We start from the raw sequence: 144,179 nt of genomic DNA, 5'->3' as shown, positions 1-144,179 counted from the left end.
TATCTGATGTAGGCTTGGTGAAGATCTTTTCCCAATTTGTTGGTTGCCGAATGTCCTTTTGATGATGTCCTTTGCCTTACAGAAACTTTGTAATTTTATGAGGTCCCATTTGTCAATTCTTGATCTTAGAGCATTTGCTATTGGTGTTCTGTTCAGGAACTTTCCCCCTGTACAGATGTCAAGGGTCTTCCCCAGTTTCTTTTCTATTAGCTTCAGAGTGTCTGGCTTTATGTGGAGAGCCTTGATCCATTTCGAGTTGAGCTTAGTACATGGAGATAAGAATGGATCAATACGCATTCTTCTGCATGCTGACCTCCAGTTGAACCAGCACTATTTTTTGAAAAGGCTATCTTTTTCTTTCCATTGGATGTTTTCAGCCCCTTTGTTGAGGATCAAGCGGCCATAGGTGTGTGGGTTCATTTCTGGATCTTTAATCCTGTTCCATTGATCCACCTGCCTGTCACTGTACCAATACCATGCAGTTTCTTACACTATTGCTTGGTAGTATTGCTTGAGGACAAGGATACTGATTCCCCCAGAATTTCTTTTGTTGTTGAGAATAGTTTTAGCTATCCTGGGTTTTTTGTTATTCCAGATGAATTTGAGAATTTCTCTTTCTAACTCTAGGAAGAATTGAGTTGGGATTTTGATGGGTATTGCATTGAATTTGTATATTGCTTTTGGCAAAATGACCATTTTAACTGTATTAATCCTGCAGATCCATGAGCATGGGAGGTTTTTCCATTTTTGAGGTCTTCAATTTCCTTCTTCAGAGTCTTGAAGTTCTTGTCATACAGATATTTCACATGTTTGGTAAGAGTCACCCCAAGGTACTTTATACTGTTTGTGGCTACTGTGAATGGTGTCATTTCCCTAATTTCTTTCTCAGTCTGCTTATCCTTTGAGCATAGAAAGGCTCCTGATTTGCTTGAGTTGATTTTATAACCAGCCACTTTGCTGAAGTTGTTTATCAGCTGTAGGAGTTCTCTAGTGGAGTTTTTTGGATCACTTAGGTGGACTATCATATCATCTGCAAATAATGATAGTGTGATTTCTTCCTTTCCAATTTGTATCCCTTTAACCTCCTTATGCTGTCTAGTATAAGCCCAGATAGTACCTCAAGTACAATATTAAAGAGATAAGGAGAAAGGGGGCAGCCCTGTCTAGTCCCTGATTTTAGTGGGATTGCTTATCTCCATTTAGTTTGATGCTGGCTACCAGTTTGCTGTATATTGCTTTTACTATTAGTTATGGGCCTTGAATTCCTGTTCTTTCCAAGAATTTAAGCATGAAAGGATGCTGAATTTTGTCAAATGCTTTTTCAGCATCTAATGAAATGACCATGTGGTTTTTTCCTTTGAGTTTGTTTACGTAGTGTATTGCATTGATGGATTTCCATATATTGAACCAACCCTGCATCCCTAGAATATCGCCTACTTGATCATGGTGGATGATCGTTTTTTATGAGTTCTTGGGTTCGGTTGGCAAGAATTTTATTGAGTATTTTTGCATTGATGTTCATAAGGGAAATTGGTCTGAAGTACTCTTTCTTTGTTGGATCTTTGTGTGGTTTTGGTATCAGTATAATTGTGGCTTCGTAGAAGGAATTGGGTAGTGTTCCTTCTGTTTCTATTTTGTGAAATATTTTGAAGAGTATTGGTGTTGGGTCTTCTTTGAAGGTCTGATAGAATTCTGCACTGAAGCTATCTGGATCTGTTTTTTTTTTTTTTTTTTTTTTTTTTTTTTTTTTGGTTGGAAGGCTTCTATGACCTCTTCTATTTCTTTAGGAGTTGTGGAACTGTTTAGATGATCTATTTGGTCCTAATTTAATTTTGATATTTGGTATCTGTCTAGGAAATTGTCCATTTCCTCTAGATTCTCCAGGTGTTTTGAGTATAGGCTTTTGTAGTAGGATCTGATGATTTTTTGAATTTCCTCAGTTTCTGTTGTTATATTTCCCTTTTCATTTATACTTTTGTTAATTTGGATACTTTCTCTGTGCCCTTTGGTCAGTCTGTCTAAGGGTTTATCTATCTTGTTGATTTTCTCAAAGAACCAGATCCTGGATTCGTTGATTCTTTGTATGGTTCTCTTCGTTTCCATTTGACAGATTTCAGCCCTGAGTTTGATGATTTCCTGTCTTCTACTCCTCCTGGGTGAATTGGCTTCTTTTTGTTCCAGGACTTTCAGGTGTGTCGTTAAACTGCTAGTGTATGCACTCTCCAGTTTCTTTTTGAAGGTGCTCAGGCCTATCAGTTTTCCTCTTAGCACTGCTTTCATTGTGTCTTTAAGATTTGGGTATGTTGTGCCTTCATTTTCAATAAATTCTAAAAAGTCTATGATTTCTTTCTTTATTTCTTCTTTGGCTAAGTTGTCATTGAGTAGATTATTGTTCAGCCTCCATATGTATATGGGCTTTCTGTTGTTTTTGTTGCTATTGAAGACCACTCTTACTCCATAGTGCTCTGATAGGAGGCATGGGATTAGTTCAATCTTTTTATATTTGTTGAAGTGACCAATTATATAGTCGAATTTGGAGAAGGTACCATGAGGTGCGGAGAAAAAAAGTATATTCTTTTGTTTTAGGGTGAAATGTTCTATAAATATCAGCCAAGTCCAATTGGTCCAAACCTTCAATTAGCTTTATTGTGTCCCTGTTTAGTTTCTGTTTTCTTGATTGGTCCATTGAGGAGAGTGGAGTGTTGAAGTCACCCACAATTATTGTGTTAGGTGGAATGAGTGCATTGAGTTTTAGTAAAGTTTCTTTTACGAATGAGGGTGCCATTGCATTTGGAGCATAGATGTTCAGAATTGAAAGTTCTTCTTGGTGGATTTTTCCTTTGACCAGCAAGACGTGTCCTTCTGTACCTCTTTTGATGACTTTGGGTTGAAAGTCAATTTTATCTGATATTAGAATGGCTACTCAGGCTTGTTTCCCAAGACCATTGGCTTGTAAAATTGTCTTCCAGCAGTTTACTCTAAGATAGTTTTTGTCTTTGACATTGAGATGTGTTTCTGGTATGCAGCAAAATGTAGGGTCCTGTTTCCTTATCTAGTCTGTTAGTCTATGTCTTTTTATTGGGGAGTTGAGTCCATTGATGTTAAGAGATATTAAGGAATAGTGATTATTACTGCCTGTCATTTTCAATGTTGTTTTTATATTTGATTGGTTGTCTTCTTTTGGGTTTGATGAAAGAAGGTAACTATCTTGCTTTTTCCAGGGTGTCCTTTCCCTCCTTGTATTGTAGTTTTCCTCCTATTATTCTTTGTAGAGCTGGGTTTGTAGAAAGATATTGTGTAAATTTGGTTTTGTCATAGAATATCTTGGTTTCTCCATCTATTGTGATTGAGATTTTTGCTGGGTATAGTAGTCTTGGCTGACATTTGTATTCTCTTGGAGTCTGCATGAGATCTACCCAGGATCTTCTAGCTTTCATGGTCTCTGATGAGAAGTCTGCTGTGATTCTGATAGGTCTTCCTTTATATGTTACTTGGCCTTTTTCTCTTACTGCCTTTAATATTATTTCTTTGTTTAGTACATTTGGGGTTTTGATTATTATGTGACGAGAGGTATTTCTGCTCAGGTCCAGTCTGTTTGGAGTTCTGTAGGCTTCTTGTATATTCATGGGCATCTCTCTCTTTAAGTTGGGAAAGTTTTCTTCCATAATTTTGTTGAAGAAATTTGCTGGCACTTTCAGTTGTAAATCTTCACTCTCATCTATAGCTATAATCCTTAGGTTTGGTCTTCTCATTGTGTCCTGGATTTCCTGGATGTTCTGTGATACAAGCTTTTTGCATTTTGCATTTTCTTTGACTATTGAGTCAATGGTTTCTATGGTATCTTCAGCATCTGAGATTCTTTCTTCCATCTCTTGTATTCTGTTGTTGATATTTGCATCTATGGCCCCTGATTTCTTCTCCAGGTTTTCTATCTCCAAAGTTGTCTCCCTTTGTGATTTCTTAGTTGCTTCTACTTCTGATTTTAGATCCTGGATGGTTTTGCTTAGCTCCTTTACTTGCTTGTTTGTGTTTTCCTGTAATTCTTTAAGAGATTTTTGTGTTTCCTCTTTCATGACTTCTGCTGTTTGACTCACTTTCTCCTCCATTTCTTTAATTTTTTTGTGTGTTTCTTCTTTATTGGCTTCTATCTCTTGAGCCTTATTCTCCTGAATTTCTTTAAGTGATTTTTGTGTTTCCATTATAGGGGTTTCGAGCTTATTTATGCTCCCCTGTATTTCTTTAAGAGATTCATTTATGTCCTTTTTGTGTTCTTCTAGCAGCATCATGAACAGTGATTTTAATTCCAAATCTTGTTTTTCTGGTGTGTTTGTGTAACCAGGACTTGCTGATATAGGAGAGTTTGGTTCAGAAGCTGCCATATTGCCTAGATTTCTTTTTTTTTCTTTTCTTTCTTTCTTTCTTTTTTTTTTCTGTTTGCCCTTTGCCATCTTGTTATCTCTGGCATTAGTTGGTCTTCTCTCTGGCTGGTATTTGTGCCTCCTGTGAGGCTGTAGGGCTATTTCTGCAACACTGGATGGCTGGGTTTCCCTTGTTGCAGATTGCTGATGTGCTGTCTTCCTTTTGGGTGCCCTTGGAGCCCTAGTGTGCCTTGCCCCAGATTGTCTGTATGAACCAGGCGGAGCCAGTTTGCTCCTTCAGTGAGTGCTGATGGTCTATGCTGCGGGACCTTTTCTGAGTGTTGGTCTCTCTGCTGGGCAGCCGATCTCCCAACCGGGTTGGTGCACACAAGGCTAGCCTAGCTGCTGAGGCCCTGAGTCTAGGCAAAAGCCTGGTAGGCTAAGGCCTGAGCAAAGTTCCCCTCTGGCTATGACTGTTAATTGGTTTTGTCAGGAGGCCAGGATGGCGGAGTGTGTGTGTGCTCCCTGAAAGTGCAGGGAGAGTCTACTAGGCTAACAACCTCCTGGCCAGGTTGGCACACAGATGGCCCACCGAGTAGGCCAGGGCCTGGGGTCAGTTCAAAGGGTCAGTTAGACCCCCGCTATGTTAGCCTTGGGCTATGACTCTTTGCTGACTTTGCCTGCTAGAACTCTCTGGCATCCTATAGTCAAAATGGCAGTGCTCTCCTGGCCGGGTTGGCACACTGATGCCCCCCCTCCAACAGCCCAGAGCCTGGGTGCAGGCCAATGCTCATCGGGCTTAGACCCCCTTGATGTTGGCCTTGGGTTATATTTGCGTACCTCAGTCTGTCTGATTTCTCTGGTGCTCGAGATCCAAGAAGGCAGAGAGACTCTCATAACTGATTGGCAGGAGGCAGAGTTCTGATGTAGCTTCTGTGGGGTGAAAGGTGTTGTAAATCTGCCAGTGCTTGCAGCCCAGCTGGCCGACGAAGGTCAGCGGTAGCGGGTGTAAGGCCTGCCTGGACCCTGTCACCTTGGTTCTACTGCTGATGGCCCTTCTACTGGACCAGCTACTGTTGCTGTTACTGCCACTGCTGCAGCTTCTAAACACAATTTCATGAGCAACTTATTAGCTGGGCTCAAGCATTCTTTGTCTTATATCTCAAATGATTGACATTGTATCTAACAAAATGTAAAGGCAACGTGGATATTTGAAGAAAGAATGTATAGTTCAAAATACTGAAAGAAGTAAGTCATGTATATTAAATCAAAGAAATCATACAAGGACTAAGCAGATGGCTGAGGTTGTAAGTCATTGGCAGGGCAAATGTTAGAAACTAGTTTTGGATCCCAAAACACTACCTAAAAAGACAATATGGCCATGTGTGCACGTACCTCAGTGCTGGCAGGAACAGTGCAGACACAAAATCGCTGGTCTTTGCTGGCCTGTAAAGTAACTATAAACATTAAGTTTCAAGTTTTTGAAGAGATCCTGTCTCTCTTGAGTAATCCAGAGTATCAGAGGAAGGAATTTACTATCCTACTATAGATTCTGCCTTCATGTCTGTGGGACCACAGCTGTGTATCCATCTGCAAACACAATTAGTCAAAAAATGTAAAAAAGAAATCATTTGTAAATGCACACATCAAAGGTATGTGTTTAGAAGTTGGAATTTAGAAATATTTTGCTTAATGATATCTATAAGATTTTTAAGGGCTTTATGTGCTTTCAATGTGTTCCACATCCCTTTTTATTAAAAAAAAGATGTAAAGCAATAAATCATACTGGGTAATGTCATCTGTTTATATATGTATATAATGGCATCATAATTTTTAAGCTATGTATGTGTGTGTGTGTGTGTGTGTGTGTGTGTGTGTGTGTGTGTACAAGGTCTCACTGCATTATCTGGTCTCATTTACAAATTGAGCCTAGGCTGGATTCATGTGCATCCTCTTTTCCCCCATATTGTAGTTTATTGGGATTACTTCAAGTACTTGGTTTACTTTCAAACCTTAAACAAAATTTGAAGCAGAAAGATAAATACATTATGAAGATAGTTCTAGGCATATACAAAACATCTGTCCCATTGCAATTCCATGTCCTTGTAGCTTGAATCATTGCTGCTACGTAAAGAAAGATGAATGTTTCTACAGGAAGAATATAAAAAATTGTTTCCTGAATTTGATTCAAAGTAAGAATCTTCATGTAAATGACTATTATGTCAGCATACTGAACTCCATAAAACACATAATATAATATATCTGTTGTAACAAAGAGGCAATGAAGAGCCCTTCAGCACACCCTGGCTAAGCCCCTCCTTAAATTTTTCTTGAAAAAATTCACTTAATGTCCTACTTTTTCTGAGGCAAAAATGGAATTCTCCTGTACAGTTTGACATATGAACAAGCTAGGTTCTTTTCAGCTTTGCTCCATCTAGGACATTTTCCTGTAGAAATGTTCTAGGTTGTCATTTTTCAGAATGCTTCTGTGCTATTCTCCCTTTACAAACATGGAGGAGGATGCTTCTGTGATCAAGTCTTTCATAATGTTTGGTTAGACTGGCTTTGTTGTTATATTCAGAGAGAAGAGAGAACACATTCCCCAGATTTAATGACTGCAATTTAACCTGACAATATCTTATGGGAACAGTATTACATTAAAAAACTTAGAATAATCTTCATGTCATTGGGAACAGAAATAAAAAGAGCAACATTACTTGAGAAAACTGAGATGAGTTAACATGTTCCTTTATAAAATTAACACTGTGCACAGACATATTGAAACTCACCTCAGTACAATAAGCTGAGTTCACTCTCCCTTTTGTAATCATTCTCATTTCTAGCATGGTAAAACCACTCACTACACTTATACGTGTGCAGCATCCTCTCTCTCTCTCTCTCTCTCTCTCTCTCTCTCTCTCTCTCTCTCTCTCTCACACACACACACACACACACACACAGCATAGACATATATAACACAGACATACACAGGGACACATAAAACAGACAAACAACAGGGACACACAACGCCGACACATGTATACAAGTCACAGAGAGACATACATATAGACACATGCACACACAGAGACAGAGAAGCAAATATATACACAAACCTGCATATGTACCAAATTTCTGACTTTTATATTTTTACATGATTTAGAACAATTGAACTCCAATAAGAGTCAGCACACCACACAAATGTGTCTCAGTAACAAAACACTGTTTCCCTAGAAAATAAACTTCAGAAATACCTTAGAGAGCCAGAAAGCATCTAATTCCTCAAAAATAAGGGATTATTCTAAAATATCCATAGAAAATATGGTAATGAATTATTTGATCACCTCCTAGAACAAATGATGCTCCCAAATAAATATAAAAAGTGGTAGAAATATAACAAATTGATATAAAATATATTAAGATATACTATGTGAGCCACTCAGGAATTCTGTCAAATGGAACATGTATTTTGTCTAATTTAGATAAAATTCAATGTTGTAGCTATTAACAGAAAAGCTTAAAAGAACAAAATAAAAAATGTGAATTATTCTTTTCAGCATGAATCAATCTGGCCCAAAGTAAAGTTTTATATAATTCCTTGATTTATCAAATTACCTTTTCTTTCCTAAATGGTGAGGTTAGACACTAAGAAGTTTGAAAGTAGTTTGACAAAAATTATTATCTTGTGGAATAAAATGTATCTGCTTAGGTCTGAAGAAATGGCTCTGTCTTTAAAGGCTTTGCTTACGACAAAGAAGACAAAAATATACACCTACCCAGAGAAATTACAATTTGGTGAATTAATGTTGTCAAAATTTATCCATTCTTTCAAAGCATTCTGTGTAGATAGAGTATACATTTTCAAAAATGTTTTATTAGTGAGGAGAACATAATTTCTTTTGTTGACATGGTCAACAGGGGGTCATTTTGTAACTTCTTGATTAGATGATTCGTAGTTTGTTTCTTTGTTTTTTAAGCTATAGTACTAGAATGTCTTCTGAAGTACTTGACAATCTTCCTGGGGGCAGATGCAGTAATTGTCAGATCCTGAGAGGAAATTAGGACTCAGCAAGGGAGGAGAAAGGGAAGCAGTGGGATCAGGGGAATCTTGCCTCCTGACTCACAAACAGTCAAAGTGCTTCTTTATTTAGACAGAATTCAGTAAGCAGGAATAATTTCAAATTGTTCCAAGACATAAATCATATCACTTTTGTCCCTGGAAATGTATCTTAAGGTTCTCATAGTCATAAATTTAGTCATCATTGATAAAGAGTGACAAACATTTTACAGTTTACTGGCATTTCCCCTATTAACCACATAACCCAATATTGAAGAGTACCGTATTTTCAAGGTCACTAGAGAGAAAGAATATCTCCAAGCCAGGCTGGGCATATTGTGAAGCCCCAAGCAGTGAATTATTAACTTTAATGGTCAGAGTGCTAATTGTCATTAGGCTGAAGAAAAATCCTCAGGACAAAGCTGTTGCAGTTATGATTCATTTTTTGTCTAAAAATAATGTTGGCATTTTATGTCCTTGTAGAATTTATTTATATGTCTAATCTTACTATTCCTTTGCTCCTTGGTCATATGAAAACACAATGATCTTATATGACCTAACTTTTCTAAATCTGGCAGTCTTAGTATTGTATTATTATATTATTTATCCCAAACATTCTTTCTCCATGAATATAAACCCCTATGTAGGACAGAGATAACTTCATGCAATAAAATTTTGTTGCTGCATGCTCCTATGGAGGCATAGCATATTCAATTCCCACTCTTAAATGACACATAGTTTCCTAAGTGTGTAGGAACAAGAGACTTTCAACCTGTTCTGATATTAACTTATCTTACCTACTGAATATTCTTTATTTTGTTCTGATTATCCTGTTCCTGAGTAAGTACAGAGGCATCTTTGAAAGGGTATCTTGGAGTGAGAGCCTCATAAATAGATTTCTGGCATCTTTGTTTGAATCACAACTTCCATGGCTATAGGAAGACCTTCAAGCAGGGTCAGATAAAGATATTTCCTTAAATATGGAGGGGCAGTATGTTCAGGACTTTCTTGGGGAAACTTAGATGCAATACTCCTGGAAGAAGAATTAAAAGATCCCTAAGAACATTTTCATCAATGCAACATCCCAAGAAGTAGAAATATTAAAATCACCCAAAACAGGCAACATATGGAGATCAAGACCCAAGTGCAAGACTACAAAACAGTAATTGCATTACTAGGCTCTTCCTTGCTGGATCTTTGACAGGCAGGAGTACTGGTTTTATGGATTCTACTTTTCCCATAAGATATGGCTGTGCCAAGAATCAGATAATTTTAGAACTCTTCTTGAAACAGTTAATGACTTCCTATCTCTTTCCCTTCAAAGTCCAAATTCTTTAAAATTCCCTGTAGTGTTTTATGAACCAAATTATTATGACCTTCCTACTTTCTTATCCGCCCCACTTTAGTATTATTTGTACAGTGATGCATTGTTGTGATTCAACACTTGACAAGAAGGAACTCAAGGATGGAGGACTTTATTGACTAATGGTTTAAAGATAAAGTGTGCCATGGTAGAGAAGGCACAGTAATAGGAGTGGCTGAAAGCTGTACTGACAGAAACATGCTCACATGGGTAAGCATGAAGCAGAGTTAGTCTTCAGTTATCCTTCTCCTTTTTCTCTTTTTAAAGACTTGTGAATGGTATGGCGCTATGCATGGCCTACATTTATGCAGGTTTTCCTGTGCTCACTTCTCCATTCTAGAAAGAAGCCCACAGTAAAATGTTGCACTAATATCATCAGTGTTTTTAAAATCTAGTCAAATTGTCAGTCAAAGCTATCATGCTTGATTTTTAAAACTTGATAAACCATGCCGTGCATTTTTCAGGAGAGCCTTTGTTCATGTCATTGTCCTATTCTGAAAAGAATTTCTTCTATTGTATTTTTAATGGTGTCATTAAGAGTCAAGCCAGGAGGGTGTTTTAGATATGACATGCACAATTTAGTGAAATTTATGCAAGATAAACTTAAATAATAATAGGTGTCAAAGTGTGTTTTTAAGTCTCATTTTGGAAGTTATTGGAAAATGACTACTCTTAAAATCCCTGTGTCTAAGTACAATTTCCCTATCTCAAAAATAAATTTTATTTTAATATTATTATTTATTTTATGACATGCTACTCAATATAATGTTACCTTTACTTAATATCAGCTTTTAAGTTATTGGAAAGATTTATTGAGTTTGTCAAGATGCAGCCTATGGTTTCAGAAATGTAAAGTCTTACCTCTCCATATTTCCATCTTCAGAGTCTGTGTTATACCTTACCTTCCATGAAATATAATTACTTTAGATATTGGTGTATCATATTAGCATTTATTTTCTCTTGTTTTTACTGTATCCTCTCATGATAATCTCCTCCATTATTCTTCAGATTTATCCTTCAAAAATACATTAGCTGATCAGGTTAAAATGAGACCTCATTAACCAAAGGCAAGTGGTATTGTGGAAAAATGACAAACCCCACACCAACCACTAAAAACAATATACCAGAATTGATATCTAAAGTCCTCAACACACTTAAGAGAAACTTAATATAATTATTTATTATTTCCTTAATTGTATGTGTGCTACTAATAAATTTAGGTGTTTTAGCACTATTAAAATAAAATGATGTGTTTCTCTAAAATAATTTTTATTAGCAAAAGGCAAGAAATGTGTGGGAATTTTAGACTTCAGGAAAAAATCTTATTTCATAAAAGAAAGCCCTTGAAGATGCTCTGGAATTCTGCCAGTCTTAAGAAGATATATACATGTGTTCAACACAGAAAAGATTTCCAGACACAAAACAGAATGAGAAATTCTCCACTGCTGGTCTAGCAAATAGCATTAAAAATAAAAGTATGGATGGAGGTATATTTAGCTGGGCAGTGTTAGCAATCATTTTTTTGAAAATTGAGTTATAAATATGCCATTTATTCAAATATTTATATATTCACACAAAAGAAATTGTATGCTAAAAGAATGCAAGATACAGATAGTAAGAACTGTCACAGCATTTTTTTTTACAGTTCTCTAGAAATATTTTTCCACAGTTAGTATAGTAACAATAATATGTCCATGATTGCTACTCTGTTAGCATGGATTTCTGTTTAGCTACAAAGGCTATTGTGTTTAGAGTCTGTGAGTGAGATATTTGCAATCACTACCCAGAATTCTGGTATTGTTTGCTGTCTGCACACAGTTCATTCATCCCTGTCAATGAATGGATCATATTCTATAAATATTAATATGTGATAGTAGGTAATCTTTGTGATTTGTGAGTATATATATGAAGGTTTTGTGTAATAGAGAGTAATAGATATCTTCCATATATATATATATATATATATATGTATATGTATATATATATTTACTTATTTATTTTTAGTATTGATGATATGATATTGATTGTGTCTCTAATAAAATCATGAAAGTCCCTGACAACATATGAAAGGTTTTTATAATACTTTCAGTAGATGTTTCATATTCAGATAAAGTACATAACAAATCAAGTGATATACCAGAACAGTCCAGGACAAATAGACAAGCTTTGATAGGAAAATGGAAAAGAAGATTTTGTAATAGTCACATTTTTGAATTTGTGTAAAAAATATGATAAATAATTCCCACATTGTTCAGACCCTGGAGCAATAATTTCTATTAATTCTAATTTAAAATTCTTTATAAATAAGAACCTTTTCATTGGGGCAGACAGTACAGTTAAGACAAAGGAATGAGATTTTGTTGTGGAAATATTTTTAACATAAGAAGAAAGCAAGTATATTTGAGAAAGAATAAATAATAATTGAGTGTAAAAAATGAAATACATTCATTGTATATCATAATGAATCCTTTGTAACTGATTTTAATAAGTACTTAGCTTTCCTAGATTTTTCATGTAAACTTTCAAGTTATAGCTTAAAATAAATACTTGCATAATCTTAGTTTAGAATATAGATCTCTCCAGGGTGCTGAAGTACATTTGATTTTTCTACTTAATATTTACAGTATTATTTTTCTTTCTTATTTTAATGTATATGTTTTCTTTTATTTTGTATTGGATATTTCATTTATTTACATTTCAAATGTTCTCCTCTTTTTCATTTTTTCTTCCACAAACCCCTTATCCTCTCCCAAATCCCCTCTCTTCCTGCTTTTATGAGGATGCTCGCACACCCACCTACCCACTCCCAACACACGGTCTGGGCATTCCTCTACTCAAGGGCATTGAGCCTTCACAAGACCAAGGGCCTCTCCTCCCATTGTGCAAGATAATCCCATCCTCTTCTATATACGCAGCTAGAGTCATAGGTCCCTCAATTTGTACTCTTTGGTTGGTAATTTACTCCCTGAGAGCTCCGGGGGTGGGGGGGGCAGATCGTGGTTGGTTGATACTTTTGTTCTCTCCATGGGGTTGAAAACCCTTTCAGCTCCTTCAATCCTTTCCCTAACTCCTCCATGGGTTCCCAATGCTCAGTCCTATAATTGGCTGAGAGTATCAGCATCTGTATTTCTCAGGCTCTGGCAGAGCCCCTCAGGACACAGCTATATCAGGCCCCTGTCAGCAAGCACTTGGCATCCATAATAGTATCTGGTTTTGATATCTGTATATGGGATGGATCCCCAGGTGGGACAGTCTCTGAATGGCCTTTCCTTCAGTCTCTGCTCCACACTTTGTTCCTGTATTTTACATAGACAGGAGCAGCTCTGGGTTAAAAATTTGGAGATAAGTGGGTGGCTCCATCCCCCAAGCGGGGGCCTTGCCTAACCTCTGGATATGGTCTCGACAGGTTCTCCCTACTCTTTCTTGGGTATTTCAGCTGATGTCATCACCATTGGGTCCTTGGAGTCTCTTGCTTTCCTGGCATCTGGGACTTTCTGGTAGCTGTCACCAGTTATACATCCTCTATTACTACACACCTATGTTCAGTCTCCTGACCCTCTGTATAATATCCCTGTCTCCTCCCATACCTGATCCTGCTCCCGCTTTTTATTCCCTCCCTCTTCTTTCTTCCTCCCAAGTCCTCCTTTGAATATTTTGTTGCCCTTTCTAAGTAGGACTAAAGCATCCATGCTTTGCCCTTCCTTCTTCTTGAGCTTCATATGATCTGTGAGTTGTATCATGGGTATTCTGAGCTTTTTGCCTAAAATCCACTTTCAGTGATTACATACCATGTGTGTTCTTTTATAACTGGGTTACCTCACTCTAGATGATATTTTTTAGTTCCATCCATTTGCCTGTGATTTTCATGAAGTCATTGTTTTTAATAGCTGAGTAGTACTCCTTTGTGCAAATGTGCCACATTTTCTATATCCATTCCTATGTTGAAGGACATCTGGGTTCTTTACAGCTTCTGGTTGTTATAAATAAGGCTGCTATGAGAATAGTGGAGTGTGTCCTTGTTATATGTTAGAGTATCTTTTGGGTATATGCGCAGGAGTGGTATCCTCAGGTAGTACTATGTCAAATTTTCTGAGGAACTGCCAGGGTGATTTCCAGCGTGGCTGTGCCATCTTGCAATCCCACCAACACTAGAGCAGTGTTCCCATTTCTCCATGTTCTTGCCAGCATCTGCTGTCACCTGAGCTTTTAATCTTAGCCATTCTGACTAGTGTGAGGTGGAATCATAGGGTTGTTTTGATTTGAAATTCTCTGATGACTAAACATGTCGAACATTTCTTTAGGTGCTTCCCAGCCATTCAATATTCCTCAGTTGGGAATTTTTTTTTAGCTCTGTAACTTATTTTTATTAGGATTATGTGTTTCTCTGCAGTCGAACTTCTTGAGTTATTTGTATATATTGGATATTCACACTTTTGTGTTACAACTCTCTCATTCAAATGTGAGTGTGTGTGTGTGTGTGTGTGTGTGTGTGTATTTGTAGAAGGAGACACAGAGACAAAGAGACAGAAAGTCAGAAAGAATGATTGTCATTGTATGAGTAAGAACATGTAAGTATTGCTCTCTGAAGAGATGGCAGACATTAGAAGCTTCTGGAACTAGTTTTGATGGCAGTTGTGAGAAGGCTGTCATATGTACCAAAAAACAGTCTCAGGTCCTCTATAAAAGGTAACTGCTGGACATATCTTAAGCCCTAAAAGAATGCTTTTCTATGAAATAATGTCATCATAAATTCTACAGCCTAAGGAGAATAGTCACACAAATCAATAAAACTTCTCTGATTTTTCTTTTTTTCTTTTTCATTTTTATTAGATATATTCTTTATTTACATTTCAAATATTGTCCCTTTTCCTGGTTTCTCCCCCTGAAAATCCCTTAACCAATCCCTCATCCCCCTGTTCACCCACCCACTTCCACTTCTCTCTCCTGGTATTCCCCTTCACTGGGACATTGAGCCTTCTCAGGACCAAGGGACTCCCCTCCCTTAGAAGTCCAACAAGACCACACTATGCTACTTATGCATCTGGAGCCATGTGTCTCTCCATGTGTACTCCTTTGGTTGATGATTCAGTCCCTGGGAGCTCTGTGGATACTGGGTGGCTCATGTTATTTTTCCTTCTATGGCACTGCAAATCCCTTCAGCTCCTTGGTTCCTTTCTCCAGTGCCTCCCTTGGGGACACTGTGCTCAGTTCAATGGCAGGCTGAGAGTATCCACCTCTGTATTTGTCATGCACAGGCAGAGCTTCCTAGGTGACAGCTACACCAGGTTATGGTCAGCAAGCACTTGTGGGCATCCATAGTAGTGTCTGGGTTTTGTAACAGCATATGGGATGGATCCCTAAGTGCAGCCTCTGCATGGTCTTTCCCTAAGTCTCTGCTTCACACTTTGTCTCTGTATCTCCTCCTGTGGGTATTTTGTTCCCTTTTCTAAGAAGGACCAGAGAGTCCATACTTTTTTTCTTCCTTCTTCTTGAGCTTCATTTGATCTGTGAATTGTATCTTAGGTATTCCAAATTTCTTGGCTAATATCCACTTACCAGTGAGTACATACCATGTGTGTTCTTTTGTGATTGTGTTACCTCAATCAGGATGATATTTTCTAGTTCCATCCATTTGCCTAGGTTTTTCATGAATTCATTGTTTTTAATAGCTGAGTAGTAGTCCACTGAGTAAATGTAACACATTATCCTTATTCATTCCATTACCTGTTGAGTGACATCTGGGATCCTTCCAGCTTTTGGCTATTATACATAAGACTGCAAAGAACATAGTGGAGCATTTGTCCGTAGTACATGCTGGAGAATTCTCTGGGTATATGCCCAGGAGTGGTATAGTAAGGTTCTCTAGTAGTATTAGGCCCAATTTTCTGAGAAACTGCCAAACAGATTTACAGAGTGGTTGTAACAGGTTGCAATCCCACTAGCCCTGGAGAAGTGTTCCTCTTTTTTCACATCTTAGCAAGCATTTGCTGTCTCTTGAGTTTCTGATTTTAGCGATTCTGACTGGTTTGAGGTGAAATCTCAGGGTGGTTTTGATTTGCATTTCCCTGATGACTAAGGATGTTGAACATTTCTTTAGGTGCTTCTCAGCCATTCGATATTTCTCAGTTGAAATTTCTTTGTTTAGCTCTGTACCCCATTTTAAATAGGGGTATTTGGTTCTCTGGAGTCTAACTTCTTGAATTCTTTGTATTTATTGGATATTAACTTGATGTTAAATGAAGGCTTAGTAAAGATCCTTTCCCAATTTGTTGGTTGACATTTTGTCCTCTTGACGGTGTCCTTTGCCTTATAGAAACTTTGTAATTTCCCATTTGTCAATTCTTATCTTAAAGCATAAGCTATTGGTATTATGTTTAGGAAATTTCCCCTTGTGCCCATGTGCTTAAGGCTTTTCCCCACTTTCTATCCTATTAGTTTGAGTGTGTCTTGTTTTTTGGGGAGGTACTTGACCCACTTGGACTTGAGCTTTGTACAAGGAGATAAGAATGGATCAATTTGGAATCTTCTGCATGCTACCAGCCAGTTGAACTAGCATCATTTGTTGACAAGGCTATCTTTTTCAACTGGATAGTTTTAGCTCCTTTGTCAAAGATCAAATGACCATAAGTGTACGGATTCATTTCTGTATCTTCAATTTTATTCCAATGATCTACCTTCTGCCACTATACTAATACCATGCAATTTTTATCCAGCTACTTTGCTGAAGTTGTTTGTCAGCTGTAGGAGTTCACTGGTGGAGTTTTTTGTTTTTTTTTTGTTTGTTTGTTTTTTTGTTGTTGTTGCTTAAGTATATTATTGTATAATCTGCAAATAGTGATAATATGACTTCTTCCTTTCCAATTTGTATACTTTGACTTCCTTTTATTGGCTAATTGTTCTAGCTAGAATTTCAAGTATTATATTGAATAAGTATGGAGAGAGAGGGCATCCTTGTCTAGTCCCTGATATTAGTGGGATTAACTGAGACAGAAACCATAACATAATATTGATTACTGGCTTGCTAAGTCTGGTAAGGACTTAGGCAGTCCTAGTCCATGTGTGCCTGTGAATGGCACTTCTATCTAGCTAATCCTTCCTATTTCATTATTAATTAAAATATTTCACACACATATTTATAGTCCAATCTGATGGACAGGATCCACTGATACTGTCTCAAATATTTCTGGGATGTTTTATTTAACAGTTGAAACTACCTGGGATATTATATCCTGCTTTGTTAAAAATGGTAAATGACCTATTGTATCTGCAATTTTTAGGCCTGCTGAAAGTACCCCACAAATTTCTGGCTATAGTAATCCATTTGTGAGCTCTGGACTTAGTGAGAGGCCTTTTCTTAAAATTGTGAACATTGAGAAAGATATAGAAAAATACTTTACATTGACTTCTGGTGTGCATATGCACTCTCACATTCATGTTCACACACACACACAGACACACATAAACTAACACACAAACACATCAATACACATACATATGCACACACATACTAAGTGAAATAAAAAGCTCTTTAAAGGTGAAATTATCATTTGCATGAGATGCTATTTTGAATTCATTGCCTAGAGTCAGAAACGTAGCCTCAGTAAAAAGTTTGCTGAAGCTAGAGCTTTGTGATCTCTTTGAGTTATTGCTGGTCACAAACTTCTTCATTGTCATCCCAGAAGATCATGGTAATATTTAGCAAACACTTTCTCTGCCATGAAACTCAATTTGATGAATTTTATCTGCTGGCATTTTTTATGAGGATGCATTTCCTACATGCATTAATGCTTCATGGTGCAGGAGTGTGAAGCTTTCTTAGAACTGTTTATTTTCAGAGATGATTCCCAGGATAGTCCAATTGTTTGATTTTGAGTTCTTACCTAGGTTATTCACTGAGATGTAGTAATAGTTAACTGTTTAATTTCTCTTACGCATGTGTCTTTGGCCATTAAAGCACACTGCTGATGTTGCTGTTCCAGATGATGCTGGAGACTCCTGGAGCTTCACCATTTCATTGTGACTGGTAGTGCCTGGACAAGTCTTTAAGTTGTACCATGTCTCACTGTAATGCTTTGCCTTCCTTTCTGGTCTAAAGACTATGAAGAAGCAGCCCTGGAGTGAGCTGTTCATGGGAGACAAGTCAAACTCTTACTGTTAGAACATATGCATTGGGAAATACTGTTGTAGTTATTTCAGGAAACCACACGGGAACAGGTTAGTTAAGTAAATAATGAACTTTGAAACATGGCATGGTCCATGCATCTTTCAAAATACCAGAAACATCTTTACTTCACTTAATACCACATTTTAATTTCAATGCTATCTTAATTTGCATCTTGGAGAGATGAAATCAAAGGTCATGGTTGAGAGCCACATCATTTAAAAGTCATTAGGAAAGACACATATTCCAGGAGAGCAAAAAAGCATCTGAGGTTTTCATTAGCTTTTCCAATGATAAATTATAAAATGAATCGGCTTTCCACTAGAAAGTCAGCACAGCTCAATAAGGCAATCAATGAACTAAGACTGGAGCGTATGGCAAGGATATTCTACTTCCCACAAGATATTTTAAGAGTCATCAAAACAGTCCAAACCAGATGCACTTTGAATATTTTTAATACAGCAATAAGACTCATATGAGGAGTAGGTTTTTCAATTCCTTCTGAGGTGTTTACGTTATATTGTTATGACATTGAATATCTGTTTCTATAACTTTCCAATGAGTCTATCTGATTGGCAGTTGTAGTAATACAGATGTGTATCAGAGGCTAAAGAGGAAGATCCTTAGTACAAGTCATCGTGAACAACTCAGAAAGATAATGTCATGAAAACCATGTCTAGCCATCTGGCTGAAGAGCCCCACCATGACAATCCAGTAGAACAACTAAAATCAAATTAATGGGATAAGTTCCAGGAAATCTAATAAAACATAGCATACAATTGGCTCTTCACGGCACTATTATGGAAAAGGGTTAAGAGATTAGTAAAAGTATGGATTATCACATAAGTGTAGATTCTCTCTGACCACATTTTCTCACCAGTGCTCAACATCAGACCATGTGAAAGACAAAACTTGTGAGAGGTGAACTCACTGTCATGTCCATCTGCAGTTGGTGTGAGTCAAGTCGCTGCGTGGCATGTTCTCTATAACTTGCTTCCTTTAATCTTGTAGACTTATGCTATTTCAAACACACGTGACATTTATTTAGTCAATAAAGACAAGAAAGATTCTGAAATCATCAGTCTAAGGTTTAAATGGCACTTACATAGTAGCACACATTTGCTCTTTTTCCTCTTGGGCTTATGTCTTCATTTTAGAAAGGGTGAAAGGGTAGGGTAAGAGCTGATAGTGCTAAAAACTGGCTTCAGAATTTAACCTAATAAATTCCTTAAGAATAATAATAAAATCTTGATGAAAGAAAGCTTAGATCTTGCCTAATGGGCTGTTAATGGGGACTAGATTATATGCTCAAATTTATACTGTAAAACTGTTTATTTCTATTCATTTTAAGCATTTATTTGTGTATGTGTAAGTGTGTGAGAAAGTGTGTGTGCATATGCCTGTGCTTGTATGTATGCATGTGTGTGCATGTGTGTGCATGTGTGTGTGTGTATGTCTGTGTGTGTGTGTGTGTGTGTGTGTGTGTGTGTCTTAAGTGTGTGTATACATCCTCATATGGAGCTCAGAGATGCATTGCAGATTTGGTTTTAGTTCTTCACCATTTGATTCTAAGATCAAACTCCAGTTATCAAATAGTTTGTTTTCATGGTTTATATTTTGTATCTTTTGTATTGATTTTACATTTTGAGAAAGTAACTTTGTAGTTCTGGCTGACCTCACATTAGCAATGTAGTTGAAGATGGCTTTGAATTTCTGTTTATACTGTATCTACTAGCCTAATGTTGGGATTTCACACACATACCAAATGACCAGTTTTATTGTCATGATTAAGGCTTTGTGTATACACGAGGAACACTGTACAAACTGAGATTCATCCACAATGGCTAGGGAAACATTTAGGAGACATACATTTTTCTTTTCTTCTGTTTACTGAAACATTAAGGATGTATTCATTAAGACTCAGTGTATAGTGTGCATGGCACACACTGTAGGGATTTTATCATTACTGTGTCACCATGGTGAATTGTAGAGATGGGTGTGTCTTGGAGCAGTGAGTTTATCTAGTATTGTCACATGTTCAGTAAGTAACTCACCTGGAGTAAAAAATGGGATCCTGAATTCATAGCCACATTTCCACTTGTTCCTTGGTGCTGACTCAACAAGAGGTCTGAGTCAGAGGATCTCTATTCCCAGATGTTTTCTTTTTCTTACCTTTTTACTTCACATAAACATCAAAAATGTTACTTTAAATGTTTGTCTAAAGGGTGTTGAATATTTTCATGAATATTAGAATTTAAGTCACATATATATGCATATATATCCTTATATATGGTTTATATTTGCTTTGAAAAGTCATATATATACACACATGTATCTGTATATATAAAATTTGGTCATTGTCATATATGTGTGTATATAAATACATTATAGATTAAAAATGACAAGTCTAGGGTATTTTCCCACAGTTATGTAAATAGTACAAGCAACAAGAATTCAGTTTTGACTATTTCAAAGATTCTTCCTGAAATGTGACCATGAGGACAGCACTTGCTGAATAACCACAAAGCCATGTGCTCAACCTAGTATGTGGCAGAAAAAATGAAATGAAGCAAAGATACTTTACTTTTATGCTACAAAGAAAAACTAGCAATTTTATTAAATATAACATAAATTTTTGTGTGCATACCTAATTTAGTATGGAAGGAATATATGTATGTTTATCTGTTATACATATGTATATGTATGTATATAAATATATATGTATAACCAAAGTGGAAATTTCTGGTTTTTTTAAGCCATCAGTTTTGTCACCTGATGCTTTCCTTGAAGCTGTCTTGTATGAGAACATGTGATTCTTTGCTGAAAACAGACACTTGAGAGGAAACATGATGTTTAAGCAGAACAAAAATGGAACCCCCCACACAATGAGAAGATGCTCTTGCATTGCTATGCCACACAATGCTTCTCTAGTCTTCACTGGTCTTCACTGGTTTTCACTGGTCATTACTTCTTAGAGGGAAATGCCACAGAACTTCGCATGGCATTTCAGCTGATTCTCCTGGCTTCCATGGACTCATGCAGAGTTGACAGAGCTATGCTGTTTCTTCTGGATTTTCCCCATTACTGATTCATATTTGGTCTTTGCTACTGAACTGAATTGTTGGTATGGTAACAGGAAAGAGTGGAATCACTCCAAGGGACTACTTCTAAATAGGTCCATTCTAAATAGGACTCAGACCTCTTGTTGAGTCAGCACCTATTTAGAAGGTCTCTTTTCCTATTAACCTTCCATTCTTTTTTCTCTAATGCTGTTTATTGGGCTAGAAGGGAGGTTGAGCATATAAGAACCCTAAATAAAGTAGGTTTTGAAAAAATTTAAGCCTCTACACACACACACACACACACACACACACACATACAAACACACACACTTTAAAATATGTGTACATAGCCTAAGTTATATTAGAAGATGCTGTCTCACAAAACAAAATCAGAAGCAAAGAAATAAAACATATAATTTGTAGTTTGTGACATTGAAACCTCCAACATGTTCTCCAACCCTGCTCCTTGCAGCCTCAATTTTTCTTTGATTTCTTAAGATTGACTACATAAAATACATCATGCAAATACTATTGTCCACTGATTTTCTTTTTGCAACAGATTTGATTACCATAAATATTTGCTTCAACATCTACCCATGATGCAGATGTATCATATTTTACTTTTATGTACAAATTAATAACATTCACACATGGCATATACACATATAAAATTCTATAGGCCTGCTTAAAAGTATTTGTGTGTGTGTGTGTGTGTGTAGGTGTGTTTCTCTCTCTCTCTCTCTCTCTCTGTGTGTGTGTGTGTGTGTGTGTTTGTGTGTGTGTGTGTATGTAATGGAATTATGTTACATGGGATAATAGTGCTCCCCTCCCCACCCACCAACCTGCAAATTGCCTAAAAAAAAGAAGACTCTTCCTAAACCACACTAGCAGTAGTTATTGCCTTTGGTTACCTTTTGGAACTTGAAGGTAATCTCTCCTTGCTAAAGGTATTACACACTTTGGAAAGAGGGTTTTGAATAATCAAAATCAACTTGACATGAGAGTCTCCTCCCTGAAAGGCACCTCTCATTGCATTTGAAGCTTCCAGGCAAGCTCCCAACAGAGAGAAGTAATTGTTCTACTCAAATGTAAGACTGAGGAACCATACCTGTTTTTTGAGCTACTTTCTATCCTTTAGTTATAGGTCCCAGTTTTTCTCTATTAACTTGTTTTCAGACTCTGGAAATTCTGTGTGGCTTTCATCACTCATCTTATATCCTTTAAGTGTGTGATTAGTATAAGAATTCAAACCACACAATTTTAGCATCACTTGTCACTTGTGAAAACACATTGAAAGCATTTTGAGATGAGTCTAAATTTCCTAATGTTCCTTATCCTTGAGTACTAAAGTCAGAGAAGGTAACCTTCTTTCAAGAAAGCCTTCCAGCAAAACCCTACAGCCTTTCAGTAATGGCTTGTAATTCCCCAGCTTCCTACTTATTTTTCAAATGAACTATATATTATATCTTTATCCTCCAGCACATATTAGCTAATGGTACCTTGAAAGCATTAATCTAAAAAACAAGTGTATTAAATCAGTATATTAAAATTTGTTATTAATATTTTATGCTAACTGCCTTTCAAATTCTAAATTTTGTATTACAACTAAGCTTTTGAAAAGATGTGATATCCAGGAAGGTGGGGAGGAGCTCAAAGCAATAGAGGGAGGGCAAACTAGAGTCAAGATATATTGTATAAGAAAAATCTATAAATGAACAAATAAATAACTATAAATAATTAAAACTAACTGAAGGGGAAAAATGAAGGAAGAGCCAGACCCATACAATAATGAATCAAAGTAGGGTTTATTTTGAATGTATCTCATCTCTGGTTATGACATATACTCTAGATCTTATTATTAAAATTGTGTAGCACTTTTAGCTTAGTGGTGGACTTTAGGACTCAACTGTTAACTTTTCCTTTTTTTTTTGTTTTTTTTTTATTGATATACTTTTTATTTACATTGCAAATGATTTCCCCTTTTCTGGGTCCCTACTCCCCGCAAGTCCCATAAGCCCTCTTCCGTCCCACTGTTCTTCCATCCACCCCTTCCCACTTCCCTGTTCTGGAATTCCCCTATACTCTTACACTGAGTCTTTCCAGAACCAGGGGCCACTCCTCCATTCTTTTTGGACATCATTTAATTTGTGGATTATGTCTTGGGTATTCAAAGTTTCTAGGCTAATATCCACTTATCAGTGTGTGCATACCATGATTGATCTTTTGAGACTGGGTTACCTCACTTAGTATGATGTTCTCCAGCTCCATCCATTTGTCTAAGAATTTCATGAATTCATTGTTTCTAATGGCTGAATAGTACTCCATTGTGCAAATATACCACATTTTTTGTATCCATTCCTCCGTTGAAGGACACCTAGGTTCTTTCCAGCTTCTGGCTACTACAAATAGGGCTGCTATGAACATAGTGGAGCATGTGTCCTTATTGCATGCTGAAGAATCCTCTGGATATATGCCCAGGAGTGGTATAACAGGGTCCTCAGGAAGTGACATGCCCAGTTTTCTGAGGAACCGCCAGACTGATTTCCAAAGTGGTTGCACCATCTTGCCATCCCACCAGCAGTGGAGGAGTGTTCCTCTTTCTCCACATCCTCGCCAACACCTGTTGTCTCCTGAGTTTTTGACCTTAGCCATTCTGACTGGTGTGAGGTGAAATCTCAGGGTTGTTTTGATTTCTTCAGGGCTTATGGGAATATTTAGATGGTTTATTTAATCCTGTTTTAACATTGGCACCTGGTATGTATCTAGAAAGTTATCCATTTTATCCAGGTTTTCAAACTTTGTTGAGTGTAAACTCTTGTAGTAGGATCTGATGAGTTTTGAATTTCCACAGTTTCTGTTGTTATGTTTCCCTTTTCATTTCTGATTTTATTTTTGACAAAGTTCAGCATCCCTTCATGATAAAAGTCTTGGAGAGATCGGGAATCCAAGGCACATACCTAAACATAGTGAAAACAATACTGCAAAGCTGTAGCTAACATCATACTAAATAGAGAGAAACTTGAGGCAAGCCCACTAAAATCAGGGACCAGACAAGTCTGCCCACTCTCTCCCTATCTATTCAATATAGTACTTGAAGTCCTAGCCAGAGCAATCAGGCAGCAAAAAGAGGTAAAAGGAATACAAATTGGAAAGGGAGAAGTCAAACTATCATTATTTGCAGATGATATGATAGTATACTTAAGCGACCCCAAGACTTCCATCAAAGAACTCCTAAAGCTGATAAACAACTCAGCAAAGTGGCTGGATATAAAATTAACTCAAGCAAATCAGTAGCCTTTCCTCTACCCAAAGAATAAACAAGATGAGAAAGAAATTATGGAAATGACACCCTTCACAATAGTCCCAAATAATATTTCATACCTAGGTGTGACCCTGACAAAGCAAGTGATGGGTCTATATGACAAGAACTTTAAGTCTCTGAAGGAAGAAATCGAAGAAAGTCTCAGAAGATGGAAAGATCTCCCATGTTCATGGATTGGCATGATCAATATAATAAAATGGTCATCTTGCCAAAAGCCATCTACAGATTCAATGCAATCCCCATCAAAATTCCAAATCAATTCTTCATTGATCTAGAAAGAGCAATTCTCAAATTCATCTTGAATAACAAATAACCCAGGATAGCAAAAACTATTCTCCACAACAAAAGATATTCTGGGGGAATAACCATCCCTTACCTCAATCTCTACTACAGAGCGATAGTGATAAAAACTGTTTGGTATTCATATTCAGACAGGCAGGAAGATCAATGGAATAGAATTGAAGACCCAAAAGAACCCACACACGTACAGTCACTTGATATTTGACAAAGGAGCTAAAAAAATTCCACTGGAAAAAAAGACAGCATTTTTAACAAATGATGCTGGATCAACTGGAGGTCTCCATGCAGAAAAATGCAAATCAACCCATGCTTATCTCCTTGTACAAAGCTAAAGTCCAAATGGATGAAAGATCTACACATAAAACTAGACACACTGAAGCTTATAGAGGAGAAAGTAGGGACAAACCTTGAACACATGGGCACAGGGAAAAGTTTCTGAACAGAACACCAATGGCTTATGCTATAAGACCAAGAATCGACAAATAGGACATCATAAAACTGCAAAGCTTCTGTAAGGCAAAGGACATAGTCAATAGGACAAAATGGCAGCTAACAAATTGGCAAAAGATCTTTACTAATCCTATATCAGATAGAGGGCTAATATCAAATGTATATAAAGAACTCAAGAAGTTAGTTTCCAGAGAATCAAATAACCCTATTAAAAAATGGGGTCCAGATATTTTGGGGGCGGCAGCGGCAGCAGCAGCGGCAGCAGTGGCTGCTCCAGCTGAAGGGCCATCAGCAGTGGAACCAAGGCGTCACAGGGACCAGTTAGGCCCTGCGCCCACGACCACTGACCTTCGCTGACCAGCCAGGCAGCAAGCAGCTGCAGTTGTGCGGCGCCTTTCCTGCACGGAGGCCACTTCAGAACTCGGCCTCCCACCAGTCAGGAGAGGTGCATCCATCTTGGTTCCGTACTCCACGGATCGGACTGAGGTACACAAACATAATCAGAGGCCAACACCGCGGTGGTCTGAGCCCGACGGGCGTTAGCCTGCACCCAGGCCCTGGGCGGGTTGGGGGGCCATCGGGGTGCCAACCCAGGCAGGAGGTTTTTTTGCCCAGGCCTACGAGCGCACCGCCGCCATTTTGCCTGCAGGACGACAGAGTGCTCAGGCGGGCAGACCTGTAACAGGCATAGCCTAAGGCTAACAAAGCAGGGGTCCAGGCCCCAAAAGGCACAGGACTGACCCCAAGAACTGGGCGGCTTGGTGGGCCATCTGTGAGTCAACCCGCCCAGGTGATTGTTAGCAAAGCAGACTCCCCGGTGCTTTCAGGGAGCGCGGGCGCGCACGCCCGCCATCCTAGTCACCTGGCAGACCCAATTAACAGTCATAGCCCTAGGGGAACTTTGCTCGGACCTTGGCCTCCCAGGCTTTTGCCTGGACTGGGCGGCCAGGCTAACCTTGTGTGCGACAGCCCGGTTGGCGGATCGGCTGCCCAGCGGAGTGAGCAGAACACAGGGGAGGTCACAGTAGCATACACCATCAGCACTCCCAGGGAGTGCACACGGGCTCCATCTGCTCCACAGACACAATCTGGGACAAGGCTTCAGGCAGAAGCCCTTAGCTCTACTCTCTCCGCTTCCGGATCCAGATCAGTCTGGGCGGCAGCATTACATCTCCAAGTCCTGCAAGTGGCTAGCTGGGCTTCCGGGCAGCCAGCTGGGAGAAGTCAGTGTGCTCCAGTGAATCCAGCAGGCCCCAGCAGGAGCCTTATGGTGCCTGCTTTGGGATCGGAACAGCCTGGGCAGCAGCACACTGTCTACAAGCAGTGCAGGAGGTAAGCTGTGCACCAGAGGCCAACTGGGAAGGGGCAGCTTGCACTGGTGAGTCCAGCACTGAGAAGATAAACTAACACCAGTGAGAACTAGATGGCAAAAGGCAAACGCAGGAACGTCACTAACAGAAATCAAGGCAATATGGCAACATCTGAACCCAATTCTCCTCTACCAACATGTCCTGGATACCCCAGCACACCAGTAAAACAAGATTTGGATTTAAAATCACTGGTCATGATGCTGGTACAGGAACACATGAAGGTCATACATAAAGAAATTCAGGAGAAAATGGATCAAAAGTTAGAAGCCCTTGCAAGGGAAACACAAAAATCATTGAAAGAAATCCAGGAGAATACAAAAGCCAACAAGGAGGAAATGCAAAAAACACTTAAAGAAATACAGGAGAACTTTGCTCAACAGGCTGAGGTCATGAAAGACAAAACACAAAAATCTCTTAAAGAAATACAGGAGAACTTTGGTCAACAGGCTGAGCTCATGAAAGAGGAAACACAAAAATCTCTTAAAGAATTACAGGAAAACACAAACATGCAAGTGAAGGAGCTAAGCAAAACCATCCAGGATCTAAAATCAGAAGTAGAAACAACTAAGAAAACTCAAAGGGAGACAACTTTGGAGATAGAAAGCCTTGGGAAGAAATCAGGGGACAGAGATGCAAATATCAACAACAGAATACAAGAGATAGAAGAAAGAATCTCAGATGCTGAAGATTCCATAGAAACCATGGACTCAACAGTTAAAGAAAATGCAAAATGCAAAAAGCTTGTAACCCAAAATATCCAGGAAATCCAGGACACAATGAGAAGACCAAACCTAAGGATTATAGGCATAGATGAGAGTGAAGATTTACAACTTAAAGGGCCAGCAAACATCTTCAATAAAATTATGGAAGAAAACTTCCCTAACCTAAAGAGAGAGATGCCCATGAATATACAAGAAGCCTACAGAACTCCAAACAGACTGGACCAGAACAGAAATACTTCCCGTCACATAATAATCAAAACACCAAATGTTCTAAACAAAGAAAGAATACTAAAGGCAGTAAGAGAAAAAGGCCAAGTAACATATAAAGGAAGACCTATCAGAATCACAGCAGACTTTTCACCTGAGACTATGAAGGCTAGAAGGTCCTGGGCAGATCTCATGCAGACTCTAAGAGAACACAAATGCCAACCAAAACTACTATATCCAGCAAAACTCTCAATCACCATAGATGGAGAAACTAAGATATTTCATGACAAAACCAAGTTTACCCAATATCTATCCACAAACCCGGCCCTAAAAAGGATAATAGGAGGACAACACCAATACAAGGAGGGAAACTTCACCCTGGAAAAAGCAAGATAGTAACCTTTCATCAAACCCAAAAGAAGTTAAGCATTCAAATTTAAAAAATAACGTCAAAAATGATAGGAAGTAACAATCACTATTCCTTAATATCTCTTAACATCAATGGACTTAATGCCCCAATAAAAAGACACAGACTAACTGAATGGATACGTAAACAGGACCCTACATTTTGCTGCTTACAGGAAACACACCTCAGGGTCAAAGACAAACACTACCTTAGAGTAAAAGGCTGGAAGACAATTTTACAAGCAAATGGTCTCAGGAAACAAGCTGGAGTAGCCATTTTAATATCAGATAAAATTGACTTTCAACCCAAAGTCATCAAAAGAGACCCTGAGGGACACTTCTTGCTGGTCAAAGGAAAAATACAAAAAGAAGAACTGTCAATCCTGAACATCTATGCACCAAATGCAAGGGCACCCTCTTTCGTAAAAGAAACTTTATTAAAACTAAAAGCACACATTGCACCTAACACAATAATTGTGGGTGACTTCAACACTGCACTTTCCTCAATGGACCGATCAGGAAAACAGAAACTAAACAGGGACACAATGAAACTAATTGAAGCTTTGGACCAATTAGATTTAACAGATATATATAGAACATTCTATCCTAAAACAAAAGAATATACCTTTTTCTCAGCACCTCATGGTACCTTCTCCAAAATCGACCATATAATTGGTCACAAGACAGACCTCAACAAATATAAGAAGATCGAACTAATCCCATGCCTCCTATCTGATCACTATGGAGTAAAAGTGGTCTTCAATAGCAACAGAAACAACAGAAAGCCCACATACACGTGGAAACTGAACAATACTCTACTCAATGATACCTTGGTCAAGGAAGAAATAAAGAAAGAAATTAAAGACTTTTTAGAACACAATGAAAATGAAAACACAACATACCCAAATCTATGGGACACAATGAAAGCAGTGCTAAGAGGAAAACTCATAGCCCTGAGTGCCTCCAAAAAGAAAATGGAGAGAGCATACATTACCAGCTTAATGACACACCTGAAAGCCTTAGAACAAAAAGAAGCTATTTCGCCCAGGAGGAGTAGAAGGCAGGAAATCATCAAACTCAGGGCCGAAAACAATCAAGTAGAAACAAAGAGAACCATACAAAAAATCAACAATACCAGGAGCTGGTTCTTTGAGAAAATCAACAAGATAGATAAACCCTTAGCCAGAATGACCAAAGGGCACAGAGAAAGTATCCAAATTAACAAACTTAGAAATGAAAAGGGAGATATAACAACGGAAACTGAGGAAATCCAAAAAATCATCAGATCCTACTACAAGAGCCTATACTCAACACAACTGGAGAATCTGGAGGAAATGGACAATTTCCTTGACAGATACCAAATACCAAAATTAAATCAGGACCAACTAGACCATCTAAACAGTCCCATAATGCCTAAAGAAATAGAAGGAGTCATAGAAAGTCTTCCAACCAAAAAAAGCACAGGACCAGATGGATTCAGTGCAGAATTCTACCAGACCTTCAAAGAAGAGTTAACACCAATACTCTTCAAACTATTCCACAAAATAGAAACAGAAGGAACACTACCCAATTCCTTCTACGAAGCCACAATTACGCTGATACCAAAGCCACACAAAGATCCAACAAAGAAAGAGAACTTCAGACCAATTTCCCTTATGAACATCGATGCAAAAATACTCAATAAAATTCTTGCCAACCGAATCCAAGAACACATCAAAACGATCATCCACCATGATCAAGTAGGCTTTATCCCGGGAATGCAGGGTTGGTTCAATATACGGAAATCCATCAATACAATCCACTACATAAACAAACTCAAAGAACAAAACCACATGGTCATTTCATTGGATGCTGAAAAAGCATTTGACAAAATTCAGCATCCCTTCATGCTTAAAGTCTTGGAGAGAACAGGAATTCAAGGCCCATACCTAAACATAGTAAAAGCAATATACAGCAAACCGGTAGCCAGCATCAAACTAAATGGAGAGAAACTTGAAGCAATCCCACTGAAATCAGGGACCAGACAAGGCTGCCCCCTTTCTCCTTATCTTTTCAATATTGTACTTGAGGTACTAGCTCGGGCAATTCGACAACATAAGGAGGTCAAAGGGATACAAATTGGAAAGGAAGAAGTCAAACTATCATTATTTGCAGACGACATGATCATCTACCTAAGTGACCCAAAGAACTCCACTAGAGAGCTCCTACAGCTGATAAACAACTTCAGCAAAGTGGCAGGTTATAAAATCAACTCAAGCAAATCAGTGGCCTTCCTATACTCAAAGGATAAGCATGCTGAGAAAGAAATGAGGGAAATGACCCCCTTCACAATAGCCACAAACAGTATAAAGTATCTTGGGGTGACTCTTACCAAACATGTGAAAGATCTGTATGACAAGAACTTCAAGACTCTGAAGAAGGAAATGGAAGAAGACCTCAAAAAATGGGAAAACCTCCCATGCTCCTGGATCGGTAGAATCAATATAGTTAAAATGGCCATTTTGCCTAAAGCACTATACAGATTCAATGCAATACCCATCAAAATCCCAACTCAATTCTTCACAGAGTTAGAAAGAGCAATTATCAAATTCATCTGGAACAACAAAAAACCCAGGATAGCTAAAACTATTCTCAGCAACAAAAGAAAATCTGGGGGAATCAGTATCCCAGACCTCAAGCAATACTACAGAGCAATAGTGTTAAAAACTGCATGGTATTGGTACAGTGACAGGCAGGAGGATCAATGGAACAGGATTGAAGATCCAGAAATGAACCCACACACCTATGGCCACTTGATCCTCGACAAAGAGGCTGAAAACATCCAATGGAAAAAAGCCTTTTCAACAAATGGTGCTGGTTCAACTGGAGATCAGCATGCAGAAGAATGCGAATTGATCCATCCTTGTCTCCTTGTACTAAGCTCAAATCCAAATGGATCAAGGACCTCCACATAAAGCCAGACACTCTGAAGCTAATAGAAAAGAAATTGGGGAAGACCCTTGAGGACATCGGTACAGGGAGAAAGTTTCTGAACAGAACACCAATAGCGTATGCTCTAAGAGCAAGAATTGACAAATGGGACCTCATAAAATTACAAAGTTTATGTAAGGCAAAGGACACCATCAAGAGGACAAATCGGCAACCAACAAATTGGGAAAAGATCTTCACCAATCCTACATCAGATAGAGGGCTAATATCCAATATATATAAAGAACTCAAGAAGTTAGACTCCAGAAAACCAAACAACCCTATTAAAAAATGGGGTACAGAGTTAAACAAAGAATTCTCACCTGAAGAACTTCGGATGGCGGAGAAACATCTTAAAAAATGCTCAACTTCATTAGTCATTAGGGAAATGCAAATCAAAACAACCCTAAGATTTCATCTTACACCAGTCAGAATGGCTAAGATTAAAAATTCAGGAGACTGCAGGTGTTGGAGAGGGTGTGGAGAAAGAGGAACACTCCTCCACTGCTGGTGGGGTTGCAAATTGGTACAACCACTCTGGAAATCAGTCTGGCGGTTCCTCCGAAAACTGGGTACCTTACTTCCAGAAGATCCTGCTATACCACTCCTGGGCATATACCCAGAAGACTCTCCACCATGTAATAAGGATACATGTTCTACTATGTTCATAGCAGCCCTATTTGTAATTGCCAGATGCTGGAAAGAACCCAGGTATCCCTCAACAGAAGAGTGGATGCAAAAAATGTGGTATATCTACACAATGGAGTACTATTCAGCCATTAGAAACAATGAATTTATGAAATTCTTAGGCAAATGGATGGAGCTAGAGAATATCATACTAAGTGAGATAACCCAGACTCAAAAGGTGAATCATGGTATACACTCACTAATAAGTGGATATTAACCTAGAAAACTGGAATACCCAAAACATAATCCACACATCAAATGAGGTACAAGAAGAAAGGAGGAGTGGCCCCTGGTTCTGGAAAGACTCAGTGAAACAGTATTCAGCAAAACCAGAACGGGGAAGTGGGAAGGGGTGGGTGGGAGGACATGGGAAGAGAAGGGGGTTTGCGGGACTTTCGGGGAGTGGGGGGGCTAGAAAAGGGGAAATCATTTGAAATGTAAATAAATTATATCGAATAAAAAAAATATTTCTGGCAAAAAAAAAATGGGGTCCAGAGCTAAACAGGGAATTGTCAACTGAGGAAACTCAAATGGCTCTAAAGCACCTAAAGAAATGTTCAGCATCCCTAGTTATCAAGAAAATGCAAATCAAAACAAAACTGAGATTTCACCTTACACAAGGCAGAATGGCTAAGATGAAAAACTCAGGGGACAGCAGATGCTGTAGAGGATGTGGAGGAAGAGGAACACTTCTCCATTGTTGGTGGGATTGCAAGCTGGTAAAACCACTCTGGAAATCGGTTTGGTGATTCCTCAGAAAATTAGGCATAGTACTAACTGCAGACCCAGCTATACCACTCCTGGGCATGTACCCAGAAGGTGTTCTTACATGTAATAAGGACACATGCTCCACTATGTTCATAGCTGCCTTATTTACAGTACCTGTAAATAACCCATATGTCCCTCAACAGAGGAATCGATACAGAAACGGTGATATTTATACACAATGAAGAAACCACTTCTCTATTGTGAAAGCAACATGTTCAATTGTTAAAAAATGAGTAGTCACTTTGCCCCAGGATGATTTGCTATAACTGAAAGATAGTTTATGTGAGCAGAGGCGTACAACTTCAATTTTCTTTCCATATACATAAGCTTGGAGAACTAATCTCCTCTTCTGAGCTTCTCATTGTAAAGCATACCGCTCCTTGAAAACTAAAATTTTAATGAATGACTTAGTAAAGGTCCAGAACACAGATGCACAACAAAAACCATGACCTCTGTCCTTTCTTTAGATTCACCAAGGAAGGTGTGTACAAAGCAAATTTATAGTTAGAATGATCCAGAAATACATACTTAGCAATGAACATCATGCACAGTTTACCCACTATCTTACAGTTTAATTCCGTTAAAAATTTCCTCTCACAGAAAAACAAGATTAATTTTAATTGAGATTTAACTATCCAGAATTTAGCATATGCTGGTGTCACCAGATTATGTATGCAACTATCAAAAGTGGTAAGTTTTAAGAAAATGTGATCCAGAACTCTTTGCCCCTTAAAACGTTCCTGGGTTTACTTTATACTTAGAATCAGAAAGGTGCAAAATGTTTTTGAAAATTGCAATATGTTTTGTGAGACATTTGCAAGTGTTCTGCAAAAATGAGGAGGCAGAAGCAGAACAAAAGTCACCGTAATCACGAGCCTGAAACTTTATTATGCGAAGTGGCTGTGCACACTTAATAGATGCAAATAACAGTTATTACAGTGGCTTATCAAGATACCAACTACTTTCTTTAAAGTAAATTCTTCTTTGCAATCTGCATAGTCCTGTTTTCCAGTTATCACAATTTTTCTTATTCACAGACACAATGAGTCCTTGTAAGTTTAACTGCCTAAGGAAAATTTAATCTGTTTCTTATAACAAGAGGTTGCTCATATTTAAAAAAAATATGGTTTTATCAAGTCTAATAATGGTTTATGTACAGTAAAATTTGTATGTATTTGTGTGTTTTTCTGATGGAATTGCATATGTGTATGTGATGTGTGCATATATCCATATGTGTATGTGCTTCCATGCTTGTCAGTGTAAGTGTGGAGGTCACATGTCCACATCAGGAGTTTCCTTAATTCGTCTCCACCTCACCATTTGATAAAAGGTTTCAATCCAACCTGAAGTTCACAGAATTGAACATACTAACTAGCCAATGAACTTTAGGGTTCTTCTTGTCTCTCTTCCCATCCTCAAAACTGGGATTACAAACATGTACTTTTTAATAATGAAGATTTATTATAAGATTAATTGTATAGATAGTTCACCTATCATTTATATTTTGGTTTATAATCCTTTGTCATCATCCATAGTGAGATAGATCACATAGATTTAAAGGGGATTAAAGTACAGCAGTAAACAGGACTGTAAGCCCGTCAGTGGTGGCTCATGCCTTTAATCCCAGCACTTAAGAGGTAGAGGCAGGTGGATTTCTGAGTTCTAGGCCAGTCTCATCTACAGAGTGAGCTCCAGGATAGTCAGGGCTATACAGAGAAACCCTGTCTCAAAAAACAAAAAACAGGGACTTTCGGGGAGTGGGGGGCTAGAAAAGGGGAAATCATTTGAAATGTAAATAAAAAATAAAAAAATAAAAAAAACAAAAAACAAAAAACCTAAACAACAACAACAGCAACAACAACAACAACAACAACAAACAAGACTGTAGGACAGATTTGCCTTACTGTTTATTCACAAACATGCAAATACTGAACATAAGACATACGTAGGCCAGCCCCCAAACACACTATATCTCTTAGTTAATTTTATTATTTAAATTTTAATATCAGGTCCTTTCCTCTTGTATTCCATGCTATCAAGTCATCACTGATAACTGTCAACAATGGGTTCTTTGTCTTTCAGTTTTAGACTGTCCTTCATTAATGACCCCAATATCCATGCTCACCCATAGCATAACCCTGCTGAAATTCCAGAAATGGCCATATTATACTCAAATATTTAAACTCAATGTTCATTATTATGAAATTAAATTAATTAATCTAAAAATATGTTAAATTAATCTTATTTGAGGGGTTAGAATATGTAAAATTTCTGTGGACAAAGAGGAAAATTCTCCAACTAACCAAAATAATCAACTTCTGATGTAAAAACTGCAGAATCATTTGAATAAAATTTGAATGTCCTCAAGTAGAAATGAAAATACGATTGAGCAAGTAAGGAAAAAGCTTCCTTTCAATGTGGTCCTGTATCCTGGTATCCTGACAGCTTTGATCAGTGATAAAATGTATGGTTCTTTTTTATTTCAGAACAGACAACCTTGAAAGAAAGTTCCTTTCTTGCCACTGGTTCAGCAGCAGATGAAGAATACACAGTCCTTTACACTAAGGGTTCCCTCTCAGTAAATGTAGCAAAGGTAAATATATTTTGACTAAATATGACCTATGCTTTGAATATGTGTGAACATAGCATTAAATGGGGTCAATAAAATTTAAATTAACAACTAGTAATTTAATAAACAGCAAATTAGAAGCCCAAGTTAGTTAACTCATGGTACTTGTTTCTGGGTTTACGTGTCACAATAGACAGTAAGAACCATTTTCTTGAAATTATTTGTATAACACCACACACACACACACACACACACACACACACACACACTTGAGCTCTTAAGAATTCTGCCAGATGAAGGGCAGACTCAGTTGTCATTGTGTTCCCGATGTCAGTTGTTTATTTCAATTGCACGATGATGTGTTCATGCCACTTTAAAATGACAGAAAACACAACTCAGTTCCTAAGGTTATTCCAAATGGCCAAGCATTGCTAGCAAATGCAAAGTTAATTTTCCTTGTATATGCATTCAGATATGTGAGGGACACATAACTGTCCAAAATAATGTTCTGGGATACAATGGAGCATATGGAAAAACTACTTGGGATGCAATTCAAGGGCAAATATAGGTTACTATGCTGTTTCGTCTAGCAGAATAAAATACTGCTATGCACATTCTGCTTCTCAAACAATTCAAATCCTGGTCTTGTAAGTAGGAACCAGGTCTACATGAATGAAGACCTTTTTATACGCTCTTACATCTTCCTATTTGACAATTTCTTGTCATACCTAGTGACTATATTTTTGGTTAATGTTAGTATTAAAAATCAATTTTCCATGTGTACAGGAAAATGAATCTAATAAATTATTTCAACTCATCTAGGAAAAAAGATATATTTATTTAAACAGTTCATCATAATTGACTCTAAATTTGAAATAAGAAAAAAAACAAGGCTTGGGTTTTGCTCCCTTGAAGATAAGCTCTAAGAGGTTCTTAAGCTCTAAATAAAAATATTATCTTTTTTGTTTTTAGGTTTAGAAATAACTAGAATTGTGCTTCTGATTTTCTTTTTTTATAATGATTTTTCTACTTCCTATAATATGAACGACAGTTTGTACTATTTTTTCTTTTTTTATTATTTTCTATATTCTTTGTTAATATTCCAAATGATTTTCCCTTTCCCAGTTCCCCCCTCCCCATAAGTCCCATAAGCCCTCTTCCTTCCCCTCCGTCCTTTCCCCAATCAACCCCCTCCCACTTCTCAGTCCTGGCAATCCCCTACAATGCTACATCAAGCCTTTCCAGGACCAGGGCCCTCTCCTTCCTTCTTTTTGGGAATGATTTAATATGTGAGTTGTGTCTTGGGTATTCAGAGCTTCTGGGCAAATATCCACTTATCAGTGACTGTATCCAATGTGTTTTTCTTTAACTATATTGAAATATAGTAACACTGGCTTTGAAGCAATGTGCTTATTTGATGATATCTATATAAAAGGACTATATGTAGGGAACATGATATTTTTAACAATTTTATTTTCACTTGTAAATATTGTCAACATTTAAAGTCTAGTTAACACAATACCAATGAAAAAAATTAATCATACTCATATCAAGCATTTTAAAGTATCTTAACATATAGTCATGCTTCGATACAATAGAAAGAGTTTCTAAACACCCTGACACCTTTAACAATGAGCAAACCATCAATACAAATATGGAAGTAGCCATAAAAATATAGTGAAGCATGTTATGCCTTAACGGATAGTCCATACTTCATTTACCCCTTAAATGATGTTTATCTCATTAACATTTACTAATATTTCATATTTTCAACATAAATGCATGGAACATCTAAAAATTAATATACACATAGTTAAAATTTTATTTGAATCTCCATTTGTTAAAAAAGTCAATATTTTATTGTCCTTCAAATTCTGTGTGTTTATGAGGAAGATGAAAGAGTTAGCTAGAGAATTATAAGTCTCACATTATAATCCAATCAAAGTTTTACACTGGGGCTGCTACAACAGGTGCAGCAATTTTTGAATTAAAAGCATGTGTGTCAAACACCACGTGGCGCCATCTTGCCAGACCTGCAGTGGATATTTCTAGTGCTTGTTTCCAAGCTGAAGACTCTTCTCACAGATGTAGTAGCCTTGGCAACTGTGTCAGCTTTCCCTATAGTGAGAATCTCTAGAGTCTTTTCATCACTGTATGGTTTCCATGATGTCCCTACTCAAGTTCACTACAGTTGTCTCTCACAGAGTCCATTTTTAAAATGAGTTTTGAAAAATTTCACATGCCCAAATGAGAGAACACAGTGATTATAATACAGTTGTAAAAGTCATTTAAGATAAATAATTTTAATGTGTCCCAAATATATCTACTCTATAAAATATCAATAACATGTACTTAAGTCTGTATTCTCAAGACAACCTAGAGTTTAGTTTGCCAGATGGTTCTTTAAGCCCTGTTAAATCACATACTTTAACTCAATGCTTTTTTGAACTTGTGAATCTCTTTTGTAGCACAAAAAGAAAAAAGCAAAACATTTCCCACTTGATTTCATTGTTAGTACATTTGAGAATTTTAGTTTAACCTCCTTATACCTCATAAATCCTACAAGGCAGAAAACGTTGATTTTTTTTAACTTGCATTACAAACAAAACAAAAACATGACTTTAGTGTTTCCTATCAAATTTGAAAATCCTCAAAATAAATGTATCTTGACTTCCATTTAACAGTGAGCACAAAATTGACTGGATTACAGATAAAAGTTGACTATTTTGAAAACTGTAATTGCCAAGTTGCTTGATTTAATTGATTTACACATCAAACATAAGACATGATGGTGTTTAAAAATATATGTGTATATAAACTGTCAGTTCACAAAAGAAATTATTTAAAAAGTAATTAATACACACATTACTTTCTTCTTGGGAATAACATATCTTTGATATAAATCAAAGAAAATCATGGCTTTGTTTTAAAGAAACTATATCGTAAACCAGGAAAATACAAAGCAAGAAATAAAATCAAGCTAATAACAAACCTAGGCAAATAATAATTTAAAATTAGGCAGTAGTCTTTCATTATAAGCAATAGATATACTTAAATAAAATATGTGTTAAAATTATTTTATATTCAAAATATTTCTCACATAAGTATTAAGTCCAATATTAGCAGTATACAAGAAAACAAAAAAATTAAAGTAAAAATCTAAGTTTATGATTTAAATGTGCTATATTGAATAATCCATTTCATTTTTATTTAGATAGATTCAATCTGAATAATTCTGTCTTAATTCATTTATGAAAGCCCAAATCACATAACCAGACCATTCATATTTTAACTGGTAGACTTTCATTTTAAATTTAAACTTTGTGTTATGAAATACACTGCTTATGTTGGACTAAGCCAGACTTTTATGATTTTTTAACTATTGGCAGAACTTATAAGTATAGGTATCCAACCCAGTAAACCAGATTGAACAAGGCAAAAGCTGTTGGGAAAAAGATTCTGGAGTAGGAATCAATTTTGGCAATGCGTATGTGTATTCTTCCTTCTCTCCAGGACCCAGTTCTGCAGTCTTCGAAGCAACAGAAAAAGCTAGCACAGTCTTTGCCTTCCAAACACTGGTAACCATAATCATCTTCCCCTTGAGGCAAAGAAATGCTGTTCATGGGAATCAGAGTAGATCCAGCATGGAGACCTGGGGATACCTACGTAAATAAGGAAGATTATGAGATAGAAAAACAGAAAAAAGGAAAATAATTTTGCCCCTACCAGAGACTCATTATGAAACTGATAGTCAATTTAAAAAACACACACTTTGACCTCAAAATATTGGTTATATTCAATTACAATGAAATTTCATATTTCATTCTACTTTCTTATATATAACTTTTCTTCTATTCAGAAAGTTATATAGGAAAAACTAACTTTGGAAATATATAGACTTTAGAAATGCTATATGATATAGCCTTTAGATATATAGAAGTATTTAGAGATAACAATAGCCTTTAGAACATCTATTTACAAAAATATTGTCAACCAAGAATCTAAGTATAAGAGGGAAATAAACATGGTGTTGAACATTCAAACAAGTATAATGCTGCTATTGGATGTTATATAATTTACTTATGTTACTTATAATGAGAAAAATTAGCAAGAAAAGATATTCTAAGAGGAAAAACAATTTGAAGAACCAGAAAGGATAAAGACATATATGGTAAGTGTATGAGTGAGTAAGTGCACAGAGACATGTCAGAACAATTTATAAACTCAGCTTTAGGAGCAGTAGATACACAAAATTCGGCCTGTTTGAAGAATGTGGCAAGCTTCTTTGTGGAAAGCATATTGGTGCCCACGTAAATTTTATAAAGTATTATATAACAATCAATACTTTCTTTGATGATAATAATAACTCAAATATTATTTGAGATCTGTATCAAATTAACATTTTATATCAGGCTCTCACTATTATTTTTATTTTTATTATATTTGTGTGTGTCCATGTGAACCAGCATCATAATTAATACAGGATATATGTACAAATGAGACTTGAGATTGAACTTAAGTTGTTAGTCTTGGTAAAATGTCTATTTACCTGCTGAGAAATTCAAGTAATTCAGGATATGAATATTTGTAAATCATAAAAATAATATTTGGATATATCATAGCTCAGGGGAGAGTCAAAATATGGGGTAACATAAAGCAAATTGTCTAGAGTCAGAAAAACTTGGGCTGTATGTCTTCCACAACGCAGGGCTTGGGTGAACTTGAAGAAATATGGCTGCTTCTCTCTGAGCTGCTTGCAGTGGAGAAATGATTGTGGCAATGCTATAAGCAAGCTTAATTAAATAGAGTATGTATAGCACACACCTGGTGGCAAGTAGACAACATGTAGTATTGCTGTTGCTTCTATGTTGCTATTGCTTTCTGAAAATATGTCAAACAGACTATAAAATACATGGCAACACACACATACACATTCTGCTGACACGAAGAATGGTTACTAGAAAAAAAATCAATCCAGTAAAATGGCAAGAAGACAGCAGCTTTAGTCATCCATCGTCCTCCTTAACTTCTGCATGGCGTGATATTACTGAGTTGCAGCTTGTAAATCACACCATAAGCACTGTTTTGTGGTCAGCTAAGCAGTAAATTAGAAGTCAAGAATATGCAAATTATATTTCTGGGCTTAATTCTTTCTCACATAGACGTTTATCAATTTTCGTTGCATTAAATTTTGAAAAAATATGCATCTCACCAGCATGATATATTTTAGGAGAAATAATTAAAAATCAAATGATATGTGTGTTCTTTAGAATTTGAACTTTTATTCAAAGCTATTGTGTTTCTAAATGGTTAGAGAATACAGACAAATAAAGTGTTAAAAATTGAGCAGATGCAGATTGGGAAGAAATGGCTCTGTGAAGGATGGCACCTTTCAATCTTCATCAGAGATGCATCTTTTCTCATTTGCCCTGCAGGTCTGAAAGTAAAGCTCAGATTGCTTGACTGCAAGTAAAATGCCTGGTGGGTGTGTGGTTTCCAGTTACAACAGTGCTTGGGAGACAAGTGACAGAGGGTAAGCTGGCTACCTCCCCTAGTCTACCTGATGAGCCTTGGGTTCAACAGGAGATGTCAACTCAATAAAGTGGAGGTTCTTAGCTTCCAATCTTCTGTCTCAGAGTAAATGTGATGTTAGGAGCCTAGAAATGATCCATGGAAGAAGATTCAATCAAAGGAAGGGACAAGAGAAGAAAAAGAATTGGTGGCAGAGAAGAGGAGTGCCAGGAGGATTCTGGGTAGTGGGAGTGATGGAGATGGTGGACAAGGAGGTAAGGCCTTAACAATATGAACTGTGTGTAAGAAAGCTACATCAAAATCTATGATCTTGGCTTACAAGGAATGTTTATAAGACGGTGATAGTAGAAAACCTGTGGTATAAATTAAAGGGTTGAGACAAAATTGGGGACTAAATTTGTAAGCCAGAATGAATGCTGGGATGGGGCCTAAGAGAAAAGACGCAGAGAAAGGAGAGGTCAGGGAGTGGGTTAAAGGAAATGTAAGTTGGATAAAGACTCTTAAAAAAGACCCACTACTTTGTAAGCTAATTAAAAATATAACAGAAAGTAAAAGATCATAAAAAGAATATCTGGACTGTATGATACCTAAGAATCAAAATCAGTACATTAATGGGACATTTCAATCTTCATTAGAGATGCATCTTTTTGCAGACACTCAGAAAACTTTAAAGGGCAGAAAATAAGAATGATTATGTATATATTCATTATATAATATAAATATATGTGTGAGACATGACATCCTACATGATGTAAAGTTCAGAGATAATGTGGAAATGAAGGATGAAAGATTTTAAAGAGCCAAAGGTAGTGGATGTCCATACTGCAACAATTTTATCAGATATAACAGGGCGGTTGAAACAAGAACCATAGTACATATGAATTAATGCATAAGACCTGTGTTAGATAAAGCCTGCCAATTCATCCAATCCCAGGATAAATTGGGGAGGATATCATGAGGTCTCATTCCTAACTGAGAAGGTATTGGTAATCAATGACTGATAAGGGAAGGAGAGTCCATCATCCTTGGGCATGTAATCCAGCAGATGGTCTTATACTCATGTACATGATAGTAGCACTAAGTGTACTCAGGGAATATGAAAAAAACACATAAATATAACTGGTCAGAAGGCATAGGATCAATTGGAGATGAGTGAATGGGCATCTACATGATCAAAACATAAGCATATATTAACTTCTCAAGAAAAAGATACATATCATTTTTTAATAATACCTTTATGCAAAGGCTGAATCTTCTGTTTACAAGGTTTTTAGTTTTGATTTACTTTGCTTGTTTGTTTTTATTACTTTTATTATTTTACAGGCCAGTCATTATCTCTCTCCCATCCCACCCTACAACAGTTCTTCATTCTATTCCTCCTCCTCTCTGTCTCCAAGAGGATGTCCCCACTCTCACCCGCACCCCAGCCCCTGCCAGGCCTCCCCCACTCCATAAAAAACAAACAACCCAATCAAAAAACAGGGTATTGAGCCACCAACCAGGCAACATACACTAACTCGGAAGAAGGTAAATATCTTAATGAGGATGTTTAGAGGAGAAAAGAGACATTTCCATAATAAGGAATAAAAAAGAGGCTGGGAAAATATCTCACTGTTTAAGTCCATATATAGCCCGCTTCTTTTGCTGAGAACCTGGTTGGGAATACTAGCTCTCACTATGTATGGTTCAGAGACACCTGTAACTTTACCTATGGGTGGTACGTGCCATCTATTGGATTCTAAGAGCCCCTGTACACATATGCATATATACATGCACAGTCATACATGTAATTAAAGATGATAAATGAAGCTTTTAGAAAAAGAATTAAATTCATAAGGATAAAAGAAAAATGATAAATAAAAAGTTGGACCATAAATTTGACTCTTGCTTACATTATAAAACATATTAAAATTTAGAGGTGAATAGAAACAAAGTAGCATCAGAATTGGTCATAAATATGAGTTTAAAATTTAAGACATAAAGTTAAACAATATTCAAAGTGCTAATACATGGGTAAATACATCTATTCCTATATACTTATTTATATGAATATATTCATATATATATATACACATATATATATGAAAAAAGAGTGTATAAAAGTTATCTTTCATATAAAATAAGTACTTTTAGATTTTCTGACATTGTTGCTTTGAAATTTGATATGAAATATTAGAAGTAAATGGATTATTCACTAGAATAAAGCCAACATTTTGATAAGTTGTAATTTTGAAATCTGTGATCAGGAGTGTTAGGCAGAGACATCCATTCTTCACATATACATTGATGTTCTGTTTATTCATTTGCTTTAAGTACAACTATTAATGCAAATTTAGATGTTTTGTAAGTCATATTCAATGATTAATTTATTTATTTAGCCTGAGAACAATAGTAATATGAATGTATGCTATTAGGTACACAAAAAATAGAAAGCTAACTATAAGTGGGACCTAGATGCATGTGAATTCACGTGATCTAACTAATGTTGCAATTGACATTAAGTGATCTTATCCCGCCATCCACTGACATTTTGTAGTTATTTAAGCTGTCTTTTTTTGTAGTTGTTATATTTTTCATATCACCAATATCACAAAATACCTCCTGTGAGCTTTGCTAAACACCATTTCCTAAGAAAAAAATATCTTTTATGATTTGTTAGATTAAAGATTGACACAAGTGTTTGTTATTTCATTACATCCTCAGAAGGCTATCTGAATGTTTATTCATGCAGACATGTGCTGATTGGAAAGGAGTCTGTGATCTGAAGAGTTGGGAGGCCCTTCCCCACATTATCTTCCCTTGAGATGCCAGTTCTTACTGGCAGTTCTTTTCAGTAGTACATTGTTTCATGAGCTGTTACCATAGTCATGAGATTTAGGTCTCACCTCTTTTGAAATTTAGGAATACACACTACATACTTATCTTCAATTGTCATTATTGTATATAGATGCCACTATGCCATTCTGTGACACACCAGGGCTGAAAGGACAAAAACTATAATCTTAACATGACACTAGAAATGCACAAGTGTTCCACAAACTACTTGTCTATCTTCAACATGGGTAATTTTGTCCAGAAAACTCCTGTGTTGTAAGCAGTAGTGTACAATGGAGCTACAATTTACCTTCCATCAACTCTACCCCGTATAGCAGCCACATGTGAAACATGGAGTTCAACAATGCTGTGGAGATTTTTCCTTTTGAATTTTGTTCAGCTCTTATCAGTTGGAATCCACCTAATTAGTATCTAACAGTGACTGCATTAGATGTCATATCTCGGGGCATAAACTAGTCTTCCCTCATTCCAATCTTCAAGCCTCAACTTGGTACATGTTTTTTTTTTCCTCTATTTTATTTTTTCTCCCAAATTTATTCTTCCAAAAACTGTGATTTATTCTACAGGCAAGTACTTCAACAGTGCTACAGTGTCTCTCAAAACTTTATCTGCCAAACCTAGAATAGGAGACGTATTTTTTAAAGACCTTACAAGCGAATTCTTTCCACTTGAAATGAAAGGAAATTTTTCTGAGTGCTGTGTGACCCACATTCACATAACCTTCTTTTTAGCACGATGTGCCTATTAAATCTATACTTCACAGACCACTTCGCATGGTGTCTCAAGCAGCCCACAGATGCAAGGCATAGCTCATGTAGCCCCAGATTGGGGAACTTCCCTGTTTCAGGGATAAGAGTGCTCATAGCCTTTTAAAGACAACCTTTACCTTATTGGTATTTATGCCTTTGAAAATGTTTTAGAAATTGCTGTTCTTACTGCTTATTTTCTAATAGCCTGTTTGAGTACTTTGAATTTACAAATTATTTATAATTGCTGTTTTATGTATATGTGTGCATAGTATACACATTAGTTAACATGTGTATACAAATGAATGTGCATGTATAATGTGTGTCCTTCGTTGACTACATAAGGTGATAAATATGGAGACTATTACAGTAGCTAAAGAAGTAATGTACTAATGAAAATAGGAACTGATATCATAGAGGAAAGACAACAATGTAGAGACCCAGAGTCCTCCGAAGCATAGTCTACTTTCTGTGGAAAGATGACATATGTGTGGAGGGGGTTAAAGGTCAATCTTGGTTGCTAATACTTATGAGAAACTGCAAGTTTTTATTTGTGACAGTGTCTTCCATTAGGATTTGAGGAATGTAAAGGTGCAAAACTTCTTGGCAAGAGAGCATCACTCTGCCTGGTATTTGTAAGGCTAGACCTCTAGATATCATACTTGTCTGGCAAGGTTGTCTATACATATCTCTAAATACCCTAGTGAGCAGAGCACACAATTGATTTATTTTGTCTCCAAATTGCCTTTACATTGATACAAATATCTATCATTTTATACTTTAGCAAAATTAAAAGCCTAAAATTGTACAGTATTGTAGTCAGTCTGGCTTATAAGGTTTGTGATAACCTATGAATATTCAAGCGTCACATAAAATGTTCATCATCCCTGATGGCAGGTTTATAGATACTTCCTGTCTACAGTCTTCATCTCATTCATAAGAGTCCTGATTCACTAGTTAAATGACTTCTAAGGGTTTTTTTGACACATTACATGCAAATCATGTGATATTAAGCATTATTAAGGAACAAAACCCACATATTGAATGGGACTTAGATATCTTCTGCTATCACAGATATGCAGAGTCAAAACAAAAAGAAAAGAAAACCAGAAATGAGAAAGTAAAAAAAAAAGATTAAAGGGGAAAAAGAAAGAAATGGGAAATAGAAAGGAAGAGGAAAAGAAAAATAAAATCAAATATTTAATGTGAAAAGTAGGAGATATCTTAACTAAACTACATATTATTATTCTTTACTTATTATATTGCTATATATGTATTAGTAGCATATAGTATTTATGTATATATTAATATTATTTATGTACTTAAATACATTGTATAGATATTACCTCTTCATATATACATTATATTCACATATTGTATATAGATATGGCACATTCTAGATTTCCTATCATAAAGAGTTGAGATGGAAAATACTGAGGTATAGACCATTCAGTCATTTTGGCATCTTAATGAAAGTGTAGTCCTTTACAGAAAGAGAAAGAAGTAGAAAGAAGGGAGAGCACTAATTGAAAATAAGCAAATCAGTGCTAGTGTAGATGCTACAGTACTGGGTCTACGCTGCACTGTCTGGTTGGAAGAATTGGAAAATGTAGATTCCACAATGGATTTAATGGAATATGTGAGGTAAAATGGAGAAAAGCCTCTCTTCTGCACATCAGTGGATTCTGTCTAACATATTAACAAGTCTACATGGCTGAATACAAGTCAGGCAGGAATACAAATTTGATGGTGGGTCCTTGTTTTTCAAATTTTCATTTAGCACTGTAAGAGCTAATAAAATATTAAGCTCAGTCAGCATGAAAGATAGACAATATTGTATTGAATGTCTATAAAATATTTTACATGCTCCAGTCAATTATAAAATATCAATGGTGAGCTATTTGACATTAGTCCTTCTAGAGTGTCATCTCCTTGTTATTTCTTTTTCATTTTTAATATTTCATTCCCTGAAGTTGTTGCTAAATTTATGAGACTAAACACAAGATTGCTATTCTTAAATAACTACAGTAAAATGATGTCTAGACTGTAGTAGTTCTTAATACATTGTGATAGGCTGATTAAAATAACATCATAATTTTAAGCTTTCCATTCTTAGGCTTCAGCTCTGCCCAGTCAACCTGATCAGCCCAGGAGCTTTGTTCAATACTTTATGTCCTGGTGATACACTGAGGAGCTGTTCTGCCACAGAAGGTGTGCATTGGTTAGTGATATGTCTCCCTCCTGCATTACATATCTGTAGAAAGAAATTGTAAAACTCACATATTACCTGTGGGTTAAATTATTTTTATTCAAAGAACTTCTAATAAAAGTTTCAAAAAGCAAATAAAATAAACACAGTAAATACAGCAGAGGAAACTTATACCACAGTGTTATGTTCAGAGCTCTTCACACATCCTCTCGTGCGTGGAAAAGCATACTCATACATAACCCATATTCACAATGGTAATGATATTTATTTTAAATCTAGCAGTGGTTATTTAAGTTGAAATCATTGTTCTTTGATATTTTATCCATTTGGTCAGGCTATCATATTATTAACATCTTTAAAGATGAACTGAGATTATGATGATCACAGACTTCTGGATTAAACCAAGTCCTTTTATATTTATAGCTAGCAATATTTTCTTTCTTTAAATATCACAAGACCTAAAAGCAAATTCTACTAGGTTCTACCTTTTGAAAAAAAACAATAGATGATTTAAAATATAATTAATATTATGTCCAAATTTATAAATCAAATAATATAAAAAATAAGAAAATAGATCCAAAACATTAAGTCCCCAAATATAAAATAAGTACTTTGATCCAATGAATCTCATGGTGCACACATTACCACAGAGCTACAAACTGCTTGTCAAGAATAGATGTTTTACAATGTCTTTATTTGAGTTTCGACATAATCTGCTCTGAGAGTTTTTACTGGAATCAGTAATATACTGTCACTTTGTCAATTTTGGTGAAGTAAAAGCCTACTTTTCATAAGTACTTTGAACAGAGGAAATGTTAAGATGAAGAGCAGAAAGTTGGAGCTGCGGCTTTTCCAAAGTCCTGTGTATTTAGTCTACGATCCAACATCAGCAAAGATGTCCTTGTGAAAAATCACAGAACCTGTGCTTGTTTGGTATTTCAAGTGTAAATGAAATCATGTAAAATGCTCAAATTACTTCCTGGAACCCACAATGAAAGTTAGAATTTGGATTCAGGTTGTTATAATTGCTTTTATAAAATGAAATTACTGTCAATCATCAAGTTGTTACATGTATTAGAATCATTAAAATCAATTTTAGCATCAAATGATACAGTCTATAATTTAGTCACTGTGATTGGGAACGTGGAGTGAACCTCTACAAATCTACAGAAACAAGAAAGAATGTAACAGCTATGACTTTCTGCTACTGCTGGGTTTTAACCTTAACAGTGACCTTACTTTCTAAAAGTAAGTTAATTCCGTTTACCGTTCATTGTTGAAAATATGAACGTATTGTGAAATAGAAATCAAAGAGAAATCTTTTATGTTATTAATGTTTGATCTGTTGCCCTGGCACAAGGCCTTATTTTATAGCCCAGCACACATGAGAGTACCCCTCCTCTACTGCCCAACTGCTGAAATAACAGGTGTAATAAAACACAGCTATATTCAAAATGTGTCTTAAATAACTTTCAATACCTATATAAAATAATGTAGTATAAAAGAATCATGCAGTAATTGAATAGAAATGGCCAGAACTTGTGTCTTTTTTATGTTAGTGGAAGTACTCTGAATTTTTCTTTGTTTAGAAGAAAGTTAGTTATATGTGATATATATATATTCTCTGAAACTTTTACCAAGTAGAAATGATAAATTAATTTTGTAAAAGGAATTTGTATGTACCTAACAAGATGATCACATGACTTCTGTCTTTCCGTCTAGTATGAATAAATAACAGTTATGGATTTCATATGTTGAATCATGTATGCATCTCTAGAATTAAGCTGTACTGGCCTTGATGATTGGTCTTTAATATAATCTTAGATTTAGTTTGCCAGTATTATACATTACTTATGGGAGTATAATATAGCTCAGCTACCCTGAAAAACAATATGTAGGTTTCTCAAAAACTAAAAATATATCTACATAGTATAAACTACTCCTGCACATATACTCAAAGTATTTTTTTGCTTATTAAAAAGGTACTTGTACATTCATGTTGATTGCTGCTTTGTTTACAATAAATGGGAAATGGAATCAACCCAGATGTCTATCAACTGACAAATGAAAATGTACATAAATACAATGGAATACTACTCAGTTCTAAAGTATAACAAGGAATGAAATTTGCAGAAATTTAATGGAACTGGAAAAGCTGTACATAGTGAAGTGAATTAGGCCCCAAATGGACAAATGTTATATATTCTTTGTCAATTATTTGCTTCTGTATGCTTAATATGTAGCACATGTGGAGATTAGGAAACATGAAGAGAACTTTTGATGAGGGAGATTCATGTGTGGAAAGGGGGGGTTGTAGTTTATATATGAAATGAACACAGAGAAGAGGAATTCCTGGGACAGAATCAGGAAAGCAGGTGGTGAAGTAATCAGGACAGGAGACAGGAGGGCCCATGAGAAATCATGAGACCATATTGAGAAACAATGATCTTACAGTTTAAGTAACAATACAGTAAGAGAAGATAATATAACACATAGGATATGAGGTAACAGAGGGAGAATAAAGGTTTAAGTGGAAATAGGGGATTGAGGTGTGTTGAAAAGGAATGAACAGCATACCCTTGTAGACTTGAAGCTTGCTTCTCAGTTGTGAATTGATAGGAAGGATTAGCAGGTGTGACCATGTAGGAGGAGGTCTGTCATTGAAAGTTGGCTTGTGTTTTCAAAAGCCATGTAAGGTGCTCTCTCGCTCTCTCTCTCTCTCTCTCTCTCTCTCTCTCTCTCTCTCTCTCTCTGTCTCTCTCTCTCCCTACACCCTCCTGTGGTTCATGTTGTAAAGCTCTTAGCTACTGTTTCATTGCCATACCTGTCTGGTTTGTGCAGTGATGGTCATAGACTAACCTTCCAAAACCCTAAAACACCCCTCAATTAATGCCTTCTTTCATAAAAATTGTTTTGATGAGGTTATCTTTTCACAGCAATGGAGCGACCAGGAACTAAAACAAGGACTGGAGATTTTGGGGAAGAGGATGTATTTACTAAAATTAAGGATGTAGAATGAAGCATCATAAAACCACATTCATTTGTAAGCTAATTTAAGATTTAATCTTTTAAAAGGGAATTTGAACAGAAATGCTCCACATTAGTGAATAGTACTACTACAAACAGAGATGGATTATTAAATGAAAGCTTTAGTTAAAGGAACAGGTTACCTCCCTGAGGTCAGAAACACCTAAATACAAACTTAAACAATAAATTCTTTTGCCTTTCTCATGTTTGTTCGTATAATTAGATTCTATTGCTGGAGAAACCACATACTTGGTTGAGATCCCAGAGAAATCAATCCTGAGCTGACAAGAAACTCTACCTGCTACCTGCTTTCATAGCACGACAAGGTGTGATACAGGCTGCTGGGGAAGAAAGGACATCAATGGTGTTATCTAACTCTAGTCCATGAATGCCACAATACTTACCTGCTAGACAGGATCTGTACACTGGCACAATAATAAAATTCTATTTCTGGGTTAGCCAGCTGCTTTCCTGACTAGATTTGAAGCCTGATTCACGGGATGGGTACTGAAAACCTGATCAAAGCTCATGGCTATGGCTGTCTTGGGCTATAGAGTATAACTTATTGATGTCATTCTTCTAAATGGTCACATTCTCAAACTGCCTTATAAGCCCTTATATTTATATTAAATGTACTCATGTTTGTGCTGGTCTCAACTTTTGTCACAGAAGCTTTTTGTCTCAGGGTGAGACTCTTTAAAGTGTTAGAAATTACTGTGAGTGCCCAATAACGGACAGAACATCTACATCAATACTATCAATCCTACCAAGCTTCAGGGAACATTTTAGGAAACAGAAAAAAAGGATTGTAAGAAGAAGTGGATGGTGAAATGCTGTCCTCTGGAAATGGCTTTTCCACACAAAGATTAACAGCATCTGTGACTGCATATATCGAATCAATATAGCTAAAAATTATAGCTAGAAACAGGTTGTGGTTTCCACAGCCACTAGTCAGATGGGGAACTATTGAGTGTATTTGCTTGAAGAAAAAGCATCATTTTTCTTTAGAAGTATGACCATTGGAAGGTTGCCCAGGACCCACAAAATGATCTAATGCACACATGCATATAATCAGGACTGATAAGACTAAGCACTTAAAAGCAAATAGTTAAAAAAATAAGATGAAGTTGGGATAAAAATATTTTCTTCAAGGAGGTAAGATTGCTGCCTTGGGAGGCAAAATTGAGTAAGGGTAGTGACGGATATTAAAATCAAGACTGGATGCTATATAAATATATCTTTAAAAGTTATTTTGTAAAGAATATCTAGTAAAGAAAAGTAAAAACAAGATTTTCTGATTGGGAAATTATTGGTAATCTAGTTCTGCCTTAATTCTATTCATCTTTTATCATAGGTTCTCAAACATCCCTTTTATATAACAAGGCCATCCCATGGATGTTCTGAAAAGCATCTCTAACTAAAATGAGGTACTGTTAAGTTATCAACATTGGTGAAAGAGAAGTACTCTTTGCTCAGATGTAACTAACAGTTGTCTAACTTAATGCAAGCTCAAAAGGAGGGAATTTATGATAGTTTTATAAACGTAGCCTCCTACCAGTCACTGAAGTGCTCATAAGCTTGACAGTAAATCATACTACTGCCAGTTTCCTAATTCAATACAATTGTTAACCATTTTCAAAATACCTGTAATATCCACAGATAAGTGTAGTTGTCACTGTTCATCAAAGAAGCTTCATTTTTCAAGACAAGCATATAATTACACAACTAGTGAACATGCAGATAATTATTGACTATGGGATGGCCAATCTCAAGAGATACATCTTCAGTACAATTCCTAACCTTGATGCTAAGTAACAGTCATGGAAAAGGGAGTATAACACTGTAACAGACAGTGGATTCCTGTTGAGAGACCTTATTTCATAGACAGGGCAAGTAAACACACCTATGAATTCTCAGCAGCCTACTTTTCTGAACAAGACCATTATGACAATACCAGTTGCAGGCTGGAGAAATTCTACAAGGTCTCACTTAGATGAATTGCTACAGGGGATTAGTTGTTGCTGAGAAATAGAGTATCAGTTGCCTCCAGGAACAGACTCCCACATAATTTGTGATCCTGGGCAAATTTGCATTTTAATAACAGTAAGTGGACACAGTGCTATATGCACATCTGCACACATATCACATACAAATATGTTGGTACATGTAACAAGAATAGTTGAAGGAGAAATTGTAAACTAGTAAGGGAGGAAAATAGTAGTTGAAAAAATGAAGAGGGATTTTTATACAATGCTCCCTCCTGTGTGAAATTATCATCATATCAATATAAAAAAACCAAAAATAAAACATACCGAAGTCTTGTTTTTCAGCTTCCTGTCTCTGGTGGTTTTTCCCTTATTGTTACTAGTAAAATAATGCAATGTTCCATACTCCATGAGTGCTGCGAACACAAAAATGAAACACACAGAGACAAAGAGATCCATTGCTGTCACGTAAGAAACCTTAGGTAATGATTTTCTAGCAATTGTACTGAGGGTTGTCATAGTCAAAACTGTAGTGATACCTGTGAAGAAAGGGGGGAATAGATGATTAAAAGTAATTTAACAGAGCATTTACATTCTTTTGTCTAATTTGACAATATTGTCAGCTAAAATAAACAAAAGAAACAAAAGGATATGATTGCCAGAAAGAATTACTAGTAACCATGGCTACATTACATTCACTGTGTTCTTTGTGTAGGAAATTGTAATGATTTAAATTACTATGGATTGCAGGTTGGCTCCTAATATTCAGTCTTCCCTTCCTCCATAGTTAAAAAAATAACCATTTTTAGTTGATGGTTGGTTTTCTGAAAAATATTCTCATTGTCTAACTTCTCTGCTGCAGAGTGTGACCACGGAATAAGATCTAAGCCAGAAATTAATGTCTAGAAGAAGAAGCTGGTGAAAATGCCCTACTTCTTTTTCTGTATTCTTAGGTTTACTGTGATACAAAATTCAGAAGCCAGTATAGCCACCTTAAAGTATGAGAAGAATCCAGAAATCTACCCACATAATAGTGGAAAACTCATTGACCCTGCTTACTTCTCACCACACTAGACATACCAAAATGAACCACAACTTCTGGTTGTACAATAAAAAACAAGCACTTTTCAACTTACTTGAAGTTATTGAAGTCTTTTCTTTTCTTTTGTTTTGTTTTACCCAGTGAAAATCATCTAAATGAATGTACTAGCACAATATTTTTAATATGGTAATTTGGACTTATTATTTAAAACTCCAAATGGGCGGATCCATCCAGAATTATGTGAATTTTATATTTCAAAGGCACAATGAATTTTTACTTCCAAGAATTCAGTGTGAGTAATCATAAAAATATCAGAGCCAAGACCATTGGTCCATCTTTGGACTCATTTCCCTATCTCCTTTTTACATATCAGTCTTCTCTCTTCTATTAGTTTTGGGACACACATACATGAGAAGAACCTCTATATTCTTTGTGACTAAAACATTCTTGGTTGTCTATAAACATAGTTTTCTAAGCACTTTTGTATATGGCTATTTTGCTTGTATGTTTGTTGGTGCATTTTACACCATATATATATATATATGTATATGATATATATGTATATATATATGTATATGATATATATGTATATGATGTATGTGTATGTGTATATATATACACACACACACACACACACACACACACACACACACACACACACACACAATGGAAGAAGAAGCCACAAGACAGGATCAGATTTCCTGAAACTGTAGTTACAGATGGTTGTGAGTCATTATAAAGGTGCTGGAAACCAGTCCTGGGTCTTCTGCCAGAGCAACATGTGCTCTTAACCACCAAGTCACCTCTACAGCTCCTGCCTACCTTATTCTCCTCATTATTTTACCAATCAAAGATCTATAGGTGGGCTGTTTAACTGTCTTAAACGTACTAAATATAATGCTAAATAAATTGAGTTGTAAATACAAATAGAATGGCAAGATCTTTAATTTAAAAAGAATCAGCAGAAAGGGCTACAGAAACATCTTTAGTACGGGGCAAGCAGCCGGCACCTCTCTCATGTGCCTACTGAAGCATTTCATAATATTTCTCTGAAATGCACAACATTTTATTTCATGGATAATTAGTGTTAGAAATAAAAATGGTATGCATGTGGTAGATTTTCATAACTAAACCAAAGTTAGGTCCACCTTCTGACTTTTCTCTTTTTTGCTATATGATCTCAAGAACAATGTCTTAATCACTTTTCTTATGCCAGTAGATCAGTGCTATCAACGTACCCAGTAACTAAGTTATAATTTTATTATCATACAATTCATTCCTTAAGTAATTTAACTAGGAACATAAAATATTTTAAGTAATAAATAAAATTTGGATTTATAGATTTTCCACTCACTTTGTCTGTACCTTTGATAAGACTCCCCTAATTTTTTTCTGAAACTTGAATCTTCATGTTCTACTACTGACATATTTATGTGATTTGCATTTTACCATGTTTACTAGATGAACTTATATAACAGCTCTCATAGAAATTACAGGAAAATCTATTTACAACATAAAATAAAACCAACTTAACTTTATAATTTGGATACCATTTTAATTGTATTGAAATTTAATCTTCATGCTGTAAACGAGTAAATTAAATAATAAGTTTTTCTGGTATATTGCTACAAGGACAATAGATTCTCTCTCCTTTATAATCACATATAAGGTACATCCTTTATTTTCCTAGAGAGCATGTTCACTACAACACTCTTACAGGGAGAGAATAATCTATTTTATAAAGGTATGAATAGAAAATATTCTTTTTCATTATTGTACAGGAAACTCTGAGTAACAAATTAATCACTGGCACAGAAGCCAGGAAGCATCATGTTCCTTCCAGATATCTTTCTCGTGGAACAGATGAGAACTGATTTTTGATTTCAGGATTCACCAGTAAATGAATGTTACCCTTTTAGGAATTCTGCTAAAAACAAACCCATTTTTATTATAAAGCAATTAGCATATTGATATAATGAGATTTAGCTATTTTTCCTTCTCTGCTTTTCATGTGTTAATTCTCATATATTTTAAAGTTCTCTTTGCAGGAAAAAAAAAGTATGAGTTTTCTAAATTCAAACTTCTCACTGCATGGTTTTCTGTTTTGTTTTTTTCTTTTTTATGTTTTTAAAGTCCTTTCAATTTGGTATAATACCTCATTGTAGTCTAGGAGCTATTTCAAACCTAGGAATCATTAAAGTTTTATTTATTAATCTTAAGTTCTTATGACATAGTAGTATAGACTTACCCAGGGATGTTCTAGCAGGTACTGCATCTTTATTGATCCAAAAAGACACCCAGGAAAGAACAACTGTTAGAATACACGGAATGTACGTCTGAATCGTGAAATAGCCCATCCGTCTGCTCAGGTCAAAAAAAATAGTCATGATAATATAATCACCTATAAAAAATAGATATGTTTTAAAATGAGAAAAGCATATAAAATGTAGATTCTATTTTATAAGCCTTAGTGACAATGACCAGTACTGCTAGTATTATTCATTTGACTTCTATTTCCTCCTTACCAGAGATTGTGTGAGAGATTTCAGTAGAATTTCGTAACCCTACAAAGGCAAACTGATATAATCTCCAGTACTTGGGATCAGCTACTTCCACAGAGGGCTTTTTCCACTTGTACTCAATTTCATTTTTAGGGTATCCATCTGGAGAGAAAATTGTAACAAAATATATGTAGTGTAGCAAAACTCAAACAAGTTACCATTGCAATAGCAACATCATTCAAACAATGACTATTGGAAATTCTTCTCTCATTTAGTGTTACAAGATTTGTCAAATATAGACAGTGCTAACTGACGTGTGTGTGTGTGTGTGTGTGTGTGTGTGTGTGTGTGTATGTGTGCGCGCGCGTGTGTGTGCGCGCGTGTGTGTGTACAGCAGTTATGATAATTACAAGTATGATTTGATTTCTTTTAGCACCATTAATTTCAGAATGAGGGAGCCCTGTTGATGTTGTCCTATGGTTGTTCTTCATGCATTGCAGTTTTTCTCATAGATCATTGGTCTGGAATTGGAAAAGCATCTCAGAAACTCATGTGCATAGCCTGGTAATTTCTATTTTCTACTAGACATTTTTCCTGAAATACTATCAAACCCACACATGACGTCAGCATATTTTTAAAAATCCTCAAATCTAAGTTGATTGCAAGTCTACCTTTCTGGTAATAAATTCTTATACAAATTCTTGTGGCTAAAGTGTTTTCCTATTTTTAATTATTTATAATATTTGAAAATATTTCATGAAAAAATTTTTAATTCTTTCTACACAAGAATTGGTATTCATATCACAGAGTTCATATACACTAATCACTATAAATATTTTCAAATAAATGCATTATTTTGTGGCACTTTCTGTCATTAAAGCAATAAAATGAGTCATTTTTGAAGGCCTATTTAAGAGTTTTTACTCTCATTTTTTCATTTGCCTCTCTCATCACATTGTGTGTTGCTTACTCTGATTCATTATAGGTACAGAAAGTATACCCTATATTCATACAGTATCACGTGACAAACCAGAATTATGACCCTGACTGATATACTGAGGCTATAAAATAATCTTCTATATGTTGTAATGTACCAGAAGTGAAAATTTGAATTTCCCTCCTGGACTTGTGTGATCAACCTGAAAAATGCTGATAACTAATAAGTTTTTGTGTCATTGACACCAAATTGTCCATATAATATGTAGTGGTCCCAAGTAATAGCAATCAAAGTCAAGTGAAGATCATTCCCAGAGTTAAGAAGTGAAACTTTAAGAAAGAACAATGACTGCAATTAATATTAAGCTATAAATTGTGTCATGATTAATCATATCTTGTATGGAACGTGAATTTTATCACCCTGAAATAAAGTTTGGAAAGCAAAGAACTGAGATCTGAGCTGATTCGCGTAGAATTATGTTGTAGCTTGGCAAACTTACTAATGTATTTCAAGAAATTATTGCTGAATTCAAAAGGGTTTAAGAGGTAAATGAGAAACAAAATTGGGTAAAACTTGGGAATAGCTACCTCAAGGTCCAGTAGCAAGTGCCTGAGACTCTTAACAAAACTCGTGATTTGTAAAAGGGGAAAGAACACTAATATCCTACCAATATAAGCTATGGTACTCTCAAAATGATCACATATTACTAACACTTGATTATTACCAAAACAAGTATTTTTGGAAAGTATGTATGCAGATAAATATATTAATAATTATTGAATGTAATTAATAGTTCAATAAAACATTGTAAATAACACATTGTAAGAAAAGAGGAGATTAGTTTTTATTTTCAAGTTATTGAAAGCTAACCATTCAACTACATTTCACCTACTTTTCCTAAATTAAATGAACAATGTGTACCTTGGCTTTTCGAGCTTATTACAACCTTCTCTAACATTTACTATTCACACAGCAAATTCTTTTCACTCAGCCCATTTTAAACATAGTTTAAAAGACAATTTAATAAAGTTAAGTTTTGCATCAGGAATATTAAAATAATTAAAACATTTTTTTATTTCTGGTTTTGTAAAAACATTTGAATGCAAAACAAGATTCACAGCCCCTTTGCTTACCCAAGATAAGAATAAGCAATGGTTTTTTTATTTGTTTTGTTTTGTTTTTTGGTTTGTTTGCTTTGTTCTTCTTTTTCTTTTTTTTATATGTCGGTTTGTTTGGTTTGTTTTATCTTATTAGGTTATTCTTCAGTATCTGTTTGTTTTCTACAGGAAAACAGAAAGGGTGTAAACTCAAAAGGGGAAAGGTAAAAGGAAAGGCATTTTGGAGGGATTGGGGGAGAAGAAATTGTGAGCAGAATAGGTTGTATGTATAAAAATTCTATTTTTGTTAAAAAATCTATTTTCAATAAAGTCATAGTGGAAAAAGTTAAAGGCACTGAAATAAAGTTGAAATGTGTGAAAATTATATATACATATATATTCACAACACATTTTTTCTATTTTTTTATTTAAAATCAATCAACAAATGCGTTATTCTTATTTTTAGTTTTACTAAAAAGTTGAAAAATATTCATCATATTTCTAATACTACTTTAATTCATTTTGTATATTAATAAAGTATATTGAAGCTAAACTTTGTAGAATTATCAATTTTTTTTCACTTACAGCTTGAAAATTCCAGTGGACAGGAATGCTCATCCATAGGAAAATTATGAAGTTGAAGATAGCATTCTGCGTTAATCGTTAATCTATTTAAACAGAAAAAGGTATTACATAAAAGGAAATACTTTAAGAATCCCCACTTATGTTTTAAAACAGCATTTGGACCTCCTGTTATAGACTATGGCATAATAGAATACTAAGATTAACTTAAAGTTTAATAATAAATATTAAATCATTCAATACTGAGTATGATATTCTAACATTTTTTTCCTAAGCCAACTAAGTAGCTATTCTACTGCTCTGTATGTTTCAAGCTCCACATTTACATTAAAATACCTTTTGGAACTTCATGAATACATATATGTAAATATATTTGTAAGAATATGAAAGAATATATCATATAATTCACACAAAATTATGTATGAATTTTTTCTCTAAATTTTACATGGTAATCTTCAAAGGCATCATCAAGGAACATGTCAAGTAAAAATCCTTTGAAGCCTCAAATTACTGCAGAAAACTGAGGAACTTTGGGAGCAAGAGAGGTGGTCTTTCTTTGGAAGAGCATATCTATTTTCTGTCAGGGGTCTTCTTAAGGGACAGTGTACCCATTGGCTCTCCAGGGTCAATGGGTCAGCCGTGAAAAGATACATAAAAGTAACACACTATATGGACTGAGAAAGTCATATTTAGGAATATATATTTGCATGCACATGCACATAACATGTATATACATATTTATACATGTATGGATGTAATAACAGTCATAAAAGGACCAATGAAGGAGTGTAAAGAGCAATCTATGAGAGAATTTGGAGGGAGGACAAGGAAAAGAAAAATGTAACTAAATTATAATCTCAAAAGTAAAATTAAAACAGTAAAAATAAAGAAATTATTTTTTAATGAGCATATATGTTGATGGGAATAAATTGAGTAGATTTGAACTCAGACATCAATTATTTCTTGGTCATATTTTACCACAGTGCTAAAAATCAGAATAATATTAAATTCCAAAGAGAGAAAATATGATAGTGATTTTCACTATGCATTCAGCAATGTAAGCCAAGGCTGGAAAGATGACTCAACAGCTAAGCACACTTGCTGATCTTGCAAAGCTCCTATTTGTGTTCCCAGTACCCACATAGTGGCTCATGACCCTCTATAAATCTAGTGCTAGGAGATTTAAGTGCTTCTTTGGGCTTATATCAGGTATGAATGTGGGAAATATGCAAGCAAGGCTGGACAGTGGTGATGCTCACCATGCACCATTAATCCCAGCACTGAGGAGACAAAATCAGGTGGATCTCTGAGTTCAAAGCCAGCCCTGATCCACTTCCTGAGTTTTAGGGCAGCTAAGGCTACACAAAGAAACCCTTCATCAATAAAATGCAAACAGAAGTAATATGCATATAAAATAAAAAGAACTTAAAACAAGATCAAAAAACTAAATGAATGAATACTAAACTACTACCTGAAACCTTTTCTGCTTCCAAACAGAAATTCCAAGAGCTTTCTTTAGACCTTTCACTTAAGAGTAACTCTGCTTATGAAAATGTGTCACCAAATAGTTCCCCATTGTAGATTTTAGCAAATAAGAGGGGTCCCTGTATCCTGCTCAGCTGGTGAGAAGAAGTTAGCTGACAAAGTAACTGTAGACTACAATCGATATTACCGTAGAGTGTAGAGGACCCTTCCATCACTCCAAATCCGCAGCAGGCGATTAGGCGTTGTTATCCAATGTGCATCAGACTTTCTTGAGTTCCTGAAGAAAGTATCAGGAATCCAAATTTTTCCCACCATATTGCTGTTAAGCATAAGCACTTTCATGGTGCTATTGAACTTTAAACGGCTGTCAAACCAGGTTTGGGCAAAAATTATGTCTATTGTGTACTCCTATAAGATTAAACAATAATAATAAATTAATAATGCTATCCTTTAGGTGATTTCACCAAAATTTGAATTTCATAGTACATATTTTCCTACAAATGAGTAGGATTTAGATTCTGTCTCTTTCAACAAATAATTCTGGTATTTTAAACTTCCTTTAAAATGTTTTCACATGTCTCAGATAAAGTGAAATTCAGTAGTTCCAGATATCTTCTGTGGTGTTAATCTTTTGTAATTTTTTCAGTCCCATAATCTTCAGTTTTAGCAGTTAATAATTATTGTCAACATGTTAAATTTGGTTCTATTTACATCATGCATCCCATAAGCATGTCCAAAATTGAGGCAAATATCGACCAATTTATCAAGTCACTCAAAATATCCTTAGTATGAAAATTTGATTCCATGATTGAAGTTAATAGTGTTAAATGTCTTATTCACTACTAAGCAATTAGAGCATCTGAAACATTGCATTAATGGTTTTATATGCTATCCTATTATCAGAACTTTTTAACATCTTGTGAAATATATATCACAATAGTTATTTCTTAAGAGCTCAAATGATGAGAGATAAAGATCTTTTTCCCATGTCAGAGATAATTTCCAATGGTCATTTATAAGGCTGAATATTAAATTCCTATTAGAGTTCTAGTGAGATCTAGGTGGCAATGCTCTGCTGACAGGAAATAACTGCCAAGAGAGAAAAGCGTGGCTATAAATCACAAATATGAGATTAGCTATCACCCACTTTAGTAACCTGAAAAAAAAATGCCTGCTATCCAGTGTTAAGTTATTTTTTCATAAAAATTAAGGAAAGAACAATAGTAAATGATAGAGGAAAGAAATCCTGTGTGGACATTGGCTTCTATCTGTGTAAAATGTTCACATTAAATGATAAATAAAATCAGTTTAAAAGTAGGAAGTATCATGTTGGCTAGTAGAAAGGAAGATTCAGTCCTCGTTCTTGATGTGATATTTGCAATTAGTCAATTTGCCTGAAAGGAAATATTTACCATAAGAAATGGAAGCATGACTGTGAGACTAGTTAATGAATATTTAATATCTACTTTTAAGCCAGGGAGACTAATGAGTAAACAGTCTGGGACCCAGCTTATCAATAGGGAAGTTGGATAAAATCCTAGATTGCAGGAAGAATATTTATCATTTGATTACTGGCATATAGAGATAAGTTAAGGGGGGAAACTTCATTTTATCACAAAGATATGATAAAGATTCTTAATCATCTTACTGAATATTATCAGTGTTAGGCTACATAATCACAGCATTTTTTAATCAATGCAAATCTCTTCTAAATATACCATCACTGGACTGGCTGCTCCTTGAATTATGTGAAAATTATTATCATTAAAATAAAAGGTTATTGTATTTAACCCCTTTCTCATGTCCTGCTTAGGGCAAATGTCACTAACAAATATTTGACATCAATGAGATTTATCTATAGTTCCTCTTCATTTACTCAAATGATTAACTCTTTGAAGCCCAACAGTAATTTTGCCAGTGATGGAAAGTTGAGTTGTAACAGCAAATATAAACAAAGCGAAAGCTTTGTACACCCTGGAAAAAAAATGTGGCTGATGCTATTTAGTAGTCAAGTCATACATTCATGTATTCACCTGTATTTACTTACTTACTGGAACAAAATTAAATCAGATCATGTGAAGGGTCCCCAGCAAAACTTAGACTGCAGCAATTTTATTAATAGCAATCAAGCTTTCTATTGCTTTATAAGAAATGGAAGAAAACAGCAATTGCCAGGATCAATAGAGTTGTAATTACTAGGATATGTGAAGTTTGTAAGTTACACTGGATACATAAGATTAATACATGTGACCAATTGTCCTTTTGAGTTTCCATGCCTCCTTGACTACTAAGGAAACACACGGAAAAACAAAGCATTGCACTCCTAGGAAGTGCATAGGTATCTCAGGAACTGGAAGGTACATTGTGCTCCAGGAGCCATGGACTCTACCCTGAGAAACCTATGATGATTACCTCTCACAGCAACTAGCCCAGCCAACTCTATTTTATTTGGATGGGCAAATACAGCACAGAATTTGTACAAAACCAAGTAAATAAATATGGCTAGTATAAAGAACATCATGATTCCTAGGCATAAATTCAGGATTCTGAAGACATCATCCAAAGTGGCTCTTGAGAACCATTTTCCCAGTAATAGAAAAATGTTCAAACAACATAAATGCCATCCAGCACCTTCAAGGAGTGTATTAACCCAGGGCTTTCTACCTGCATGGCCATATGCTCAGCAGGGCACTTTGTTTCATTATATGTAATTCTAAATGTGTTCATTGCTGTTGGACTGGTTATAGTTTCAAAGAGGTCAAATTTCCATAAATAGAAAATATTAAAGAAAAGTGAAATGTTTCTACTCAAAATTAATCTGTGGTCAAAAGAAAGAGATGCAGAGCATATCTGTTGATAACTTGCCCTTCACAAAGCCTTACAGGTGCAGTACTCCCAAGCCCTTTTAAACTGCTAATCCTTAATAAATGTCTTACTGAGATAAGAAGGTTATTGAAGTCTGTGCCATTTTATATGTAATCAAAAAATCCACTTTTGTTTATCCATTCATATTAAAGTAATTTCCAGAAAATGATCAAACTATGTTCTTGTACTTTATGTTCCTATTTAAAGGTTATAATCATCTGCATAAAAATAAGAAAAAATTCTGAAATGGAGTTTCTATTGACTCAGAACAAGTACAATAGCTTCCAGCAGAAACATTTAAGATAAGGAACAGGACATTTAATACTTGAGATCTGCCAAGCCTTGTAAACTTAACTGTCTCCTTGAAATTTAACCAACAAAATGAATAAATGACAAAAATGTGCTACTCTGATTCTTAAGGAAGCAAGACAAAATCATAAGTAGATATTACTACAGAAACCAAAGTTTTATATTGCAGCTACCTTTTGGATAACTCAGTTTGCAGGTGGGGAAGGGGAGAGGGGCGTGTTTGATTTTTTGTTTTCAGAATGGAAAAATATTCATATAAATGCATGATCTCCCTAGTTATTAATATAGTTATAACTGTATTGTACTGCTTGATTGATCCTAATCTTGTCTGGATTAGGAATATTCATATTAATATTTCCTTAAACTACCTAGTCACCTATAAACTAAAATAAAGACACAGACAGGGAGAGAGATGAAGAGTGAGCTCACATTATAGGAGTAGGAGTGGTAACACTTCACAGTACCAATTGCATTTCATTCAATTACAGTAAAAACAGAAGACTTGAAAATATCACAGTAAGTAAAAAAATTGATTTTTTTAAAAAAAATTTCAATGAGAACATGGAGGTCATAGAACTATAAAATGAGAGAGATTCAAGAAATTTTCATGAGTCCTAAATTCAGTTGTGAACTCTTTGGCTCTGGTGCTGTTTCTCTGAATGTAGTTTGCAAATATCACAGTATCAAAAATATTAATTTGTTAACCCATTAAGCAACCAACTTTTGATGTTTTTTTTATTTTGCTTATTCTATTTGTTTGATATAAATATGGGCTTAATAAAGACTTGAAAATCAATAAAGGTTGGAATAAGTATAACTAAATGGTAAAAACTGTCAGAACTTATTTTAGCTGGAGATAATTTACAAAGACAGTGATATACATACATATGGTCAGGGGTTTGGAAGTTGCAAGGCACCTTGATTAATAAATTGGTAATATGACTCTAAATTTCAACATATATTAAAAAGGGGAAGGAGTACATGCCTCACATAATAAAGGAATGGACTCTCTCTCTCTCTTTCTCTCTCTCTCTCTCTCTCTCTCTCTCTCTCTCTCTCTCTCTCTCTCTCTCTCTCTCTGTGTGTGTGTGTGTGTGTGTGTGTGTGTGTGTGTGTGTGTGAAAGATACTATTTCTAAAAAATATACAGGATATTTTACACATACACAATATTTTGCATGTATAAGCTTTTGTCCTTTTAATACTAAATTCTGTTTTTCTGAGATATAAATATAGCTCTAAATCCATATGCTACTACAATTGGAGCTACAATTAGCTAAAAATGCTCATAATTCTTTTGTTGTTTATTTGTATGATGCTTAATCATGTAAGTTTCATAATAACCTGTGTGTAATTTTAAAGAGTAAAATATTCAACTTATTATGGCCACAGCCAAACTCTTGCCGTAGTATAGAAAATAAGAACTTCCCCAGCCTTAGGGAGACTCGAGCACAAGAGAGAAGCTAGTACTAGCTCCCATGTCTAACCATTTAGCACCAAGATATGCACACAGCTGACTCCAGGGATTTCTGCTGAGCAGTTTCTGCAGAGAAAGAGCAGATGCTTCAAATGGACAGATGAAAGAGAGAGTAGACAGTCCTTTCATGTAGAGTTGGCTCACATGACCTGGGAAATATGACTACTCAAAACTCTGCAGAGCAGATAGATGGGCAGCTATAGAGCAGGAAGTAATGATCCTCCAGGGTAAAGCTAAGCATTCTGGAAGCCCAGTTGCCTTTTGAGGAATTGATTTTGTTCTCTGAAGCTTTTATGTGACTTAGGGAGGCTTACCTCTATTACAGAAGCTAGTTTGCTTTATTACAAAAAGTTCTAATATGTTAGTGACATTAAACCAATTTTTTAAAAAAGATCTAGAATTATATTTTGGATAAATACATGGTAATCTTACCCAAGGTAAAATAACATAGAAATTATTCTTCAGGGTGCCATCTCACCAGGAATAGCTAGCTTTCATTGGCTTTGGAAAGAAAGCTTTCTAACAAAAAAAAATATCCACTTTTCTCATTCTAGACAAAGGAAATGGGTCTTTTTGGTGGGAGGAAGAATTTTATGTCTTGTTTTCTAAGAGTGTTTATACTTGTTTTCATGTTGTCTCACCTCTATTTTAATTCTGCTTTGCTTCATATTTGTCAGTTGAATGGAAAAAATACACTAAACTTTACATTTATAGGTTCATGATTGTATTTTCACTGCATCCAGTTTTATCTAAATGACCATCAATTCTAGAAAGAAATGACTAACCCTAAAGTCATGTAGTATTCAAAGAAATTCTCAGAAAGTAAGATCTGGGAAGCCATTAGGAATCAGATTTGAGTGTGTGAAGTATCATTTGTAAGATACAAGTGTATTCATATACACATTTAAATATTGCACAGATGACTAAATATAATTTTCCTCAATGCATTCTCATTTCTTTCTAGAGTCTATAATTTTTTGCAAAATAATTACTCTACATATTCAAGCTCAGTCTTTTCATGCTCTTCTGATTTTTCTTGCCCTAATTGTGATGCAAGGAAGTAACTTCACAAAAGCCTACAATATATGAGAAAAATTGATCACAACCTCACTCACTGTAAGTTCACTGTGACAACAACTAGCTCATTCCTTTTTCATTCCCTTCCTTTCTCTTTTCCTCTCTCATTTCTGTCTCCCCATTTCCTCCTTCCTTTTCTCCTTGCTCAAGTTTTCATCAGCTAAGCAACAATAAATACAACAAATCCTAATAAAATAAAAATTTTGGACCATGGTGACTGCTCATCAGTTGTAAGTCCTTCCTGTGTTTAGCCTGAATTTGAGCTGCAGAAGCGAAGTAATAGGTAAAAATAGTAACTAGTTCCACAGAGTTGACCTCTGACTTCTATTTGCATGCCATGGTGCACATTTGGTACCCACATACGCAAACATCATTAATTCAAACACTTCAGGAATATATAAAGTAAAGTTTACAAAACAAAAAAATGTTTTGATAAGGCAAGATAAAATTTATTTTGAATTTTTGGTACCTAAACATTAATACAATGTAGATGTAATAAGTAAGTCCACATAAAAAGCATATCAGATCATAGAGGCCAAGAGAGAAAAATAATTATATATATGATAATTTTCTCTGCTAGTGCTATATTAAAAATGTTTCCTATTGTTCTAAATATGATTTGTGGTTAAATTCACTTTTTTTACTAATTAGTGACAAACTGTAATATCTGGTGCATAAGTAGGGAAATTAAACTATGGTAGCAAGATTTTAATGATCATAAAAAAACAAGGGAATAAACTTAAAAGTCAAAACTGCAGGTGGGTTTCTTCAAACATAACAACTGTTCACCAATTCCCAAATACCCAAATTATTTTCTCTACTCCACAGCACACACAGACTGCTTAATCTGTTAAGAAAAAAAAAGCTTTATTCCTGTGCCATTTTTTCCTGTTCATAATTCCTCAAGTTAATACACTTGGCATAAAAACTAAAAACATTTCCTGTTAATATAGTAAAAGAAAAGAGAATATTTTCTTTGATGTGTAAAAGCGACATCTTACAGGTTTGTTGCCCCTTCTTAAATGGAGAAGTAACTGAGAAAAAGAGAAGAGAAAAATAGCATCGGGGAAGCAACATAGAGATTGTGTCTGCTATCTGATTCATAAGTCAGTACAGACACATTATTTATCCCCAGCACATAGACTCTAACATAGACTCTCCCTCTCCTTCTCCCTCTCCCTATCCTTCTCCCTCCCTCCCTCCTCTCTCTCTCTCTCTCTCTCTCTCTCTCTCTCTCTCTCTCTCGCTCTCTCTCTCTCTCTCTCTCTTCCCCCCTCTCCTTTGACAGTTTTCTATTCTGTTAAGTCCACAATAATTAAACAGATCAAAGTATCTTCCTCTTGCTTGAAGAGAACGCCCCCTTTATTCTTTTTAACAGAGTTTCTGACTTTGAAGCTCTACATGTACATTTGTTCTAAAAAAAAATCTCCTGAGTTTCTTTTCATCTTAAAATGAATTTGAAAAAAAATACTTGATTGTGAAATAATTCTACATTGACTAATACAACTTCACATTGTTTACCAGCTTGACCCAATTCTGTTTGTAACATTAGCTCTGTAGCCTACTCCGAAAGTCTGTTATTTGGAATATAATCCCACCAATTCTCCAGATTGTTTCTGAATTACGCACTTCATGTCTGGATCTTTGGTTCTCAGCCCTGTCTCCTTTAACAAAGCCAGTCAGAAATTCTAGCAAGAAGGATGTATGGGCTTTCAGCAACTGTGTTCTGTGACTATGAGAGAGGCCACTTTGGTGACTGGGATAAAAGGGATTGTGTTCGAAAGCTGTGGTCTGGGTTCTACCCCATGACAGGTTTTAATATTTTCTTCTCTCCTGTCTTTCACTTCCAATGGTCCTCGCTATGGAACTCATATCCAGTGCGTGCTTGCAGTTTTCAACGAGATGGTGGTGGTGCCCCTGCTAATGTCCTGCTCTAGCCTCTGTACATAAACAGAGCTGCTTTCACTTTCTGGTTTCTTCTCTTTTGTCTTCACTGGAGGAATTTTTCTTTTCTGGTTATTGTAATAATTTACATTCCATATGTTGTTCCCCTTCCTGACCTCTTTAACCCTTGGTTGTTTTATCCATTAATCTGAAGGTAATTACAAGTTGTATGAGATCAACAAAATAAAACCACTTTTCAAAGATAGTACATTTACAAGGAGGAAAGGACTTTATTTCCATTATACCAACCCTTTTGATATTCTTTTGCTTTAGATCTGGATGTAGTTGCTTTCCTGCCTATATTTATGCACTTTAATAAGAACTTAAACAAAATTTTAGTACTTCTTCATATAACTTAGTTCCTTTCAGCCTTCATTAGTGTGTTCCCGAATATTTTCAATAAAATTCTCAAAACAAAAATTATAGAAAGGATCAATTAATTGGATGAAACATTTAGGTGGTTAATATACAAAGATATTTCAAATTTGTGATTCAATCCTGAAACACAGAATAGAAATCTGTAAATAATTCTGAAATGAAGTTTTAGGTTTTATAATATGCTACTTAACATAGGCAACTTTCAAGAGAAAGGTAACAATTTATAACAAAGCAAAACTGGTCTCATATAACGGTTCTAGCACTTCACTCTCACTGCAGTTGTATGGGCAATTAGTGAGATAAATTTGAAGATATAATATTGTCTGGTAAGTTGTACTTATGCTCCCATGCTTGACTAGACTCACAGCAAAGCAAGTCTGTTCATTTCATGAAATGTGAGTTCTATTTGTCTTGAATTCCTTAAAACTGTTTTCTACATGGGCTCTCACTAGCTCCTTTTGTAACTATGGGCTTTTGATTGTTTCTTTTTTCTGCTTTGTTTGTTTTGTTTTTGTACAACAAATTACTTGTTCTGTGACATTGAAACTATTTTTCTTTCCCACATATTTTAGTGTCATTAGATTCAATAGCAATTTCATTTAATTACCTTTTAAGAAGAAAGAGGGTTGGAAAATTCTTGAAGATCTGACTATAGTCCTGTCTTACCCCTGGGTATTCGCCCATAAATAAGACCATCTTTTAGGCTAGTCCAATGGGGTATCATCTCAAAATTTAACAACAGCCTATTTGTACGTACTTCCTTTAAGATTACTAGTACATCAGTTATGGTATGGTCAAAATTCTGTCATTATACCCATCAGTGTAGACAGTTGTGGAAGTTAGTGTTAGGCACAAGAACAACATAATCAGAAAGAGAATTTTTCATTCTATATTATTATATGTATGTATGTGTACTGGCTGGTTTTGCATGTCAACGTGACACAGGTTAGAGTTACCACAGAGAAAGGAACTTCAGTTGGAGAAGTGCCTCCATGAGATCCAGCTGTGGGGCATTTTCTCAGTTTAAGGTGGAAGGGCCCATTGTGGGTGGTGCCATCCCTGGGCTGGTAGTCCTGGGTTCTATAAGAGAGCAAGCTGAGCAAGCCAATAAGTAACATCCCTCCATGGTCTCTGCATCATCTCCTGTGTTCTGAACTCTTTGAGTTCCAGTCATGACATCCTTTGGTGATGAACAGCAATTTGGAAATATAAGCTGAATAAACCCTTTCCATCCCAACTTGCTTCTTGGTCATGATATTTGTGCAGGAATAGAAACCCTGACTAAGACAGTATGTATGTATGCATGTATGTATGTATGTATGTATTGCCTGAATACATGTCCATGTACTCCATATGTGCAAGTTCCCTAGAAGAGGGTGTCAGATACCCATGGGTGTCAGTTATGATGAGTTTCCATATAGGTTTTGTGATCAAACATGGGTCTTCTGGAGAGTAAGCATTGTGCTTAACTGCTGAGCCAGGAGGAAGAGAGAGAGGACATATGGTACAGTATGATTTCGATGACTAGAGACAGAAAAAGTTAACATATCATGTAGTTTTCCTGGTATAGAGTAAAACATGATCTAGGCACATAACTCACGTGTACAGCACTTGGATAGAATGTTTGGAGCTCTGAGTTCAAGTCCAATAAGTACTGCATATAAAAAGCAATTAAGGGCTATCATTAGACACAATTTACCTTCTGTAATATTGAATAGATTGTTCAAGGAAAAAATAAGAAAAAAAGATTCTTGGATTGAGATGTAAATTCCTCAAATTCTACTTGTTCAGTACCTCAGAATGTGACTGCATTTGCAAACAGGAAATGTAAGGAAAATACTACTTGCAAATAAAACTTTTAACCTCAATCCTTATATTATAGGATTTATAATTAGAAAAGAACATTAAGATACTGAAAAGGAGGTTAGAGAGATAGCTCACTGGTAAGGAACATGTACTGCTCTTCTACAGGGCCAGAGTTCAGTTCCCCAAACCAACACTGAGCTACTGTCAACCATTGATAACTCCAGTTCTAGGAGCATCTGAAGTCTTTGGTTTCCAGGGTACTTGCACTTATTGAGCACACATCAACAAAGACACACAGACTGTTAGACCAACAGACAGTCACACACACACACACACACACACACACACACACACACACACACTCACATGCACACAGATACAGACACTTTTTAAATTTAAAATTGTTTTTATAAGCATAACACACCTGAATACTGTATTCACATTAAAGCATATACATAAGTTTATAGAGAAAGACAAATATTTAAACACATACTGAAAGAGACATCAGGAATAAGCAAGCATACAGCGAGCCTATGAAGAACTTGTATTGCTCTCTTCCACAACTGTGCACTGAATTCCTCCCACAACAATCTCTAGCCAACAACCCTGGAAAAGTCACCACTGATGGCAGTGTTAGAAGAGTTGCAAAATACAGTATATTACCTACCCCATTATGTACACACAGGAATATGAGAGCTAGAGTGGGGTCTACTAGCTTCGTAGAAGGTTCAATTCTTTATACTTTACTTTTAAAAAAGCTCTTAAAATAAAAGCCTTTTAATAAATAAAAACTATTAAAAAGCTTTTTCTAAAAACCTTTAATTATACCATTGCTGCCATAAACTATGTCTGTTTTGTTAGTTTGTTTTCTTCCAAGCCTTCTTAATTCTAGTTCCACTTTGGGCTTTCTCATTTTCCTTTTCCTAGATTTTATCAGAGATTGACTCTTGATGAATTGGGTGATAATTATTTATGCACTAGAAATTGAACCCATTGGAACTCGATGTTACTGTTACTAGTTCTTCCATTAGGAGTGCTTGAGTGTCTTAGCTCCACTTGCAAGAACAAGAGTTCTCCTGGTTTGTTTTCTATAGCTGTGATCAAGACCACATTCCAAAAAAAAAATCTTGAGGAAGAATATGTTTATTTTGCTTATAGATCACAGTTCATCATTGTGGAAAGCCTTGGCAGGAATTCAGGCAGGCCAAAACCTTTGTTAAAGGAACTGAAGCACTGACCTTGGAATACTGCTGCTTACTGGCTTCCTCTCCAGACGAGGCTCAGTATTTTTTCTCATACATCCTAGAACCACCTGCTCAGATGCAGTACTATCGACATCAATCATTAATTAATAAAATTTCCCAAACTCTTGCATTTGGATCAACCTGATAGAGGTATTTTCACTCGAGTGGAGTTATCTCTACCCGGGTGAACTTATTCTGTGTAGAGAATTATTTCTCAATCAGCCATCTTAATTCACACATTTCCTCATTCTGTTGTGAGACATACACTCATAAACACTGCATTGTATCAGCTCTTACCATGTTTATGGGATCAACAGGTCCAATGCTGTTTACATAAACATCAGTTTCTATTACTGTGGGTCTCACTGCGAAATAACACAGAATGAATGGTTAATGATAGCAAGGACTGAGAGAAACCTTAAATTTAGTTTTACATCATATTATTTATTTATTCATTTATTTCAATAATAATATATCCATTACTAAATGTAGCAAGAAAAACCTGTTACAAAATCTGAAAATAATTTCAATTTGAAATCAGTTATATGAATATAAATCACTGAGTTAATATTTCATGAGTACAATCTAAAATATTACAGATATCTAAAAGTTGTTCACCAAACAAAATTGTCCACTGAAATTACAACTTTATATTTAGTAAAATGTTTAACAGATTTTTTCTGAGTTAGTTCTAGGCCCCTGTGCTCTAGACTATTTTTTATATATAAATAATATATGTTTCTATTTGTATAAACACAATATACACATATATATATATATATATATATATATATTTAAATTTGATGAATCTTTTGTTAGTGAGTATATAGAAATCTTGTTTTCATGGAGTAGGGGAAAGGCATTGATTCCTAACTTTTGCTGTTTTCAAAGTGGTTATTTAATCTAGAACGGCTAATTTAAAGATACAATGTGAAGTCACTAAATACAGAGTTAAGATGATATAGAATAAGTGTCTACTAATTACAGCCACTGTTAGCATGAGTGCCAAAGTAACATCCAGACCTGACTCACATGAGGATCTGAACAAACATTCATTCATTCCTTACTCTCTGTTTTGGTAGGAGTTTTCCTCGATGTTGTTGATACTAATTTTCAAAGACCACTATAGAGATGTTCCTATAGTCCTCATCTATTTCATTTTGTATGTTGCCATTAAGGGTTTCTCAGTCTTCAAAGAATATATCTGATTTTGCATATTCTATCAAAATACACATTAGTTGTCTGCATTTTAAATTGTTATAAAGTGATACCAGCTATAATTAAAACTTATTCACTAAAGTCCCTCATCTGATGTCAACTGAAGTCATGTGTGCCTATCTCCCTCTAATGAGATTTCACAAAATATTTGACAGTTGTTTTTCTGCCATGAAGAATATTTTTGCATAGTTTCTTTAACTCTACCCCATATCTCCATAATAGATTATTCAAAGAAGCATTTTATTTTGGTTCTTTGGATTCTAGGTGAGAAAGGACAAAACATAGTCATAAAGTAGACATGAGAGGATAAAAGTTTCAAAACACAGATGTAGATACTTAGAGCCAACCATTGAACTGAGGTCGGGACCCCTATGAAAGAGTTAAGAGAGTACTGAAGGAGCTGAAGGGGAGGGCAACCCCATAAAAAGACCAACTGTCAACTATCCTAGACCCCTGGAAGCTCCCAGAGACTAAACCACCAACAAAAGAGCATACACAGGAAAGTCTGTGGCTCCGGGCACATATATAGCAGAGGACTTCCTGTATGTATAACAGTGGGAGAGGATATACCTAATTCTGTAGAGACTTGATGCTCTGAGAAAGGAGGAGGAATGGGGGGAGACCATCTTTGAGGAAAAGGGGAAAGGGAATGGGATGAAGAATTCTGAGATTGTGAGGAACAAGATAGGGAGCAACATTTGGGATATAAATAAATAAAATAATTAAGACTTTAAGCATGAAAGGATGCTGAATTTTGTTAAATGCTTTTTCACATCCAATGAAATGACCATGTGGTTTTTTTCTTTGAGTTTGTTTATGTAGTGGATTGCATTGATAAATTTCCATATATTGAACCAACCCTGCATCCCTGGGATAAACCTACTTGATCATGGTGGATGATCCCTTTGATATGTTCTTGGATTCGGCTAGCAAGAATTTTATTGAGTATTTTTTCCATCGATGGTCATAAAGGAAATTTGTCTGAATTTCTCTTTCTTTGTTGGATCTTTGTGTGGTTTTGGTATCAGTGTAATTGTGGCTTCGTAGAAGGAGTTGGGTAGTGCTCCTTCTGTTTCTATTTTGTGGAACAGTTTGAAGAGTATTGGTGTTAGGTCTTCTTTGAAGGTCTCATAGAATTTTGCACTGAAACCATCTGGTCCTGTGCTTTTTTCGGTTGGAAGACTTTCTATGACCGCTTCTATTTCTTTAGGGGTTATGGGACTGTTTAGATGATCTATTTGGTCCTGACTTAATTTTGGTATTTGGTATCTGTCTAGGAAATTGTCCATTTCCTCCAGATTCTCCAGTTGTGTTGAGTATAGGCTTTTGTAGTAGGATCTGATGATTTTTTGGATTTCCTCAGTTTCTGTTGTAATATCTCCCTTTTCATTTCTAATTTTGTTGATTTGAATACTTTCTCTGTGCCCTTTGGTCAGTCTGGCTAAGTGTTTATATATCTTGTTGATTTTCTCAAAGAACCAGCTCCTGGACTCGTTGATTCTTTGTATGGTTCTCTTTGTTTCCACTTGATTGATTTCAGCCCTGAGTTTGATGATTTCCTGTCTTCTTCTCCTCCTGGGTGAAATAGCTTCTTTTTGTTCCAGAGCTTTCACATGTGCCATTAAGCTGCTAGTGTATGCTCTCTCCATTTTCTTTTTGGAGGAATTCAGGGCTATTAGTTTTCCTCTTAGCACTGCTTTCATTGTGTTGCAAAGATTTGGGTATGTTGTATCTTCATTTTCATTAAATTCTAAAATGTCTCTGATTTCTTTCTTTATTTCTTTCTTGACCAAGGTATCATTGAGTAGAGTATTGTTCAGCCTCCATGTGTATGTGGGTTTTCTGTTGTTTTTGTTGCTATTGAAGACCACTATTATTCCATAGTGATCTGATAGGATGCACAGGATTATTTTGAACCTCTTATATGTTTTGAGGTCTGTCTTGTGACCAATTATATGGTCCATTTTGGAGAAGGTACCATGAGGTGCTGAGAAAAAGGTATATTCTTTTGCTTTAGGGTGAAATGTTTTATAAATATCAGTCAAATCCAATTGGGCCAATGTTTCAATTAGTTTTACTGTGTCCCTGCTTAGTTTCTGTTTTCCTGATCGGTCCATTGAGGAGAATGGAGTGTTGAAGTCACCCACAATTATTGTGTTAGGTGCATTGAGTGAATTGAGGTTTAGTAAAGTTTCTTTTATGAATAAGGGTGCCCTTGCATTTGGAGCATAGATGTTCAGAATTGAAAGTTCTTCTTGGTGGATTTTTCCTTTGACCAGCAAGAAGTGTCCTTTCATGTCTCTTTTGATGACTTTAGGTTGAAAGTCAATTTTATCTGATATTAGAATGGGAATTGCTCTAGCTAGAACTTAAAGTACTATATTGGCTAGTTTCCTGAGACCATTGGCTTGTAAAATTGTCTTCTAGCCTTTTTCTCTAAGGTAGTGTTTGTCTTTGACACTGAGGTGTGTTGTTTCCTGTATGCAACAAAATGTAGGGTCCTGTTTCTTTATCCCATCTGGTATTCTATGTCTTTTTATTGGGGAATTGAGTCAATTGATGTTAAGAGATATTAAGGAATAGTGATTATTACTTCCTGTCATTTTTGATGTTTATTTTATATTTGAGTTGTTATCTTCTTTTGGGTTTGATGAAAGAAGGTTACTATCTTGCTTTTTCCAGGGTGTAGTTTCCCTCCTTGTACTGGAGTTTTCCTCCTATTATTCCGTGTAGAGCTGAGTTTGTGGAAAGATATTGTATAAATTTGGTTTTGTCATGGAATATCTTGCTTTCTCCATCTCTGGTGATTGAGAGTTTTGCTGGGTATAGTAGTCTTGGCTGGTATTCTTTCGTGCTTAAAGTCTTGGAAAGAACAGGAATTCAAGGCCCATACCTCAACATAGTAAAAGCAATATACAACAAACCGGTAGCCAGCATCAAAATAAATTGAGAGAAACTTGAAGCAATCCCACTAAAATCAAGGAGTAGGCAGGGCTGCCCCCTTTCTCCTTTTCTTTTCAATATTGTACTTGAGGTACTAGCTCAGGCAATTAGACAACACAAAGAGGTCAAAGGGATACACATTTGAAACAGAGAAGTCAAGCTATCATTATTTGCAGATGATATGATAGTCTACCTAATGACCCAAAAATCCACTAGAGAACTCCTACAGAAGACCTATCAGAATCACTCCAGACTTCTCACCCCAGACTAACAAAGCTAGAAGATACTGGGCAGATCTCATGCAGACTCTAAGAGAACACAAATGCCAGCCAAAACTACTAAACCCAGCAAAACTCTCAATTACCGTACATGGAGAAACCAAGATATTCCATGACAAAACCAAGTTCACCCAATATCTTACAACAAACCCAGCCCTACAAAGGATAATAGGAGGAAAACACCAATACAAGGAGGGAAATGTCACCCTGGAAAATGCAAGATAGGAACCTTCTTTCATCAAACCCAAAAGAAGAAGAATCAAATGTAATAATCAAATAATCAAATAATAATATAATAATCAAATGATCAGGACAAAGGAAACTAAACAGGGACATAGTGAAACTAATTGAAGCTTTGGACCAATTACATTTAATAGATATATATATAGAACATTTCACCCTAAAGCAAAAGAATATACCTTTTTCTTAGCACCTCATGCTACCTTCTCCAAAATCAACCATATAATTGGTCACAAGACAGACTTCAACCAATATAAGAAGATCAAAATAATCCCATGCCTCCTATCAGATGATTATGGAGTAAAAGTGAACTTCAATAGCAACAAAATCAACAGAAAGCCCACATACACATGAAGGCTGAACAATACTCTACTCAATGATACCTTGGTCAAGGAAGAAATAAAGAAATAAATCAAACACTTTTTAGAATTTAATGAAAATGAAGACACAAAAAACCCAAATCTGTGGGACACAATGAAAGCAGTGCTAAGAGGAAAACTCATAGCCCTGAGTGCCTCCAAAAAGAAAATGGAGAGAGCATACATTAGCAGCTTAATGACACACCCTGAAAGCCCTTGAACAAAAAGAAGCTATTTCACCCAGGAGGAGTAGAATACAAGAAATCATCAAACTCAGGGATGAAATCAATCAAGTAGAAACTAAGAGAACCATATAAAGAATTAACAAAACCAGGAGCTGGTTCTTTGAGAAAATCAACAAGATAGTTAAACCCTTAGCCAGACTAACCAAAGGGAACAGAGACAGTATCCAGATTAACAAAATTAGAAATGAAAAGGGAGAAAATTAACAGAAACTGAGGAAATTCAAAAAATCTTCAGATCTTACTACCAAAGACTATGTTCAACACAGCTGGAGAATCTGGAGGAAATGGACAATTTCCTAGACAAATACTGTCTTAGTCAGGGTTTCTATCCATGCACAAACATCATGACCAAGAAGCAATTTGGGGAGGAAAAAGTTTATTGAGCTTATACTTCCATGTTGTAGTTCATCACTAAAGGAAGTAAGGACTGGAACTCAAGCAGGTCAGGAAGCAGGAGCTGATACAGAAGCCATGGAGGGATGTTTCTTACTGGCTTGCTTCCACTGGCTTGCTCTCTTATAGAACACAAGAGCACAAGCCCAAAGGTGGAACCACCCACAAGGGGCCCTCACCACTTGATCACTAATTGAGAAAATGACCCACAGCTGGATCTCATCGAGGCACTTCCCCAACTGAAGCTGCTTTCTCTGTGCTAACTCCAGCCTGTGTCAAGTTGACACACAAAACTAGCCAGTACAATTGACACCTTGTAAACTTGACACACAAACACATCACTATTAAGCCTCAACCCTTACTTTCTTATTCATCCCCAAGATCTAAATTACTTTAAAAGTCCCACAGTCTTTACATATTAAAAGTTCAATCACCTTAAAATATCCAATATCTTTAAAATTCAAAGTCTTTTAAAAATTCAAAGTCTCTCAACTGTGGGCTCCACTAAAATACTTTCTTCCTTCAAGAGGGAAACGTATCAGGGCACAGTCACAACCAAAAGCAAAACTCAAACTCCACTGGTTCAATGTCTGGGATCCAACTCACAATCTTCCGGTTTCCTCCAAGGGTCACTTCTCCAGCTCTGCCCTTTGTAGTACACAGCTTGTCTTATAGACTCCAACTGCCTGTACTCCACTGCTGCTGCTGTTCTTGGTGGTCATCGCATGGTACTGGCATCTCCAAAACGCTGCTATTTTCCACTGTAACTAGGCTTCACTAATAGGCTCTCATAGGCTCTCTTCATGGTGACAAGCCTCTGAATGACCCCTTCAAGTCCTGGGCTGTCAATTGCAACTGAGGCTGCACCTTCACCAATGGCCTTCCGTGGCCTCTCACTGTGCCAAGAGCCTCAGCTGCTCTTCATAACCCATTCATGCCTTCAAAACCAGTACCATCTGGGTGACTCTTACACAGTACCAAGTCCAGCCACAGCACAAAATACAACTGTGACTATCTCTGGAATACACTCTCTGTGCTCTCAGAAAACACTTCCCAGAAGATTTCACCTCAGTGATGCTGGTCTCTTCTTAATCACCACTAATTTCTTAGCTCCAGCTAACCAGCAGCAATAATTCCAGTAACACAAAGTGTGGCTTTTGTGATTCTGGTATCTTGTTAATCACAGCTGATTCTTCAGCCCCAGCTAACCAAAACCACAGAATCTTCACAATCAACACATGGCCACTGTAAGAGTCTTTAATCTTCCCTCTGAAATTTCACAAGCCAGGCATCCATCTTCTGCACTGTTCTCAACATTATCTTCTAAGATCCTACAGAACATTTCACAGAGCTCTTAACACCAATGGATCATCTAGCCCAAAGTTCCAAAGTCCTTCCACAGTCCTCCCCAAAACATGGTCAGGTTGTCACAGGAATAGCCCACTACACTGGTACCAATTTGTCTTAATCAGGGTTTCTATTCCTGCACAAACATCATGACCAAGAAGCAAGCCAGTAAGGAACATCTCTCTATGGCCTCTGCATCAGCTCCTGTTCCAACCCTGCTTGAGTTCCAGTCTTGACTTCCTTTTGTGATGAACAGCAATGCAGAAGTGTAAGCTGAATAAACCCTTTCCTCCCCAACTTGCTTCTTGGTCATGATGTTTGTGCATGAATAGAAATCCTGACTAAGACAGATACCAAACACCAAAATTAAATCAGGATCAAGTAGATCATCTAAACAGGACCATAACCCCTAAAGAAATAAAAGGGGTCATAGAAAGTCTCTCAACCAAAAAAAGCATGGAACCAGATGGCTTCAGTGCAGAATTCTATCAGACCTTCAAAGAAGACCTAACACCAATACTCTTCAAACTGTTCCACAAAATAGAAACAGAAGGAACACTACCCAAATCGTTCTACAAAGCCACAATTACACTGATACCAAAAACCACACAAAGATACAACAAAGAAAGAGAATTCAGGCCAATTTCCCTTATGAATATCGATGCAAAAATACTCAATAAAATTCTTGCCAAGCAAATCCAAGAACACATCAAAGCAATCATCCACCATGATCAGGTTGCTTTATCTCAGGGATGCAGGGATGGTTCAATATAAGGAAATCCATCAATGCAATCCACTACATAAACAAACTAAAAGAAAAAACACATATGATCATTTCATCAGATGCTGAAAAAGCATTTGACAAAATTCAGGATCCTTTCATGCTAAAAGTCATGGAAAGAACAGGAATTCAAGGCCCATACCTAAACATAGTTAGAGCAATATACAGCAAACCTGTAGCCAATATCAAACTAAGTAGAGAGAAACTTGAAGCAATTCCACTAAAATCAGGGCCTAGACAAGAGGACCCTCTCTCTCCATATCTTTTCAATATAGTACTATAGGAAACTAGCCAGGGATACAAATTGGAAAGGAAGAAGTCAAATTATCACTATTTGCAGATGACGGGATAGTATACTTAAGTGACTCAAAAAACTCCACCAGAGAACTCCTACAGCTGATAAACAACTTCAGCAAAGTGGCAGATTATAAAATCAACTCAAGCCAATCAGTTGCCTTCCTATACTCAAAGGATAAGCATGCTAAGAAAGAAGTTAGGGAAATGACACCCTTCACAATAGCCACAAACAATATAAAGTATCTTGATGTGACTCTAACCAAACAAGTGAAAGATCTATACGACAAGTACTTCAGGTCTCTGGAGAAGGAAATCAAAGAAGACCTCAGAAAATGGAAAAATCTTCCGTGCTCATGGATTGGAATGATTAATATAGTTAAAATGGCCATCTTGCCAAAAGCGATTTACAGATTCAATGCAATCCCCATTAAAATCCCAACCCAGTTCTTCACAGAGTTAAAAAAGCAATTCTCATATTTTTCTGGAATAACAACAACAACAACAACAAAAAAAACCAAAATAGCTAAAACTATTCTTAGTTTAAACTATTAATAGTAAAAGAACTTCTGGGGGAATTAGTATCCCAGACCTCAAGCAATACTACAGAGCAATAGTGTTAAAAACTACATGGTATTGGCACAGGGACAGGCAAGTGGACCAATGGAATAGAATTGAAGACCCAGAAATGAACCCACACACGTATGGTCACTTGATCTTTGACAAAGGAGCGGAAAACATCCAGTGGAAAAAAGATAGCCTTTTCAACCAATGGTGCTGGTTCAACTGGAGGTCAGCATGAAGAAGAATGCGAATTGATCCATTCTTATCTCCTTGTACTAAGCTCAACTCCAAGTGGATCAAGGACCTCCACATAAAACCTGACACACTGAAACTAATCGAAAAGAAACTGGGGAAAACCTTTGAGGACATGGGTACAAGGGAAAAGTTCCTGAACATAACACCAATCGCTTATGCTCTAAGATCAAGAATTGACAAATGGGATCTCATAAAACTACAAAGTTTCTGTAAGGCAAAGGACATTGACAAAAGGACAAAATGGCAACCAACAAATTTGGAAAAGATCTTTACCAACCCTACATCTGATAGAGGGCTAATATCCAATATATACAAAGAACTTAAGAAGTTAGACCCCAGGGAACCAAATAACCATATTAAAAATGGGGTACAGATCTAAACAAAGAATTTTCACCTGAAGAAACTTGGATGGCTGAGAAGCACCTTAAGAAATGCTCAACATCATTAATTATTAGGGAAATGCAAATTAAAACAACCCTGAGATTTCACTTCACACCAGTCAGAATGGTTAAGGTTAAAAACTCAGGAGACAGCAGGTGTTGGCAAGAATGTGTAGAAAAAGGAACACTCCTTCACTGCTGGTGGGATTGTAAGATGGTACAACCACTATGGAAATCAGTCTGGCGGTGCCTAAGAAAACTGGACATGACATTTCCGGAGGACCCTGTTATACCTTTCCTGGGCATATACCCAGAGAATTCCCCAACATGCAATAAGGACACATGCTCCACTATGTTCATAGCAGCCTTATTTATAATAGCCAGAAGCTAGAAAGAACCCAGATATCCCTCAATGGAGGAATGGATAGAGAAAATGTGGTATATATACACAATGGAGTACTATTCACCAATTAAAAACAATAAATTCATGAATTTTTTGGCAAATGGTTGGAACTGGAAAATATCATCCTAAGTGAGGTAACACAATCATAAAAGAATACACATGGAATGCAATCATTGATAAGTGGATATTAATTAGCCCTGAAACTCTGAATACTGAAGATACAATTAGAATATCAAATGATTCCCATGAAGAAGGAAGAAGAGGGCCCTAATCCAGGAAAGGCTTGATCCAGCATTGTAGGGGAGTACCAGGACAGAGAAAAGAGAGGCAGAAAGATAGGAGAATGGATGGAGAGAAGAGGACTTATGGGACATATGGGGAGGGGGGGAACTGGGAAAGGGGAAAGCTTTTGGATTGTAAACAAAGAATATAGAAAATAAAAAATATAAAAAAATAAAAAAAATAAAATCAACTCAAGCAAATCAGTAGCCTTCCTATACTCAAAGGATAAGCAGGCTGAGAAAGAAATTAGGGAAATGACACTCTTCACAATAGCCACAAACAGTATAAAGTACCTTGGGATGACTTGTACCAAACAGGTAAAGTATATGTAAGACAAGAACTTCAAGACTCTGAAGAAGGAAATGGAAGAAGACCTCAAAAAATGGGAAAATCTCCCATGCTCATGGATTGGCAGAATTAATATAGTTAAAATGGCCATTTTGCCAAAAGCAATATACAGATTCAATGCAATACCCATCAAAATCCCAACTCAGTTCTTCATAGAGTTAGAAAGAGCAATTCTCAAATTCATCTGGAATAACAAAAACCTAGGATAGCTAAAACTATTCTCAACAACAAAAGAAATTCTGGGGCAATCAGTATCCCTGACCTCAAGCAATACTACAGAACAATAGTGTTAAAAACTGCATGGTACTGGTACAGTGAAAGGCAGGCAGATAAATGGAACAGGATTGAAGATCCAGAAATGAACTCACACACTTATGGCCACTTGATCCTTGAAAAAGGAGCTGAAAACATCCAATGGAAAAAAGATAGCCTTATCTACAAATGGTACTGGTTCAATGGTAGGTCAACATGCAGAAGAGTGTAAATTGATCCATCCTTATCTCCTTGTACTTAGCTCAACTCCAAATGGATCAAGGACCTCCACATAAAGCCAGACACTCTGAAGCTAATAGAAAAGAAACTGGGGAAGACCCTTGAGGACATGGGTACAGGGGGAAAGTTCCTGAATAGAACACCAATAGCATATGCTATTGATCAAGGATTGACAAATGAGACCTCATAAAATTACAAAGTTTCTGTAAGGCAAAGGACACCATCAAAAGGACAAATTGGAACCTAACAAATTGGGAAAAGATCTTCACCAACCTCACATCATATAGAGGGCTAATATCCAATATATACAAAGAACTCAAGAAGTTATACCCCAGAAAACCAAATAACCCTATTAATAATGGGGTACAGATCTAAACAAAAAATTTCCACCTGAAGAACTTCAGATGGCTGAGAAGCATCTTGAAAAATGCTCAAATTCATTAGTCATTAGGGAAATGCAAATCAAAACAACCCTGAGATTTCACCTCACACCAGTCAGAATGGCTAAGATCAAAAATTCAGGAGAAAGCAGGTGTTGGCAAGGCTGTGGAGAATGATGAACACTCCTCCACTACTGGTGGGGTTCCAAATTGTTACAACCACTCTGGAAAACAGTCTGGTGGTTCCTCAGAAAACTGGGCACGTCACTTCTGGAGGATCCTGCTATACCACTCCTGGGCATATACCCAGATGATTTCCCAGCATGTAATAAGGATACGTGCCCCACTATGTTCATAGCAGCCCTATTTATAATAGCCAGAAGCTGGAAAGAATCCAGGTATCCCTCAACGGAAGAATGGATGCAAAAAATGTGGTATATATACACAATGGAGTACTATTCAGCCATTAGAAACAATGAATTCATGAAATTCTTAGACAAACAGATGGAGCTTGAGAACATCATACTAAGTGAGGTAACCCAGTCTCAAAAGATTAATCATGGTAGAAACTCACTAATAAGTGGATATTAACCTAGAAAATTGGAATACCCAAAATATAATCCACACATCAAATGAGGTACAAGAAGAACAGAGGAGTGGCCCCTGGTTCTGGAAAGACTCAGTGCAGCAGTATAGGGCAAAACCAGAACAGGGAAGTGGAAAGGGGTGGATGGGAGAACAGGGGGAGGGAAGGGGTCTTATGTGACTTTCGGGGAGTGGGGGGCCAGAAAAGGGGAAATCATTTAAAATGTAAATAAAAAATATATTGAATAAAAAATTATTAAAAAGAAAAAAGAAAATAAAATAATTAATTAAAAAAACCAGTTTCAAGAAGACAATCTACCATGTTTTCCAGAGAACTTGATAGGAAATGAATGAGGAGAAAAGTCACCTTGTAGTTGAAAATTTTTCTGCAATCACAGCATGGCCAGAGCCATCATGCTTCTGCCACTGGATGTCTTGTCTTGTAGGTTTTCCTTTTCCTAACCTGATATACATTATACCCATGTTCAAGGGTTGTGTTAGTCTTCACTGGGTTCTCTTTCTCTTTTGCACAGTGCCAAATCTGTCAGTTTCAATGGCTTTCTGGCTATTGTCAACTGGTCTATCTAGCAAAGCCCTCAAACTACAAAATTTCTGTAGAAATTCATAGGCTTTTTTTGCAAAAAAGTGCTCACAAAGACATGCCAATGATTAGGGTCTGCAGGTGGGGAATCACTCATTCGCTACATAGATTTGTTTATGTGTTCTCTCTGACTAGAACTATTGACTGTTATATCTATTTACTTAACCAAAAGTACAAATAAATCATTTTGAAGTAGTAGCTTAAAAAAAAGTTGAATTTCCTGACTAATATAAGAAAAGGTAATTTTAATTGCTAGCTTCATGTGGCTGTCTTATATAAAAATAGGTCAAATGATCTAGAGGTTTGGAATCTATATGAGACTGACGATGTCTAAGATGAGTGCCTTTAATTGTTATTTATTTCTGCTAACTATTTATTGGTGGCAATAAATAGATAATTAAGCTAATTACAGCTAGGATTTAAAGGATAATTTTTATGAAGCCAATTAACAACAATAAAAGAGGTTCCTCAGTTGAATTTATAAGTATAATTATTGCCTTTACCAAGCAATTACAAATGATGTAAACACACAATTCTTTCATAATCAGATCTTTCATTTATACTCATAAATCTACAAATATTAGGTTTCTGAAATTACTGAACAACACTAACTGCCTACAGTAAAAACAAATGACTACAGGGTATTTATTTTGCAAGACATGTTTGTCATATTAAAATGTATGAACTTCTACATATTAATCAGTTATCCTGACTCTATAATATCAATATTTGTGAACTAATTATAAGATGAAACTGTATATGTTAGTCAAATATTAACTTTGGTGTTAGGGCACAGGCTACATGACTTTCAGTTTCTGGGAGAATTGCTGGCCAACATCAAAAAGCAAGGCTACTGAAGTTCTCACCATGGAAGGATAATCAACAATTCAACACAGAATATTTGCTGTTGATATAGATATTCCCTGTCTTATTTTAATATTTTGATAGGTAACATACTGGTTTATAATATAAGAAAACTAAGTTAGTATAAGAAATGTGCATTTTTTTTCAGAACTGTGTTTTCATAAGACCAAAAAAAAAAGGGAAAGACACTTAGATGAAAACATTATTAAAATGAGAAAACAGTCTCCGTGTTTGTTTAGAATATGGACAATTTTCACATTTTCCTATTTGTTTTCAGTGGCGAAAATTATTCCAAAAACAGTCATGAAATGCATATTTTCTAGCTAGGGGTCCTTTTAAAAATATCATTTGGTAACATTAGCTGGATGGTAATTAGTTAAGGTCTTTTACATTGTAGCTCTACACATGATGAGAAAATATGGATGTGAAATTTGCAGAAGATATTTCAGATGAGTTTGAAAACAAAGGTTAGTGATTATAAGGTACAAAATAGAGAAAAGGATATGAGAAAAAATCTCTAACTTCTCTATGACAGTGACTCATTGCTCTTAGGATTGACTTATACTGTAAGTATTGTTTATAGGTAAAATTACTCAAAATCAGAAGTTTTAAAAAGATGAGAAATTGAGGACATGGGCACAGGGGGAAAGTTCCTGAACAGAACTTATGCTTATGCTCTAAGATCAAGAATTGACAAATGGGACCTCATAAAATTACAAAGTTTCTGTAAGGTAAAGGACACTGTCAAGCGGACAAAACGGCAATCAACAAATTGGGAAAGGATCTTCACCAACCTTACATCCAACAGAGGGCTAATATCCAATATATACAAAGAACTCAAGAAGTTAGACGCCAGAGAGCCAAATAACCCTATTAAAAATGGTGTACAGAACTAAACAAAGAATTTTTACATGAACAACTTCGAATGGCTGAGAAGCACCTTTAAAAATGTTCAACATCATTAGTCATTAGGGAAATTCAAATCAAAACAACCCTGAGATTTCATCTTACACCAGTTAGAATGGCTAAGATTAAAACCTCAGGAGACAGTAGGTATTGGTGAGGATGTGGAGAAAGAGGAACCCTTCTCCACTGCTGGTGAGAATGCAAGTTGGTACAATAACTGTGGAAATCAGTCTGGCTGTTCCTCAGAAAATTGGGCATAACACTTCCAGAGGACCCTGCAATACCACTCCTTGGCATATACCCAGAGGATTCCAGGCATGCAATAAGGACACATGCTCCACTGTGTTCATAGCAGCCTTATTTATAATAGCCAGAACCTGGAAAGAACCCAGATGTCCCTCAATGGATGAATGGATACAGAAAATGTGGTATATTTACACAATGGAATACTATTCAGCAGTTAAAAACAATGAATTCATGAAATTCTTAGGCAAATGGATGGATCTGGAAAATATCACCCTAAGTGAGGTAACCCAGTCATAAAAAAACACACATGGAAGACAGTCACGGATAAGTGGATATTAGCTCAGAAACTCTGAATACCCAAGACACAATTCACATATCAAATGACTCCCAAGAAGAAGTAAGAAGAGGTACCTGATCCTGAAAAGGCTTGTTCCAGCATTGTAGGAGAGTACCAGGACAGAGAAGTAGAAGGGGGGTTGAATAGGAGAATGAGCGGAGGAAAGAGAGCTTAGGGAATTTATTGGGAGGTGGGAACCAGGAAAGGGAAAATCATTTGGAATGTAAACATAGAATATATATAAAATAAAAATTTATAATAAAAAATAAAAAGATGAGAAAATATCTTCTTGGCATCATGCTATATTAAGTGGGACAGCAGCGACATTTCTATAATATTTTGGAAAAAATATATTCTAGATTGATTTGAGAGAAAAGCAATCAAGAGAGGTGCCATTTGGCCTCACAGAGTGATTTCTTAAGAGTCAGCACAGATAATGTTTAATTCATCAATACACACATATATCAAAGATCTTTCCTTTAACAGTCTAACACTAAACAAGAGACCCATGCACTGGCAGGAACCTGAGAAGGGACTGCATTAGTTCTGTAAAGTTCCTTTCTGAGCTGTGGTTTTTAAATATTCTTGTCTGAATTGTTATACATTTCATTTATTTGGGGGATTATAATATCATTACATTTCTCCTTTCCATTTCTTCCTTCTAAAACTTTCATCTCCCTGACACTTTTCAAATTCATGACCTTTTTCTCACTAATTATTATGACATACATTCATGTATGTGTATATATGTATATCCTTAAATACAATCTGCTCTGTCAGTATAATATTGCTTGGACATACGTTTTCAGGGATGATCATCTGGCACTGGACAACCACTCTGAGTGCTCTTCCTTTGAGAGGCCACCGCTATTGCTCCAAGCCTTCCTCTGTTGCCTATAGTTCTGTACATAGGATTACAGCCTCATGGACCTTGGAAGGTCCATGTTGGGCTCATATTTGGACCAAATATATGTCTATAACCATACACCAAGATTGTAAGAGACATCCCAGAGTATTATATATACAAAAAGAAGAGAGGTTCAGGTTAACTAGATGATCCACATAAGAGAAAGAAAAAATAAACTATATTTCAAAAGGGGACTTGGGATGTCTATTTTCCACAGAGGGTTCTGACCGTGCATTCCTGGAAACTTTTTCCTAGTCCCTTTCAGCAGAATATCCATCTTTTTAAATAACATTGATTTATACATTTATGTTATTTCATAATAATTCTTCTTTAATCTACGTGTTTCTTTTTTATCCACTATAGTTTATTAAGGTAGTTTAAGTCAAACCTGAAATAGATGGAGGAAGATTTTACAGATTTTTCTTATTGTCACAAAATAGTCTTTAAAGCTATTAAACCATATAATTGATTGAGACATTTTATGTACCAGCACAGTTTTTAAAGCTATGTTTGTGAATTATATTTCATATAGAAATAACTTCAGGAAACCAAATATATTATTATTTGCAAATGGTAAAAACCCAATTCCATACAAAGAGCCACATTGTTGAAGGATTTTTCACAATTACTGTTTTTACATTTTCATAATCCTCTCTAAATTTAAATTTATTTACCACACCATGGTCAGAGTTTTATGAAGTTTTCTTCAAATTTCTTTATGGAATTAAATATCTGAAAATTAGTTCTCCAAGTAACTATTTTACCCACATTGTATACTTAGGAGAGCTATTATTCAACTTATTTTGAGATGTCTAACTCTGGTTTACTTAACAGAATTTGGCCTACTTACTGAAATGAGTCAGGGACCTTAATGTTAAAGATATTTTTTCAGTATTTATTCATTTATTACCAATTTGGTAAATTTACAAATAGAGAGAAAAGAGATATTGTTATTTCACTGAATCCTTAGCCTGTAAACACAATAATTACCAAATAATTAGAAACGGGACCTGTATGATCAATATCAATATATCAATGTTGTCATTATAGTTCTGATGGTTGTATAGGGTAAAAATAAATACAAATCTATGATGATAACCTCCTATACTTGTATATGAAAATCCTGAAACACTTTGGATGTAAGTATACAAAATAATACAAAGATGAGGAAAAATCTAGGGAAACAAGTGTTTTGTAATGAAAGAAATGTGAAGACAGTGATGGACTTAAGTGAACTCATAGGAATTACTGGAGAATCCCTGTATTATTAAAGATATTGAATTGTGAGTGCACATCTTTCAACAAAGAAAACTTCAGGTCCATCAAACAGCTTTTAATATCCCACTAAGTTAGAGAAAAATGTGAGTAGGTGCTGTGAGATAGCCAGGATTTATCTGCAACCAGGGAAATAACACAGAGTGGAGTTGGGCATCCTGCAGGAAAAGTCCTCAGGCATCTGGTATCTCAAAGTCAGATATAAAATATACCCATTTTAAATCGAACTGAAAATAAAAAGCTGCTAAGTTTTTATGTTAATGTGGAAATTTTTCAGTTACTCCAGGGATATCTGTGCAGCCAAGGAGGGAGGTTCTTAGTACAATCTTAGGCCCAGACAAGTGAAATCACTAGAAGTGAACTCAGTAGAAGCAGTCAGTGATAAAAATATTTCTGAAACACTTCTCCACTATTAAAATTAGGAAATATTCACCTAATTTCCTGTATGTCCAATAAGAAATTGAAGAAGAATAAACTGGGTGGACAAAGTAGTGCTTAAATATGTATAACTCTGCCCAAGGTTCTAACATTTTCAACAAAATGGGAAATGCAGAAAAGAAAGAAAACATCTATGCTTAAATTTCAAAATGGTTATCTGAGGATAGAGAGAATCAGCAAAAGAAAGATAAAGGGGAAAGAAGTAAGGGGGAGAGAGAATTGAGAACAGATTCCCTTAGAAATACCTCAAACATTGTCTCACTCTGTGTACAACTTTTCTTTTGTTCACAGAATAAAATAAGGTTTGTGCAAGAAGGAAGTCTGTAACACGCTTCAGAATGATGTGAAAATCCCATTTAAAAAAAAAACTCATGTGTCATCAATCTGAAAGTACTTAAGAACATGGTTTTAGACTAGAACAAATAGCAAAAAGAAAGAAATCTATGACTAAGTGTGTTATAAAAGAACATTCTTCAAAACAAGGTGTTTCTGGGCAGAGCACAATATCACAATTGAAAATAGAAACATGTTTTAAAAATTGAATGGGGAAAGAGAAAAATAGCAAAAGTAGAATTATATGTTTCTACAAAGGAACAGAATCCAATAATCCAAATGTCATTGAATCCTCATCCAACACAAAAGAAACAGCACCATCACAGCCACTAAATCCATTCATGCTATATGAGAACATCAATGGATTGAAGCTGTGGTAAAATATCTACAAATCACAAAATAATTAGACAAAAGAATTATTTCAAAAATGATTTAAAATCATAATAATGAAACTTGGGAAAAATACTTATGAGCAGTAAGCCATAGAGACCTCAAAGGAAAATTCTCAGAGTGCCCACCTGTATTCTAGTAAGAATTCTAGAAAGAACACTAATCACTTTGAATCAAAAATTTAGATGGTAAGCCTGACGCACAGTCCCTATCTTTATAAAAGAGAGGCAGAAACCTGTTGCTTGCATTCAAGGATGGAATCCCAGGATGACCAATAGTGAATACTTGAAATATTTAGTAACAGAGTATTATCATTATAAAGAGAGGCAAATACATGATAAATACAAGGTGAACAAGTGTGATGTACTTATTCATAATTAAATCTGCAAAGAAATCATTGCATTGGAATAGAAATAGCAAAGGAATCATGAAATAAACAAATGAATGAATCTTCAGGGCATTAAAAAGAGAAAAAAAGATTCTTTAGGACAATCAACTGTTTGGGGGAAAGCTAACAAAACAGAATGATTCTTGGGTATGTATTAGTAAAACTATTCTTTTGAAAAAGAAACAATTAAACGAACCCATCACAGAAAGAACAACTTAAAATCAAGTAAGCTTCAAGGACTAGAGCATTGAACTGTCATCACTGTCATCACACTTTTCAAAATGAAAAAGCTGAGCATACCAGAGACAAAGTATGCTATTAAGGAAAAACTCAGCCTGGGGTGGTAGCTCACACCTTTAATTCCAGCACTTGGGAGGCAGAGGCAGGTGGATTTCTGAGTTCGAGGCCAGCCTGGTCTACAGAGTGAGTTCCAGGACATTCAGGGCTACACAGAGAAACCCTGTCTTGGAAAAAAAAAAGTAAAAACTCAGTACAGAAAGAGTCACTCAGTCTTTTGCATCTGTATGAACATTTAAGGTCAAGACAACAGAAAAGCTTCCTACTCAGAAATGATGCAATGAATATCTACCTACAGAAAGAATGACTCAAAATATCAAAAATGACAAGAAAGGCTATTGATTAAATGGATAAAAATGTAAGTTTAATAATGCAGAAATAGGATAAGATATTGGACCCAAATGAAACTAATTGAAAATACTGTTTTCTGTAAGATCGCAGACTTATCTTCCTTTTGAGACAGGCAGACTACTAGTGAATATTATTAAATGGAACAGCAGATTAACTGGTGCAGCATGGGGTTAATTATCTACATATACTCTGAAACATATTCTGAAAACTCATAAAATGATATTTAAAACAAAATTTATAAAATAGAAGAATACATAATGATTTGTAAATCAAATTCCTTGATTTGATGGTTGAGAAAATGTTGCTTGTATCATTAATAACTATCTCAGACTAGATGGAGCCCGTTGTTTCATTAATAAATACCTCAGACTAGATGGAGCCCATTGTTTCATTAATAAATACCTCAGACTAGATGGAGCACATGTAAAGAGACCACAAGGGAAATATTTTAATTACTCCTGGAAATCACAAACTAAATGTGAATGAAGGGATAGTCTGTCCACATCCTTCTACTGGGAAATGCCGTCTTATCAAGATGTCAGTTTTTTTCAAGAAAATTTGCAAATGTAGTACAATTCCCGTAAAAATACCAAATTTTAGGACAAATATATTGGTAGTAAAGTTGATATTTTCAAACATATATGCACCGCACGTTAGCTCAGGTAACTAAAAATTAGAGACACTATAGAATTAGGAGATGTTGGTTAGTTCTCAAAGTTTAAGTGTCATTCCAAAAAAACTAATAAAAGTACAAAAGAACCCATTCTTCTTAGAGGATGAGTGGATATAAGTTCTAGGTCAAGATGAGCTAGAATAATTGCTATATTATACACTATAATATTCTATTGTGCATATATTATATACTATAATATATTATATACTATATTATTTTTATTATATAAAATATGCTAAAAATGAAAAAGAAAATGCTTTAAATATCATATATAATGAGAAAATAACTCAATCAGTAAAATAATGTATGATACAGGGTCAACAGACTAACAATTTGGAAAACATAGTTAGATTCAGATTTTATACAAAATCCAGGAATTAATTCAAAATATGTAAGTAAACTAACTATGAAGCATAAAGTTAATATAGATACATTATGTTCTAAAATTATATGTACTTATGAAAGCTAAGTATGAGGATATATTTTAGAGACAGTAGAATCATGCCTTAGCATTGGAAAAGGAAGGCGTAAGAAATAAAGAACAGAGGGCTAGAGTGAATGCTGTGATGTTTGTATTTCATTCAAAATTACAGAACAGAATCATGCCTCATAATACATGCATGAAAAAAATCTATGAGTATTGGTGCCTAGGAATGTGTATAGAAAACATGTAATTTTCTACCATAGTCCACTGAGAGGATTAAAAAAAAATGAGTGAAATGCAATAGCAATGAATATGCCTTAGGCTTAGATCTTGAATTCTAAATGTCATTCCAAAAACCAAATAAAAATACAAGAGAACTCAATGTTCCAGTGTTCGTGGAGGGTGAGTGAATTGTAGTTCTAGGTCAAGATGAGCTGGAATGGCTGATCAGAGGAAAAGCAATCATGAGCTTATAAAACAGTAGGCACACTTACACAAACAAAGGAAACAAATTATAAGAGGTTCCTGTGTCTTAAGGTCTCACATTGTACAATACAATGAATGATGACAATGATGGATTATGGAGTGTGAAGCAAAGTAATTGCTCATGGTTTTTGTTGATGATGGTAATTATAGGTAAGCAATTGCAAGAGGAAGAATCACTGTACCTTATGATAGAATTAGAGTCAATATGCAGAGAATGAATAATGGTAATATTGAGTCTGTTTGGAAAATAGGACAGTAACAAATGTCACAGGTATGACTCACTGATGATTCATGAATAATGGACAGGACTGTGCTGGTAACTTTAGCACAGTTTCAATGTATCACTTTAAAGTAAATTAATCAGTAAAGAGGAACATAGCATCTTTTAAGTAGAGACAACTGGAGGATTTAATATGCAAGCATATTAACAATGATACTATCCCAAGCAGTAAGTTGAACTAGGATTGAGCAGGACAAGATCACCCTGATGCAATGAACTGAAAGGGATGAAATCACTGTTGTGGGATTTCTAGGTAAAAAAAAGACTAACATGACATATTAAAACTATTAAGCAATTCAAACTTAAGGGCACTTAATTGGTCAGTGTTCTTTGTCTCTTTCTTTAAATTAAAATATAATTATTGCCACTTTTCTGTAGGATGTGGTAGACCTGTGACACACCTGTTATGGAGAGGGCCCTACTTCCTGTTGTTATCTAGAGAACTGAGAGGAGCAGGGAATTTGGGAATTGGTAGGAGCAGGTCATTAGAGAACTGCCAGCAGTAGAACAGGCAGAAGCAAGGCATTTGATAACCAGCATCAACAGGGCATCTGAGATCCGTTAGCTTAGCAGGAGATCATTTGAGAACTAGGAGCCTGCAGGGCATTTGACTCTTGCCAAGTCTGCCAGAGGGGAGACCCCATTATCTGATACTTCCTGGAAAATAATCTGTCTGCAGGGCATTGGACAGAAAGAGAATCATAGGAGTACAGAAACACAGGCCTGCAGGACAGAGAAGATAGAGACAGCAAGAGCAGCTAACACCAGAGATAATGAGATGGCCAAAAGCAAATGCAAGATCATTACCAACAGAAACCAAGGCAATATGGCACCATCAGAACCCAGTTTTACCACAACAGCAAATCCTTCATACTCCAGCACACTGGAAAAGCAAGAACAAGTTTTAAAATAACATCTCATATTGCTATTGGAGGACATCAAGAAGGACATAAATAACTCCCTGAAAGAAATACAAGAGAGCATGGGTCAACAGGTAGAAGCACAAAAATCCCTTAAAGAAATACAAGAGAATATGGATCAACAGGTAGTAGCCCTTAAAGAGGAACCACAAAAACCTCTTAAAGAAATACAGGAGAACATGGGTCAACAGGTAGAAACCCTTAAATATGTAATACAAAAATCTCATAGAAAATTATGGGAGAACATGGGTCAACATGCAGTAGCCCTAAAAGAGGAATCAGAAAAATCCCTAAAAGAAACACAGGAGAATATGGGCCAACAGGTAGAAGCCATTGAAGAGGAAACACAAAAATTACTTAAAGAATTTAGGAACAAACAAGTGAAGGAACTGAACAAAGCTATCCAGGACCTAAAACTGGAAATAGAATGAATAAAGAAATCACAAAGTGAGACATCTCTGAAGATAGAAAACCTTGGAAAGAATTCAGGAGTCGTTGATGACTCATCAATAACAGAATACAAGAGATAGAAGAAAGAATCTCAGATGCTAAAGATGTCATAGAAAACATTGACTCAACAGTCAAAAAAATTCAAAATGCAAAAAGCTTATAACCCAGAACATCCAGAAAATCCAAGACACAATGTGAAGACCAAACCTAAGGATTATAGGTAAAGAAGAAAACAAAGATTTACATCTTAAAGGTCCAATAAATATCTTCAACAAAATTATAGAAGAAAACATCCCTAACCTAAAGAAAGAGATGTCCATGAACATACAAGAAGCCTACAGAACTCCAAACAGATTGGACCAGAGAAGAAATTCCTCCTACAACATAATAATCAAAACACCAAATGCATTAAACAAAGATAGAATATTAAAAGCAGTGAGAGAAAAAAGTCAAGAAAAATATAAAGGCAGACCTATCAGAATTACACCAGACTTCTCACCAGAGACTATGAAGGCCAGAAGAGCCTGGGCAGATGTCATTCAGACCCTAAGAAAACATAAATGTCAGCCCAGACTACTATACCCAGCAAAACTTACAATTGCCATAGATGGTGAAAAGAAGACATTCCATGACAAAAGCAAATGTACACAATATCTTTCCACAAATCCAGCTCCGCAAAAAATAATAGGTGGAAAATACCAACACAAGGCAGCAAACAACACTGTAGAAAAATCAACAAGGTAATCTTTCAACAAACACAATAGAAGACAGCTACACAACCAGAATTTCACCTTTAACGAAGAAGATAACAGTAAGCAACAATCACTTTTCCTTAGTATCTCTTAATATCAATGGTCTCAATTCCCCTACAAAAAGACATAGACTAACAGACTGGATACTTATAAAGGACCCAACATTTTGCTGCACTCAAGAAACCCACCTCAGTGACAAAGATAGTCACTATTTAAGAGTCAAAGTTTGGAAAGCAATTTTCCAAACAAATGGTCCCAAGAAACAAGCTGGAGTGGCCATTCTTATATCGCAAGAAATTGACTTTCAACCAAAAGTTGACAAAAAAATATGAGGAACACTTCACACTGGTCAAAGGAAAAGTCTACAAAGACGAACTCTCAATTTTGAACATATATGCTCTGAACACAAGGGCATCCACATTTATAAAAGAAACTTTAATAAAGCTCAAAGCACACATTGTACCCCACACAATAATAGTAGGAGACTTCAACAGCCCACTGTCAAAAATGGACAGATCATGGAATCAGAAACTAAACAGAGATAGAGTGAAACTAACTGACATTATGGACCAAATGGATCTATCATATATTTATACAACATTCTACTCTAAAGCAAAAGTATATACATTATTCTCAGCACTCCATGGTATCTTATTCAAAATTGACCATATAATTGGTCAGAAAACAGGCCTCGACAGATTAAGAAAATTGCCATTTTGTCAAAACCAATATACAGATTGAACACAATACTCATCAAAATCCCAACTCAATTCTTCATAGAGTTAGAAACAGCAATTCTCAAATTCATCTGGAATAACAAAAAACCCAGGATAGCTAAAACTATTCTCAACAACAAAAGAAATTCTGGGGGAATCAGTATCCCTGACCTCAAGCAATATTACTGAGCAATAGTGTTAAAAACTGCATGGTATTGGTACAGTGACAGGCAGGCGGATCAATGGAACAGGATTGAAGATCCAGTAATGAACCCACACACCTATGGCCCCTTGATCCTCGACAAAGGGGCTGAAAACATCCAATGGAAAAAAGATAGCCTTTTCAACAAATGGTGCTGGTTCAACTGGAGGTCAGCATGCAGAAGAATGCGAATTGATCCATCCTTGTCTCCTTGTACTAAGCTCAACTCCAAATGGATCAAGGACCTCCATATAAAGCCAGACACTCTGAAGCTAATAGAAAAGAAACTGGGGAAGACCCTTGAGGACATAGGCACAGAGGAAAAGTTCCTGAACAGAACACCAATAGCTTGTGCTCTAAGATCAAGAATTGACAAATGGGACCTCATAAAATTACAAAGTTTCTGTAAAGCAAAGGGCACCATCAAAAGGACAAATTGGCATCCAAAAAATTTGGAAAAGATCTTCACCAACCATACATCAGATAGAGGGCTAATATCCAATATATACAAAGAACTCAAGAAGTTAGACCCCAGAAAACCAAATAACCCTATTAAAAAATGGGGGACAGAGTTAAACAAAGAATTCTCACCTGAAGAACTTCGGATGGCAGAGAAGCATCTTAAAAAATGCTCAACTTCACTAGTCATTAGGGAAATGCAAATCAAAACAACCCTGAGATTTCACCTTACACCAGTCAGAATGGCTAAGATTAAAAACTCAGGAGACACCAAATGTTGGTGAGGATGTGGAGAAAGAGGAACACTCCTCCACTGCTGGTGGGGTTGCAAATTAGTACAATGACTCTGGAAATCAGTCTGGCAGTCCCTCAGAAAACTGGGCATGTCACTTCCGAAAAATCCTGCTATACCACTCCTGGGCATATACCCAGAGGATTCCCCAGCATGTAATAAGGACATATGTTCCACTATGTTCACAGCAGCCCTATTTATAATAGCCAGAAGCTGGAAAGAACACAGGTATCCCTCAACAGAAGAATGGATGCAAAAAAATGTGGTATATCTACACAATGGAGTACTATTCAGCCATTAGAAACAATAAATTCATGAAATTCTTAGGCAAATGGATGGAGCTGGAGAACATCAGACTAAGTGAGGTAACCCAGTCTCAAAAGATCAATCATGGTATGCACTCACTAATAAGTGGATATTAGCTTGGAAAACTGGAATATGCAAAACATAATCCACACTTCAAATGAGGTACAAGAAGAATGGAGGAGTGGCCCCTGGTTCTGGAAAGACTCAGTGTAGCAGTATAAGACAAAACCATAACAGGGAAGTAGGAAGGGATGGGTGGGAGAACAAAAGGAGGGAAGGGGGCTTATGTGACTTTCGGGGAGTGGGGAACCAGAAAAGGGGAAATCATTTGAAATGTAAATAAAAATATATCGAATAAAATTTAAAAAAAAGAAATATTGAAATTATTCCATGTATCTTATCAGATCACCACGGCCTAAGGCTGGTCTTAAGCTCAAACAAAAGCAATGGAAAACACACTTACACATGGACTTCAAACAATGTTCTTCTCAAAGATAGCTTGGTCCAGGAAGAAACAAAGAAATAAATAAAAGACTTGTTAGAATTTAATGAAAATGAAGACACATCATACCAAAATTTATGTGACACAATGAAAGCAGTGCTAAGAGGAAAACTCATAGTTCTGAGTGTCTCCAAAAGGAGAATGGAGAGAGCTTACACTAACAGCTTGACAGTGCACTTGAAAGCTCTAGAACAAAAGGAAGCAAATACCCCCAAGAGGAGTAGACAGCAGGAAATTATCAAACTTAGGGCTGAAATCGACCAAACAGAAACAAAAAGAACTATACAAAGAATCAACAAAACAAGGAGCTGGTTCTTTGAAAAAAATCAACCCTTAGCCAGACTAACTAGAGGGCACAGAGACTGTATCCAAATTAATAAAATCAGAGATAAAAAGGGAGACATAACAACAGAAACTGTAAAAATTCAAAACATCATCAGACCCTACTACAAAATTTTATACTCAACAAAGTTTGAAAGCCTGGATAAAATGGACAACTTTCTAGATACATACCAGGTGCCAATGTTAAAACAGGACCAGATAAACCATCTAAATAGTTCCATAAGTCCTGAGAAAATAGATGTAGTCATTAATAGTCTCCCAACAAAAAAAAAAAAAAAAAAAAAAAAAAAAAAAAAAAAGTCCAGGACCAGATGGGTTTAGAGGGGAATTCTATCAGAAAGCTCAAAATAATCAAGTTACAATTCAAGCAACACAGGAAGCTCAAGAAGGAGGACTTAAATGAAGGTGCTTTGGTTCTTCTGAGAAAGAGAATAAAATACTCACAGGAGCAATAAGGGAGACAATGTGTGGAGCAGAGACTGAAGTAATGGCCACCCAGAGACTGCCCTACCTGGGAATTCATCCTATAAACAGTCACCCTGACACTAAGATAAGAAGTGTGTACCAAAAGGAGCATGGCTGTGGTTGTCTTCAGAGGGGCCCTGCACAAGCCTTACAAATACACAGGCAGAAGTTAGCAACCAACTATTAAACTGGGCATGGCGTCCCATGCAGGAGCTGGAGGGCAATCCTGAGGAGCTGAAGGGTTTACAGCCCCATGAAAAGAACAATGATTTCGGCCACCCAGAGGCCCCAAGACTTCCAGGGACTTAACCACCAACCAAAGGGTAAACATGGTTCCAGCCAAAAATGTGGCAGAGGAAGGCCTTGTTGGGCTACAGTGGGAGAAGCGGTCCTTGGTTAGGTAAAGGCTCAACAGAGGCCCCAACAAAGGGAAGTGGAGGGGGAGGAGGTGGGAGTGTGTCAGGTGGAGGGGCATATATGTGGAGGTAGGGGGGTGGGAGGAGGGTTTGGGGGTTTTTGGGGAGGGGGAAATCGGGAAAGGTTTTACCACTGGCAGTGTAAATGAAGACGATATTCAATAAAAAATATATAATTATCTAATGTTCCACTGTCTCTTTCTTCCCCTGAATCCTTCCAGTGTATTCCAGTTGCTCCCCCTTGAAATCCTCAATGGTATATCCCCATTAAATTCTTTCCCTCTTGGCTAAGAGCACTCTCCTGCCTAGGCAGTGGTGAAACCACAATGGATGGAGTGTACCCAGAAACCCAAGGCCTTCAAGACACAGCAGAGTTGGTTCAAATATGCGCTCAGAAACAGACTGGGGTGGCATGCACAGGGACAAAATGGTCTGAACCAAATAGGGTCCTAGATCTGAAGGAAATGGGGTCCTAGAACTGAAGGAAAAAGATTGCACAGTGCCTCATCCATAACTCACACACTATCTCTGACTGATATCAACTGCAAACAAATAAACAAACAAATAATGTGTATATGTATGTATGTATGTATGTATGTGTGTTGGGCTAATTTTGTCTTCTTTTTTTTTTTGTTCTTTTTCTCTTCTTCTTAAATTTCTTTACATGTTTTTGAATATGTAGTTTGCCTTAGAGTTTGGGATTTTTCCAGAATTCCTGTGTGTATAAATATGTATATCTTTATGTATATATACATTTCTTGTGCATTTTTAAAATTTGGTTGCTTTGTCATATTCTGATTTGTTCATTTTGATTCATCTTATGCATTTTATTTTATTATTATTCCTCATATTCTTGTTTTCTAAAGAGAGATAGAAAGGGTCTAAAACTGAATGGTAGGAGAGTGAGGAGGACTGATATAGATATATATGTGCCTGATCATATTAGTATATTTTGCTTAGACTGCTTAGTGTTTAATGTTTACTTGCATATGCATACATATGTATATATTTGATTGTGTGTTTGTTTGTGTGTATGTGTGTGTGATTTTAGAGTTGACTGCTTCATTCTGAATAACGAGAGAATGATTCTTTTTCTCTATTAATTTACTAAGGTCATATAAACACAAATACTGAAGTATGTCAAAAAGACATAAGGTTAGAAGATCTGATGTTTAAATAGTAGCCTTGTGTCAATATTCTTCTCTTAATTTCTCTTAAATAGAGTCTAATGTTAATATTTCAAATTATTGAAGCATACATACAAATTTTTAATGTCTCAATTTTAATATGAAATTATATAAACAACCTAAGAAAAGAGATAATGTATAAGTACTAAAATAGAATAAAGTAATAAATCCAATATTTTACAGCACTGAAATGGTCCTGCAATTATTCACCACAGAAAATTGTAAAGAAATAAGTGGACCTGATATAAAATTAAAATTGAAAACGTATTCAAGTTTATTTCATAAATAAAACAGTAATGTTAATAACAAACAGATTGTTAACAAAATGAATAATAAAAATACTAAGACCCCAGGAACATTAAAAATAGAAAATTATACAATTATTTAAGATGAGTAATTTAAAAATATAGCATATTCATTGTAATGATTATCATCAAAACTTGTATACAAGTTTTAACTTTGCATGTAACCTACTAGAACTTTTATATATTGCAGATATTTCCCATAAATAAAACTATATTCCAACATAAATAACCTAGGATTTTCTTTTAAATACTTAAGGAAGTATGTACATTCATGTTAGATATCCAGAAAACAAAAGAGGTAAAGTGTAGCTCATAAATATATGTCACTAAAAACATTTCAAAAAACATGGAGACAATACAGTGAACTAGTCAATCACTATCCTACACAAACACAAATATAATCTCATTAAATGAGGTATAAGATATAGGTTAGTATGTGTGCTTTATACTGGGGTAAATGTGTGACTAGATGAAAGAATAGTGAAGCTGTACCCTAAATTTTATATATATGTATATATATATATACATGCATACATACATATACATATATATACATACATACATACACACACATATATTTAAATCAAATTCATTTAAGCTTGGCTGAAGGTTTTAAATGATTAAAACTTACTTGTAGAAAATGCTTATAAAATATGCTCTATATCAGAAAGTATTTCAAGTTTTAGGGGAATAAAGCCTCTTGCAATATTAGAAGAAAATGTAGCAAGGAAATGTCTTAAAATTTTCTCATAGCTACTATCATTCCTACATATAACTGAAATGTGAATTAGGCCTCTGGGATCAGATACAAACTGAAAATATTGTACACTGTGCTCAAGTTCTGTCATGCTGCTTTTGAATGAAATTAAAGTAAACTGGTCATCATTGTGAAAACAATCAAATCTTTATATTATTAAAACAAATGCAGTTATTGTGCAATGAATAACATTTATTCAATTTTGAGAACATATACAATTTTTCATTTTGTCCTATTTATTAAAAGTATATTCTAGGAAAATATAATTGCTGTTCTTAAAATCTTCAAGCATATAAGTTATATTTAAGAATATTTGTTATTAGCCGGGCAGTTGTGGTGCATGCCTTTAATCCCAGCACTTGGGATGCAGAGGCAGGCAGATTTCTGAGTTTGAAGCCAGTCGCGTCTACAGAGTCAGTTCGAGGACAGCCAGGGTTACACAGAGAAACCCAGTCTCAACAAAATAAAAGAATAATTCTTATTATAGGTTTAAGGAAAATAATTTACACCATTAAATCTAATAAAGTCGGGAATTTTTTCTATATGTATGGATTTCGTTATTAACTCTAATTTTAAGAGAATTTCAATTAAAGTTTTTGTAAATTTTTATGTGTTTATTTGGTTTTGTTTTGAAGTAAACTTGAGCACCTTCCGAGTCTATTGTTCTATTAAATGTAAACATACTCACCAGCATCGTAGAGATACAATGTTGAACATAGTTGAATCCTTCAGTAACTTTGCCATTATTTCTTATAGCCCTATGTTCGAAAATGTGCTCCTTTGACAGAAATTTAGAACTCTCAATCATTTTCAACAACATCACTTTTATGATTCTCCTTAGTCTTCCAAAAAATTTTTATCAAAACTCCCTGCTGACACCTTCTATAATACCAGTTGACACACAAACACATGAAAAGTTTTTGTTTTCTATTTCCTCTCAGACCATAAGCTCAAAGACTCTGACCACAGCATCTAACAATCCTCCACATAACAATTGGGAACATCCTTTGGATATAAGAAAATGACCAAATTAGTACCAGTGAAGTAATCAAGATCCAAGATGGATACCTTAGACTTACCGCCTATATCTGGACGAAGTTTGTTATCATAACCTTGAAGCAAAGAGTTGAGAATTTGTGTGATATCTCCTTCATGAATCTTTGGTGCCAAGACCCATGTTTTGTTCATAGTTAAATCTTCGTCATCTTCATCATCTGTTTTATCAACGCTAAATGATTCAAAGAGAATGTTGTACAGAAAAAGTTTTATCAAAATGCATATTTATAAATATGTAAGTTACTTCAAAATTGCAACTTATATGGTAGTATAAAAACAAGGAAAACATATATTACTTTAAATCATAATAAATTAAAAGGTAATACTAAAATAAGAAATAGATTAAAAATAATACACATTAGCATGTTAAACCAAATATTGAATATGTCTCTAAACTTCTTATAACATAGAGATTATTCAATAAAAATATTAATATTGCTCCCTAGACTTGTTCAGGATATAATGCCCAAAGCTGTATGTGATGATTTGGTAGTGTCTACAGTAAATGATTAAAATTAAAAGTAAATAATCATAAGTAAATTTATGAGTCTAGTAAAATATATAAAACATGAGTATATTAGAAGAATCAAGAAGGAATATAAAGAAACATTTTGCTAAACAAGGAGTAAAAGTTTGTATTCCCAATTCTTTCATCAAAAACCACGAGACAGCCAAGCAGTGATGGCGCATGTCTTTAATCCAGCACTCAGGAGGCAGAGGCAGGCTTATTTCTGATTTAGAGGCCAGCCGGGTCTACAGAGTGAGTTCCAAGGCAGCCAGCACTCTACAGAGAAACCTTTCTTGAAAAAACAAAACAACAACAAAACAAAAAACAAAAACAAAAACACAAACAAAAACACAAACAAGCAAACAAAAACACCAGACCAAAAACTCCAAGACAGAATTAGAATTAGAAAAAGAATTAGCTTTCTATCCTTTCTCCTAACTCATGCCAATTATCTACCTCCTGCCCTTACTCTCTTCCTCACATTTAATGTTTGCTCTTCTCTTTTCTGTACTGTTATCCTGTACTCTCATGTGCATTTGGTTACTTCTATTCATATGAACACAGATACATTTATTAAAAAGCATAAACATTCAGTTTATTACCGAATAATGGGAGAAACATTCAAGTAAAACAGATGTAGATGCAGGTATAATATTTATTTATAGATAAAAATAGAAAATAGAAGTAATTGATTCCATTATTACACAAAGCATAACCACTCCATTCTTGTTGAATAGAATCATTATAGACTTGGCAACAGACTCTATTTTATTAAGTCTTTAGTTATTCCGTGAAAAGGGTCCAACACCTCAACCTAACATTGAAAAACTCAAGGAAATGTGCTATTCTAAATCACTCACATCAGTTTTATCTTAGTATATTTATATTAATATGCATTATTAATACATATCTATTACTGTGGACATGAATTGTTAAGGACACACTCTTCCTTTTGTAAATTTAATGTCTGGGTGTTTATAGATTATATTTTCAGTGTACTCTGATGACCCATAGGTAAAACTTTGCTCTCCAGCTTGGAGACCACTAAAAGGTGACAGGATCTTTGAAGATGGATTCTAACAGTGCAGTGACATAATTGGGATATGTGTTTGAATAGCATCATGGACCACCATTCTGTCTGTCTCTCTATCACCTTGCTTTCAGATTTCAAAGAGGGTACCCGAGATATCCAATATATTGCTTTTACCTCTCTGGTGTATCACTTTACTAACCAATATAATGGAATCAACAATTATGTGGCAAAACCTCCAAAATCATAGACCATAATGAGACTGTTAGACACAGGCATTGATTTTATCTGTTATCTTTTTTTACAGTACAAAATGTTGAGTAATGAAACATTGAATAAAACAATAAAAGGAGCCTTCATTTTAAAGAATTTGGTTTCCTAAATCATCTCTGCAGTGATTCTGATATTTTGAGCCAGTTCCTCGTTGGGTTTAGTTTCTTTGCAGATAACTATTTGTATGAAAGGGTACTTCATCTTTTCAGTCCAAGAATGAAGGCAGCATGGAAAGGCCATAAGAGGACTCTAGTGGTCAATAGCTTAAGTTTGTAAGCCACAAGCATTTCAGACCCATTTGCTAAAAATAGACTTTAACCTGGTGTCTTCCTGCTTATAAAGTCACTGTGGTCTCTTTTTGGTCTTCTTTCCTATCTTAGGAAACAAGTAGACACATATTTATGACTCTTGCCTCTGACTGCTTTCTCCAAACTTCGATCAGTTTCTCTCATCAAGGCCACATATTATATACACAGGAAGATTTTAGTCTGATCTTTGCCCTTTCATTTTATCCTACTTAAATTAGGATTAAAAAATTAATAAAATTTACTTTTTTAAAAGATTTTTAAAGATTTAGGAAATCTCATTTGTAGAGTCACAGGATAATTGACAGAGCACAGCTCCATGCTTCTGCCATATTATCTGTATTCTAGTACATTATCAATGGATGAACAGCACCTGACGGATTAGTTGATTTGACTGTGATCTGTTGGTGGATCTGAGATTCTGACAGTGGTACTGCTCAGCAAAGATAATGAAATACTGCTTTCAATGAAGGAATATTTACAAATGAAAATGAAGGCTTTTCCCTACATTTTTGAATAAAGCAATAGCTATTGCAAATAATAAAAATAAACTTCCATGAATATTCAGTTATTGGAATTTTATACAAGTATTTCATTGCTTCAATTGTCGTTTATGTATTTTGCAATTTATGTTTATATAACCTTATGTTATTTTCTTAAACACATCAAACTGTTTAAGCTAAAATAAATAAGTATATACTTAGGCAAACTAAGACATTAACAACACTGAAATTCTAAGAACTAAGGCTAATGAGACATCTTGGAATTTAATTATTAGTTAGTAAACATATAGAGGATGAGACGTTGTTAATAAGCTATGTTTTAAACTTCCTTTTATCTCTTAATCCATGTCATAGAGAAGGAAGTGTTTGGTAGGTATGGAAGAGCTACTGAATATATAAATATATAACCTTCTCTTGAAACATAATTATAGTCAAATCTCTCAGTAAATTAACGGTTTTTTTTTTTACCCTACTTTGTATGGTACACTTTGATAAACAAAAGCACACATTTATAGTGAGTTATATTCCTCCTTCAATATGAAGCACAGAAAAGTAAACTTGTTAATATTATAGAGCTTTTTCCTCATTTTATCTCATAAAAGAAATTTCATTATTTCACTACAGCTTCCTTAAAGCTATCAGAATGAGTTTCAGAATATTTGGTAAGTATTTTAATATCATATTGGTCTTACTTGGATAATTAAAAATGCAATTTTGAAACATGATTTTGTTATATTCTACTCATTATGTAGATCTTTTAAATAGGTTGGAGATTACTGTAAAAATCGACATATTTTGGGCAACAATATGAAGTAGTTACTACTAAATTTCCTTTACTAACATTAGAACTTTTCTGGACTCATTCTCAAATAAGTCTATAAGCAATTTAAATTCATGTAAATGTAACCTCACTGAGTCTTTGAGTCTTGATTATGCAATTTTCCTAATTGTCTAATATGATAATTAATGATTTCATTGTTATTATCAGCAATTGTGCCAACTAAATACCAATGATCTTAAGGAACTTTGCCTTTGTGGTGGTTTCTTTTTAATTATGCCATCTAATATGAAATAGTTCTGGGGAAACCATATACATCCCTACCTCATAGATAAGAAAGGGCTTGATTTACAGGAAGTATTATGGGTTAAATAATACAAAGCAGATTTAATTTTGTTTCTAAAAATTTATATAAGCTAAAAATTGTGTCTTCTGAAGTTTCACTGAATAACATGATTTACCTTTACTAAAGATGGTGGGATTTGCTACTATGGCAGAGCACACATTACATGGCATGCATGAAGCTTATTGAAAAATCTAAGTCTAGAATGGTTCCTTCTCTATCTTTGGGTTCCAAGAAGGTATCTAATAGAAAAGAAACTGGGGAAGACCCTTGAGGACATGGGCACAGGGGGAAAGTTCCTGAATAGAACACCAATAGCTTATGCTCTAAGATCAAGAATTGACAAATGGGACCTCATTAAACAACAAATTTCTGTAAGGCAAAGGACACCGTCAAAAGGACAAAACATCAACCAATAGATTGGGAAAGGAGCTTCATCATCCCTAAATCTGACAGAGGGCTAATATCTAATATATACAGAACACTCAAGAAGGTAGAACCTAGAGAACCAAATAACCCCATTAAAAAGTGGAGTACTGAACTAAACAAAGATTTTTCACATGAAGAGCTTCGGAGGGCTGAGAAACACCTTAAGAAATGTTCAACATCATTAATCATTAGGGAAATGCAAATCAAAACAACCCTGAGATTTCACCTCACACCAGTCAGAATGGCTAAGGTCAAAAACTCAGGAGACAGCAGATGTTGGCGAGGATGTGGAGAAAGAGGAACACTCCTCCACTGCTGGTGGGATTGTAAGATGGTGCAACCACTTTGGAAATCAGTCTGGCGGTTCCTCAGAAAACTGGGCACATCACTTCCGGAGGACCCTGCTATACCACTGCTGGGCATATACCCAGAGGATTCCCCAGCATGTAATAAGGACACATGTTCCACTATGTTCATAGCAGCCCTATTTGTAGTAGGCAGAAGCTGGAAACAACCCAGGTGTCCCTCAACAGAGGAATGGATACAAAAAATGAGGTATATTTACACAATGGAGTACTTACTATTCAGCCATTAGAAACAATGAATCCATGAAATTCATAGACAAATGGATAGAGCTGGAGAACATCATACTAAGTGAGGTAACCCAGTCTCAAAAGATCAGTCATGGTATGCACTCACTTATAAGTGGATAATAACCTAGAAACTTGGAATACCCAAGAAATAATCCACATATTAAATGATGTCCAAAAAGAACAGAGGAGTGGCCCCTGGTTCTGGAAAGACTCCATGCAACAGTATAGGGGAATAGCAGAACAGGGAAGTGGGAAGGAGTTGATGGAGGAATAGGGGGAGGGAAGAGGTCTTATGGGACTTGCGGGGACTGGGGACACAGAAAATGGGAAATCATTTGAAATGTAAATAAAGAATACATCGAATAAAATAAAATAACCTCAAGTTATCACACTTTTGAACGTGTGAATATTAAGGAATCACACCTTCTCTGTGAAAAAGTCTTTCTAAGGAGATTGGCCTCCAACACACAGTTATCATTCATTTATGGAGAAATTACCATGTATTTAAAAAGAGAAAAATTCTGGAAAATGCAACTACAAATAGCATAACATTCCTGACTTAGAGAAGATTTCCTAAAAGAGAGTCAAACAAATAATATTGAAAACCATCGCACATAATAGGGTTTATTGAGTTAAGAAATAATGGACATTTTATAATATGACTGTGCTTCAGTAAATAAATATTCTCCTGATAGACTGTTCATATGTAATCAATTAATGCTTACAAATAATCTGGAAAGGGGGACTAGGAACTTAGCTAAGCAGTTGAGAACACCAGCACATGCCTAGTATGCATGAGGTCTTGAATTTAAGCTCTAGAATTAATTACCAAAACTATAAATATATGGCATTATGACACAAGGGTATATGAATATAACATTAAGCAAGGTGTACATCATTTATGTATAAAGTGAGTCCGAGTATTTGGTGAGAAAACAGATAACACATATATTAAATATTTTATACAAGTGAAACCACAGACGTTATTCTTTATTTAATAGTATTATATAATTTTACAATATATAATTTATAATATTAATGAACAGAGAGGACCTGATATAGAAGTATTCACAGCCTAAGAATGAACTTCTGCTTCATCTATACCAAAAAGTGTTCTGAATTGAATTTCTAATCATATAAAATAAATAATTAAATAGAGCCTTTTCTGGGGAGAGATAGAACATTATTCTGTCGACATAATTATCATGATAGCCCTAAAATTTGCTGATAGATTCCCTGGCCTTGGAACATTGCTCTCCCACATATCCAGCTTCAGGCACCTGGAGCAGCTCTGAGACTATACAAACCCTAGTAACCAGCAGCTACTCTCAGGCAATAGATAACAGAACATGCAGGGGCAATACTGAACCTCTTCATGTCTGATGGCTTCCCTTTCCCATTGTTCTAGAAGAGCAATGTATTCTCAAGAATTCAAACTAAACTTCATCTTCTCTTTCTAGTTTCACAGGTATCAAACAACAGTTTTGCACAAAGCTTCTCCCTTCTATTTTCCCTTCTCACATTATCTTCTCCTATAATTTTCTCTCAAATATCTCTAACATGCCCTAGCTCATCTTGGCTTTTGTACCCCACACTGAAGCTTCTGCTGCCACAGTTATCTATAACTAGTTACTAAAGAATGTTTTGATGTCACGTGTATCATATCTTCCTAAACTCTAAGTTCTCTGATAACACGTTATTGCATATGGAAAGTACTTTGAAGACTACATAACTTTTTTTTATATAGAAAATGTTTTTACCTAATATTTAAGAGATAATATCAGGAAAGAGAAGTTGGGTTCTGTTATACAATCAAAAGAGGAACCATGTTCAAATAATTATAGCATCCATGTGCCTAAAGCAAATCAATCAACCAATTTTCATTCATAAGATGAAAATTTCTTAACTTTTCTCCAGACAAACCTGCTCCAAATCTGTTGCCGTGGAATTATTTTTAAATCCCCCTCTCTCTCACTTACAAAATGACCTACTTAAGATGATGAATTATAGAGTAACTCTATAGATAGTTCACATAAAAAGGGCAGTGTGTTCTGATTCTGACACACAAGGGTGCCTCTCCCATTAATCTAAGAAAAAACAGAGTGTAATCCAGACTATCTTAATGAATTGCCTAAGCAATTTCTCTAAACTCTAAAGGAGTGTTATCTGCCTGTTTCCCATGGTTTGAAAAAGAAAGGTTAAAATTTCAAATGATATTCTCTGACAGGGTCATAAATTTTACATATTTGTTCCCTACATATTTCCTAGACAAGGACAGGATGATATTGCTTATTGTACTTTGGATATAGGGAAGAAAATCTCTGTGTAGTAAATATGATACCTATTTTGCTATTACTCATACTTCAAAACTTTGGGACCAACTAATTGACTACTACATCATCACAAGAAAAATTCCTATTACACATACTACTGCTTCTGCTGCTGCTACTGCCGCCTTTATTAAAATCACCAAATATGGCAACTGTTATTATCACTGTATTAATGATATATAATACAATATATCAAAAACATTATCATTGTATTATTTAGGGGGATTATACTGTCTCTGCTTTCCAGAAATAAGAATGAGCAATAGACATTAGATGCAGCAGGATAAGTGTACTTGGACAAGGAACCTGAGTTGGCACCATTTAACATTTCAAGAAAAAAATAAATACTCAGATATTGTGACTACAAGTTTTGATCTTATTTTTACATCATTCTGTATATTTCATTAGCTGAAATTTTCAATATTGTCATGTTAATATTAGTAAATAATATTTGCTAGATCATTTGGTATAGTAATTAGTGTTGGTTTATTGAGCTAAAAGAGGTATAATGATTAAATGCCCTTTCAAGGAAAAGTGGGTATCAAAATATATATTTTACTATTTTCATAAAACATTCAGTAATTAAGGCCCAGTTAAGAGTTCTTAACTTAATGCAAATTATGTTACTTTAATTTAAATATAAATAGCTTGAATATGAGAACAAATAATTATTCCTAAGGTTCTGAATGCACAGAGAGTCAGGGGTGCAAATATTAGTTATACAATATGAGGGGCTCCATTCAAATAAGACAGACAGAGCTGTATCAGTTTATAAACCCAGCAAACATATGATGATTTAGGAGGATGAGATTATGGTAGAAAGAAATCTTGTTGGAATTAAAATACTAGGTAATAATGCAGTTGTCATCTATGCATGAATTCAACAAGCATTTAAGTTATAAAGCAGTCCAGTTTACTCTCTCATTAATGCCAGAATTTTATAAAATTTAATAATATTACAGCTATTTTATTTTGTTCTGTATAATTTATCACTAAATTACACATATATATTATATATTTGTGATATAATCACATAATTCATTTTGTAAATGTGAGTATGAAACACTATGTAATCCCTATGAGTGCTAGGAAAATAGGTTACTCATAATGATGAATGAGTAAAATAGAAGAACGCTGAATATATATAACATCTATTGATTTGGACAAATTTACTAGACAACTGAGCTGTTAATTAAAGTCTATCTTCAATTTTAATGTTACTTTTAAAAATGATGGTATCTCATTTACTATAACTATTGAGTGATTACTATATGTTTAGAATCTTTCTGTGTGATGAGCATAGAAGGAGAAATACAATTAAAACTGGATTTGATTAAAACTCATGGAATATATAAGGTTTAGAATATGCATTAGTATTGGTCTGTTAATGAAACTGCAGTGCTTAAAGAAGTCATTAAAAGTTTTTGCTGCAGATCATTCTTATAGTTTATAGTTTATTTATTTGTAAATCATTGGAAGCTGAACAAATATTTCATTTCGAAAGGGTACATTGTTTTGGTACTCTGTGTTTCCCAGAAACCAACCAGAAGTAGCAAAAGAGGAGATGGTTTCACAAGTGCTACTGTTGATGAGTAAAGAGACATCTCAGACATGAACTACATAGTAAGTATAGGAAAAATACACATCTAGGGATCTAGAAAATGCCCTTTTCTATAGTCAGGCGTAACCTCTTCATGAAGACTCAAACGAATTGCTTGGCAGCAGATACAGATCTTTTCTGTAACTGACTTGCATAAAACAAAATAAAATAAAATGTAATTCAATTCAGTGAGGCTGAAAGAACAGCAAACAATAACAGCCACAGAACACAGAGCCATTTTTCCTGAAGCAGGAGAGGTGTTGGGCCTTCACTGCCTGCTTATGTAAGTGTGGAGAGTAGTTGGTAAAAGCATAGGAATTGCTATATTCAAATGAAACTAATGTTTTAAGGACAACTCTTTTCCTGTAGGAATTTTAAGAGAATTTTAATCTTGATTACACTTTCACTTCATCTAATCCACCCAGCTCTTCCCCACCTCCCTTACCATCAAATGTCCACACCCTTTCTGTCTCATATTAGAAAATAAAAAGAAGTTTGGTGGATAGTAATTTATAATAAGTATAACATAATAATATGTTACATAAAATAAAGTCTAAGACATTGGAACTAAACTTTTGTTCAAAGAGGGAAAATAGCCCAGAAGAAGGTATAAAATTCACTTATTTGTACATTCAAAAATCTGATCAAAACACTAAACTGAAAGCCGTAATGTATGTAAAGAGGACTTGGTGCCACCCTGTGAAGACCCTGTGTATTCTGACATAGTCTCGGTGAGTTCATTACAGGTGCTTTGATCATGGTGGTTCAGGGGACCTTGTTTTCTTGATGTCTTCCTCCTCACTGGCTCTTCCACTCTTGCCACTTTGCCTTCTGCAAGTTTCTCTGAGTCCTGAGGGGAAGGATCTGAATAAGGCATCCATTGAAGGAGTGAGTATTACAAGATCTCCTACTCTCTGAATAAAGTCTGCCCGTGGCTCTCTGTGTTTGCTCTCATCTGCAGGAGGAAGCTTCTCTGGTGGCTGAGCAAAGCCATAAAAAGGGTTTTATATAATAATAGAATGTCATTGGGAGTCATTTTATTACTATATTTTTTCCTTTTAGAAGAATAATATTTGGTTTTATCTAAGGTATACAGGCTATCTAGTCTTTGATCTTGGTTCAAATATGTTAATATCACCATAATTCATGTAAAAATAATATGGATTTGATCAATAACACAACATTCCTCCAAGATACGTACACCTTCACTCTTAGGAAAGTTCACATAAGTGAAGTTGTATATAATTATTAAAATTTAACAGATCCTGCAGAAGATCAACTTCAAAGAAGGAATGGGCCAGAATGATTATTTTCCTCCTCGACTTTCAATAGCATTTTGATGCCATGTGTCAACTGGCTAGTGTTTTCTTTCATTACGTACACTGTATTTGGATATTTGGATGATAATTTTGCCTCTACCTTAAGACCTCCCAAATCCTCCTATCTCTCAAACCTACCCAACTTCACTTTTCCTCCTGTTCTCCCTCATATACATAACAACAAAAAACAAAAAATCAAAACAAACAAATGAAAACATAAACACACACATGCATGCACAAATGCAAACAGACAACATGACTTGTGTTGGTCAGATATTTCTGAGCATGAAGCCTGTCCTAAATTGTGTTGATATATTCAATGTACCACATTGAAGAAAACTGATTTTTCCTCCCATGAATCTATAAAATAAATTGCAGTAGCTTCTTACTTGAGGTGAGAATTTATACCTGCTTCCCCTTCACTATGCTATGATTTTATCTAGTTTGACTGAATTTGTACAAGTTTTGTGAATTTGTACATGTTAAAAATTGTTCTTGTGCCATTTTCAATTGGTAACATTTAAGCAATAAGAATGGATGTCATTCAAACATTTTGTTTGAAAGACAATGATAAGTGTGGAATAAAAAAAAATTACATGGTCTTCTAGGCCTGGGGAATTTTTCAGATTAAAAAGGGAAATATATATATATATATATATATATATATATATATATATATATATATATATATATATTTGATATGCATTTTTAAACTAATTTTAACAGTTTCCATTCTCCTTTGTTCACATGAAAAAACCTGGGGATACTCAATATTTTATATTCAATAGCACTTGGTGACAGAATTTCTTTCTTATTGATATTCTTATTCAAAGAAAGAAATTATAGAGTCAGAGTACATCTAATTTTTAAGACCCTACCCATTCAGTGTGACATGACTTTTGTCATGGTAATCCTAATTATGTCAATAAATCTCTGGAGAATAGTTTTAGAGCCAGGCTTTGTAATTGCAGTTCAATCTTATTCAGTCTATACCTCTTTACTGTTGTGTAGATACACATTCATCAAGTAGTAGCTAAATATGGACAATCTTTTCCCTGTGGATCTTAAGATTTTTTAAAGAGAAAGAAATTAATTTCTTCAAGACAACTATAACTGAACATCTCTCCTGATTCCTGAACACGCATTCTCAAAGGAAACTTTTGTCTGTTGGAATTGGTCTCGTCTGTTTTCTCATGCAACCCCATCACCTAGAGTATAACATTGAAGAAAATAGGATCTCAATTATTATTTTCTGAGACCTCCCCCTACCCACTGCTCTCAAGAATAGAAGGGAGGAATTGTGACTTCCCCCTGCCCACTGCTCTCAAGAATAGCAGCCAGCAACCTGACCACCCACCTCCTGAAGAACAAGAAGAACTGGTTTCCAGCCTTCAGGGGAGGGGCTTGGTCTGCCTTTGTTTCTGGGGAGAGGGATCATCATTAAAGATGGAGACTTGAACCAAAAGCCAGGTGTTTTGGGTCTCTCCATGTGATTTCTCTTGCAGCCTGTTCCTTACCATCTCTCCTTCCAGAGAAACCACAATTAAGATGTGTGAGCTGGCCTGTACAATTTTCTCCATGGCTGAAATAAATAGGCATGTGCCCAACATAAGGTATCCATTATGGCCATTTCTATAATTAAATACAAGTTACTATTCTGAAAGATGTGAAGAACTTTCCAATATTCATACTACTAGTTCCAGACAGAATTCACTAGAAACACTCTTAGATCTTGCGATTTTAGCCCTTGGATCCTTATACCTAATAATCAACATAACAACCACTGAAATACTGTAAAGATGCAAGACATGGCACACACACACACACACACACACACACACTTCATTTTTGAGCTCCGGATCCTAGTGTGCAGGTTTTCTATGATATTCAGAATGGCTATCACCAATTCCTTCATCTGGTCTTCCATCTTAAACTTTTCTTCCTCAAAGATTTATCATGGATAATGGATAATACTTTATTTGTTGATATGGTTTGTGACATAGCTAATAATTTTATGTGAAATTTTAATCTGGCCTTAAATATAGGTATTTTTTTTTCTTATTTTAAAGTCCCATTATTGTTCTAAAATCTGTACATAATAAATAAGTACTTAATACTTAATTTATTTTAATTATAGAAGACTTAGGGAAAGCATATTATGCATGTCTATAATTATATATATATCATATATATCTTATTTCTCTATGTATATACATTATTTTCCATTACTTAATATTAAAATAAAAGTCATGTGTATTATTGGCACATGCACACATAAACAAAAATTCATGTTTATAGAACCAAGAGAATATTTAAAAAATACCTTTATAAACCAGAGTTCATCTTTAGTGTAAAATAATGAACCAATATAAAAGGAGTATAACTAAATGCATTTACCTATAGTTATACCATTTTCTTGTGGTATGTTTTATTTTCTATCTTATAAATTCTTATTATTTGAAAATTTTATACATGTATTGTGATCATAACCATACCAACTTTCCATAGTGCTCACCCCACCTCCTTCCCCAAATTCATGTCCTTTTTTGTTTGTTTTTTGTTTTTTTCCTTTTCCTTTTTTTTTTATTTCATTCGATATATTTTTTTATTTACATTTCAAATGATTTCCCCTTTCCTGGTCCCCCACTCCCCAAAAGTCACATGTGACTCCTCTTTTTGTATTTTGTTTTTTTTTAATAACCTGCTAATTTCTATTAAGGTTACCCTTGCACACAATAGTGTCACAGCAGGAGCCACCTACCAGCAGCCAGGTCCCCAAAGAGAGACTGAGTGACTCTCCCTCTCTTCACTATTATCAACCACCCCATAGCTCCTTCCATAGGAGTGAGGTCTTCTCAGGTCATTGTTGTTTCAAAAAGATTTTGAACAGTTCCTAAGTTGCAGCATAGTTAATTGAGTAATGTTGTAGCTATAAGATTGAAAACCTTTTTACTAATGAGAAAGAGACAGAACTATAGCAGAGCAGATTTTTGGAAAAAAGGACCATGACTGGAAGCATATATTTAAAAGTAAAATTATACAAATATTTTTTCTTAATATTTTAGATGAGGTAATCCAATCACAAAAGAATACACATGGAATGCAATCTCTGATAAGTGGATATTAATTAGCCCAGAAGCTCTGAATACCCAAGGTACAAATTGCATAACAAATGACGCCCATGAAGAAGTATGGAGAGGGTCCTGATCCTGGAAAGGATTGATCTAGCATGGGAAGGGAATATAAGGACAGAGAAAAAGGAGGGAGGTGATTGGAGAAGGGATGGAGAGGAGAAGGTTTATGGGAGATATGGGGAGGGGGGATCAGGGAAAGGGGAAATCATTTGGAATGTAAACAAAGAATATAGAAATTAAAAATATTAAAAAAATATTTTAGATATCTATTTTGAAATATTTATTTTTACTGATCCATATTACAGTAAAAAAAAAAACAGTAGCAAATGTTACTAATAAAACATGAAAGTTGCCAACATTTTGATTTTTGTCTGTTTTATTTATTTATTTTCTGGATGAACTTTGTTTTTAAAATCAGAGATTATTTTTGAACTCTGTGTATGTGGGTGTGTTTTATACACACATGTATAGGTGCCTCTGGAAAACAGAACAAGATGATAGACTCGGGAGATGGAGTTAGAGAAAATTTCCGGTCAACCAATGCAAATTCCTGGACTCAAACATTGGTCTTTTGAAATAACTTTGCTCCACTTGCTGGATCTTCTCTTTAGCCCCTAAAACTGACTTTAGAAAACTAGGAACCAGGGATTGCTTGAAGCATCTTCAGATACAAGGTCCTTATCCAAAGACTCTAAATGTCCTTTGTAACCATTTCCATAGGAGAGCTGTTTTTGAGGAAGAGAAAGCAAGCACAATCCTCAGGACAGTATATTTTAAGTGGCTACTGTGTATAAATTATATTGAAAGGAACATCAAAGTCTCCATTTTGACTTATATCCATAGTGCCTGACAAGACATAAATTGGATTTATATATGACACATTCCTTCAAGACCTTTACAGTTTCTAAATCTTTGATGCCTTTATGCATCAGATACATGCTTTAAATCTGCAAGAGTTTTTCAAAGTAAAGGCATCATGTTGGTTCTTATTCAATTACAGAGTATTTTAAAGTGTCTTTGAAGGGATGGAATTCAGATTTAGTACATCCAAATAGGGAGGACCGTGCCAGTTTCTTGTCCTGGGATCTAAAGTAAGAATATAATATTCATTAATATAAGATCTTTGTGGAACACATCCTTCAGAAGGCAAAGGATACAAATGATTGTAACATAAATAAGTGATCTTTTTTCTCATATATGCTAATTGTGACAATCTGGGCTGTTAAAATGGAATCGCTACTAAGTAAATCCTGAAAATAAGCATTTGTTCATAAATCATTTGCACAAATTACAAAATACCTTATAGATTGCAGTTCTCTCAGTGAGATCAACTTCAATGTATTCAACATGCCTTCTTTAGGGAAAATTTACTGGACACACTGAATTACATATATTAGATGAATGTTCTGAAAATTACAAACATCTAAGTTATCAGAGGAGCAAATGTGTCCCTCCATTTTAGAAATTCTAAAATATTGCACAACCTCCAGTGATCATCTCAGACGTACACACAATGATTATTAAATGGCCAGAAACCTTAATTCTAATACTTCTAAATCTATTTCAGAAACTTGATCACACCAACAGTAAAATGTTAATATTAAACCTAACATGCATTAAGCATTGATTTTCTGACCCATCCACATAGCTACAAGTTAGAATCTAGAAACTCTAAGTGTGTTTCCATGTCCCTGTGGCTTGGCAGTCTCTTAACATTGCTACTCAGCTGTCCAAACATAAAGAGACATGTCAATTTACAGACTACATGGTTTCTGGGAGAAAATGATGTCTACAATTCAGGACTTCACTTTTACAAGAAATTACAGAGCCTTTACAGAAATACTGTTTCTACTATAAAGCTTATCAGAGAAATGAAGTTTCCATAAACTACCAAACTTTCTAAGAGCACCTCACGCACACACACAGGACTGACCTATTTCTCACATTCTCATTCTGTAACTCTGGACCGATTTCAGTCTAACTCAGCCTAGAACATTGGTCTTTGCTTGGATCTGCATTGAAAGCAGAGTATTAACCATTAGTAGTGCACCTCACTTAGCACATGGGGCACAACTTACAGGGTTTTATTGCATTTATTTGTTTCCATTAACAAACTATCACACAATAAGCAACAGAACTCAAGCTCATTTGTAATAAGGTCTGATATATCGGTCCTGTGTCATATCTATGTTCTTCTAATACCTTATAAACACAAGGGGCCATTGGTTTTTTTGTTTTGTTTTGTTTTGTTTTTGCTTACCACTTTAGCACCAGGTTCTAGAACACTGGTTAACACATGATGAGCACTGAGTAAATAGTTGTTAGATGAATAATGGGCAAGAAATATTCACTGAATGGATAAATAGCTAAGGCTATTTGTTAAAGCATTAGAATTCAATTGGTCAAACTATTTTTGTATGGAGAAAATTAGATACTGCTTAAAAATAGATAAAAACCATAAATCTCATCAGCCTCCCACTGAGTACAAGAGCACTCTAACAAGCTTCTGCTTGAATGGGTCTGGTGATAAAGCATCTATTATCTCTTTGTAGAAACTGTGGCTTCCTGTGACTTTCATTACTTGCTTGTACTGTGTGGTACACCTATACATAATAAATCTGTGATTTTTTTTATAGAACCTTAAATAATTGGTAGCTGTTCCTTAAAACAAATTGTATCTAAACTGTAAGTTCTTGCTTTTAATTATTTTCTAACCTGTCATTTTAAATGATCAAATCCTCTAGGTTGCCTAATATTTTCCCTAAAATAATGAATCTAGCATAGTTCAATGACCTACAAGATAGGCATACACTATATTTTCTACTCACTGTGTTTGCATCAATGAACCCAAGATTACATTTTCCATGGTTTTCCATTTATTTCTTTTCTTTTGTCTCTTTTACTCCTCTTCTCATTACATAATATTTCCCTTGTTTCTTTCTTTTCTCTCCAGTCACCCTCCATTCATCAAGGACCATACTCATTGATTTGACTTACATTGTGCATTTGTTATATGAAATGTTTGATTTTAAGACCTCAGGTTCTGGTGAGAGAACATGTGAATTTCCTTGATTTAGCTCTTAAGAGCAAGATAACCCTTAATATATTGTAAAAGTCTCTATGCCTTTGTATTTCCATTTGTAAAATGAAGGAAAGAGCTAAAACTAACTAGACTTTAGTTTCCTTTCATGCCATATATATATATACATGTGTGTGTGTGTGTGTGTGTGTGTATGCTAGTTATAACTACAAAGATAACAAATTCTTATATGAATATGATTATACATATATGTATATTCAATTGAATTCATTTAGTGTTGTTCTTAATGTTCAGTGGCTAACCAATGGGATTAGATAAACTAGAAAGCAGCTCATTCCAGGAAAAATGTGATTTTTGTATTCTATGGCTTTAAAATTACATATATCCATGAAGTTGCTCATTATAGGGTCAAAATCTATACCCTAGAATCCAAAGACTATCTAACAAACCCAGTGGGATGAGAAATTGCCAGTTGAGCTATTGGTCAGATGAGTTCAATAGACCATCAAAACAATGTACTCCACTACCATTGTCTTTGGCTGCCTCCCAGAATTTAAAGGCAAGACTCTATTACTGAAGACACCACAAACTTCAGATAAAGGACTTGAAGCAAACAAGCTGGAAGTGACATGGCAACCTCCTCTTTGAGTGTTAGCTCCGACATTATCAGAAAATGCTGTTACCTGCCAAAGGAGACAATCAATTGGTAGTTCTACCCACCACAAAAGCCAATGAATCATAAAAATTACCAATCTAATGAAATACCAACACTGGTACAATAAAAAATGTTTAATTGAGGGATAACAAACAGCCTTGTAATTAAACTTAAGGCTTCCACAATAGAAGGAAACTAACAGCTGATTCTACAAACTAGCCAACTACACATGACTAGAGATGTCACACACTCTAAAGGAGAACCTCATACTACCTATTCCCTAAACCAATACTATTGTTAACTGTATTCTCAATACTTATTCCTATATTCACAGATAAGTACCTCTAACCTCGCATCAAAGAAGCTTCTTTTTCCAACAAATAAAGACGATTTCAGAGATACACAATTAGTCAAAATGCAGAATCCTTACAGTATCCATCCTCAACAAATACATGTACATTGCAATGCCTATATTGAAAGCTAAGAGAAAACTGAAGAAGATGAGGTAGAAAGTTCAATGGATCCTGGCACTATCATGTAGACCAGTGGTTTTCAACCTTCCTATCACTGTGACCCTTTAATACAATCCCTCACATTGTGGTGACCCCTAAACACACAATCAATTATCCTGTTGCCACTTTATAACTGGAATTTTCCTACTGTTATAAATCATAATGTAAATATTTGATATGTAGGATATCTGATATGCAAACTCAAAGAAGTGTTGATCCATATGTTGAGAACCGCTGTGATAGACAGTGTTTCTTAGATAGGACATGGAAACTATACACACAAAATCTCTACAATATCATTGATTAAACAAAATGTAAGTGACAAAATGTCATTTGACATCCCAACATGGGTCTTACCCTTAGGTGAAGAACTATAACCAAACTTTCTTTGGACTTTTGACATTGTTTCCTTATTTGGGCCATATATTTTTCTTTAATACAGCACATATAGCGAAGAGATAAGCATTATGTAAAGCTTGTGTTTGCCTCTTTTGCCAGATGAAGCCTACTATGTGTCACCTCATTTGTGACCAATTGGTACTCAATAAATATGTTTTAATAAGTAAATGATGATCTTATTAAAATCTAAATGACACTTAATAATATAGAGAATTAACTCAACAGTTAATTCTCCTGTATCTAAAAACACTTTTAAAAGTTAAATAATATTAGAGTTGCGATGTGTCTACACAATAGCTGCTACTATGTCCTTCTCAAACTATTATAGCCCGGGATTTCTCTCAAATATTTTTAATATATTAGAATTGATTTTTGAAAATTAGTTTTCTGTTCATCAAAAGTTGCCTGAAATCACTGAGAAAGAAATGAGAGGTAAAACTGAAGTTGAAATTTGATGATGAAGATCAGCATTCCCTCTTAAAACCACCTATTCAGGAATATTCACCAGAAATCTTTCATTTAAGTTGTTCTTATACATTCCCTCCCTTCTAGGAAGTTACTTGTTACATGTGACTTTCAATTTCACGGTTTTTTTTATCCTACCTTGACTCCTTCTTCTTGGGACTGTACCTTCTTTCTTATACTCCTAAACAAATATAATTTCATGTATATAAATACAAAATTCCTTTGAATTCTCATTGCAGTATGAAGCAGTTCCTTCACAGTTTAGCTCAATGGAGAGCACCTGGACTATAATTTTGTGTTTAGATAATCTAAAAGATTCTCTGTTCAGAAATTTCATCACTTATAATCTCTTCATTTCAAAAACAATTGGTCTCTGGAGTCCTTTCAATATGTTCAATCATGGAACATTTACATGGTTACCATTGGCATTGTACTAGAAAAATAAGCCTAAAAGCTAGAAACATATAAAGAATGCTTTTATTGGCTACCCCACTCATAAATTTATTCCTGAAATGACCTTAAATAATACATTTTAAAAGTGGGTGTATTTGAATATTTTAATATGGAAAACTGAAAGCTGCAGTGGATTTTTTAACCCATTGGAAATGTTTAAATATATTTATTCAGGTTCTAAAAGCATAACTTCTCAAAGGTTACAATGGCTTAACCTTTTAGAACAGTTAAAATTTTAAGAGCCTTTTTCTTACAAGTTTACTCCATGTAAACTTGATTATCTTCCTTTTATGTTTTTAACATTACAAAAGTGAAACAAGTTGGGGAAGCTTAAAGCAAGTTTTCAAGATGCCACAGACTCTCTTGGAGAAGGAAGCCCAGGACGTATGCCCAGAGGTTGTAGATACCACAAGAGGATCTGCTTTCACAACTCAGCAATACGGAAAGTCAATATACTGTCGTCCTTTGCTCTTTATGGAAACTAATGTGGAAACAAGACCTCCCCATTGATTTGATATAAAAAGTAATACAACATAATTTAGTAAAACTCTAAATAGATGACATTGAAAGTGTATTTTAGAAACTATCATGACACTGAAATTCTTAGAGACAGAATCTTTGATGTGTTGAGAAATGTTAAATGAATGTGGAAAAGAAGAGTAATATTTATGATCATACGTAGTTTATAAGTACTGATGAAAATTTTCTACAAGTGTGCATTGGAAGAATATAAAATTTATCACAAGTTTACATGCTTTATAAAATAAAGCTATAAAATAAATGCTCATAATTGAGACACACAGACCATAGAATGGTAGCAATATTTAGATTTGTTTCAATATGTATTTATTCACCTGACAAAAGTAATCCAGTTTATCTACATAATAATGATAAATGAATTATTTATAGATTTGAACCCTGTAACTTATTTTCGCTCCTTCACACATACAATAAAAAAAGGAAATGGCAGTCATATTAGAATTTTCCTCTTAAATGCTATTCATACCCATGAAAAGATCTTTAAATCACTACATATTTCATTTCAAATCTCAGATGTATTGAATGTGAATATTTGAAGCAGTCAGACATGGTCTATTGCTATCCTACATTTTGTAGATGAAGCTACTGTAGCCACTGAGTTTAAAGAGCTGTGGCAGGCAAAAGCATGCATCCACTGAGCTCCCTTCCCACAGCACCCCTGAGCTCTTTACTCTGAGCAGCATGATGAGAGTTTGCAAACCAGCTACAATGAATGTAATGTGAATCTACTCCAAAAGAAACATCTATTTGGATAGACAATGTGCTCTTTGTGAGACAGTATCCCTACATGACTGAAATAGAAATGTGAAGTTGTAAAGATAAAAAGAGCATGCAGGTTCTTACTCCAGAAAAACACTGAGCCAATCTGAGTTTTCCTTTGCAACAGTATAAAAGTATCAGTTCTCCCTAAATATCTTCTATTAAACATGATATATTCAAGGACAAAAGCCATTACAACATAGTGTATAGAATGAATCATTCATTACATTGTCTGTACATGGAGAAAATTTAAAAGACTAAAGCAAAAGGACAAACAGAACTGTAATACTCAAATGAAACCTAAACAAGCTAAATATCAAATTTTGAATCCAGAAAGGCCAATGTTGCTAATGCTCTTATCCAGTGTTCACATTCTGACGATATACAGATGGTCTACCTATTGGTAATGACAACAAAAATCCATATACAAAAAATATCTTCATAGTAATTGTGTTTTACTGAGAGTCTAAGCAGCAATAAAGCATGGAATACAATAACTTGAATGCAAATTTATTTAAAGCAAATGAAACAATGCATGCAGAGTATATAGAAACTTTTAAAGTGTCTATGTCTCAACCAAACCTGACAACATTTTCTACAGTATGTCTCTTCCACAGCCCAAGTGTGAGATTTTCTTTTACTTATAGGATGACTTCAAAGTTTTTAAAAGGCTTTACAGTCCAGTCTTGCTCCTATCAGACTGGAGATTTATGTATGGTAGTACCACACACAAATACAGCCAAGATATCCCTAGTGTCCTGCAAGAGTTTCAAAGTTGTTTCTAATAAAATAGAGTTATTTCTGATATTTTCTGAATATATATATATTCTTACAGCTGATAAATGTATAGTCAAACCTAGCTTGTAAAAGAACATCTCAGTCAAGAATGTTGCCCAAAAATGAATGAGGAAAAAAATCCGTAATATTTGCTTATACATAAACAGCATATACATAATGCTAACACAAAGTTTCTGAAATAACTTTGTCTTTAAAATGCCGAATCATCCAGAAAGTTCATCAACAGCATTCAATCCCAAATATATTGGCAAAGTCATTACTACTCCTAATGTCCTTTGTGGAAATGGAGCCTACATTAGTTTATAATCCTGTAGAACTCAGAAACAAATGAATTAACATCCATTCTTTAGAAATAGGCCAAGTTCATGCTGTCTCTAAGTAAACAGGATCAGAAAATACAGTGATGACAAACATTGCACATGTCCTGGGAAAATGCAAATTACTTGGAATGATTTTTTTTTTTAAGAAAAAGAAAATTAAAGAGACAGTTTCAAGTCCTTGAATTTACTCACCAGTTTCCCAGATGCAGGGTTAGTAACAAGAATATCAACCTCACTCCTCTAGTTTGGCTCCACAGGAGGGAAGGGGAAAAGAGGAAGGCTTTCCCAGAACCCATCAGGTCGCTTTTATAGTCCTTCCTCCACTAGCTCAGTCCCCAAGCACAGAGTTTTGCCTCCCTCCTCAGCAGCAGCACAGTGAAGTACAAGGAGTGGAAGGCAGTACACCTCGGAGGCAGGTAGGATGCGACTAGCAGCAGAACTGAGCTAAGGAGCCAATCACACCGAGTGGATGCGGCATAAATTATCTCAAAAAGAGTTGGACCAATCAGCGTTCCAGAAAGGCGGGGTTTCCCATACTAGAAATCAAGCCCAGTGGGGAAAAGGGCTCGGTTTTTTTGTAAAAGAAAAATAAACCTCTTCTCCGTCTCAGTCCCTGAGCAACATTGGTGTGGCCTTGAGAGTCGGGCTCCCAAGAGAAATGATGTTTCTCCCGCTGCCCTGAGGTTCTATATCGGGGCCACTACCTCTTCGCTTTCCCTGGCTAGGAACCGCTCACTTGCTTATTGATTTGTTTATTTTATTTATTTATTTATTTATTTAGTCTTCAATCAAGCTCCCCAGGAAATGTCCTTCTGTGCTTCTGTGGACAGAGCCTAATTGACTTTCTCTGCGCAGGCGAGAATACTGTTACTTATTTACTAATTATTGTTACTTAATTTTGATTCCGGACAGTGTCTTGTTTCTCTTTGCAGACATAGGACCTGACACAATGCCCTGCACAAATGAGCTGGGGAGTGTAAAACTCAGTGAATGAATGAGCAGGCTGGACTCATTCCCATTAAGCACGTTTCCGTCCCCACCCCCTCCTACTGCCTGCATTCTAGTGTGCCGGTTTCCAATGTACATCTCTCATCAGTCACTGGAAAATGACAGTAATGAAGAATACCCGGCAAGTACTCTCTTATTTTACAAATACAAACCCCACAAAACTGATGGTACTAGCTCCTCCAGTCCAAGGCGTTGTAACATTTGAAATGGATGATCCCATTGTGTTACCCCTGCCCAAGCGCATTTCCTTTGCACTTGTGGTGCCCCTGTGTTTGGTTCCTAACTTCAGAAGCTCTGCTTTGAGTTCTCAACAGAGAGCCGGAGGGTTGCCATGGCAACCAGAAAGCCTCTGGCAGCTGGAACAACTGTACTGCAAAGACCCATGGCTGTGGAGAAACAGGCTCAGTGCCCAGCCATCTTCTGCCTTTACGCCTTGCTAAATCCGTGCTTCCCAGGGATGTCGCCCAAGGATGGGGTCCTAGGCTGCATCATTAATCACTCCACACCACCTGGAATTGCCCACATTCAGAAATGAAGTGAAATGTAGCATGTACTCACGTGAGAAGCAGTTTGAAGCAGAAGTAACAGTGCTTGTGCTTGCGGGGCAGTAAGGGAACTGTTGCTACAATAGCCACTGAAATCCATTAAAAGAACCGGATGAACAAGGCAGATTGACTTTCTCTCTTTGTCTCTCACCCCTCCTTTTTTCCTTTCGTGCATGTTGCTTAGAATAGCATATATAGCTGTATTTTTTTTCTTCTTTTTGACTCCTCGTCATCTGAAAATGTGCACTGACCTTCCGTGGTCCTTTTCTCTTACTCCACACTATTTAGTAATTCTCTCTTCTGTAAAGTATGTTAATTAAAGCAGCTCATATCTAATCATTCAAAAAGCAATTAAAGTACATTAGAATAGATTCTGAAATGAGTGCATTTAGGTGGTTGACCATAACGTCAATATAAATCTAAGTAGTTGTTTTTGTTTTTCTTTCTGTCAATTAACAATGTTTTTAAAGGATTATTTAACTGTTTCACAGGATGAGAACACAAGTTCAAGGATTTGATTAACCAGTACAGCAGGAAGTAAGTCACTTCTAGTATATAATGAATAGCAAATACTTTCTGGTTACTCCTTGTATTTGGCTAATATTAAGCGAATTTTCTCCACATTTTTATCGAAATATGACACCGTCTAATGTTCTACAACAGTAAACTTATGGTGTCCTATCAATAACTTTCAAATAGACCTTGCATTTCTTCTCATATCTGACTGGAAGGCTTTGACAACAGTTATAAGAAATGAAAGGAAAAGAAAGGTGAAGGATGCTTCCTTGGATAGTAGCAAGGTGCCTACTTACATTCACAAACTGGAAAGGGTTACTATGATGGGAGTTTTCTGTGTTTTCAAAAATACAGTTTTCCCAATATGTGCTGAGATATTCCTCTAAAAAATCTTACTATCTATAGCTACAATGGCTAATTCCAGTTCACTACAAAATACACAAAATAGATGTAAGCCTTTTGCAACCTGAAGAGGAAAAAGACATGAAAAGTTTGTGTGTTGGCTACAACTTTGCAACTTGACTCTTTTTCTCTTTTTGGACAAGGTAAAATAGACATACAAATATGGTAACTATGGAGTTTGGGTTCTGAAAAAATCCAAAATGATCCACTGCATCCATTAAACAAACTTCTGGATCTCAGGAGCACACACTTAGGAAGAACAGGTCATATGCCCTAGTGACTCAAGTCTCAGAGGTACGAAGGGGCTATGAGTGCAGGACTGAAGAGAGACCTCTGTGGGGCTTCTTTTCACTTGGGGACAATTTTCTCACATGAGATTCAGTAATGTTGGGAGTCATTTCTCGTTGTTGCATTTGTGGAGTGATATGCGGTTGGATTGGGTTATTTAATGTTAGTAGATAGAAGCTAATGATTTTTGGCTTTATACTCTGAAATATGCAACCCCCCCCCATTATTAATTCAAGTGTGAACTCTCAGTAGGTTCAAGGAAAAGAAGGCCTTTGTTATGACCACAGAGGATAGGTATTTAGATTTAACCATAATTATAAATACTTTTTCATTGACTTGCCTTAAAGTCATCCTTTCTTTTGCATTGTTTTGAATGGCTGAGCCACAGTCATTGCCTGCAAGTTTTGTGTAGCAATTATATATTTAAACAAATATCATATATTGTATTTTGAGCCTATGTCCTCTCTGAGAAATCATCCCATTTTCCTATCCAACAACTTCATAGTTTTTTTAAAAAAAAATTTTTAAAATGTAAGACAAAAAAACAAAACAAACTGCACAAAAATGCTTTAAAAAGAGTCATCTACATTAAGGTTTGTTAATGAACAAAATAAGAAAGAAAAGAAAAGAGAAGAAAAGAAAGGAGATATGGAGTCAGTTGTGTTGGCCAAAGGCTCTACAGCGTGGGACATGACAGCAGTAGGGTTGATATAAGCGACATCGAGCCATTGTTTAATACTGCTTTCTTTCTCCCAGCAGCTATGAGTTACAAGTTGTTTCTTGTTTAGGGATAAGAGTTTGTGTTTACTTCCCCTTTCTTTCCTGGAAATCTGTCTATTTTGAGCCTGGGCAGGCTTTATATGTACCCTCATAGTCTCTTCTCATCCTCATGTGCATCAGTTCTTCTGTGTCTGGAGCACACTGTTTCCTTGGAATCACAAGCCACTTCTGGCTTTTGTAACCTTTTGTCTTCTCTTCTATATAGAACCCTGACTTTTGAAGGGAAGGATCTGATAAAGATATCCCATTTAAGCCTAAGTACTCCAAAGACTCTGACTCTCTGCATGTTGTCAATTATATATCCATGTGTTAATTACCATCTGCTACAAAAAAAGAAGCTTCAAACCTAAAGAGGGCTAAATGATCCTCTGACCTTATTTTGCTAGAGGAACAATCCCATAAAGTAACTTCTAATGAAATATTGGTATACATACATATGTTCTCTCTCTCTCTCTCTCTCTCTCTCTCTCTCCATATATATATATATATATATATATATATATATATATATTTAATAGGTATGGAGTAAGTATAATTACACACATATATGTAATTATATACATACCCATTAAGTTTTATACTTAAGCATAATGACTATCAACTCATAGTCATACTATTTTTCATTTTAAAAGGTTTGAGGGTTGTTTCTGGTTTTGGAATCACTTCAGAATAAAACCTTTGCTACACCTACAGGTAAAACAACATAGGTTGAACACTGGATCTAATGAATTAAGCGTTATAAATAACAACCATTTAATGCTTTCATACATCAGAATTTGAGAGTCATAGTCATTCCATCATCTTGCAATATGACAAATGATGATCTGTGTAAAGTAACTTCTCTTCACCAGATGTAATTATCCTCTCAGAGGCTTACTGCTGAATAAGCCCACCCTTTTTCTTTCTTTCAGAACTCTGGATAGCTAGTTCAACTCAACTGTTCCGGCTAATGTCTCCTCTCCAAGCTGACTTATTCAAATAGGCTTCACTCAGTTCTCAATGAATTGTCTGCCTGGCCTCAAACAAACTCTGACAATCTTTTCCAGACTTCTGACTACTTCTCATTTTCCGGCTGGATCTGTCTTCACCTGAAATCTATAAAACAGTTCCAGTAAACCACCTCCGCCTCTCTCTCTCTCTCTCTCTCTCTCTCTCTCTCTCTCTCTCTCTCTCTCTCTCTCTCTCCCACCCCCCTCCCCACTTTCCCTCTCCCTCTCTTTCTCCTTCCCTCCCTCCCTCCTTCCCTCCTCTGATCTCTTCTCTTTTACAATTTATTTTTTAATAAATAACATTCCAATTTCAGCCCCACCCCACATCCTCTTCTCCAGTCCCATCCTTGCAAATCCTTTCCCTTGTTTCCTCTACCCTTCCCCTCAGAGAAGGAGAAGCCCTTGGTGGATACCACCACAGCCTGGAACACCTAATCCCAGCAAGACTTAACAGCTCCTCTCCCACTGAGGGCCCAACCAAGCAGTCCAGGTGGAAGAAGGGGTTCTAATGGCAGGAAATAGGAGTCAGAGGCAGCCTCTGTTCCAGTTGTTAAGGGACCCACATGAAGACCAAGCTGTATATCTGCTACAAATATGAGTGGGGCTAAGTCGGGCTCCTGCATGCCCTTTAGCTCTTGGTTCAAGCTCTGTGAGCAAAGATAAGCCCAGGTTAGTTGATTCTGTAGGTATTCTTGTTATATCCTTGAACACGTAGGTTTGTTCAGTTCTATCCCGAACTCTTCTACACAACGCTTCAAGCTCCGCTTGCTATTTGGCTGTGTGACTGTTCATTTGCTTCCATTGACTTCTGAATGAAAATTTTCAGGAGACAGTTATACTAGGTTCCTGTCTGTATCGTTAATAGTGTCAGAGTTTTGCTTTCTTCCATGGGATTGATCTCAACTTTGGCCAGTCACTGGTTGGCCATTACCTCAGTCTTTATCTTTATCCCTGTACATCTTTGTGGCAGAAACAATTTGGATTGAAGGTTTTGTGGATGAGGTGATGCCTCCTCTTTCCACTGGAAGACCTGCCTGGCTACAAGAGGTTGCCACTTCTGTCTTGGTATCCCTTGCTGCTAGAAATCTCAGCTAAAGTTACTCCCATAAGCTACTCATAACTTTCCCCATCCCAGAACTCCAGCTGGTTCCAGAGATACCTCCCACTGATTTCCATTCTCACTTCCATCCTCTCCTACCCCTTTCCCCCATTCCTGATTGTCATTGCTACATTTTTTCTTATCTTTTCTCCTGCTAGGTTTACTGTCTCCATTCACTTCTGATAACTATTTTGTTTCCTCTTCTGTGTAAGAATCACACAGCCTAACTTTGGGCCCTCCTAACTACACAGTTTCTTTAGGTCTGTGGAGTAGGATGGTTAGCTTCCATATTAAGGGTTATGTCCAATTACAAATAAGTACATACCATAAGTATCTTTCTGTATCTACTCTTATCTTTCCTCACTGAGAATGGGTACTATCTATTTCCATTCATTTGTCTTCAATTTTCAAAATGTCTTTTTCAAAATAGCTGAATAGTATTCCATTGTGTAGATGTATCACATTTTCTTTATTCATTCTTCAGTTGAGGGACATCTTTGTTGTTTCCAGTTTTTGGCTAATACGAATAAAGCTTTTGTGAACATAATTGAGCAACTATCACTGTGGGAGAGTGGAGCATCTTTTGGGTATATGCCCAGGAGTAGTATAGACTGGTAAGGAATTCTACCAGATTTTCAAAGAAGAGTTAATGCAAATACTCCTCAAAATATTTCACGAAATAGAAACTAAAGAAACATTGGTAAACTCATTATATGAGGCAACAGCCATATAGACATATATAGACATGTCTATATATAGACAAAGATTTCTCTCTTTGTCTCTTTTACAAAGAAAGAACTTCAGACCAATTTCTTTCATGAACATTGATTTAAAAACATTCAATCAAATGCTTACAAACTGAATCCAAGAATACATTCAAAACGTCATCCCCTATGATCAAATAGGCTTCATATGAAGGATGCAAGGATGGTTCAATTTATGAAAATCCATCATTGTGATCTACTTGTATGATAAGAACGTTAAGCCTCTAAAGAACAAAATTGAGGAACATACCAGGAAATGGAGAGATATCCCATGTTCATGAATTGGTCAAATTAACATATTAACATGGCCATCTTACCAAATGAAATCTACAGATTCAAAGCAATTCCCATCAAAAATTCAACATGATTTTTCACAGACCCTGAAAGACCAATTCTTATCTTCATATGGAAAAACAAAACAAAAGAAAAACCTCAAAATAGCTAAACCAATCCTGAGCAATAAAAGAATTCCTGAAGTTTTCCCCATCCTTGATTTCAATCTCTACTACAGAGCAATATTAATATAACTTTATGGTACTGGAATTTAAAAAAAGTCAGGTTGATCAATGCAATACAGTTAAAGACACAGAAATAACTCTGTACACCTATGGACAGTTGATATTTGACAAAGAAGCCAAAACCAGACAATGACAAAATAAGAACATCCTAATCAAATAATGCTGGCTTACCTGGATACATATTTCACCCTGCACAAAAGTCAAGGTCAAGTGGATCAAAGTGTTCAACACAAAATTGGACATGCTAAATCTAATAGAGGAGAAAGAAGGGAATTGCCTTGAGTTCATTGACACAGGAAACAAATTCCTAAATGGAACATGAATATCACAGGCACTAAGATTAACAATTAATTTTGCTTAAAGTACTCAATACTTTCCTACACTTAGAACATGTCCTCCAAGAAAAGTTTTGCTTCTCAATATGAATTAATCATCCTTCCTGACACTACTCTGCCTTATAATAACTCATTGATTCAATTAACTAAAGAAGACACAGAGTACCTCGAACTCAAGCACTCTTCAATATGCTAAAGACACGAAAATAAATAAAATAGTATTCAATCATATTCTTTGGTATTTCTTAAATTATGATTTTTTTACTTTAAAATATGTGTACAATGGTTAATTCAGACTGCATTTGTCCTCTAGACCATCAATAGCATGAAACATCAGCCTACAATTGGGAAAAGATCTTCATCAACCATATATCCAACATAGGACTAAAATCCAAAATATATAAAGAACTCAAGAAATTAAACATCAACAAACCAAGTAACCCAGTTTCCTTGCTCTCTTAAGTCACTTTTCTGAGGTTCTTTTGGAAGATGGATTTATCCTATCCTCACTCATCTGTCAAATATTTCTCTTATTCATCACTTTTTCTGCCCCTCAGTTAGATATCACTTTCAAAAATGGTTGCTTTCTTCTACAAACTAACATTATCTACATCATTTGGGATTAAAGACATGTCTTCTGACATCATAACTTGTCAGAGTAATCACATTCCTGGAGTAATATTCCCCCTAGAGACTAGTGACAGAGCAGCTTGATGATACCATGCGCATCTTAGATACTAGCAGACAAGAGCTATAGAGGATCCAATCTGTCATTCATAAACTATGATCTAGATAAAAAGGCTGATACAATCTTCTCAATATGAATTTTGCTTCTCAATATGAATTAATCATCCTTCCTGACACTACTCTGCCTTATAATAACTGCTTCTTGCCTTTGTTTCTTTTCTTTATGAATAAGCAAGTACCTTGTTACAGTGAGCAGCTACATCAGGGCTAGATTGCCCGCTGGGTCGAGATTTGGTCATTAAGCCTGATGACCTAAATCTGATTGCTGAGGTTCATATGCTTGAAGAGATAACTAGCTCCAGCAAATTCTACACTGGCTTTCATATCTATATTGTGGCACATGCCCCAAAATAAATAATGAAATGTCATAAATAACTTTGAAAACATACATTATTTTTACTATGGGAACAAAACAAATAAAGTCCCCATGTGGGAATTGGCAATAAGAATCTAAAATTAGAGTATTGTCTTTAAATGTAGGCTCCCATAACCTAGTTCTCAAACAAGATTCTACCATGTAGTTCTACCAGCCTCTAATATGCATCAGATTATGTACCTACTAAAAAATCATTCCACTGATAAGGTAAGAGCCCTAAAGTTTTAAAAATATTTTAATGATTACATTCACAAAGCAAGGACCAGCCTTCATCCCATGAGCATTTGTAGGTATGTATGAAATATATTTTAAATAATATTTTTATCAATTCTCTGAGTATTTCATACAATTTATTTTGGATGTTTGAGTGTTTATCTTTAATTCAACCGCTCTCCCTATTCCACTGTAACTCCCTATCCACCAAAGTTAATGTATTCCATTTGTTTTCTTGACACATAGAATCTAATTTTGGTTAATCAAATATTCTAAGGTGAGGAGTTGCTTTAACGCTATGACCATAAAGAACAAAACTCTCCTCTACCTATCTATCTACCTATCTATTTCTCTACTATCTATGATTTATCCATCTGTCTACCTATCTATCTATCTGCCTATCTATCTATCTATCTATCTATAGATGAGTGATAACCTATTCCAATAATGAGTTTTTATTTGATAGATGGATGGATAGATAGATAGATAGATAGATGATAGATAGCTATCTCTATCTCTGCCTATCTCCATCTAGGTGTTGAAATTCAAATTCACCATCTTTCTCCCTGTTATTCAGATTTTGCACATTCTGTCACCAATGCTATGAGTTAATTTGTGAAGTCTTCATTTTTGCCAGAAAACAATGGTTCTTTGAATTCATCAATCAACTCTTACTCTTAAAACCATTTTGTCCCATCTTCTGCGATAAGGGGTGTGTTAGATATGCCATATTTAGGACTGAGCACTCTTGGTTTTCTGATTAAATGAATCGACTACTTTTAAATCTTTGTGTTAATTACAATCTATTGCAGAAAGGATTTTATCTAACAAGGGTTAAACGATGTACTAGTCTATTGGTAGAGCAGTAATTCTCTAGGAGTCCTTTGAATACTATGTTCATTTAACAGAATAATCATATAAGGTGTTTCCCCAGGGTCTATGACCTATCTAGTCATCAATTCTGGATAATAGTGGCAGGTATTAATCTTGCCATGCATCCAATTTAATAGTGTCACTAGTATACCACAATGGGCATTCTAGTAGTTTTAGGGCTAGATAAACCTGATTATTTTCATCTTAATATAGCATTCACAGTACATTCTAGACTGTAAAAGAAAACTTCCTTTATCAGTACCAACTTGCATTCTCTATTTTATGACTTGATTATGTTGTCTTAGCAATAAGATCTTATGATTAATTTCTGGAGAGTAATTGAGAACATTTGAAATTATCTGTAATATTTGGGAGCTTGTGGAAGCTCAAAGTCAAATACTCAATGATAAACCCACTCCTATAATCGATTTTTATTCGCTAGCACATTATGTCTATTTGGAGCATTGAGCATTGTCATGATATATGAATACCATTAATATTTGAATACATGGCTTGTAAAAGTCCTTGTCATCATAAATTTGAAGAATAGGGGGGAGTGATACATATATGGATTTAAAGGAAGGGAAAGAAAGATATGTAATTAGATTATAATCTTAGATATCTTTAAAAAGCCCTTTCTCTCTTCATGTTTACAGTCTGACTATCATCCATGGCTATTTCTGCTGCTTCATCTTATCTTCACTCACTAAATTCTCCCATTGGCTTTTGTCTCTGTGATACTAATGCTGCTCTGTTGATAAAGCAGTAGATTGTCCCTATATAATCTCTCATGTGCACCATTTCCAGTTGGCAATCTCCCCATTTTCAAAATCCTATACATCACAGTCTGCTCTCTCCATGCCTTTGGGTATGTTTTTTAGGCTTCATTAAACATACTTCTATCTTCTTAAGATTATTATTTTGTCTTTATGAAACATCAGTTCAGCATATCTTCTTAATATATCAACATTTTACCTTTTACAATCTCACCTATATGAATATATGAATTTATATGAATTAATTATAAATTATAAGTTTTATATATTAAATATAATTTTATAAATTATATATTTATATAAAATTATATATTTATAAAAATATCACATAAATTTATAAATTATAAATATTATAACACCACTATTTAGACCTCTATTGACAATAGAGTTTTCAGCTCCTACTTAGATGTTTACAAGCATTGTCTGATTTTCTGTCATTCATATATATATATATATATATATATATATATGTGTGTGTGTGTGTGTGTGTGTGTATTCATAAATACATTTATATTATATAATAGCAAAATCTGAAATTTTAATTTTGCTTAAAGTACTTAATACTTTCTTATACTTAGAACATGTCCTCCAATATACTTTCACTTCTCAACATGAATTAATCATCCAATTACAACATCCAATGGCACTCAGCACATTTCCTTCCTGACACTACTCTGCTTTATAAGAATTCATTGATTCAATTAATTCAAGAAAGCACAGGGCACCTGGGACTCAAGCACTCTTCACTATGCTAAAGATACCAAATTAAATAAAATAGCATTCTATCATATCCTATGGCATTTCTTAAATTATATTTTTCACTTTTAAATATGTTCACAATCATTAATTCAGCCTTCATTTATCCTCTGGACGATCATAGAATTATTTCTTCTTCAGAAACCCAAACTTTCAAGAGCTGATAATTGGATAATAGTCATGGTTTACTGAGGATTGGTTCTGCTATTTTATTTGGAGAGACTGGCAGAATGAAATGTTTTAAAAGCCCTATCTATTGTCTATTATTTCTATTTCTTTATTCTTCATGTGGGAAATCTGAGGATAGAGAGTTCATTTTACTGGGTTAAGTGATTGGCAGAAGCAGGACTTGAACCTAAAAAGTAAGGTTTCCAATTCCATATCATATATTGCCACATGATGCTACCCTCTAGAAACGAATTATGGCACATGCCGGTAAGAAAAGGGCTCATATTTCTTCTAGTACCATATTTTCCACCCTGTCTAACTGGTATTGTTATTTCAGAGGCTACATTTTAGGACATATTTGACATGAAAACCTTTTATATTTTATTTTAAAGGGTCATATCATAAAAATGTCAAAAGTGAGAAAGAATTTCTGAGGAATGACCCTCAGTCAGCTATTTTTTGAAAGTATATCGTCTTGTTTAAGGAACAGGACACTTTAGAGAAGGGGTCCAGTACATGAAGATTTATTGCAGCCTGACATATAATGAAAATCCTCAGGGTTTTATTATATAGTTATTCAACTCACCTTGTATAGAGCCTAATATATTTTATTTTTAAAATTGCCTGGCTATCAGATCTACATTGAAATAGTAGCCCCCAGGGCAAGTGTAAATGGTCCTATTCAGAACCTAACTCCCTACTTATCAGGTTTATAGGTTTATAGTCCATAATAAGTCTACCTATGTGACTTTGGCTAACAACTGAAGAATAACATGATTTCTTATGATCATTATATCAGAGGGACAATAAAGCAGAGAAACTGGAGAGAGAGAGAGAGAGAGAGAGAGAGAGAGAGAGAGAGAGAGACAGAGAGACAGAGAAATAGAGAGAAAGAGAGACAGAGAGAGACAGAGAGATAGGGAGAGAGAGTTTATATTTTCCTCTCATTTGTCCTGTCATTGACCTACCATGGAACAAAATAATTGTATAAAAGTTGAAATAAAAAATATTTATTATTTTCAAATCTCTTCTTAGTCCCACAAGGAGCTTCCATAAACATAAAAAGTGTTGCTAGTCTTTACACACAGAAATCTTGGAAGTTCTTGTGAGAATTATGTATGAAATACTTGATCAAAATGAAAAGATTGTAATATTTGGTTGAAGGGGTGAAGACATGGAGAAAATAATCTAGTTTTGAAATTGTGTTACTTTTGTATTACTGGGACAAAAAAAAATCTAGTTTAAACAATTTGCTGGAGGAATAGTTACTTTTGCTTCTGATTTCAAAAATGTTAGTGCTTAACCCTTTGCTCCTCTGCAGATTCTTCTCTCACAGAGAGGCAGAAGATGCATCATTGTGGCAAATGTATTTGAAGGAGCTGGCCATTTGCTTTAGGATGAAATGAGTAAAACATCATATTTAATTAAACATTTCTGCCACCTCCACCAGCCTTCTGAAAGTTTCCAGATCATCTCAAAATACCAGCAAAAGCTAAGGAATATATTTTAGCATATGAATCACTGGGGAACATCAGTACTGAAAAATATGATGAATGTTAATAGAAGGAATAAGAGTGTCTCTTATGAGTTTGATTTTCTGCGTCATTAATGGTTTTATGGTAACCTATGTAAGGTGGAAAAAGTATAATTGGATAGTCTCATACTTGACCTAGATGTGCATATGTCACATCTGAAACCTTGAATGCATATGTCAAAGACATTTCTCAAAAGGTTCTTAAAGATTTGTTTTATTTCATAAAACATGTATAAGGGCAAAGTGCATGTGTGTACAGGTGACTGCAAATTCTAGACGTATTTGATCCACTGGAGCAGAAGTTACAGTTGGTTAAGAGCTTCCTGATGTGTATGCTGGGAATCAAACTTGGAACCTCTGGAAGAGTAGTACATATTATTAACTACTGAGCCATCACTCCAGTCCTCTCAAGAGATTCTTTTTTTTTTTATTCGATATAATTTATTTACATTTCAAATGATTTCCCTTTTCTAGCCCCCCCACTCCCCGAAAGTCCCGTAAGCCCCCTTCTCTTCCCCTGCCCTCCCACTCACCCCTTCCCACTTCCCCGTTCTGGTTTTGCCGAATACTGTTTCACTGAGTCTTTCCAGAACCAGGGGCCACTCCTTCTTTCTTCTTGTATCTCATTTGATGTGTGGATTATGTTTTGGGTATTCCAGATTTCTAGGTTAATAACCACTTATTAGTGAGTGCATACCATGATTCACCTTTTGAGTCTGGGTTACCTCACTTAGTATGATGTTCTCTAGCTCCATCCATTTGCCTAAGAATTTCATGAATTCATTGTTTCTAATGGCTGAATAGTACTCCATTGTATAGATATACCACATTTTTTGCATCCACTCTTCTGTTGAGGGATACCTGGGTTCTTTCCAGCATCTGGCAATTATAAATAGGGCTGCTATGAACATAGTAGAGCATGTATCCTTATTACATGGTGGGGAATCCTCTGGGTATATGCCCAGGAGTGGTATAGCAGGATCTTCTGGAAGTGAGGTGCCCAGTTTTCGGAGGAACCGCCAAACTGATTTCCAGAGTGGTTGTACCAATTTGCAACCCCACCAGCAGTGGAGGAGTGTTCCTCTTTCTCCACACCCTCTTCAACACCTGCTGTCTCCTGAATTTTTAATCTTAGCCATTCTGACTGATGTAAGATGAAATCTTAGGGTTGTTTTGATTTGCATTTCCCTAATGACTAATGAAGTTGAGCATTTTTTAAGATGCTTCTCTGCCATCCGAAGTTCTTCAGGTGAGAATTCTTTGTTTAACTCTGTACCCCACTTTTTAATAGGGTTGTTCGGTTTTCAGGAGTCTAACTTCTTGAGTTCTTTATATATATTGGATATTAGCCCTCTATCTGATGTAGGATTGGTGAAGATCTTTTCCCAATTTGTTGGTTTCTGATTTGTCCTCTTGATGGTGTCCTTTGTCTAACAGAAACTTTGTAATTTTATGAGGTCCCATTTGTCAATTCTTGCTCTTAGAGCATATGCTATTGGTGTTCTGTTCAGAAACTTTCTCCCTGTACTGATGTCCTCAAGGGTCTTCCCCAGTTTCTTTTCTATTAGCTTCAGAGTGTCTGGCTTTATGTGGAGGTCCTTGATCCATTTGGATTTGAGCTTAGTACAAGGAGACAAGGATGGATCAATTCGCATTCTTCTGCATGCTGACCTCCAATTGAACCAGCACCATTTGTTGAAAAGGCTATCTTTTTTCCATTGGATGTTTTCAGCCTCTTTGTCGAGGATCAAGTGGCCAGAGGTGTGTGGGTTCATTTCTGGATCTTCAATCCTGTTCCATTGATCCTCCTGCCTGTCACTGTACCAATACCATGCAGTTTTTAACACTATTGCTCTGTAGTATTGCTTGAAGTCAGGGATGCTGATTCCCCCAGATTTTCTTTTGTTGCTGAGAATAGTTTTAGCTATCCTGGGTTTTTTGTTGTTACAGATGAATTTGATAATTGCTCTTTCTAACTCTGTGAAGAATTGAGTTGGGATTTTGATGGGTATTGCATTGAATCTGTAGATTACTTTTGGCAAAATGGCCATTTTAACTATATTGATTCTACCGATCCATGAGCATGGGAGGTTTTCCCATTTTTTGAGGTCTTCTTCCATTTCCTTCTTCAGAGTCTTGAAGTTCTTGTCATACAGATCTTTCACATGTTTGGTAAGAGTCACCCCAAGATACTTTATACTGTTTGTGGCTATTGTGAAGGGGGTCATTTCCCTAATTTCTTTCTCAGCCTGCTTATCCTTTGAGTATAGGAAGGCCACTGATTTGCTTGAGTTGCTTTTATAACCTGCCACTTTGCTGAAGTTTTTTATCAGCTGTAGGAGCTCTCTAGTGGAGTTTTTTGGGTCACTTAGGTAGACTATCATGTCATCTGCAAATAATGATAGTTTGACTTCTTCCTTTCCAATTTGTATCCCTTTGACCTCCTTATATTGTCGAATTGCCCGAGCTAGTACCTCAAGTACAATATTGAAAAGATAAGGAGAAAGGGGGCAGCCTTTTCTGGTCCCTGATTTCAGTGGGATTGCTTCAAGTTTCTCTCCATTTAGTTTGATGCTGGCTACCGATTTGCTGTATATTGCTTTTACTATGTTTAAGTATGGGCCTTGAATTCCTGTTCTCTCCAAGACTTTAAGCATGAAAGGATGCTGAATTTTGTCAAATGCTTTTTCAGCATCCAACGAAATGACCATGTGGTTTTGTTCTTTGAGTTTGTTTATGTAGTGGATTGTATTGATGGATTTCCGTATATTGAACCAACCCTGCAATCCCGGCATAAAGCCTACTTGATCATGGTGGATGATTGTTTTGATGTGTTCTTGGATTCGGTTGGCAAGAATTTTATTGAGTATTTTTGCATCGATGTTCATAAGGGAAATTGGTCTGAAGTTCTCTTTCTTTGTTGGATCTTTGTGTGGCTTTGGTATCAGCGTAATTGTGGCTTCGTAGAAGGAATTGGGTAGTGTTCCTTCTGTTTCTATTTTGTGGAATAGTTTGAAGAGTATTGGTGTTAACTCTTCTTTGAAGGTCTGGTAGAATTCTGCACTGAAACCATATGGTCCTGTGCTTTTTTTGGTTGGAAGACTTTCTATGACTCCTTCTATTTCTTTAGGCATTATGGGACTGTTTAGATGGTCTAGTTGGTCCTGATTTAATTTTGGTATTTGGTATCTGTCAAGGAAATTGTCCATTTCCTCCAGATTCTCCAGTTGTGTTGAGTACAGACTCTTGTAGTAGGATCTGATGATTTTTTGGGTTTCCTCAGTTTCCGTTGTTATATCTCCCTTTTCATTTCTAAGTTTGTTAATTTAGATACTTTCTCTATGCCCTTTGGTCAGTCTGGCTAAGGGTTTATCTATCTTGTTGATTTTCTCAAAGGACCAGCTCCTGGTTTTGTTGATTTTTTGTATGTTCTCTTTGTTTCTACTTGATTGATTTTGGCCCTGAGTTTGATGATTTCCTGCCTTCTACTCCTCCTGGGTGAAATAGCTTCTTTTTGTTCTAGGGCTTTCAGGTGTGTCATTAAGCTGGCAATGTATGCTCTCTCCATTTTCTTTTAGGAGGCACTCAGGGCTATGAATTTTCCTCTTAGCACTGCTTTCATTGTGTCCCATAGATTTGGGTATGTTGTGTTTTCATTTTCATTGTGTTCTAAAAAGTCTTTAATTTCTTTATTTCTTCCTTGACCAAGGTATCATTGAGTAGAGTATTGTTCAGTTTCCACGTGTATGTGGGTTTTCTGTTGTTTCTGTTGCTATTGAAGACCACTTTTATTCCATAGTGATCAGATAGGAAGCATGGGATTAGTTTGATCTTCTTATATTTGTTGAGGTCTGTCTTGTGACCAATTATATGGTCGATTTTGGAGAAGGTACCATGAGGTGCTGAGAAAAAGGTATATTCTTTTGTTTTAGGATAGAATGTTCTATATATATCTGTTAAATCTAATTGGTCCAAAGCTTCAATTAGTTTCATTGTGTCCCTGTTTAGTTTCTGTTTTCCTGATCGGTCCATTGAGGAAAGTGCAGTGTTGAAGTCACCCACAATTATTGTGTTAGGTGCAATGTGTGCTTTGAATTTTAATAAAGTTTCTTTTACGAAAGAGGGTGCCCTTGCATTTGGAGCATAGAAGTTCAGGATTGAGAGTTCTTCTTGTTGTATTTTTCCTTTGACCAGCAAGAAGTGTCCCTCAGAGTCTCTTTTGATGACTTTGGGTTGAAAGTCAATTTTATCTGATATTAAAATGGCTACTCCAGCTTGTTTCCTGAGACCATTTGCTTGTAAAATTGTCTTCCAGCCTTTTACTCTAAGGTAGTGTTTGTCTTTGACCCTGAGGTGTGTTTCCTGTAAGCAGCAAAATATAGGGTCCTGTTTACATATCCATTCAGTTAGTCTGTGTCTTTTTATTGGGGCATTAAGTCCATTGATGTTAAGAGATATTAAGGAATAGTGATTGTTACTTCCTATCATTTTTGACGTTATTTTTAAAATTTGATTGCTTAACTTCTTTTGGGTTTGATGAAAGGTTACTATCTTGCTTTTTTCAGGGTGAAGTTTCCCTCCTTGTATTGGTGTTGTCCTCCTATTATCCTTGTTACTTGGCCTTTTTCTCTTACTGCCTTTAGTATTCTTTCTTTGTTTAGAACATTTGGTGTTTTGATTATTATGTGACGGGAAGTATTTCTGTTCTGGTCCAGTCTGTTTGGAGTTCTGTAGGCTTCTTGTATATTCATGGGCATCTCTCTCTTTAGGTTAGGGAAGTTTTCTTCCATAATTTTATTGAAGATATTTGCTGGCCCTTTAAGTTGTAAATCTTCACTCTCATCTATGCCTATAATCCTTAGGTTTGGTCTTCTCATTGTGTCCTGGATTTCCTGGATATTTTGGGTTACAAGCTTTTTGCATTTTGCATTTTCTTTAACTGTTGAGTCCATGGTTTCTATGATATCTTCAGCATCTGAGATTCTTTCTTCTATCTCTTGTATTCTGTTGTTGATATTTGCATCTCTATCCCCTGATTTCTTCCCAAGGCTTTCTATCTCCAAAGTTGTCTCCCTTTGAATTTTCTTAGTTGTTTCTACTTCTGATTTTAGATCCTGGATGGTTTTGCTTAGCTCCTTCACTTGCTTGTTTGTGCTTTCCTGTAATTCTTTAAGAGATTTTTGTGTTTCCTCTTTCATGACCTCAGCCTGTTGACCAAAGTTCTCCTGTATTTCTTTAAGTGTTTTTTTGCGTTTCCTCCTTGTTGGCTTTTGTATTCTCCTGGATTTCTTTCAATGATTTTTGTATTTCCCTTGCTAGGGCTTCTAACTTTTGATCCATTTTCTCCTGAATTTCTTTAAGTATGTCCCTCATGTGTTCCTGTACCAGCATCATGACCAGTGATTTTAAATCCAAATCTTGTTTTACTGGTGTGATGGGGTATCCAGGACATGATGGTAGAGGAGAATTGGGTTCAGATGTTGCCATATTGCCTTGATTTCTGTTAGTGACGTTCCTGCATTTGCCTTTTGTCATCTAGTTCTCACTGGTATTGCTTGGTCTTGTCAGTGCTGGACTCACCAGTGCAAGCTGCCCCTTCCCAGGTGGCCTCTGGTGCACAGCTTACTCCCTGCACTACCTGTAGACAGGGTGCTGCTGCCCAGGCTGTTCAGATCCCGAAGCAGGCATGCAAAGGCTCCTGCTGGGGCCCGCTGGATTCACTGGGGCACACAGACTTCTCCCAGCTGGCTGCCCGGAAGCCCCGCTAGCCTCTTGCAGGACCTGGAAATGATCTGGATCTGGAAGCGGAGAGAGTTGAGCTGAGGGCTTCCGCCTGAGGCCTTGCCCCAGATTGTGTCTGTTGACCAGATGGAGCCCGTGTGCACCCCCAGGTGTCTGCTGCTGTGACCTCCCCTGTGTTCAGCTCAGTCCGCTGGGCAGCCGATCCCCCAACCGGGCTGGCGCACACAAGGTTTGCCTGGCTGCCCAGGCCCTGAGTCCAGGCAAAAGCCTGGGAGGCCAAGGTCCGAGCAAAGTTCCCCTAGGGCTATGACTGTTAATTGGGTCCACCAGGTGACCCGGATGGCGGGCGTATGCGCCCGTGCTCCCTGAAAGTGCTGGGAGAGTCTGCTGTGCTAACAACCTCCTAGGCGGGTTGACTCACAGATGGCCCACCAAGCCGCCCAGTTCTCGGGGGTCAGTCCTGTGCCTTTTGGGGCCTAAACCCCCGCTTTGTTAGCCTCAGGCTATGCCTGTTACGGTTCTGCCCGCCAGAGCTCTCTGTCGTCCTGCAGGCAAAATGGTGGCGCGTGAGCAGGCCCAGGCAAAAAACCTCCTGGCTGGGTTGGCACCCCGATGGCCCCCTGAATAGCTCGGGGCCTGGGTGCAGGCCAACGCCCATCGGGCTCAGACCCCCGCGGTGTTGGCCTCAGATTATGTTTATGTACCTCAGTCTGTCTGATGTCTCTGGACTCCGAAACGAAGATGGAGATGAGCCTCTCCTGGCCTGAGGCTGAGTTCTGAAGTGGCTTCAGTGCAGGGAAAGGCACAGCACAACCGCAGCTGCTTGCCGCCTGGCTGGTCAGCGAAGGTCAGTGGTCGTGGGCACAGGGCCTAACTGGACCCTGTGTCGCCTTGGTTCCACTGCTGATGGCCCTTCAGCTGGACCAGCCACTGCTGCACTGCCACCGCCGCCGCCCGCTGATCTCCTCAAGAGATTCTTATATAAATGTAATTTAAAACAGTTTAACCCAGAGATATAAAATATAGCAGCAAATTTAGTCTACATAGACAATTAATAATAAATTCATAAAAGAATTAGAATTGTCTATGGCTTTTGTAAATTTATTATTTTCTGAAAACATTAAATATTCCCTAGATCTTAAATTTTGCTGTTAAACTTCTTTTGAGGATTTGTTGAACTTTTAATGAAAAAATGGATGAGATTTATAGTCTCATACAACATTACTCACGCATTTACTTTTTCAGGATACATTTCCATATTTTTAATACTGAAAATAATGGGAAATCAGTGGTTAGTAACCAATGTTCAATATTCAATATTCATATAGTGATTGGTTTCTATGTTCATCGATCTTTACTACATATGAACACCCTACAGTATTGATATTTTAAATTTCAATGAAGTTACTACAAACTTTTTCACCAATAAAATAAAATGATTTGGGTATGATAAAAGAACAAGGTCACCTGGGCGGTGGTGGCGCACGCCTTTAATCCCAGCACTTGGGAGGCAGAGGCAGGCGGATTTCTGAGTCCAGCCTGGTCTACAGAGTGAGTTCCAGGACAGCCAGGGCTACACAGAGAAACCTTGTCTGGAAAAAACAAAAAACAACCAAAGAACAAGCTCACATGGCATTAATTTAAATATTACACAAAGTCACATTTTTCTCTTTTTTGCCATAATGGTCTTTAACATATGGATTTAAGATATGGAAAAAGATAAAGTCATCAGGCTCCTTCATTCTTGGAGTATGCTGAGAGGACTTGTTGCTAATTCAATGTAATGGACCACAATTTCAGTGTCCTATAGAGAGTATTTCAATGTTGTATATGGTCACTCTAATCTATATGAACATTAGAGGCTAAGAGGTAAACTAAAAGATATCTTTTTCAAAATGATAAAAACTAAGGACCTAGAAAGTTCTCCTTTAGACAATAGATGATGTCACTCACTGATAAGTAGATATTTGCCAAAATGTACACAAAACCCATGATAAACCTCACAGACTTGAAGAAGTTAAGCAAGAAGGAATGTCCAAGTGAGGATAATTGAACCTCAACTAAAAGAGGGAACAAAATGGTCATAGGAAGCAGACTGAAGAAGGGGACTGGGTGAGAGAGAGGAGGGGAGGGGACTGAGGAGGTCAGAAACAAGTATGGGGAAAAACAGTAGAGAGGCCAAGAGGATCAGCAGAATGAATAGAAATATGCAACTGCTGGGTTGAGGGAAATCTCTAGGAAGTCCCAGAGACCTGGGGTGGAGGAAGCTCCCAGGATTTATTGTGAGTGATATTAGCTAATATGCCTAATATTGGGAATATGAAACCTGAAGAAACCACCTCCAGTAATCAGACAGGACCCCCAGTAGAGGGATGGAGACATCAACCCACCTACAAAATGTTCAACCCTAAATTTGTATTGTCTAAAAAGAAATGCAGACACAAAGATTGAGTAGAGACTGAAGAAATGGTACACCGGTAACTGGTCCAGTTTGTGTTCTCTCCCATGGGCAGTCACCAATCCTTGACACTATTACTGATGCTATATTGTGCTTACAGACAGGAGCCTAGCATATCTCTCTTCTGAGAGGCTCTACCTAGCAGCTGTCTGAGATATATGCAGATACACACAGCCAAACTTTAGACAGAGGTTGGGCACTCCTTTAGAAGAGGCAGGAGAAGGACTGAAGGCCTTGAAGGTGATGGCAAGCCCACAGGAAGACCAACAATCTCCACTAACCTCGACCGCTGAATGTTCCCAGAGACTGAGCTACCAACCAAAGAGCATACACAGGCTGGTCAGAGGCCCCCTGGCACATATGTAGCAGAGGGCTGCCTTGTCTGGCCCAGTGGGAGAGGTTGTGCCCAATCCTTCAGAGACTTCATGCACCATGGTGCAGGTATACTGGAGGGGTGGCATCCTCTCAGAAGTGAATGGGAGAGTGTAGGGAAAGAAGGAACCCTGGGAGGGGGTACTGGGAGGGGAAGCAGCATTTGGAATGTAAATAAGTTAATTAAATGTTATCAGAAAAAACTCTTTAATATTAAATGTTAAAAGTCTAACAGAGAAAAGTAGACAGAACATGACGTTAAATGACATAATGACAATCAAAAAATAATTTACAAGTGAAAATGTAACCTGTTGATACAAGTCTACTATCTGCAGGAAGGTGTGAAATATTTTCATAACCCATAAATTTCACTATATTTCTTTATATTCAATTCACTGCTGTAGATATTGCCCAGAAATCACTTATGTGATTTTTAAATGTATGGTTTTTCATGTATTACTCTGAACTCCACACAAAATAATAATTTATGCAGTGTTATGCATGTGTATTTTTTATTTTGCACAGGTAGCAATTTTTAGCACAAATTCATGTCTGATTTATTAGACATCAATATATTGCTCATTTTATTGTCACATTTTTTCATTGTATATGTGTTATAAGATATATTTATTCACAATACATTGTCTTCTACCTCAATATTATAAGCATTTAAATATAACTCTTCTCATGCACAAATGCATAGAAGGCAAATTCTAGGTCCCACTATATTATCATGTGGATATTTTGGTATATTACATTTGTACTATTGAACTGCTTTCTGACAGGACTTAGCATTTTGTCAGCACTATAAAAGATTACTCTGAATCTTCATTATCAATAAGCATTGCTTTATTTTAGATAAGCTTATTTGAGTGTAATAAAGTTGAGTCTTGGTTTTGTTTGCATTTCCCTCATAAATGATGCTGTTAAACTCCTGAGATATACTATTTACCATGCATATATCTTCTGTGGTGACCTATATACTCAATTTCTTTTCCATTATAAAAAAATGAATAAAATAATTGTTACAGATTATAATTGTTATGTATATCATCTAGATATATTTATTTTAATAGAAACATGATTTCAAAATATTTTTCTAAATGTTTATCTTATCTTATAATTGAATCACATAGCTGAATACTTACCATATAAAAAAGGGTATATGTGTCAAGATTTAAGTGTGCATAGAGACAGAGAAATTTGCAGGAGGGAATGGGTAGAAGGGACCAAATATCTGTTAACCCAAAATAAGGATGCATAAAAAAACTTATGCAAAGCTATTAATTAATATTATAATTTCAAAATATAATTTGAAAATAAGAACATAAAGAAGTTAAACTGAGGTATCTCATAGGAGCGGACAAAGATGCTTCTAGAAAACATTGATTATTAAACAAAAATAAGAGTGTCTGCCATAGAATACCCTACATAAGTGCTTAGTCAAGGATGATACATATGTCTCCAAACAAACAAGATGTTGTGATTGCCAGTTGTTGCTCTAATAACTACATGGTAAGACCTTATTACTGAAAGTACCATATTCTTTGGCTATAGAACATACAACACAATTTCAACTAGATCCAAAAGATTCTTTTGAGCTCATTAGATTCCATAGTGCTAGAAGAGGTTACTCTTGAGGAAATATAATAGTCTTACCAAGTGATTGATTTGCATATTATGATACTTATCGACCTCACAAGATGTATCCAAATATACAATAATTGTATGACTGTTGTGTGAAACCAACTGCTTTTCTGCTTATGTTTCAGATATGTTCAATTGGAAAGAGTTCATTTCTAATATTATAAAGCTTGTCAAAAGCCATCACTGATAAAGTCATAAGTACTAGTATGAAACTATCATGAGTAATTTGTTTAAA

At 35.8% G+C, this 144,179-nt stretch overlaps 1 protein-coding gene across 1 annotated transcript; it reads right to left on the bottom strand.

Annotated features, from left to right (window-relative positions):
* Window positions 1-38,157: 38,157 nt before the first annotated feature.
* Window positions 38,158-121,334, bottom strand: Gabrg1 (gamma-aminobutyric acid type A receptor subunit gamma1). Its single transcript, XM_052198698.1, has 9 exons — window positions 121,231-121,334; window positions 99,976-100,124; window positions 70,140-70,207; window positions 58,931-59,151; window positions 57,262-57,344; window positions 54,667-54,804; window positions 54,390-54,542; window positions 51,427-51,638; window positions 38,158-38,427 (listed from the first exon to the last, which is right to left on the bottom strand). The coding sequence occupies exons 1-9, from the start codon at window positions 121,332-121,334 to the stop codon at window positions 38,158-38,160; spliced, it is 1,398 nt and encodes a 465-aa protein (XP_052054658.1).
* Between the last annotated feature and the right edge of the window lie 22,845 nt (window positions 121,335-144,179).

This window comes from Apodemus sylvaticus, chromosome 11 (assembly GCF_947179515.1).
Source record: "Apodemus sylvaticus chromosome 11, mApoSyl1.1, whole genome shotgun sequence".
NCBI classification, from domain to species: Eukaryota; Metazoa; Chordata; class Mammalia; order Rodentia; family Muridae; genus Apodemus; species Apodemus sylvaticus.
This window is presented reverse-complemented; position numbering and strand designations above follow the sequence as displayed.

Coding starts and splice junctions, on each gene's coding strand:
- Gabrg1 (XM_052198698.1), bottom strand. CDS start 121,334: ATGGGTTCTGGGAAAGCCTTCCTCTTTTCCCCTTCCCTCCTGTGGAGC. Junction 70,208..99,975: donor ACTTCGTCCAGATATAGGCG/GTAAGTCTAAGG, acceptor GTTATTTCGCAG/TGAGACCCACAGTAATAGAA. Junction 54,543..54,666: donor AATCTCTCACACAATCTCTG/GTAAGGAGGAAA, acceptor TATTTTTTATAG/GTGATTATATTATCATGACT.